Genomic DNA, 144,179 nt, shown 5'->3' with positions numbered 1-144,179 from the left:
CGGGCCCCAGGCACCTGTCGGCCCCTGCCACCTGGCGCACCTGCACTGGCCATCGCCACCCGCGCAGGTACCCCTCAGAACAGTAAGAGAACGCAAAATAAAGGATGAGACAAAACACGGATCATCTTTAAATAATTATTTTATTGCTTTTCACTTAGTCCTAAAAACGCCTTATTATTCACCCTGTCACACACCCACAAAGGCCTGTTTTGCTAATAATAATAAATAGGCTTTAGTTTGAAGACCTTGATTTAACGCTTCGTGACAAAGCAAGGCAAAGGTCTCTCTCCCTTTTTTTTTTTTTAAGATTTATTTATTTAGGGCAGCCCCAGGTCGTGACCCCAGTGTCCTGGGATCAAGTCCCACGTCGGGCTCCCTGCATGGAGCCTGCTTCTCCCTCTGCCTGTGTCTCTGCCTCTCTCTCTCTGGGTCTCATGAAAAAATACATGAAATCTTTAAAAATAAATAAATAAATAAATAATTCTCACTTGGTTTCTTATAATACTTTTATTGTTCTTTTTTTTCCGCATCTTTGTTCCATTTGAAATTTATTTCAGTGAGAGATATGACATAGGAACACAAATTTTTCTTTTTAGATGACACTTACTTGGCCTAACACTCGGTTTTGAATAATCTGTCCTTTCCCCCTTGAACATGAGGTGCCAACTTGATCATTTCCTAAATTCTGTATGTTTTTGGACTTCTTTCTGGATTTTTCTCTGCTGTTCCATTAATCTACCTATTCATGTGCCATTCGTTTTAATAATTATAGTTTATTATTTTAATGTCTGGTAGGATCAGTTCTGCTTTTACTCTCTTTTCCCAAAGTTTTTATGCTTCTTGCTTATTTTTCCACTAGAACTTCAAAGTTGGTTTAAGATCTAAAGCCTAGAACAACAACAGCAAAAATCCTATTAGTGTTTTTATTAAATCCCTGTTCAACGCTGAGGTTAAAGAGAATTGCTGTCTTTATGCTCTGAGGCTTCCTGTTCAAGATCATGACGAGTCTTCCCATTAGCTCCACTGTTCTTTTGGGTCCCTCTGGAGTTTTTAGGGTTTTTGTTTTTTCATGTAGATATTCCTTATTTCCTGGAGAGGTTTATTTTTAATTATTCATCTTTTTTGTTGCCCTTTTATTTATTTTTATTATTTTTGTTGTTGCCCTTTTAAATTTATGTTTTTGGAATTCTTAAGTGTTCTGAGAATGCGTCTCAGGACTCTCCACATTTGGTCAAGGTGGAGGAACTGGACCCAGATACTCTCCAGTCTTAAATAATTAGGAAAGGACTTGCAATCCTAGAAAGAAGGTAAGAGAAATCAGTTCGGGATGGCCATATATGCCCCCAATGAGTCCTAGCGTCCCCTACAGCGTGGTGTGGCCGCATGCCGCAGTTGTGGTCAAAGAGAAGCAGACGCCTGCCCGCCATTCTCAGGCAAGCTTTGCTTTCCCGTAAGGAGGACTCTCCTTTCCTGTTTGCTTCCTTCTTCTTTGTTCCACGTGGCGGGTGAAACGGAGGCTGGAGTTGGTCTAGGGGCCTGGTCACTACAGAGAAAAGCGGTCTGGAGAGGCGCATCCCAAAGCCACCACAGCTCATGACTTCCGGCGAGAAAAATAACCCCTGTTCTGGGGAGGCTTCGGTTACACGTAGCTTAACCCAACCCCAGCTGGAAGGACACTTTATTTTTTTGTTTTTAAAGATTTTATTTATTTATTCATGAGAGACACAGAGAGAGAGAGAGAGGCAGAGGCCCAGGCAGATGGAGAAGCAGGCTCCATGCAGGGAGGCAACGTGGGCCTCAATCCCGGGACCCCGGGGTCACGGCCTGGGCTGAAGGTAGATGCTCAACCGCTGAGCCCCCCCCCCCCCAGGCACCCCTGGAAGGACACTTGAAGCGAAAGGGTGAAGGAGACTTGGGGACACTGGGATTAGGGCTTGTGGAGAAAGCCCGGGAGCCGGGCCTTCGTAGACGGCGAGCCCTCCAGGGGGGCACTTGCTGGGGAAGTCTCGCCATCGCTCTGCTGCCCTCCAAGCCGCGGAAAAATACCCTTTTAGGAACTTCGTGGAAATGTGTGAGGCCCACAGCTGCTCCCCAGCAGCGCCCCGGGAGGAGCCGGGCGGACCGAGGGCCCCGGGCCTGGCAGGCGGCCCAGCGGGCCCAGCAGCGCGTCTGTCTGGTTGGGCCCAGCGCTGTTTGGGGGCAACTGATGCCTCATCGAAGTTATGCCAAGAAAGCATGTCTGGCTTCGGATTGTTCAGCTCTGTCCGTGCACCCGACTACCCTGGGCAGGACGGTCCACCTCGGGCGCAGGGCAGCCGCGTGGAGGCTGGCGGGGATCGCAGCCCGTGGGGACGTGGCTTGTGCACACGCAGGGGCTGGTGGGGGCCTGCGGGGCACTTGCGAGCCCCGGGCTGGCGGGAGGCCCAGGGCTGCCCACAGGCCTCGGCGTCCCCAAGGAGGGCCCCTCTCTGTGGCCCCCCAGCCCGGAGGCTGCCTGCTGTGTAGACGGAGCCCAAGCCACAGGGACATCCCAAAACGATGGACTGGAACATTCTAAGCTCTGCAAGGGGAGAGCGTTAGGGCAGGACGAGGGGCCTAGTCTGGGGCCTAGTCTGGTCCAGCCACAGCATCTCCCGGGCAGGGCAGCAAGGCCGTCTGCGCGTCGTGTGGGGCACCCTGGTGCCCAGGCCCCTCGGAGGCACGACCCACGGTGAGCGCACATCGTCCCCGAGCTGCTCAATGAGTCAGTTCCACGAACTGGTCACGCACACGGGAGATTGCTGAGTGGGCCGGGAGCTGCTTCTGCGCTGCACTCCCGCCTGCCTGCCTGCCGAGCACACACTGATTGGTTGATTGATTGATTTTTATTATTTTTTTAAAGATTTTATTTATTCATGAAAGACACAGAGAGAGAGAGGGGCAGAGACCCAGGTAGAGGGAGAAGCAGGCTCCGTGCAGGGAGCCCGACGCGGGACTCGATCCCGGGACCTGAGCCAAAGGCAGATGCTCAAGGCTGAGCCACCCAGGGGCCCTATTTTTAACTCTTTGAGGCCCCTCCATGCTGTTTTCCAGAGTGGCAGCACCAAGTTTGCACGTGTACCAACCGTGTGGCATACGTTTTTAAGTTTTGAAAATTCTGGGAACTTAATCATATAGGTCATGTGTATCACAGTCCTGACAAGGAGGCACTCCCGGAGCCTCTGTCCTTCCTCTTTTTTTTTTTTTTTTTTTTTTTTTTCTGGCTGAACAGCCTATCCCTTTAGGACCTCATCTTCAGGAAACACCCGACTCCCCAGCCTATTTTCCAGGGCCTCGACTGCCCCTGGATTCCTTGAGGTACCAGTGGCACACCCAATGGACACGGCCAAACCCAAACTCCTAAACCTCCTCCCTAAGCTTGTCCTCCTGTGTTTCCTGCAAACCTCCAAGTTCTGAGGCTCCCCTTTCTCCCCTCTCCCACACCTAGCATCCCACGGGTCTGTTGCTTGGACGGCCTTTGACCCCTTGCATTTGATGGAATCCCGGGTGTCCTAACGGTGAATCCTCTCGGTGCCTCCCTGTCCTCTCGTCTTTATAAGGGGCTGCCAATAACAAACGGTCGTCGTGGGAGTTACGGGAGTCGGTAAGGCGTGATGCCTGTTGCTGCACAGCAATCTCAGGACCTCGAGATGAAAGTGCCCCTGATTATCTCTCACTGTTGCGGTGGTTCTGGAATGGGCCTTGCTCTGCCCAGCGGTTCTGGGGTGGGTCTCCCTAAAGGCTGAGCACCGCTGATGCTCCCCGGGCGTCTGTCTCCCTGGTTTCCCTGCATGGTGGCCTCAAGGCAGCCAGACTTCTTATAGGGTGGCCGAGATGCCCAGAGCCAGCGGCCCAGGACAGGCCCGGGGTGTGTAACTGAGCTCCCAAGTCCTGCTCTACTTGTGCAGAGGAGCAATCACGAAACCCTATGTGGGTTTAAGAGAAGGAGGTATAAACTCTATGCGTGGAGGCCGTGAAAATCTCGCGGGCTTGGGGCACCCGGGTGGCTCAGCGGTTGAGCATCTGCCTTCAGGTCAGGGCATGACCCCGGAGTCCCGGGATCGAGTCCCGCATCAAGATCCCTGCGGGGAGCCTGCTTCTCCCTCTGCCTGGGTCTCTGCCTCTCTCTCTCTCTCTGTCTTTCATGAAGAAATAAATAAAAAAGGAAAAAAAGAAAAGCAAAACCTATGGGCTTTTTTAAAAACATCATAATAAGTGACCATAAAAATGTTTTGTGCCATTTGGATGATCCAGTGTGTCTCCCATGGCCCAGTAATTAAAAGACTTCCTCAGGGAAATCCCTGGCTGAGTCCTGTCTTCAGCCCGGGGCCTGATCCTGGAGACACGGGATTGAGTGTGTCTCTCATGAATAAATAAATCTTTTTTAAAAAGCACACACACACTAGAAAAAAGATTCACAACACCTATCACCAAAGAAGGTGAACTTCTCCAATATATAAAGTATTCCTACAAATCAGTAAAAAGGACAAAGGAAACAGACAATTCAACAGAAAAGAAAATACAAATGATCATTAAAAAGATGCTTAACCCTATTCACAGTTGAGAGAAAGGCAATTTTTCACCCATTGATTTGCAGAGATCAAAAACTTCGGTGACAGCCTGCATCGGGGAGTCTAAGGAAACACTTTCCACTGCCAGGGCGACGTCTGGGGTGGGCAGCTGGAAACCCCACTCGCAAATGCAGACTTTTCATCCAGCAATGTCACTTCCAGGAATTTGCCCTACAGACGTTGATTCACACATTTACAAAATGATTTCTGTAAAAGGTTATTCATCTCAATATTGTGATAGTAGAGGACTGGAAACAACCCAAATGCCCACCAGCAGAGGGAAATCTAAGTTACGATCAACTTAAAGGAATTCCATGAGGCCTAAGAGAGAAATGATGCTTACGTGTCCTAAGATGCCCTCATCCTCAGGTATTTTGTTGCTATTCCCAGAAACCACAAATCTGTGATCATGACTCTGTGGTGGAAGAACCAGAGCTGAGCGGAGTGGGGAGGAGACTTCATCGTTACTCATCTGTACATGGCCCAAACATTGAACCATGTGAATATACTTCCTATACAAAAGTCTAATTTCTAAAAAGCCCTATTGTCATATTTTACAGATAAACAGAGCTCTCAAAGGATTGAGGAGCCAAGAGAAGAAATGAAATGAAATGCCTTTGTATACTCTGTAATTTCTAAGGAATGAAGAACAATATGAAAATCCACCTTTTGTTTTAGTACTAAAAGAACGCTCCAAGACTTCAAGAAAAATATACAAAATCTTCCGTAACTATTTAAAAGTATAAATATCTAATAGCATTAGAGCACAAAACTCAATTTTAAGTGAGAAATTTCACAGGACTCAAATGTCTGAAAAATACGGAAATGACAGATTACGGGAATCAAACTGTTGGTACATGCAAATTAAAGGAATCCAATAATCCAAAAAATAAGACTTGAAAACATTCATTTTAAAAACATCTAGTTACGTACGTGAGTGCAGTGCGCAGCCGTAGGGGAGAACCATCCTAACTGCTTCAGGAAATTAGATTTCTGAGCTTGACCTAATCAACTTGTAATTAGTCTCTGTCTCCTCGGGATTTTCACCCTGGCAGGTCTCCAATCCATGTTCTCCCGCCAGCGTCCCAGCGAAGACGTTCTCTAGGCTCGGACGCTGCCGTGTGGCCACCAGGCCTCCATTCCCCGCGCCCTTCGTAGCGCCACTGGAATTTCTAGCATAAACCCGATGGTCCCAGTCACCTCCTTGCTTCAACACTCTCATTAGTTACCCAAAGCTCAAAGGCTTTCACGTGGCTACTCTTTTCTCCCTTCTCTTCAAAATTCCTTTTCCCCCAAATGTGGAAATTGCCTATTTGATCTTTTTTATTCTTATTTTTTAAGCCATTGACTGGTCTTGGGCTGGGCATCTGACTTTAGCCAGGCCAAAAATAGGCCACCCCAGATATTTTAACTTGGGATTGACAATCAGTTCACCTCTCTGAACGTCGGCAGCATACAGAAGTTCAGACGCAGGCAGTGGCCACATTTTCTGCCATCTGAACCAGAAAAGGGGAGAGAAATCCAGTTGTAAGAGAGAAAGAATGAGGATGTGCAGAGAAGCTTAAGCCCAGAGTTAGGAAACTGGGTACCCAGGTCCAGCTGCATCCTTGTCCCGGAGTCCAATAGGATGAGTCAGACTCCTCCCGATAAATCCTCCCCAAATGGGAGCCACACCACACCCTAGGTTGACAGCCTCATTTCCTGTTGTTCTGACCAGCTCTTCATTGCCCTGCACTCGCTACCCTGCATCAAAGTCAAAACATGGCTCCATGCTGTGTGCTCGCTGTCCTAAGCATGATTACATTTACCATACTATATTGTAGAGTTCCCAGGTGTTTACACAGTATTTTGCAAGTTCTTCAAGGACATCGTCTCAATCATTTATGTCGCTCACTGCCCAACACAACTGGAAAACACATAGCAGATACTTGACAACCGTTGGACAAATCAGGTTATTCCGATCAATTAACCCTTGCCACAAAGGCTCCAGCAAATTTGCCCTCAGAAGACCTGACCAACTTATTATCTTAATAGCTGATACGAAAGCAGTCTTTCATGAATAATATGATCTTGTGTTTGAGCAGGAGAGTAACTGACATGTGAAATAAATGCACTGGGTAAAGCAGTATCGACTTCAGAGGCCCAAGCGCCAACCCACACTTTCCTAAAGGGCCTGAATCAGTAAAGCTGAATGTAGAAATTACAATCTTACACCTACAACAGAATTCCTTCTTTTTTGTCATACAATTTATAATTATTCATTTAGTTTTGCCTTTTCTACGTCTGGAGATGTCAACAACTCTTAGAGTATTCGTTGGCCCTGAAGTACTCTTCAACAAGCGGATTACTTAGCCATACAAATGAAAAAAAATCTACCCTTATCAGCTAATTTTAGTATTTAGGGCTTTTTTTCTGAAAAATTCTTTAACCCTAAATGTGTTTCCAAATAGATTTGTTTGTTTCTAATGTATTATATATACTTTACCTGGAAGCCAGAGGGGAAAAGAGATTTTTTTGTTTTGCTCTGTAATCATCCTAATAATCAAACAAAGGGAATGAAATACAATTTCTTTATGGCAAAGCTGGTTTATTGAACTTCGTAAGGGAAATGTTACAGTGACACTATTCCACAACGAAATTATTTAACTTCAGATTTCATGAAGAAATATATTAGCAATATACTGTCAATAAAGCATCATCATTAATAGCTAACTACATATAGATTCTGGATTAACTTCCTTCAGTTGTTCTCAAATTAAGACTTTTCCAAAACATATCTGATGTTTTCAATTAAATGTCACAGCTAAAATAAATTCACACAGGAGTTACAAAACGTGTGACTTGTGCTTTAAAAATTTACAATTATTTGTTTGAAAGCCACCATTCTGTTAAGTGATTTCTCAACAATGAAGTGTTTTATAAATATTTTGGAAAATATCTAAAACCTCTATCCCCATTCAACTGATAAGTATGCTCTTTTAAAAAATAAAAACATATGTAGAAAAAATTAAGAGAGTAAATCATTACAAATGAGATACAAATATTTTAAAATTAATAAATATTAAAGTGAAAAAATAAGTTCTTTTACAGAACTGTAAAGGATACCTGTATTAAGTTCTTACAAAAAGAAATAAAGTTAAATTATTTTTTTAGTCATTATTAACAGCACTTAAAAACATAAATGCACTGGGAAAGTTTGTAAACTTTCTTCCCACACTTTAGAAAATGTTTTAAAAGCAATAAACAGATTCCTTTCTTTAAAAAACTGTTACACTCACCACAGTTAGCACAGTTGTCATTGTTTTTTACTATAAAAATAGTTACAAATCAAAAATTTAAATTAAAACCATTTTAGCATAAGAAAAATGGATTTATCTTCCTAAACACAGATAAAGCCAACTTGTTTTTCCTTAAGCTCTAATATTTAAAACTGAATAATTATTTCTCTGTTAGTTCATTTAATAGCATTATCTTGTTTTTATAATTATTCAGTTAGAATCACCATAATGATTAAATAAAAATCTTAAACTAGATTACATATTTGATTTCCCACATTCTGAAAATATTGTAAGTATAATCATCTTTTGGCTTAATTACCTCTAAAATTATCAAGGACAGCAATCTATCAGAATTAGTCAATGTGTGCACTTCAGTTAAGGTTCATGGCTTACATTCCATTCGTGTAATAGCTTTGTATGCAAGCTTACTATTTTCTATGTGCAAAGTCTTAAAATCAAAATAAACGTTTTTTGGGGTAGGAAACTTCTTGTACTATTCTTTACATCACTAAGAGAGACAACGTATTTCTCAATATCTTATTTATTTTTCATACCAAGGAGGAATAGCTTGTTGGGACCACAAAATTTAAAGATCTTAAAAACTGGTATGCTGCAACACGATACTATTACAGAAATATATGTAGACTCCTAGCAATCAGAGGTGTGCCTTCAGAGCTACAATCCAAATGGAAGTTGATTTGTTAACTCAACCTTCAGTCATTGAGTTGACTGACCGTGGCGGGGAGAGCAAGAGATACTACGCCAGACACACAGCTTGAGATTACAGAAGCTATTGAAAAGGTCTCCTTTTGTAGCCAGGAATCACATTTATCTATTTTCCCCCCAAATTACAACTCCTCCAATGCTTTCAATTTGTTTTTTACTAAAGATACCAAAATAAAATATAAAGCACCTTATTATGTCACTTCATTTAAAGTCAGACTTATTTTGGCATATTTTAATAGAATTTAGTAAGAAAACAATTTTTTTCTAAAAATAACAATGACTTCTGTAGATATGATTGATAAATCAATTAGAAATATCAAGCATGTGGAATCACTGGAAGTCATTCTTTATACACTGAGAACCAGAAAACATTCTATGCCTTCTCCTCCCACTGGACTAAAATCGTCTTGGCTCTAACATGTACCCATAATAATGCAATTAAATACATCAATAATACAAAGAACTTTAGGGAGAGGCAAATACCAGTTTTGTCCTATTGAGAATGCTTCCCATTCAAAGGACATACCTAGTAGGTATGTCCTATACCCTTTTATTTTTTTCTATCCCTGGAACACAGGAATGAACAGTGATTTACTCCTAAAATACCATCATGCTCTGATTTGAAGCCTCCTTCACTGGGCTCTCAACGGGAAGATGTTCTGATTCATCCTACCTTTGCTTCATTTTCAACCTCACGTGAAAACCAACTTTTGCCCTGTGTTGTCATGATGACAAACTTAATTAAGTAGATACAAAATACAAAAATTAGCATGACAATGATAAACAGTATAATGTCAGGATGATCCATTATATTTGAGATTAAATCTTATGACTTATCACTGTCATACTTCAAAAGTATTTCTCTAGTCAAAATTAGATAGTATAATAAAGACTGTTACTTAGCACCAGCATGTCATTGCAGGCTTTGGTTCAGGCTTCAGAATAATTCCATTATCAGGGGGTTGACTAAGCATTAATGGTTTGTGGCTCTTAAGTTTATGAGCCAAGGTCATAAATATAGCTTCCACATGGTCATTATCATTGGGGTTTTTCGCAGAGGTTTCAAACAAAGGCATACTGTGTGTGTCAGCAAATTTTTGTGCCAAGTCTGTAGGTACTTGAATGGCACTTCTCAAGTCACATTTATTTCCAACGAGAATCCGTGGTATGTCACTGGCTAGCAAATGCTGTTTGCATTCTTCTATCCAAGATGGCAGGCTATGAAAACTAGCCATGTTGGTCATATCGTACACGAAGACAACAGCATGTACATTTCTGTAATAGTGCTGTACCATGCTCTTTCTAAATCGTTCTTGTCCTGCTGTGTCCCACAACTGGATCTGAAAATGGAAAAAAAAAAAAAGAGAAAACTGAAAATTTCATTCCAATTATACTTATGAAATTTTTTATCAACTCTGCATGGTATTTAGTAATTCTTAAATTACACTTTGATCCTTCTATAGTGCCTTTTCCATGTAATTTGTGGGACCCAAACTTCATGATACTAGTTACTTCATAATTAATGCAAGTGTCAGAACAAATATTTCAATTCAGCACTTAAATTTTAGTAAGTCAAATTTGTTTGGGTGAAATTATACCTCAAAAACAGATTTTAGGGCAGCCCAGGTGGCTCAGCAGTTTAGCACCTCCAGGGATGGAGTCCCATGTCATCAGGCTCCCTGCACGGAGCCTGCTTCTCCCTCTGCCTATGTCTCTGCCTCTCTCTCTGTCTCTCATGAATAAATAAATAAAATCTTTAAAATCTAAACAAAACAAAAGAAAAAAACACCTGACCTTTTTTTTAATATTTTAAAATCAGTGTTTTTTTTTTAAGATTTTACTTATTTATTTATTAATGAGAGACAGGGAGAGGCAAAGACACAGGCAGAGTGAGAGCCCAATGTGGGACCCGATCCCGGGACTCTGGGATCACCCCTGAGCAGAAGGCAGACAGACACTCAACTGCTGAGCCACCCAGGCGTTCCTGAATGTCAGGTTTTAACAAACATATTAAGCATATAATTCCTGTAAATCTGGTTACTATATGCCCTTCTCCACCTTCCAATAGACTAACTTAAAATAGTAGACTTAGGACAGATGCTATGAGTCATTAGGTTTATTAGTCCTCAAACCAATATATATAGACCTTCTATGAAATCCCCCTTGAAAATCTTAAAAGGCTAGAGAATCATTTATTTAACCTAAACATGTCTACCAACAAGACTAGTTCAGTATCTCCTAGTTGAAATACAGGGGGCGGGGTGGGGAGGATTGAGGAAAATAATATCTAAAGCTAAATGTAAGTTATGTGTCATGATTCTCTGAATTACCCTTTTGTTTACTTCCTAAAAAAGTTAACTGATGGGGGTGGAAAAGACTAGAGGTAGATCTGATTAGATACCTTTTGATAAAAGACTTGTACTATTTACAAGGAAGCCTCAACTGGTAATTTTTCAGAGTGACACAGAGTAGAAAGAAATGTAGCTGGCCCACAAAGTAGGATATAAGATACAGAGTGCTCAGAATATGGCAGCACATGGTTAAGTCCTCAATGAAGATGTAATAAATGAATAAATACATTTTTAAAAATGTGATTAGAGATGAAAATATTGATCACAAATCTCTTCCATGGTACCTTAATTAAAAAAAAAAATGTTTTAAAGTAATCTCTACACCCAGTGTGGGGATTGCACTCACAACCCCAAGATCAAGAGTTGCGTGCTCTTCTACCTTGGATTTTATCAGCTCTGAGCGGTTTTTTTGGTAGTTCCTTTTAAGACCAAGTTTCTCCATTTTCTTAACATTCTCCCTTTCTTTCTAATTAACATAAACCAAATTTTGCTCCAGGTGGAAATATAAAATACTATACAAACCTGATCTTTCAGGCTCCCCTGGAACTAAGGGAGGCCAAATGACATGGTTCTAGCCAATAATTTGCAGACAGTCTTCAGGGGGTTTTCCAGGAAAACTATGGATATGTGATTTTTAAAAGAGAGAATATTTGGCACGCGCCTTTTGCACCTCTCTCACTGCACCCTTTCTGCCTGGAATGGGATATAATGACTGGGAGTTCAGCAACTATCTGCAGAGCATGAAGAAGAAAGCGACACAGAATAGCAGAAGTCTACATAAACCTTGAATCTTGCTGCCTCGGGTCTCCTTAGAACATGAGAAAAATAACAGCTTACCCTGGTTAAAATCATTATAGTTGAATTTTTCTTAGATGCGCTGAATGGCATCCTAAAATTACTTACCGTGCATACTGTTTAAACCTTTACCCCTTACACTCATATGTACTCACTAAATCACAAGGTTTTGCCTCAATGCCTTCCTAGAAACCATGTCACAAAATAAATTATCATAAAATGCCCACCATGTGATGTAGGCAACATAAATGGCAGACAGGCTGTAAAGACTCCGTATCAAATAAATCAGAGGTAGAAGCAAACAGTTGTCAGCAAAGCAAACTAAGTACTAACATCTAAGACTATCTAAATCAACAAGTATTTACTCAATGCCTACTACGTGCCAGAGATGACCGTTACACCTCTAGGCCTTAGCTTCTTCCACAGTGAAAGTAAAATTTAGTTTCAGACCCTCTAAAATAAGCACTCATAGACTAGCTGCAATGAGTGTGCAAAGAGCTACTGAAGTGCTTAAAATACTTAAAAAATACAACTTTCCTTTAAAAACATAAAACTTTCCTACCCCAACTAACAGATTAAGAATACTCAACATACAATTAAAAATGCTTCTGTAGATATCAAAGCATACTACATAAAGCTACAATAATCACACCGTGTGCTACTGGAATAAGATCAGATGTATAGATCAACAGAACAAAACTCACAGTCCAGAAATAACCCCATATATCTATGGCAAATTGATTTTCAACAAGAGTACTAACACAATTCAGTAAGGGAAAGAATAGTTCTTTTAACAAATGGTTCTGGGACAACATACAAAAAATAAGGTTGGACCTCCTACCTCACACCATATATAGAAACTTATTCAAAATGGACAACAAATCTAAACTTAAGAGCTAAAACTATAAAATTCTTAGAAGAAAACATAGGGATAAGTATTTGTGACCACACTGGGTTAGACAATGGTTTCTAAGATATGATATTTAAAACACAAGTAATCGGGGGATCCCTGGGTGGCTGAGCAGTTTAGTGCCTGCCTTTGGCTCAGGGCGTGATCCTGGAGTCCCGGGATCGAGTCCCGTGTCGGGCTCCCTGCATGGAGCCTGCTTCTCCTCTGTCTGTGTCTCTGCTTCTCTCTGTGTCTCTCATGAATAAATAAATCTTAAAAAAAAAAAATACACGGGGATCCCTGGGTGGCTCAGTGGTTTGGTGCCTGCCTTTGGTCCAGGGTGTGATCCTAGAGTCCCAGGATCGAGTCCCACATCGGGCTCCTTGCATGGAGCCTGCTTCTCCCTCTGCCTGTGTCTCTGCCTCTCTCTCTGTGTCTCTCTCATGAATAAATAAATAAAATCTTAAAAAAATAAAACACAAGCAATCAAAGAAAAAATAGACAAATTGGACTTCATCAAAATTAAAAATGTGTGTTTCAAAGAATATTATCAAGAAAGTGAAAAGACGACTCACAGAATAGGAGAAAATACCTGCAAATAATATCTGGTAGGGGTATACCATCCAGAATATTTAAGACCTCTTACAACTCAATAATAAAAGGACATATGAACCAATTAAAAAATTGGCAAAGAATCTGAATAGACATTTCTCCACAGAAAATATACAAATAGTCAATAAGCACGTGGAAAGAGGCTCAACATCATTAGCCATCAAGGAAATGCAAATCAAAAACAAACCAAATACCACTTTATACTCACACTAGCAAGGCCTAAATTTAAAAAAAAAATGGATGGACGATAAGAAGGGTTGGTGGAGAAAATCTGGAACCCTCATACATTGCTGGTGGGGATGCAAGATAGTACAGCCACTTCAGAAAACAAGTTTGGCAGTTCCTCAAAAAGTTAATCAGACTATGACTTCCCACAAAAAGGAATAAAGTACAGATACGTGCTACCACAAAGATGAACCTCCAAAATGCACGGCATGAAAGAGGCCAGACACACATTCTATGGTTCCATTTACATAAAGTATCCAAAACAGAGAAATCTATAGAGATGGAACACGGATCTGCTGGTTGCCAGGGCTGGGGAATGGGGAGAAACTGTTTCACGGGTGAGAGGTTTCACTTTGGAGTGATGGAAGTATTTTGAAACTAGATAAAGGCGCGGTTATACAACATTATGAATACTAAATGGAATTGTTTACTTCAAAATAATTTTATGGGATCCCTGGGTGGCTCAGTGGTTAAGCGTTTCCTTTCGGCCCAGGTCATGATCCTGCAGTCCTGGGATCGAGTCCCCCATTGGGCTCCGTGCATGGAGCCTGCTTCTCCCTCTGCCTGTGTCTCTGCCTCTCTCCGTCTCTCATGAATAAATAAATCTTTAAAAAAAAAATAAAACAAAATAATTTTGTGTTAATTGAATTTCACTTCATAAATTATTTTTAAAAACATAAAATGGATTTGCTGTATGACCCAGTAATTCCACTCCCAGGTATGTACCTGAGAGAACTGAAAAGACATATTCACACAAAAACTGGTACACAAATGTTCCTAGCAGGAGTATTCGTAATAGCTAAAAGGTAGAAACGACCCAACTATCCATCAACTGATGAAGGAATAAGCAAAATGTATGTCCATATAATGGAGTAAGATTCAGCCATAAAAAGGAATGAAGTACTGATACATGCTACAACATGGATGAATCTAGAAAATATTATCTTTTTTTTTTAATTTTTTTTATTTATTTTATGATAGTCACACACACACACAGAGAGAGAGAGAGAGGCAGAGACATAGGCAAAGGGAGAAGCAGGGTTCCTTGGAAAATATTATCTTAAGTGACAGAAGCCAGACACCATAGGCCACATATTGTTAAGATTCCATGTGTTAAAAAAAAAAAAAAGAAAGATTCCATGTGTGTATGAAATACCCAGTATAGGCAAATCCAAAGACTGAAAGTAGACTGGTGAGTGCCAGGGTTGAGGGAAGGGGAGTAATGGGGAGTGACTGTTAAAGTGGGTATGGGGTTTCTTACTGGAGTTCTGGAATCAGATAATGATGACAGTGAATATACTAAACCTTGCAAATATACTAAAAACCAATAAATTGTATATTTTAAAAGAGTATATCTGATGGCCTGTGAATTATATCTCAGTTGTTTAGAGTGACAAAACAAAACAAAACAAAATAAAAAAAAAACCACTCCAAACTGTATCTTTAACATTTAGAAAGATATTTGGGAAATATTTTAGATGACCTATATAAAAGCTAGCCAAAGAAACTGGAGCTGATCTCTTCTCTTTTCTCTTTTAATAACATTCCTCTATAGCTCAGGTATTCATTCAAAAACCATTTCATCAATGAAAAATGATTTATGATGTTTTAAGCAAATAATATTTATAAGTTAAAAATAGATAAATGAGGATCCCTGGGTGGCGCAGCGGTTTGGTGCCTGCCTTTGGCCCAGGGCGCGATCCTGGAGACCCGGGATCGAATCCCACGTCGGGCTCCTGGTGCATGGAGCCTGCTTCTCCCTCTGCCTGTGCCTCTGCCTCTCTCTCTCTCTGTGTGACTATCATGAATAAATAAAAATTTAAAAAAAAATAGATAAATGAAAAGTACCCAAGGAAATAATACGAAAACATTAATCACGGTTGTCTTTAAGGTAATTTCTCTGCTTATTTTTACTTTTCTGTTTTCTGTAACAAGTAACCACTTCTTCTATAAAAACAAACTAAACTTAAAAAAATAATAATTACACAGAATTTAGACCGGCCTCAAAGAGCTGCAAAAGTCCTCCATAAAAGTGGTGATGATGAGACTGCTTATCCCTAAGAAAACTGTTGGTTTGTTTTAGGATGAGACGGACTCAACAATACTTGGCTTTCCATCAGTCCTGTTCAGAACTATGCATTCTACTATATCAAGACTTCCCGGAAACAAGAGGTATGAAATAGTAACTCTTCACAGTTTACCAAAAACCTAGACAAGTAAATACTAAGTTAATGAGGCATTCACAAAGGATTATTTAAGAAGCTTCAGGTGCCTGAGTGGCTCAGTCGGTTAGTGTTTGCCTTCAGCTCAGGTTCTGGGATCAAGTCCTGCACGGGGCTCCCCATTCAGGGGCGAGTGTGTTTCTCCCTCTCCCTCTGCCCCTGCTCTGTTGCTCGCTCACTCACTCTCTCAAATAAATAAAATCATTAAAAAGTAAAGAAAAAGAAACTTCAAAAATTCACTCAGAGAATTGCTGAAAGAACGATCAGCAAGGGCACACCTACGTGCCATCTGCAGCCTTCAGGCCTGCATGGGACACCGATGAGAAGGCAAGGGGGTTAGGGAAGGAGCAGAGAGACTCAGCAAAGAAAGGACAAGACAAGTGATAAAAACAGCACCAGTCTTAAAAGACAAGAGAAAATTCTGACCAAAAGAGAGACAGATAGGGAGATACTAAGGGGACAACGGTACCCCGTGATAGCATAGAAAAGTCCTGAAGTTAGCTTTAAGTAGAATGATACATAGTGTTTAAAAAAGGGGAATAACACTTTGGAACCTAAGGAAGTGACATGCCTTTGTTTGGTTAAATGAGGAAGTATTTGCAGAGCAATTTTTCCCAATTTAATAATGTTTAGTGGAAAATGGTTAATGCATGCTCCCATAGATATTACCCCCATTTTAAACATTATAAGGACAACATAAAATATACCTCAATATTATCTCACAAATCTCTACTTTAAATTCCAATATGAAGTCCCAACAAAAACAGCAACCTAGTTATTTGCTAAATCCCAACAGTAGATTCTTATTGTTGGTATAATAAGCTCTTTTAGTAGATTTATTAAAAAAAATATTTTATTTATTTATTCATGAGAGACACAGAGAGAGAGGCAGAGACATAGGCAGAGGGAGAAGCAGGCCCCATGCAGGGAGCCCGATGTGGGACTCGATCCCGGGACTCCAGGATCACACCCTGGGCCAAAGGCAAAGGCTAAACCACTGAGCCACCCAGGGATCCCTTTTCTCTTCTTTTTAAAACATTTTATTTATTCATGAGACACAGAGAGAGAGAGAGAGAGAGAGAGAGGCAGAGACACGGGCAGAGGGAGAAGCAGGCTCCCTGCAGAGAGCCCGACGGGGGACTTGATCCCAGGTCTCCAGGATCAGGCCCTGGGCTGAAGATGGCGCGCAACTGCGGACCTACCTGGGCTGCCCTTTTAGTAGTTTTATTACCAAAATGAGGAAGTGATCTGGCCAAACTAAATACTATTTTTGCTTGACTCAAAATGATAAATGTATTAACCCAAATGATCTTCCTTCTTTGACCACCTATCAAATTTCCATTAGTTTCTCTTATCACCTCAATTCTGGATGTCCAGAGGAGCCTACCAGTGGATCTCTGTTTCCATACATTCCATATGGATCCCCCGAGTACTACATAGTTTAGAAACTGAGCTAGATACTCAAAGAAGTCTATGGCATTACTAGACATGGATCCTGCTCTGACTAAGGCTGAATAGGATGATAAAAGAGATAGAGACACCTACATAATACAGTGAGGAAAGAGATCATGTAAAAGCTCAGGTAAGGTGCTAAAGGGAGTCCACAGAAGGAAGAAACAGGATGGAGAAGGAGGGATGGGGCAGCCCGGGTGGCTCAGCAGGTGAGTGTCACCTTCAGCCCAGGGTGTGATCCGGGAGACCGGGATCGGGATCGGAGTCCCACCTCAGGCCCCCTACATGGAGCCTGCTTCTCCCTCTGCCTGTGTCTCTGCCTCTCTCTCTCTCTGTGTCTCTCATGAATAAATAAATAAATAAAATCTTTAAAAAAAAAAGAGAGAGAGAGAGAGAAGGAGGGATTAAATATTTTTGATAGATGCACTGAGTTTAATAAGGAAGAATGACATGTGGTGAAATATGAGCAGAGGGGATATTCCAGGCCCAGTGGGGCATGCAAGGGAAACCACAGGGATCAGCAAATAAGCAGCTGGACTATAGGTACTTGAAGGAAATTAATGGGAAAAAAAAAGTTTGAAAAGTGGTCTGGAGCAAGATGAAGGAAGTCCTACATTCATTTTAAAAGTTGGAATTTTGGGAATCCCTGGGTGGCTCAGTGGTTTAGCACCTGCCTTGGGCCCAGGGCGTGATGCTGGAGTCCCGGGATCGAGTCCCACATCGGGTTCCCTTCATGGAGCTTGCTTCTCCCTCTGCCTGTGTCTCTGCCTCTCTCTCTGTCTCTCATGAATAAGTAAATAAAATCATAAATAAATAAATAAATAAATGTATGTATGTATGTATGTATGTATGTTGGAATTTTACAATAGAACGGAGAACTACCCAGGGCATCTGAGGCAGGGCACAGAGATCTCCCTAAAGCACAACACTAATCTGGCATTTGGGCAACAATGTATCAAAAAAGGTCACTGCCAACTGGGGATGAGAGAGGAGTTGGGTTGCTGTAACAGTTCATAGGGAGGTAAAAAAGACCTGAAGATTCTGAAGAAAGGATGGATGAGAGAATCATGCACGTAGGGAACCAACTGGATGTAGGGATAAAAGAGAGGGATGAGGCCTTGAGGATAAAGAGGACACCACCATGCCAACCTAGGTGACGGTGAAGTGGGGAGAAACAGGAGAAGCAGATGTGCCAGGGAAGATGAACTCACTTTAGACATTCAAGGCAAAGGAGGGATTATCCAAATAGCCATGTCTAGAAGACAGTGGGAAATGCAGAGTGACTTGAGGAGGGGGGTGGGCTAAACAAAGATTTGGAAGTTACCTTCATGGATTGACAACTGTCATCAAGAGACTACCAAAGGAGAGATTGTAGACAGAAAACCAGGTCAAGGGGCAGTCTGAATCTCACTCTAGATTCATTCTCAATCGCTACCATATTTATCTTCCTAAAACACTTGGGCTTTTTACCATGCATACAAAATGAAACCTAGACTCTCTAGCTTTGTTTTTCAAACTCTTCACAAATGTTGCTACCAACACCTTCACTTTCTTCCCGCTTGCTACCTTTCCACAGGAACCTCTGATCCTGCTGGAGCATCCTGCTGATGGTCCTCTTCAGAAAAGCCCTCCGTCTATGAAACCTCGCCTAGCACTCCAAACACATGATTCCTCCACCCACATCCAAACAGTAACCTGGCACTCATTCAGTGCCTGGTTTTGCTGGTCATCTTTTTTAGGTATATAAACCTTACCCCAATCCAGGACAGCAATTCATCTATGTACTCTATCAGGTCAGCAAACTTTTTCTGTAAAGTGTAAGAATAGTGAATATCTTAAGACTTTGTGGGCCTACCAGTCTTGGTCACAACTACTCAACTCCCATTGCAGAACAAACAAGCACAGAATGTAAAGTCACGGGGCATGACTGTGTTTCAAAACTTCATTTATAAACGCTAAAATCTGAATTTCACATAACTTTCACCTGTCATGAAATCATATTCTTATGATTTTCCCAAACCATTTAAAAAAGTGAAAGTCATTTTTAGCTTGCAGGCCATTAAAAAAAAAAAAAAACTGGCAGCAGGCCATGATTGGCCCTCAAGCATAGTTTGCCACCCCCTATGATGTTATCAAAATTCTTTGTGACTGACAAAAAATGTCATCTTTCCTGCAACTACTCCTTAAATATTTGTTTTACCAATGTGGGGACAGGTCCTGATTACGTTCCTTTAGTTAATATTAACATCTTGTATTTAACATGGCAAAATACCTCTATGATTGATAAGCAAGCCATCCCAATGTTCAAATAGAAACTGCTGGCCCCTGATGAGAAGACAGATTAAATGCAACATGAGGCTGTCATCATGCTGTTGGTGTCTGCCATTGTCATATGCTTGTATAAAAGGAATACAGCGAGTTATCCTGAGGATACACATACAAAGAAGGAGCATAAGGATTAGGGTTGAGAGTCTTAATTTAAAAATCAAATGTGTTTTTATTTAAAGAATCCAGTCTATAATTTTATTCAACTTCCAAAACTCTGCAAATAAGATTTTCCTTTTTCATCCATATATATATGGTACTTAGAACAGACGAACAAATCTAGACTTCATTACATTTTGTAAAACGTTTTCACTGATTCTGAAAGGGCAGTGCCCTAAGACATGCTCTCTGAAAAACTTCCAGCCCACAATTAAAAGCATTTAACATATGGCTCCTGGGTGGCTCGGTCCGTTGTGTCCAACTCTTGATTTTGTCTCAGGTCGTGATCTTGGGGTACTGGGATCGAGCCCCAAGTTGCACTCCCTGCTCAGCAGGGAGTCTACTTGAGATTCTCTCCCTCTGCCCAACCCCCACCACGTGTGCACATGTGCGTGCATTCTCTCTAAAATAAATAAATAAATCTTAAAAAAAAAAAATTGGAAAGCCCAGGTGGCTCAGTCAGTTAAGCCACTGTCTTTGGCTCAGGTCATGATCCCAGGGCCCTGGCATTGGTCATACTGGGCTCCCTCTGCCCCCTACTCATGCTCTCTCTCACTCTCTCTCTCAAATAAATAAATGTAATCTTAAAAAAAAACTTAACACATTATCTCAGCTTTACCAAACAAATAATATTTTTTTTTGGTCTAGAATGTCATTTTATTCATAAAGTAACATAAAACTTTCCAGTCTTCACTTTAAGATTAAAAATGAAGACATGTCATTTCAGATAAGGCTAAAAATTTTCCAGAAAGAAAATATGTATGAATGTTGCAGCAGCACTTAAGATGTATCACAGGTTAACAAAGAAAAAGCAGAAGTAGCACATGAAATAAACTTCTATATTCACTTCAGTTTTTTAAAGACACTAGAAAATAGTTTGCTTTTTAAAAAAGATTTTATTTATTTGAGAGAGAGAGAGAAAGAGCATGAGTGGGGGAGGGGGCCGAGGGAGAAGCAGATTCCCCACTGAGCAGGGAGCCTGCCTGGAGATGGGGGCGGGGGGAGCAATCCCAGGACCTGGAGATCATGACCTGAACCAAAGGCAGCCCCTTAACTGAGCCACCCAGCACCCCTAAAAATAGTTTGTTTTTTTTTTAAGATGTTATTTATTTATTCATGAGAGACACAGAGAGAGAGACAGAGACAGGCAGAGGGAGAAGTAGGCTCCATGCAGGGAGCCTGACGTGGGCCTTGATCCCAGAATCCCGGAATCACGACCTGAGCCAAAGGCCAACACTCAACCACTGAGCCACCCACATGCCCCAGTTTTTTTTTTTTTTTAATCTCAAAAATATTTCTGTAAGAGTCTTTTCAACCACAATAAAATCTTTCAAGTCTTAAAAGCTGGAGGTACAAGTCAATGGCTAAGCCTTAAGAAGAAAAAAAACTCAGCATCCAGGTCTCCATCAACCAAACAGGTTAAGCTAAAGCTCAAGAGGAATAATCCCAGAAAAAAATATTTTCTCCTTACTCCTCTCAACCAGAATAAACTCTATGCTTCCAGATTGATCATATTTATGGTTCTGGTTTACTTATCACTGCCAACACTTACCCCAGTAGTTAAGTATTCAACTTAGATACTGGACATGTTTTATATTTTTTCAATGAAAATATCTCATTGGGGATCCCTGGATGGCTCAGCGGTTCAGCGCCTGCTTCGGCCCAGGGCATGGTCCTGGAGTCCCGGGATCGAGTCCCACGTCAGGGCTCCCTGCATGGAGCCTGCTTCTCCCTCCGCCTGTGTCTCTGCCCCTCGCTCTCTCTCTCTCTGTTTCTCATGAATAAATAAAATATTTTTTAAAAATCTCATAAATTTGCAACTCCTCCCGTTTCATTTCCCCCTACTTACATCTTTAAAATCATGCTTTTAGGGGAGTTTCTCTCATCCTCAGTTGTCTAAACCCTACTGTGCCTCTACTTCACACTCTGGGTGCACAGGCACAGAAATGATGGTGCCAAAGACAAAAAAGGATGTTAATCCACCAAGGAAGAAGAATCTTCTTAAGATCACCAATTATGAACCAGGTGTTTCATGTATGTTGGTGTGTAATCCTCTCATCTAATCTCATCTCATCCTATATGGTGTTATCCCAATTTTTCAGGAAAGAAAGTAGCCTCTGAAAGATTAAAGAGCCTGCCTAAGGACCAGAGTAACCAAACACCCCAGTTCACCTACGACTGAGGGGTTCCTGGGACGTGGGACTTCCGGGTTTAAAACTGAGACAGTCTTGGGCAAAACTGGTCACCCACCTAGGGACACATTGCCCATATCCTCACCCTTCCATCGGTTCAGATTCAAGCTAAATCTGCTGGACTCCGGAGCTCACGCCCTTCCTCCTGGGTCTCCTGCCTTCCCCACACTCATTTCCTTCTCAAACCCCAGAAGCCTCATTATGTGCTTCACACCCTCAGGATTCTGGGCCTCCCCTAATTCTAATGAAAAAGATTCCGGAAAAAAAAAAAAAAAAGATTCCGTTCTCTTCTTATTCTGTCTTTTCTGTTGTAATATACACAGATGTTTCTTAACTCCCTGATACAGTGTTCCCAAAGCACCACCACACTGGCAGCCTGGATGGAATAATAAAAAATTAAAACCTAAAAGGCACAAGGGCCTGTAGAACTAGATGAACATCCTAATATAAAGCAAAAAAGTAGGGGCGCCTGAAGGGCTCAGTGGTTGAGCACCTGCCTTTGGCTCAGGTCGATCCCGGGATCGAGTCCCACGTCGGGCTCCCTGCATGGAGCTTGCTTCTCCCTCTGCCTCTCTGTCTCTCTCTCTCTCTGAGTCTCTCATGAATAAATAAATAAAATCTTAAAAACAAACAAAAAAAAAAACAAAACAAAACATGGAGGACGCCCGGGTGGCTCAGCGGCTGAGCACCTGCCTTCAGCCCGGGGCCTGGTCCTGGAGACCCGGGATCGAGTCCCACGTCGGGCTCCCGGTGCATGGAGCCTGCTTCTCCGTCCGCCTGTGTCTCTCAAGAATAAATACATAAAATCTCTAAAACCCACAAAGCAGACAGTAAACGGTAAAGGAGGCGTTTCCTGGGGCCTGTGTGTCCCGGGGACGTGGAGTCAGCCGGGGCCGCGGGCCAGCGGGGTCCGGAGTGAAGGGGCGCGTCTGAGGTTCACACGGGCGGAGCTGCCGGCCCGTCACCCTCCTCGCTCCCGCCCTCGGAGCTCTGGCCTGGCCTGGGGCCTGGGGCCTCCTGCCTCCTCCTCCAGGACGCGAGCCCCCAGGGAAGAATCAGGGACCGGGAGGCGGTGGCTAAGAAGACGCTTTCTGGAGAAGCGAGCGGGAACCACGACGGATACAGCGGTTCCGCCCGAAGACAGATTTTTCTGGACACCTCCGTGTCCTACAGAAACGTGAACACCTGCGCGCAAGGGCGCACCCAACTGCTTCCTCGAAGGCGCCGGCGTCTCTTACACGTTTCCCGCCTGAGGACCTCCAGGCTCCTCCTCCGGCCTTGGTTCGCGGCCTCCCGACGGCGGAGACGCTGCCAGCGAGCGCGGCCCCGGCCACCGGCCACCGCGCCCGCAGCCGCCGCGCCCTTCGCAAGCCACGAGCGGCATTTAAGAAGTTAACAGGATCAACGTCGCCCGAGTAAACCGCGGGTGCGGAGAGTTTGCAGGGCTCGCCTTGCTCCGCCGCCCCGCGCAGATCCTTCCAATCTGCACCCGCAGCCTCCGCCTGGGCTTCAGGGAAGGGAACCCGGGCGAGGCGCCACCGCGGGCGGCCCCACACCCGCCCACCTTGATGCGCCCCCCGTGCGGCGGGGACCCGGACCCCGGGCGGGCCCCTCCGCCCACCTTGACCCGGACCCCGGGCATCACCCTCCACCCCCCTCACCTTGACCCGGCCCCCCCCGGCAGCCCCCCCGCCCCCCCACCTTGACCCGGCAGCCCCCCCACCCTGACTCGGCCCCCCCGGCAGCCTCCCCGCCCCCCCACCTTGACCCGGCCCCCCGGCAGCCCCCCCGCCCCCCCACCTTGACCCGGCCCCCCGGCAGCCCCCCCGCCCTCCCCACCTTGACCCGGCCGCCCCCCCCACCTTGACCCGGCCGCCCGCCCCACCTTGACCCGGCCGCCCGCCCCACCTTGACCCGGCAGCCCCCCCCCCACCTTGACCCGGCCCCCGGGCATCACCCCCCCCCCCGCCCCCGCTCACCTTGATGCGCTCCCCGTCGATCTCCACGGCTCGTTCTCGGAAATCCACCCCGATAGTAGCCTCCGTGCGGTCGGGGAAACGGCCGGCGCAGAAGCGGTAGGTCAGGCACGTCTTGCCCACGTTGGAGTCGCCGATCACGATGATCTTGAAGATGCGGGAGCGAGCCGGCGGCAGGAACCCCGCGGCCCCCGACACCGCGCCGCTGGACGACAAGCTCGCCTCCAGGGACGACTCCATCTCCGAGGCCGTTCCCCGGACCCGCCCCGACCCGAGGCGGCGGAGGAGCGGACACGCGCACACGCCCCGATGACGCCACCGCCAGGCGCGCGCCCTGCCCGCCCGCCCCGCTGCGCCACGGCGCCCGGGCCCCGCCCCCTCAGCGGCAGCGCGCCTGCGCACCGCACCACCCCGCCCCCTCAGCGGCAGCGCGCCTGCGCACCGCCCGGTCCCGCACCCCTCAGCGGCAGCGCGCCTGCGCACCGCACCACCCCGCCCCGCCCCGCGGGGGTGTGGCGCCCACTGGCCTCGCCGTGCTGCTCCTCGCGCCCGCACCCGGCCCCGCCGCCCGCCGTCCGCCGCCCGGGGCTGCCTGGAAGGGCACGGGCGCTGCTGGGGGCTGGACGGCGGGTGCACAGGGCCGACCCGGCCCCCAGGCTGGCCCGGCCTCGCCACGTCCACGGGTCCCGCCCCCGCCGGAGGAGGCCGCGCAGTCGCTCTGGGGGCGCGGAGGGGAGGAGGGACCGCCCGCAGTCTCTCGCGAGAGGGCCGAAGAGCGGGCGGGGGCGGGGCCGCTAGAGGCTCGGGGGCGGGGCTTAGGGCGGGGGCGGGGCCGCAGGAGGCTCGGGGGCGAGGCCTCAAGAGGCGGGGCGGGCTGCGGGGTTGCGCTCGGCCTCCGGGCCCCTGAACGGCGTCGGGACGCCGCAGGAGGCGAGCGTCGGGCCTGGCGGACCCGGGCAGTCCCCGGGCTCGGGCTCGGCCGGCGCTTGCTTGTCGGGGAGCAGGTGGGGGCTGGAGGCCGCCTCCCGCCTCGGCCACGGGAGGGACCCAGGTGCCCGGGGTCCGTCCGGCCACAGCCGCACGTGACACCTGGGCCACTTGGGGCCGTTGAACCAGGTGGTTACCGGGCGGCCTCCCTGCAGAAAATAAAACCCATCGTGCCCTGGTTACGCCTTGGCCGGGCGATGGGGTGGATATGACTGCGTCTCTTCTGTCTGAGCCCGTGTTGATGCTGCTGGTGAAGTCAAGGGCTAGGAAAGGAGAACGTGGCCGGCGTTTAAGTGAGGGGACCAGTGGGGCACTAACCGTTCAGGAAAGGAGATGAGCTGCGGAGAGAAAGTGCATTAGGTAAAATGCTTATTCCATTAGGTAAAATGCAGATGGAGTCGGGGGCACGTGCCCGACTGAGTCGTGGCTCAGTTGGTTAAGTGTCTGCCTTTGGCCCAGGTCATGGACTCAGGGCCCTGGGATCCAGCCCCATGCTTCTCCCTCTCCCTCTGCCGCCCCCCTTGCTTGTCTGCTCGCTGTCAAATAAATAAAACCCTTTAGGGCCCCTGGGGGGCTCAGCGGTTGAGCATCTGCCTTCGGCCCAGGCCGTAACCCGGGGGTGACTGGATCAAGTCCCGCATCGGGCTCCCTGCATGGAGCCTGCGTCTGCCTCTGTCTGGGTCTTTGCCTCTCTGTGTGTGTGTCTCATGAATAAAATCCTTGAAAAATGTGTAAATGAAATCTTTTTTTTAAAAATGAAAACGTTAAAGAAAAAAAATGTAGTCAGAGGAAATTAGCTGTAGAACCCGAGGGTGCCCAGAATTAACAGGAATTTGTGATAGCCTTAATATACAGCCTCTGTTGTGGTACAGAAACTATACAGTCATTAATATACCAAGTGATGTTAATCAGGAAAAAAGTTTACTCACCTGGTTGAATGTGTGTGACAATTCCATTGATTGGGTATCCTGTTAGAGAAACTAGAACACTGTGTGTCTGTGAGGTCGTTTCTATGAAGACTGACCGTCCCAGGTACTATTAGAGGGCCTTGGAGTGTGTTCCTCTAGTTTACTCTGCCTATCCCATTCAAAGGACGGAAGTTGAAGACTTAGAACAAAAACCAGTTGAAGAATTCAAAGCTCTGCATAATCAAGTAATTGGAAAGGATGAGTAGGGGAAAAAAAAAAAAAAAGATTCGGCATCTTTCTATCCTAAGAGCCTTGCTCTTTTGTATTCTAGCTTTTTCAGTTTTGCTCTTACTAAACTACCAGAAATTAGTTTTCTTGTGTTTATCCGAATCCTGTTCATGAAACTTTTCTTGATTACTTCAGAATGCTCTTTGCTTTATCCTAAAACTAATAACACTTTTTGGGGTATTGCTTATTTGGCCTTTGGATACTATTACCTTCACTGTTTAAGTTTCATAATGATGTGTTGTCTCCTACTAGCCAGATTGTCAGCTCTTGACTACTGATGGAAAGCTCATTGTTTTTCAGCAAACTAATAAATTAATGAAATGAGAAATTTCTCTCACTGAAGTTTGTCAGTTTGAACCCTTTACTAATTATACACACTTCAGCACAATTTAAATAGAAGAAATACTTCACAGACACTTGACACTGTTATGCAGAGTTTTGTATTTTCAGCTTGCAGTTTGAGAAACTGTGTGTGACCAACGTATATGCCACTCTTCTTAACTGAATAATCCCAGAACCTCCGGGTTGGATATTTGGAGATTCTACTGTTGTGAAGAATGGATGGATCACGCAACCCTATTTTCTGAGAATTCATTTTGTCCTTGGAATTCTTCACTACTTGCTGTCACTACCACTTGACCTCAAAGTATAAGCATGTAACTTTTTTTTTTTGTAACTTTTTCTTAATACTTTGCAACATAGCTGAGAAGAGACTAAATTTGAATTTTTAGCAACACAACTTAAACTGGAACATAAGAAATGGTTTAGGGTACGTATTTAGATTTATAGATTTATAATTTAGAGTATTTGGATATATATTTTAAAATACTTTAAGATTTTATTTGTTTATTCATGAGAGAGAGAGAGAGAGAGGCAGAGCCACAGACACAGGCAGAGGGAGAAGCAGGCTCCACGCAGGGAGCCCAATGTGGGATTCAATCCTGGGTCCCCAGGATTAGGCCCTGGGCCAAAAGCAGTGCTAAACTGCTGAGCCACCTGGGCTGCCCTAAAATACTTTTCTAATAGGAAAAAAAAGAATATTAGAAATATGAGTAATTTTATGTACAAAATATAATTACTTATTTTCAGCTTTTGTTTGCTGCAGAGATGCCACCTCCCTGTGGCAGAGGTCATTTTTTAAATGATCTTACCAAAGAACAGCTCCCAGGCAATTTCACACATAAATTCAGGACTGAGGACAAGAGGACAAAGGAAGAGTTCTCTTGCTTGCCTAGATAAAGGTTTCTCAATCTTGGCCCTGATGACATCTTGAGCCAGATAATTCTTTGTTGTGGGAAGCCGACCTGTGCACTGTAGGATGTTTAGCAGCATCCCTGGCTACCACCAAATATATGCCAGTAGTATTCCACTCCTGGTTGTAACAACCTAAACCCTCTCTAGACATTACCAAATGCCCCTGAGAGGCAAATGTATGCTCCCTCCCTGTTCTCATTGAAAGCCACTGGCCTCTATCAGGACGCTTCTCACAGTTCTGGTTACCTGTCCATCCCAGGTGATAGTAAGAGTCCCCTCTCCCTTAAAGCAGAACTCTTCATTCCCCCAGAGAAGTACAGCATTGGTCTTACTGGCCTCCACCAGATTACCATATCACTGTGTTTAATAGTAACCCCAAATATTATAAAAGAGATAAAGAGTAGAGTTTTACTTTAGTACCTAAACAGTAAATTACCATTATCATTTTATAGGTTAGCTTACTGAGTTTGAGAATTAAATCCAGAAATACAAAACAGATCAAAAAAGGAAACAGCTGGTTATTTGAAATGATCAATGAAATAAATATGGCAAAATAAAAATAGCAAAGATTTTTACATCAGAGAGAAGATGTTAAGAATGAAAAAGGAGGATTATCTGGGTGGCTCAGTCGTTGAGCGTCTGCCTTTGGCTCAGGTTGTGGTCCCAGGATCCTGGGATCAAGTCCCACATCCGGCTCCCTACAGGGAGCCTGCTTCTCGCTCTGCCTACATTTCTGCCTCTTTCTCTCTATCTCTCATGAATAAATAAATAAAATCTTAAAAAAAAGAATGAGAAAATATGGGGCACCTGGGTGGCTCATTCAGTTGGGTGTCGCCTTCAACTCAGGTCATGATCCTGGGACCCTGGGATTGAGTCCTGCATGGGGCTCCTTGCTCTGTGGGGAGCCTGCTTCTCCCTCTCCCTCTTCCTGCCATTCCCCCTGCTTGTGTGCGTGCTCTGTCTCTCTCTCAAATAAATAAATAAAACCTTTAAAAAAAAATGAAAAGGGAGTTAACTCAGAGTCAAAGGGATTTTTTTTAAACTAAGCTCTAGGGGATCCCTGGGTGGCTCAGCGGTTTGGTGCCTGCCTTTGGCCCAGGGCGCAATCCTGGAGTCCTGGGATCGAGTCCCACATCAGGCTCCTGGCATGGAGCCTGCTTCTCCTTCCTCCTCTCTCTCTCTCTCCCATAAATAAATAAATAAATAAATAAATAAATAAATAAATAAACAAACAAACAAACAAACTAAGCTCTACATCCACTGTGAGGCTTGAACTCATGACCCAGAGATCAAGAGTCACATGCTCTACTGACTGAGCCAGCCAGGCGCCCTCAAAGAGATATTTTTTTAAGATTTTATCTTTTTATTTGAGAGAGCAGAGAAAGGAGGAGGGACAGAGGGAGAGGAAGAAGCCGACTCCCAAATGAGCAGGGAGCCCAACACCAGGCTCGATCCCAGGACCCTAGGATCATGAGCTGAAGGCAAAGTTTAACCAAACGTTTATCCAGGCACCCTGGGGAATTTCAAATATAAGAGAATATTATGTATAATTCCATGTGTTCATAAAAATATTTTATTGAGCACCTACCACATGAAAAACAGGCACTATATGAGTTGCTAAAGATAATGTGGTTAACAAAAAGACCCAGTTTATGGAATTTGTTTAACAGAATACTAGAGATAAAGGGGGTTGGTTACCTCTAACCCCTACATTGTTCAAGCTTCCACTATATATCTTATATGTGTTGTAGTATGATATTACTTGAAGGTAAACTGTAAGTTAAAGATTCATATGGTAAAACTTAGAACAGGTACAATAATAAAACACAGAAGTATAGCTAAGCAGCCAACAGAGAAACTAAAATGGAATACTACAAACTAGTTCAAAAGAAGACAATGAAAAATAAACAAAATGTAGACAACCAATAGAAAACAATTTATCAAAAATTAAATTAATTGTAAATGGTCTAAACATGCAATTAAAAGGAAGACATACCTCTCTAAATATAAAAGCAAGGCCTAATTATGTACTACTGCTTACAAAAAAAAAAAAGGCATCAACAACATAAAGCCACAGGTAAGTTCTAAGTAAAATGATGGAAAAATATAAGTAAATAGAATAAAGCTGGAATATCTACTAATGTCAAAGTAGACTTTAGGGAAAGGAATTTGGCCTAATTCAGGACAAGAGATAAAAGGGGACATTTCATAATATAAAAAGGTCAATTCATCAAGAAGATGTAGCAACAAAACTTAAAATTACATGAAGTAAAAACTGACAGAAGAGAAATAGACAAACCCAAAATTAGAGCAGGGATTTCAATATTTCCTTCTTGGTATTTGATAAATACGTAGATTTTTAAAATCTGTAATGATAAAGAAGACTTTAACAATATTATCAACCAATCTGACCTAATTAATAGAGAAAATTACATGAAACAGTAGGAGAATACACATTTATTTCAGAATGCACATGGAACATTCACCAAGATAGACCACAAACTAGAAGATTTAATTCTCAATAAATTTAAAAATAACTGACAATTATATCAGTCAAGGTCCGGTAAGGAAATAGAAACCACATAGTAGTTTAGCCATGTAATTTTTTAAAATATTTTATTTATTCATGAGAGACAGAGAGAGGCAGGGGCACAGGCAGAGGGAGAAACGTGGGACTCGATCCCAGGACCCCGGGGTCATGCCCTGGGCTGAAGGTGGCACCAAACCGCTGAGCCACCCGGGCTGCCCACCATGTAATGTTTAATATAAACAGGTATTAGTGATGGGCTCGAGGTAACAAGGGATTAACTAGTAGAAAGTAAAGAGAACTTTAAATATTATAGGGACATGAGAAGTAGTTCTAGAGATAGACTCCCCAAAGCACATCCCCCACACATCCTCCCCCAGCTCCAGGCTGAGATCTAGACCTTGTTACAGAGGGCAAGGCCCTGGCTTAATGACTGGTAAAGATTTTGCTGTGACACTGTGCCAGTGAAACATGATGGTAATCCACCCTTTGGAACTTGCTGAAAGTCCACCCTCTAGGGTACCACGGAAAGCTGTTCATCAGGTGGTGAACATACCTAATGAATGGTATCTCACAGAAGCCATTCTCAAGCAAGAACTGGAAAGTTCTTTCCAGCATCTTCTATTGATACAGCTTAGCACTGTGCCAGTTGGCAAAGGAAATATATATATATATATATATATATATATATATATATATATATATATATATAGATAGATAGATAGATTTTATTTATTTATTCATGAGAGACACACACAGAGAGAGGCAGAGGCACAGGGAGAGGGAGAAGCAGGCTCCATGCAGGGAGCCTGACATGGGACTCGATCCTGGGTCTCCAGGATCAGGCCCTGGGCTGAAGGCGGTGCTAAACCGCTGAGCCACCTGGGCTGCCCAGGAAAAATATTTAAAGAGCTTAGTTTCGGGGCACCTGGGTGGCTCAGTGGTTGAGTGTCTGCCTTCGGCTCAGGTCATGACCCCAGGGTCCTGGGATCGAGTCACGCATCAGGCTCCCTGTAGGGAGCCTGCTTCTCCCTCTGCCTGTGTCTCTGCCTCTCTCTGTGTCTCTCATGAATAAATAAATAAAATCTTAAAAAAAAAAAAAAGCTTAGTTCCAGTTTGGGGGCAAGCAGTGAATCTAGGAGATAGAACAATTCTTAATAAAAGCTTAGAGGAGAAAAATGTGTTATTATCTCTACAGATGCTAAAAAGATGATATAAAATTTAACATCCATGTCTAATTTAAAAATCCTTGGTAAATTAGAAATAGAAGGATACTAATAAAGAATATCAAACATTTTCTTCCAAAAGCATGGCTGGTAAGTTTCTTTGAGGAATCCTGCTGCCAAAGAGCTATAATCTACACGAGACATGCTCTATGTGGCATCCTTGGTCCCCAAGAGACTGAGGAAGTCCTAAGGAAGCCCCACTACCATCAGATACACACAAACCCCTGGCCCAGGCTGATCAGCAAGCAGATAGGAGGACACGTGTCTACAGCAGCTGCAATCCAGACACAGAGCCCTGGACTAGCTGCCAGGTGGAAAAGCCATACATAGGATTTCCTCACCCTCCCATAAAGACCTGAATCAATCTGAAGTCTGTATTGCTCCCTGGCTATAAGCAAAAACAGAAGCAAAACCTCTCTGGAGGAAAACATCCCCAATGTAGGTCAAGAAGTCTTTCAAAATTAAGGTCAAGCAAGGAGCTCACAAGGAATTACAAGCACCAAGAAGCCAAACTATTATGAGTATCTGTAGGAATAACATTCAGTGGATATATAACTCCAAGGGCCATAGATAGTGGAATTGACAGATATAGAATATGTTCCAAATGTTTCAAAAAGTACAAGATATAACCACAAAGATGAGCAAGAGACTACCAAGAATGAACAGGTAGATTGGGAGGCAGGTAGGAGTGGAGAGACTTTCTACATGTGAAAAATACAATTATTGGAATGAAAAAATTCAGTGGAAACATGAAAGAATAAATTAGATACAGATGAAGAGAGAATTAATAAATGGAGAAGATATACCTGAAGAAATTATCTAGAATATACTATAGAGAGACAAGGAACTAAAAATATGGAAGAGCTATTAAAAGATGGAGGCTGGGGGTGCCTGGGGGACACAGTCGGTTGAGTCCCATTTGGTTTTGGCTCAGATCATGATCTCGGTCTCAAGATGGACCCCCACATCGGGCTCCATACTCAGTGCAGAGTCTATTTAGGACTCTCTCTCCCTCTGCCCCTACCTCCCAATCTCACTTGCTCACTCTCTTAAACAAATAATCTCAAAAAAAAAAAAAAAAGATGGAGGTTGGGATAAGAGAGTCTATCACATAACTAACTGGAATCAAAAGAGGACAAAAAAAAAGAGAAGCAGTATTTTTCTTCAATATTTTGTAAAACTTCAAACATACAGAAAAGTGGAAAAAATTTTACAGCAAACATTCATACCCACCACCAAGATCCTAGATTTAACATTTTATTTCATATGCTATATCATTTATGCATTCTCCTACCCATCCATCAATGCATTATGTTTTTTGATGCATTTCAGAGTAAGTTGCAGGCATCACCCTAAAAATGTTTACCATTAACTAGTGTCCAATATTGTTTTATAGGATTTTTACCCCCAGGTAAAATTTATGTACAATAAAATGCACAAACTTAAATGCACCATTCACTGAGCTTTTACAAATGCATATACTAATGTAACACAAACTCCTATAAAAAAAAATACAGCATATGGGGCACCTGGGTGTGTCTCAGTCAGTTAAGCATTCGACTCTTGATCTCAGCTCAGGTCTTGATCTCATGGTCATTGGTCATTGGGCTCCATGTTGGGAATGGAGCCTACTTAGGAATAATATATATATTTATATCCAACACCCTAGAAAGTTCCCTCGTGTCCTTGTCAGTCAAATCCTGTCCCCTACCTCCCACTGGTAACCACTGCTAAAATAAGAGGCAATATTTAAAGAAATAGTACCATGACTATTGCAATAATGATGAAAAACATGTACCTGGAGGCTGGAGAATCACAACATAACCAAAACAGGATAAATAAAAAGAACTGCATAATAGCACACTGTAAAGAAATTGAAGCACTCACAAGAAAAGATCTTAAAAGTAGCCAGAGAGAAAGGACCGATCACTTGCAAAAAACAGCAATTAAAACCACAATGGATTTCTCATCAGCATCAATGGAAATCAGAAGTTAATGGAATAATATATTTCAAGTGCTGAAGGAAAATAATGATCAACTAAATTCTGTACCTACCCAAACTATCTTTCAAGAACAAAATCAGAATGGAAATATTTAAAGGTAAGTGAGAACTGAGTTTACCCCAGAGGCCTGCATTAAAGGAATTCTCTGTCTTTTTTTAAAGATTTTGTTTATTTGAGAAATCAGTACACTGGCCCAGGCACTGAGGTAAAACATCACCTTCAGAAAAGCCTGAATGCTACAGGAGGAAACAGACATTTTAACAAAAATATAAGGGGCACGTGGATGGCACAGTGGTTGGGGGTCTGGTTGTGATCTTAGGGTCCTGAGATTAAGCCCTGCGTTGGGCTCTGCATTCAGTGGGGACTCTGCTTAAGACTCTCTCACCCTCTCTCTCTGTCCCTCCCCATTGCACTCTCTCTGTAAAATAAATAAATGAATCTTTATATAATAATATAATAATTTATATATATAATAATTTTATGTTTATATATAATATAATTATATATATAGATTATATATAATTTAATATATAATAATTTTATTATTTATATATAATATAATAATTGAAAGAAGAAAAATAAAGCAAGAAGTGAGAGCATGACTGGAAGAGGTGGCTGTTTTATGTGGGTGGTAAGGGAAGACTTCTTTGAGGAACTGCTACTTACGCAGAGGCGCAAAGAAATAGGTGAGATAGCAAGTGATGCATATACATGGATGGGGTAATGGTTTTTCAGGCAAAGGGAGAAGCAACTGCAAAGACCCTAACACAAAAACAAGGTTCAAGGAATGCAAATATATGTATCTAAAATTTTGAAACCTACTTAGGGTCAATATATTTTTTTCCATTTCAAGTGAAATGTAGAAACCTTACCATCATAATAGTTGTTGCATGTTATGTAATTGTTATAGTTTCATCAGTTACATCTACATGAGTTGAAAACTCCATGAGACAGTGTTGTGATTTTTGCTTTCAACGTCAAACATACTTTTAAGAACTTAAGAGAATGGGCTACTATATTTATGCCGACATTTATCACTTCTGGTGCTCTTCCTCGCATTCCTGATGTTTCAAGTTTCTTTCCGGTGTACTTCTCGTCTGTCTGAAGAATTTCCTATAGTAATTTTTTTTAGGACAGGTCTGCTGGGAATGAATTCTTTCAGTTTTCTTCATCTGAGAATGCCATTATTTCACTGGATATACTATTTCCGGAAGATATTTTCACTGGATATACTATTATATGTCAACCATTCTTTTTTTTTTTTTTTTAAGATTTTATTTATTTATTCGTGAGAGACTTGGAGAGGCAGAGACATAGGCAGGGAACCTGATGCAGCACTTGATCCCAGGATCCCAGGATCACAACCTGAGCCAAAGGCAGACGCTCAGCTACTGAACCACCCACGTGCCCCTCAACCATTATTTTCTTTCAGCACTTTAAAAATGTTGTGCCACTTTCTGCTGGACTACATAATTCCTGATAAGAAATCTGCAATCAAACTATTACCCTGCTGATAATACATTGTACTTCTCTGGCTGCTTTCAAGACTGTCTTTATTTTTCAGCATTTCAATTATGATGTGTTTGGACAGAGAATTTCTTCATGTTCATCTTGTTTGGGCCTTGTTGAACTTCTTGAATCTATATTTATGTCTTTGGCCAAATCCAAGATTTTTCATCAATTATGTATTCAGATTTATTTTCAGCACTTTTTGTTATTGTACCACAGGTCCCTCAGATTCTATTCACTGTTAAGCCAGTATTTTTTTCTGTTGTTCAGATTGGATAATGTCTATTGATTTGCAAGTTCACTGACTCTTGTTTCTGTCCTCTCCACAATGCTCCTGAGATTATCTTATTAAGTTTGTAAAATTTGTCTGCTATAGTTTTGTTTTTTGGGTTGTTGTTTTTTTTTGTTTTGTTTTTTGTTTTTTGACTACTATAGTTTTCAATGCTAAAATAACCATTTGGTTTTCATTCTATTTTTCATTTCTTTGCTGATTCTTTACTCCTCGGTTTCAAAATTGCTTTTGATTGCTTGTAAGATAATTTTTTAAAGATTTTATTAATTTGAGAGAGGGAGGGAGGGCAGAGGGACAAGCCAACTCCCCATTCAATGCAGAGCCCAATGTAGGCCTTCATGCAGGGCTCCATCCCAGGACTCTGAGATCATGACCTGAGCTGAAGTCAGACACTTAACCGACTGAGCCATCCAGGCTTCCTGCTCATAAGAGAATTTTTGTAATTGTCAAGAACTTTGAAGGGACTAAGATCTTACCTTACTTGCAAATTAATAAGTTAGGCCACTATAGCTTCAAGGACAGTGGCAGAAGACATGAGTCTCCTGGGTCAGAAACAAAGAACCATCTATTACCTACTCTAGTAGCAGGAAGCAAAGTATCAGCATTTATGCCAGTTTCCTAAAGAGTCCCAGTTTTCACAGAGTCTTGCCACGAGGACAAGGTGACACCTGTACATGAAGTGAGTTGTACTATAAAAGAGGAACTCTTTGGGAAACCCCAACCTGTGATAAGGGGCTAGCAAGCACATCCAACTGTGCCCTGGAGAGAGACATAATCTCTCTTTATCCTGGACAGCAAACAAATCTACTCTTATCCTCAGAGGAAGCTGTCATTTCTATTTTCCAAGGATGTTGGCTCTACAAGAATCCCTGAAAAGACAGTCCACAAAAAAGCTGTTAATGCCTTTGCCCAAAAGACATGTGGAAATGCAAGAGATCAATGGAGAAATATCTCCCAACAAATAACTGCTTTAAGGCCTTTCTCAGATAATTCCATCATCTCTGTTCTCTGGATGTTGGCATCTTTTTTTTCCCATGTAAATTGAATTTTTTCTGGTTCTTAGTGTGCTTAATAATTGTGGATCGTATTCTTGACATTTCGAATATTGTTTTGAGACTCAAGGTCTTGTTTAAATTCTAGTGAGAGTGCTGATGTTTTTGTTCCAGCAGGCAATCAACCTGGGTAGGTTTAGAGTAGCCTCCTGTGGGTGGGAAAGGGCATAGTAATATAAATATCTACCAAAAAAAAACCCCAATGTTTATTACATTCCAGGATAATAAACCTACAGATGCCTTTCTCCTCTCCTCTAGAGGAAACTTACCTGCATTTCAAGATAATGAGTAATCTCTCCTGAGGGGTGAGGAATGATCCAGTAACCAGCAGCCTTGATAAAAGCTTAGAGACTCCTAGATTCAGACTATTCTCCTATGATGCAACCCACTGCACATAAATCCCACCCTCATCCTGTCACATGTGGGAATTGGGGCATGAGGAACTGACACACGATATTGCTGTAAATGTTATTCGCTATGAATAACCAATCTCCTAAGGCCCTGGCCCAGGAGTTTGATGTCCTCTGTCAGTATATGTGTATAAAACCATGGCAGGTCAACCTGCTAGCTCCCAAGAAGGATCCGCCCTCAGACACTTCCCCTTCTGTCTTAACAGTGGCAGGATGTAGAAGTTGAAGTAGTCAGAGGCCAGCTTGTGTAGTGCCAAAGGTCAGGTACTGGATGGATTGCTGATGTCTAGAATAACAGGAGTAGTAGTGGTGGAAAGAACAGAACATCACATGTGAACTCTTCTGTGATAAGAGCAAAAGAACTGCCAGGACAGTGGATGACTATCACAAGAAGGGAGAATGGATAATGTAGCAGAATGGTATGTACCTAAGGGAACTATGATTTTGGAAGGAAGAGAAAAAAGGTGTGGAATTGGCAGTAGGGAGCAAGCAAGCCACCTACCTCATCTCCAGGCCCTTTGTTTAGTGGAATAAAGGATTAAAAAAACAAAAACGAAAAACCACAACTCAAGAGTAGAGCAGAGGAAGCCATGTTTTCAGGAGATGGCTAGGTTTTTGGTAGAGTACGAAGATAAAGGGAATGTTTAGAAAAATTGTTTAAAAAATAAAATTTTTTAAATTGTTAAAAATATAGGGAATTTGATCTCAGCACAATGGAAGAATCAAGTAGATTAAAAGAAATGGAGATAAAATCAGGAAAAAAAATAAAAGAAATGGGAAATCAAGCTAGATTAGAGCAAGGCATTTTGGGTTAAGAATCTGTATATGGGGGATCCCTGGGTGGCGCAGCGGTTTAGCGCCTGCCTTTGCTCCCCACTGAGCAGAAAGCCCAATGCAGGGCTCCATCCCAGGACCCTGGGATCATGACCTGAGCCAAAGGCAGACACTTAACCGACTGAGTCACCCAGGTACTCCTGATGTGGTTATTTCTAATTCTTTTATTTATTTATTTATTTATTTTTAAAGATTTTATTTATTTATTCATGGGGGGGGGGGCGGCAGAGACACAGGTAGAGGGAGAAGCAGGCTCCATGCAGGGAGCTGACGTGGGACTTGATCCCAGGACCCCAGGATCAGGCCCTGGGCTGAAGGTGGCCTAAACCGCTGAGCCACCCGGGCTTCCCTCTAATTCTTTTTTTTTTAAAGGAAAGTCTGATTATAGCTTGTTGAGATTGTTATTTAAGCAGTTTGTGGCCTGTAATTAGTCTCTTGGGATTGTTCTCTTAGGCAGTTTATATTGGTAGAGTAGGAACATACTGTGATCCGTGGGGGGAGAGGGGAGCAGACCTACCAGGAGCACACTGAACTCTGTGCCTCTAAAATCTGGTTGGGATTTTTGGCTGAAACATTTCTGAAGGCATCATGTAAATCCGGGAACACTGGGAACCCTGGAGCCTCCCTCTATAGACTAAATCTTTGGTGTTGCTGATGGACAATCTTCCAGGGATATGGAAATCCTGCTGTGGGTGAGAAAGGGTGTAATGATATAAATATCTACCTGAAAAACCTAAGGAAAGCAACATCATTTTAAGTCTTTTCTCTGACTTGAACTTCTCAGACAGGGCTTTTTTGAACACATTATCTGAAATAGTATTTTTCATGGTCACTTTCCACCCCTTTCTATGCTTTCCTCAACTTCTTAGCATTTATCACCCTGTCATATATTTATTTGTTTAATATTTCCTCTCAGCAGAGTATAAAGATCTTAAGAATAGATTTTTTTGCTGCTTATTTCTAGGACCCAGAATAGTGGTTGGCACATTGTAAACACTCAATAAACATTTACAGAGGGCAGCCCGGGTGGCTCAGCGGTTCAGTGCCACCTTCGGCCCGGGATGAGATCCTAGAGACCTGGGATCAAGCCCCGCATCGGCCTCCCTGCATGGAGCCTGCCTTTCTCTCTGCCTGTGTCTCTGCCTCTCTCTGTGTATCTCTCATGAAAAAAAAAAAAAATATATATATATATATATATATAGAATGAGGGAATGGATAAATTGAAGAATATTAGAACAATTAAATGAGTTCAGTAATGAGGTCAATTACAAAATCACAAATCCTCAAATAGCATTTCTCTATATAGCAAAAGCCATTTGAAAGAAATACAGAAAAAGATATTTATTAATAACAAAAAATATAAGATATCCAGAAGTAAACTAAATGGAGACTAAGTAACATTCAAATTTTACTGACAGAAGAATTAAATACATAAAGAGTCACACATGTTGCTGAATGGAAAAGCATATTGGTAAGGACTCAAATTTGACCCAAGTTAATCTATAAATTTGACACAGTATCAGTCAAAACCCCAACTAAAGTTTTAGGGGAAATGGAAAGTCAAAACTTGACAAAAAGATTTTAAGTTTCACCAGGAAGAAAAGTGAATCCTGCAGAATTTCTGTAGAATTTTGTAGTTTTTGTAGATTTTAAGTTTCACCAGGAAGAAAAGTGAATCCTGCAGAATTTCTGTAGAATTTTTGTAGTTTTTGTAGATTTTAAGTTTCACCAGGAAGAAAAGTGAATCCTGCAGAATTTCTGTAGAACAGGGAATTAAATTCCACAGAAAGGTACTAATAGGGACCTCGCTCTATCAGACACAAACACATTGAAAATGACAAACTGTATCAAAAGCTTAAAAAAAGTGTAGGGCAGCCCGGGTGGCTTAGCGGTTTAGCACCACCTTCAGTCCAGGATGTGATCCTGGAGACCCGGGATCGAGTCCCGCATCGGGCTCCCTGCATGGTCTCCCTCTGCCTGTGTCTCTGCCTCTCTCTCTCTCTCTCTGTGTCTCTCGTGAATAAATAAATAAAATCTTAAAACACACAAACACAAATACCTGTGGAATACCATGGAGCCTTCATAGTGTAGAACTACATTAATTGGGGATATTCACATATATTTCTATGTTAAAGAAAAAGCTGACTATAAAACACTATATCTAATAGTATCCTCATTTATGTAAAATTTTAGAATAATAAATTTATATATATAGGTGCAGAAATTACCTGGATGGAGGGTTATGCATTAAATGTTAACAGCTTCTTTGAAATAAGAATTAAGGACGATTAAATAGTTGTTTTCTGAATTTGTATATTGAAAAATTAGTGAATTTTCCCCAAAATGGGATGGCAGTTACACTCGTCACTGTTGCCATCTAGTGGCAAACACAGAGATTTCTTTTCTATTTAGAAAAACGGCACACAACATATAAAAGTTATAAAGAAATCTGCAGTATCCCCCAGTTCTATCCATTTTACAGCTTAAAAGGGAGGAAATAAAAGCAAACATTTTAAGCCACTTGTCTGAAGTCACACTGTTGGTGAAACTTATTAACAGTAACAAACATTTGTTGAGAGGCGCCTGGGTGACTCATTTAAGCGTCTGCCTTTGGCTCAGGCCGTGATCCCAAGGTCCTGGGATAGGGTCTTGAGATCGAGTCCCTCCTTCTTCCCCTGCCCCCTGCTCGTGCTCTCTTGCTCTCACACTCTCTCAAATAAAATCTTTTAGGGATCCCTGGGTGGCGCAGCAGTCTGGCGGCTGCCTTTAGCCCAGGGCGTGATCCTGGAGACCCGGGATCGAATCCCACGTCGGGCTCCCGGTGCATGGGGCCTGCTTCTCCCTCTGCCTGTGTCTCTGCCTTTCTCTCTCTGTGTGTGTAACTATCATAAATAAATAAAAATTAAAAAAAAAATAAAATCTTTTAAAAAAATTTTGTTGAGTGATTTTTCTAATGACTTTATATGGATTATCTCATGTTATTCTCATAGGTACTTAGGAAGGAGATCCTATTTTCATTCTCATTTATCCCCACTTAACATATGAGGATCCTGAGGCTCAGAAAGTGAGTTGCACAACCCGGGCAGAGCCAGGCATTCTGAGGCCCACCTCCCTCTCCTCAACCTCCTCTATAGTGCCATCTTACTATACCCCAGTGCCTCTTCCTTCAGTGCTTTGGGTGACAACTCTTTGCATATCCCCAGTGTCCTGTTCCTCATAGTTAAAAAGAAAGTATAAACATTTACTGAGAGGAATATTAGGAAACAAAATAACTTTACCCATAGTACCTTGTAAGAATCTTGTCCAGATAGAAACAGACCCACCTTGAACTTTTCCAGGGTCCAGATAGTAGAGACTCTTCTTTTTTAAAATTTTATCTATTTATTTTATTTAATTTAATATTTATTTATTATTTTTTTAATTTATTTTTATTTTTAGTAGAGACTCTTCTGTCAAGAGATTTGGGACTATGGATAGGCTTACGAGCACTCCCTCGTTCCAGTTTGGTCCATGCTATGCTCCCTGCTTCAGTTTTTGATTACTAGAGCTTAGAGTAACATCACTACTAGGTAAACTTATTCATGAACTTTCCTCCTTTCTCTTTTACCTCTTGCCCAAATTCTCAGGGAAAACAGTCTCCACTCTTCATCTATCTTTGTGCTCATGAACCAAACGGCATAAGTGCTAATAAGTGTAAAAAGTTGTACTAGAGATAAATCTTTTTTTTTTTTTAAGTTTTGATTTATTTGACAGAGAGAGAACACAAGGAGGGGGAGCCTCAGGCAGAGGGAGAGGGAGAAGCAGGCTCCTCGCTGAGCAGGGAGCTCAACACAGGGGCTTGATCCCAGGGTCCCAGGATCGTGACCTGAGCCGAAGGCAGATGCTTAACTGACTGAGCCACCCAGGTGCCCACGGTAAATCTTTTAGAAGTGAAACTGAAAGTATGTAATAACTAGTGCCATTACCCTCTAAAGCCCTGTGAAAACCCAAAAAAATATTTCAGAATTGCTCCCAAAATAAATATATGCCTTTGAATTATCATCTCATTAAAGCTGCTTTTTCTTGCTTGAAAATGAATTAAAATTTAAAATTTGTACAAGAATTGTAAAACTGTTTTATTTTTCTGCTTTATATTTTTAGAGGACAGTGTGTGAAAAGCCCTTAGGTGTCAGACAGTCTTGAGCGAAAATTCACATATCAGCTGTCACACATTAACTATGATTGAAGTTAAAAATTATTTTTTAAAGGATTTTGTTTATTTATTCATGAGAGACAGAGAGAGGCAGAGAACACAGGCAGAGGGAGAAGCAGACTCCTTGCGGGGAGCCCGATGTGGGGTTCGATCTCTGGACCCGGGATCACACCCTGAGCCGAAGGCCGACGCTCAGAAGCTCAGCCGCTGAGCCACCCTGGCGCCCCAATTTGAAAAAATTATTAAACTTTAATTTTAAAATCCTTACCTTTAAAATTAAGGATCATAACGTCACCAAAGGTGATAAAGAGGAATAAAGGAGATGACATAAAGAACTAGGGCATGTGAGCACCTACCGGATACACATTTTCTTCCCCTCTCCCTGCATTATGCACTAATCCACATGTTCTTCGCACATCTGGGCTAGGCTTTACTTGAAGGAATCCTTTATATCCTAGCCAATGCTCTGTTGGAGGGGTTTGTGAATCTTTTTTTTAATTCCTTTTTCAATCTATCAGTGAGTTCTGTGGGCTTCACTTTGAGCATCGATCCCAAATTCATCGATTTCTTATCCCCCCATAACTACCTCCCTGCTCCAAGCCATCTTCATCTCTCACCTGAATGGGGCACCAACTTCCTAACGGGACTACCTGCCGCCATTCTTGTCCCCACCACCTACTTTACACCTGCAGATAAGGTTATTTTTTCAAAAACCCATCATGTCACTCCTCTGCTCAAAGTCTTACAAGAGACCTTCATCACTCTTAGACTAAAAATGTAAAGTCCTTGGCCCGGGCCCCCAGACCTCGGTGATGCGTCCCTGCCTAGCATCCTGGTACCTCTCCGACCTTCCCAGGCTCCAGCTGCACCCTTGCTGGTCTATGCTGGTGCCAAGCACACTCCTCCCTCGGGGCCCTCATATCTGTTGTTCCCTCCGCTTGGAATGCTCCTCCTCGATCTACGGAGCCCCCCTTTCTCATTTCTCACCTCAGAGGCTGGACCTAGGCACCCTACTAGTAAACAGCCCTCCCAAGCTCGCGCTCCTCATCCCTTTTTCTTCACCGCATTTCCCATACCTTGGCACCGTGAGACACACGCACATATAAATGTTCACTGTCTTCCCACCTGAAACGTAAGTTCTAAGAAGGTGAAGATTTAAATTTTGTTCTTTGTATCGCTAGCATCTAGAACGATTGGCACGTGTCAGGCATTAAAAAATATTTGTTGAATGAATGTCTGAAAAAAACTTTTAACGTCCTGCCATCAAATGAGGGCTCCTAGAGCTTTTCTTTCCCCTCTTCCTCCCTTTAAGTAGAATATATATATATATATATATATATATATATATATATATATATAATTTTTTTTTTTTTTTTCCCCCTGTCTGAAGGCAGACACTCAACCACTGAGCCACCCAGATGCCCCTTTCAGGCTTTTCAAAGCCAAACTTTTTGGAATATTCTTTACCGACTTTGCACTGCCTCACCTCTCATTCTAGTCCTCCCAAGGTCCTTATAAGCAGCTTACTCCTGCTTTGGTAGTTTTCTTCCCGGAGCTTTTCGGAGACCTGCTCCTCTTACTGTTTTTCTCCTACTTCCCTGACTGCTACTCTTCTTATCCTTCCCTCAAATTCTGTGTATTTCAGGTTCTGATCTGGGTTTTTCTCATTCTACACATTCTCCCTTTGGCAATCTTTCCCATGTCCACAGCTTCAATTACCGCCCAAATCTGCATGCCCAGCCCACACCTCTCCCTGCTGGGCTCACAATTTACATGACCTAGGGTTTCCTTGATCCCCACTTGGATTTCCACAAGTGCCTCAAAATAAAGATGCCATCTTGCTTCTGCAAACTTATTTCCCCTCCATTGTTATTTCAGTGAAGGGACGATCACCCTCAACCAGGTGTTCGTGGATTTTATTCTTGGCTTCTCCTTCTCCTTTAATTTCCCGTTTCCCATCATCACATTCCATTAATTCTACTATATTGGATCAAATTGTGCCCCCTTCCCCCAACAAAGATGTCCAAGTTCTAACCCCCTGCTACCTGCGAATGTGACCTTATTTGCAAATAGAATCTTTGCAGATGTGATTAAGTTAAGGATGTGGTTAAGGATCTCAAGATGAGATCATATGACTGGTATCCTTATATGAGAAAGAGGAGAAAGGAGAGGCAGAAATGAGACCCCAAAACAGGGGGAAGGCCCGGTGCAGGCCCCTGGGAAGATGCAAGGAGCTACTGGAGTCATGTTAATACAAGCCAAAGACCACCAAGGACTGCCAGCCCTACCAACACCTTGATTTCAACTTCTGGCCTCCAAAATTGTAAAAGAACAAACTTCTGTTTTTACCACCAAGTTTGTTATGTAATATATTTACATTTGAATATCTCTTGAAATCCATCCATGTTTCTCCATCTTCACTGCCCCTAATTCAAGCCACAATTACAATCTTCTCCTAGTCTCAGCCCATCATTCTCAAATGCAGGACATTTACCCCAGTATTTACCCTCTGGGAGTGGTTTGCCCATGACTCCTGCATGAAGTCTAAATGCCTGGGGTCATGGTTTATAGGACTTACATTCTGGCATCTGCTTATTTGCGTGTCCTTATTTCTCATCTTTTTATGCTCATCCTTGGTTTTATGCACAGTCAAAATTTCTGATATTTATGGGACCATTACTCTGTTCCCACACAGCTAAATCTCACGACAACACTATAAGAACAAGCTTCTTTCAATGTCTCAGTCTTTTTTCTCTTGTTCTGAGACTGCATATACTGTCCTCCACCTAAAATAATCTTACTTCTTCTCTCCTTGCTCTTTGCCCCCTCTGCTCACCTGGCTACCTCACACTTAAAATTTAGGTCTCAGCTTATTCAGCATTCCATGAAGCATTCCTAGATCTTCTTAAATCTGGGTTATGTGTCACACCCCAATTACCCAAATTGCCATTACACCCTGCATTTCCCCTATCATAAAAACATAATTGTCTTGGGGATCCACGGGTGGCTCAGCGGTTTGGTGCCTGCCTTTGGCTCAGGGCATGATCCTGGAGTCCCAGGATCGAGTCCCGCCTTGGGCTTCCTGCATGGAGCCTGCTTCTCCCTCTGCCTGTGTCTCTGTCTCTTGTGAATGAATAAATAATCTTAAAATATATATATAATTGTCTTATATTTTTTCTTAGTTCACTTGGGCTACTTTACCAAAGCATCACAGACTGGGTGGGTTTATACACAACATTTCTAACAGTTCTGGAGGCTGGAAGTCCGATACCAGGATGCCAGGGGTGGGTGAGGACCCTCCTGTGTGTTGCAGACTTCTCAGTGTAACCTCCCATGGTGGAAAGAGTAAGCAAACTCTCTGAGGCTTGTTTTGTAAGAGCACTAATCCCATTCAGACTCTCCTGAGTCTTAACCTCCCAAAGGCCTCCTTTCCAAATTCCATCACCTTGGGGATTAGGATTTCAACACCCACTTTCGTGGTACTTTCAGACCATTGCAACTGGCCTGTATCTCACACTATTTTATGCTTCCTGTGAATTGAGGCTGTACCTATCACTTACCATGTAACCCCATCCCTAGAATCAAGTACTGTGCCTGGAACACGAGATGCTCAATCAATATATGTTAAGTAAATGAAAGAAACTTGAAAAGGTTGTGAGGAGCATTATGTCTCTAACATCAACTAGGGTAGAAACACATGTATCCTCCACTGATCCCTTCCTCAGAATTAATGCTTCCTAGGCCTTTGCTTGGCCAGTTCTCAAAGATCATTTCATAGGCATTCCCTGAGACCTACAAGGCCAGTTAGTCCTCACTTCCCTATTATATTCAGTACTTCCCCAATACAAGGCTCTCCAGGTGGCCACCCTCTCCCATTCTGCTTTGCAATCCTCCCAACCCCTTCCTCTTTTTGCTTTTTCCTGTGTCCTCTGGAAATCCTGCCTATTCAGAACAAACTCAACTGTATTCTCAACCTTGTAATGAAATACCTTACCTCCTGGCTTTAAACAGAAAACTGTGGGATGCCTGGGTGGCTCAGTAGTTAAGCGTCTGCTTTCGGCTCAGGGCGTGATTCTGGATCCCATAATTGAGTCCCGCATCAGGTTCCCCGCAGGGAGCCTGCTTCTCCCTCTGCTTGTGTCTCTGCCTCTTTGTGTGTATATCATGAATAAACAAAATCTTAAAAAAAAAAAAACAGAAAACTGCTCTCCCTTGAGAAGACTACACCTCTTCTACTGCCACCTTGGTGGTCCTACTGGATTGATTATTCTTTCAGAACCCCAATATGTAACTCATCTGGTCCATGAGGTTGGAATTCAGTTTTGACCATTTCCAAGTATTGGCTATTACATAATAGAAGAATGAAGAGCTGTCTATAAGGATTTGAAAACAGCAGTAAAGATGTTTATTTTGGAAAGATCCTATAACCATGAACTGTTTTAAAAATTTCACTGAACCTAAACAATAACCTCTGAGTTTCTCTCACAACTACCAAATTAAAATGAAAAATAAAACAAGTGGTGCCTATAGCTTGGAGACTACAGAAACGCCATATAAGCTGCTGATACTGCTCCTCAGCAAACCTGTTTCCTCTAGGCTGCAGGATCCATGGCCCATGATGTAGTTACTACAAGCAAGCATGGAGGCTTCATCAATTATGTGTCTGGCCTAGAGATGTACTTACATATTGATTTAATTTTTTTTTAAGATTTTAAAAAAATTTTTATTTATTCATGATAGATAGATAGATAGATAGATAGATAGATAGAGAGGCAGAGACACAGAGAGAGGGAGAAGCAGGCTCCATGCCGGGAGCCCAATGCAGGACTCGATCCCAGGACTCCAGGATTGCGCCCTGGGCCAAAGGCAGGTGCTAAACCATGGAGCCACCCAGGGATCCCCTTGATTTAATTTCTAATGGTCCATGATATGCTTGACCCTTGTAGCAAATTCTAAAAAGCACTAGATTTTTCTTTTATAATAAATTTATCTAAATTCTAACCTGTTACATGAAGACTTTACGCCTGTTAGGTTCCAGCAAGAAGCTCCTATAGTCCAAAATGCAAATTGTAATGACTGGCGATCTTTTTCGAGCACTTTCTGATCTCTCATTCTGGCTCACTGAGCCATCTTCTGACCTATGACTTGTTTAAACTGGATTAGTCATCCTGTATGATGACCTTTCCATGTGGTAAGTTAATACATTTAAGCTGGCAGTCTAATTTATTCAGATGTTTGTGTGAGCTAGTTTCCCCAAGCTTTAGTACCCATAGATAAACTTTTAAATGGCAGGTTCCTTGTTTTCTTAGCCGTCTTCTGGTGTCACCCCATTGTCCTCCATCCTTCTGGATTCAGGACTAGGTTTGGGAACTGGACTGGGCAAGAACCAAACCTATGGTTAGGGTTAGGTTTAGAAAGGTCACGGAGCTTGGAAGGTCCTATCTGCCGGCAGTTAAGAGGCCTGCTTGGAGCCCTGAGTTGAGGACTAGAGTTTAGGGTGAGGCTCAACCTTAGGGTTGGTGTTCAGAGGGGGTCTGAACCGTGGGCTTGTGTCAGGATATCTTTTGGGTATCTCCTGTTCTAGCTCTTTTCAGGTACTCCAAAAGGCACCATTTCTGCCTCTTTTGCCTGCTGAGTCTTCAGGTGTCGCTCAGCTGTGCCGTATCTTTTGGGATTCTGAGTTAGGATCTGTGGCTGGGTGGGTTCAGAACCCAACCTAAGGTTAGGGTGAGAGCCCAGGAGCTTGGAGGGTCCTAGCTGCCAGTAGTGCATTGGCCTGCCCAGAGGGCGGAGTTGAGAGCACACATTGAGATGAGGCTTAGGATTGGTGTTCAGGAGGGGGATGAATTTTGCTTGGCTCAGGGGGTTGTTTGGATTTCTCCTGCTCCTGCTATCTGTGAGGCTTCCAAATAGCATGGGTCCCTCCACTGTCCCACATCCTTTGGGATTCAGAGCCAGGTTTGGGGGCTGGATCAGGTCAGAACCAAACCTAGGGTTAAGTTTAGGGCCCAGAACCCTGAAGGTCCTATCTGCCAGCAGTTAAGAGGCTTGCCTGGAGCCCTGAGTTGAGAGCTAAAGTTAGAGTGAGGCTCAAGCTTAGGGTTGGTGGTTAGTGGGGGCGCTGAACCAGGGCTTGTGTCAGGATTTCTCGTGCTCTAGTTATTTTCTGGTTAGGGTCAGGGCTAGGATAGAGTTAGAATGGAATATCCTATTTAAAAAATCCTAACAGGGGATCCCTGGGTGGCTCAGCGGTTTAGCTCCTGCCTTTGGCCCAGGGCGTGATCCTGGAGTCGGGGGATCGAGTCCCACATCAGGCTCCCTACATGGAGCCTGCTTCTCTCTCTGCCTGTGTCTCTGAGTCTCTCTCTCTCTGTGTCTCTCATGAATAAATAAATAAAATATTTAAAAAATAAAATAAAATAAAAAATCCTAACAATGTCAAGTCATATGGAAACAGTTTCTTGGTAACTCATAGGCTGATTGTGATGATTTTCCACCCTGTGTAATCAAATTAAGGGCATATATGATAATAATACATAATACATTTCCAGGATAGCTAAAACTCATTCATTTAATAAACATTCAGTGAGCATTTCCTTTGAAGGCTTTATGTTCAGGGAAGTAAAGGATATAAGAAGGTAAAATACATGGTGTCAGTTGTCAACCCAGTTAAGTAGCAAAGATCTCTATAAATAAAAATGCCACATAAGTCAAGAAATACAAATTTGAGAGCAGCCCCAGTGGCCCAGCGGTTTGGTGCCGCCTTGGGCCCGGGGCGTGATCCTGGAGATCTGGGATCGAGTCCCACGTCGGGCTCCCTGCATGGAGCCTGCTTCTCCCTCTGTGTCTCTGCCTCTCTCTCTCTGTCATGAATAAATAAATATTAAAAAAAAATACAAATTTGAGCTGTCACAAACATCAGATGTTCTCATGTGAGTTGTAGGACCATAGCTAAATTCCCAGGAAAGGAGCATCACTGTGGCTTAAAATGGCTAGGGATGCTTCACAGCGTGAAAAGTACTTTGGGCTTTGGAAAGGAATGGGAATTGCCAAGCTTTCTTGCTAAAGCATTATAATTAGAAACCAATAAAATAGGGTGTATCTGTACTTATCTTACACCCACACTATAATATTATACTTTAGGTCAAAGAGCGAGTCCTCGAGTAAAATCAGGGAAAACATTACCATCACTGGAAACGATTATAAACACAAATTCTAATGTTAGATTTTGCTATTAGGAAGTCCTTCATCCTTAGTAAAATTAGTTTCCACAGAGTAGTGGAAATTGTATTCAAGGAACAAGCTGAACAAATGGAAGTTGAGGATGTAGAGTTCAAGAGAATGTTACTCTTCCAGAATTCTTTGGAGGTAAGATGGAAAGGAGATGGAGGGCAGAAACCAGATGGAAATAATGGGTAAAAAGAGGGGTCATGATATTTGAGAGATCTGAGCATGATTGTAATTTGAATGAAAAGGAACTTGTAGAAAGAGAGAAAATTTATGAAGCCAGGGCCCAAAGGAGACAGAAAAGGTGGGCCTTGAAAAAAATACCGTTTCTCAGAAACTAAGGGAGTAAGGGAATGGTTATAAATAACTTTATTTAAAAAATAAAAATAAATAAATAACTTAATTGCTCTGAGAGTTGAGGCTTCTTGCTATATGGCCTCAATTATTTTGTGAGGTAGGAGGGAATTAAAAAGGGGGCTTAAAGAGAATGGAGACAGTTTGAAATATACCACTGACTATAGACAAAGCTATCTATCAATGGTGGTGTTAACTACCAAACTGAGTTTGGAAATCATGAAAGTATAGCTTTATGATTGTTCCTAGTATCTTAGCTGAAAGGCTTATAGGGCCAGGCCTATGATGGGACTGATCCAGAATTGTGAGTCGGATGACAGAGAGAGGAGAAAGACAAGGATGCAGGAAATTGATGGCAGGTCACTGATGCCACACAGAATATAGCACTGTTCTAGAAACACCAGAGAGATACCAGGAAAGGAAAATATGGCAGAGTACTGAAAGCACTGGTGAGAGATTGGGTCATGTAACCAATTAAAAGATCAAAGCCAGATATGGAAGGAAGTGGGGCCAAGAATCAACTGGAAGAAAAGGCAGTATTATAGGAATAGAGCTCTGGGGTGAGATTCTGGATCAGGATTATTGGGATAATATGGATGGGAGAGGAAGGGTATTGAAATCACTCCGAACGACTGTATAAGGAAGTAGAGAAGATGGTCAAGGGAATGGGTTGAAATGGCCTTGGAACTGTGATACTTAGGTATTTGACAGAGCATTCACATGAATGTTGAAATCTCCTAGAAAATGATAAAACAGAGACTTGAAGGGTTAACATGATCCAGATACAAAGACAAGAAAGCCTGGCAATCTCTGATAATCAGTCCATCTATACCATACAGCTTTTTGCCACTTTACTAATGGCATCTTATCCACTGGAGTGGTTTCTTTTTCAGGACACTGTATTTCACTTGAGGGATACAGGGATGGTAGTTCTAATTCCTGGAATTGGTAAATGATCTCAAACATGTATCTTCACCATCTTAAAGGTGCACTTCCTCACTGCAAAAGGAAATCCAAAAGCCAGCACAACAAGGGCTTATGAAAAAAAAAAAAAAAAAGAGAAGAAGTTTGAAACATAAAGCACTGTCAGCACGATGTCATATGAATATCAAAAGGAATAAACAAATACTGTATAAAAATGCATAGTTTAGAAATACTCATATTTCATTCCAACAATTCTTTCTTCTAAGGGAGTTCTAAATAGCATAAGGCTTTTAACTTCATTAATAGCTCTCTGGGTAGAACAGTAGGATCCAGGAACACACCATACATAGTCTAGTTTGCCTTGAAACAAAAAACCTGGGTTTAAGTTCCTGCTCTAACATCTACAAGTCTGTAACCTGAACTCCTAAGTCAGCACTTGCACTACTACTAGCTGGGTGCCCTTTAGCATGTCATTTAACATCTCTGAGACATGAATCTTTATCTCTATTTTTTTTTTGAATCTTCATCTCTAAAGAAGGGATAATAGCTACATAGGAGTAATCACAAAGGGTAATTAATATTTTAGATATTATTGGATCCACTTTTCCACCTGAAAAATTATGTCACATATCCTGGTGATCTTCCCTTCATTTTCTCATTCTTGGTAAATCAGAAAAACGCCATTTTTAGATTTTTAAGGAATCCCTACACCCAATGTGAGGCTCGAACTCACAACCCCAAGGATCAAGAGTTGCATGCTCCACTGAATGAGCTGGCCAGGCACCCCTGTAAACCTTTACTTTAAATGAATATATCCATAAACCACACAGGATTTACATTAATACATGAAATACGTCATTTAACTTGCCTTTTTTTTTTAATCACCACAGTTTTGGAAAGTAATTCTTGATCCACTTAATGCTGGCTTATTCATTTTAATTGTACAGCATTCCATTAAATGAATATAGCACACCTTATCCATTCTTATGTCACAGACACTTTATTTCCAAATTTCATTATTATAAACAATGCTGTGACGAACATTCTTGCATGTCCCTATGGCAAATAGGTATCATGTTTACAGGGTATATATATATGAGTGTGTAGGTGTGTGTGTGTGTGTGTGTGTGTGTGTGTATCCTAGTGGAATTGCTGGTTCATAGGGGTATGCACGTTTAATTTTAGTAAATGAATATTGCCAAATTACCCTCATACCAATTAATACTCCCAAAGACGGTACCTGAGAGTTCCTATGTTGTTTTTCAACATCCTTGCCAATATTTGATATTGACTTCTAAAATGTTACCAGCTCGACTGACAAGAATTATACTTTGATTTTGACCCTGTTGTTCCTAATCATTGAAAAACTTAAAAAAAAAAAAAACAAAACTTTTTGACTCCCCAACATTTTAATTGTCTAACTTTTTAACTATTATTTCTTGGTCTCTTTTGCTAGCTTGTCTTCCCCCTAGCCACTTCCCTTGGCAAGTGCAAGTCATTTTTGTTTATTCACTTTTGAGCAGTCTTATCCAGGCTACACTACTCACAACTAATTCTTCAAAATCTACAAGTCACCTCTCTCCTAAATTTCAGACCCATATGCCCAGTGGCCTAATCTTATGGGATTTACATGTCCTATAAACATCTAAAATTCATTCTGAAAAGACTCTGCTTTTCCCAATTTCTTCTTCCCAACTCTGTTTAACGATACTGTCAAAGACAAAGTGTTTCACGCCCAAACCCTAGATGTCATTAACTTTTACTTCTCCATGCACTATCCTCTCCCCTCCAACAAGTCAGCTAATCTAGGTCCTACCTTCTTAACATCTCTAGTATCTTGCTCTCCTCCCTATACTTACTGTGTTTGCCCTCACCACTTTTTCCCAGAGGTTATATTGATCAGAAGCAAGCACTTTGGAGACAAACCCACCTGGGGTTAAATGCAGATTTTTATCACTTATAAACTGTGCGACCGTGAGCAAATTATGATCCTCAAGTTTTCTGTTAAATGGAAACGATATCTACGTCGTATGGACTCTTCAAGGATTAAATAAACTATCAAATGGAAAGTGCTCACTACATTGCCTGGCACACAGAAGAGCTCAGTGGTAGCTCTTCATTAGCTCAACTTGAGTCTTGTGATTAGTTTCAGTGCCTCCAATCTTGCTCCCCACCCTCACGATCACATTGCTAGCAAAATTCTCTCACCTTTCTCTACTTCTTCATAGCTATCCTCTGTCTACACAAAACCAAACCCAGTCTTAGTAAGTCACCTAACAACTTTAATCTGAGCCCCAGCCTCATTTCCTAGATCCTCTTCTCAGTTCTTTACATAGTCCCTGAATACATATTTCATGTATCTGTGCCTTTACGTGCATACTACCTGTCTAGGACACTGGTCTCTTATCTCTCCAAGCTCTAGTGAACATTCTGTTTAGCATTTCCTAGTTTATCCAAAAATAAATGAATACCATCTCTAGGCACTTATAAATTACGGCTGCACTCATTTCTTAATTTGTCTGTCTCGTTTACTAGCCTGTAAAAAATGTGGAAGCAAGGACTAGGTCATCTATTCCTAATATGAAACACAGTCCCTGGGGCACAGTAGGTACTCATTAATTACTGGATGGGTAAAAGGGAGGGTATTAGAACTGGCCTAATTCCACATCTTCTAAGTAACTTTAAACTAGCATCAAGCAATCTGTCGTTTGCTAACATGAGTAAAGTTTCCATGAATGTCAAAATGATCATGGAGGATGGAGGTATTACAGGTTGTTTTCTCTGATGTGAGAAAAAGCAAAACAATGTAAAGTTCTCACAAGTGTAAAGTAAAATACTAGGGAAAAAATTAAAATTTAAGCTATTAATATCTAAAAAATTATAAAACTATTTCCTGAATATGCTGGCCCAATGTACCGCAGTCAACAAATAAGGATAACCAAGTCAAATACTTACAAATAGAAAGAACAGGGGTACCTGGATGGCTCAGTTGGTTCATCTGAATTCAGCTCAAGTCAAGATCCTGGAGTCCTGGGATAGAGTCCCATGGCAGGCTCCCTGCTCGGTGAAGAGTCTGCCTCTCCCTCTGCTCTTCACACCCACCCACCCAGCAACCTCGTCTTCTCTCTCAAATAAAGAAATAAAAATCCTTAAAAACCAAAACAAAAAAGAAAAGAAAATCTTTTTTGCAAATATTTGTATTTATAATGAATGCTTACTATGTGCCAGGCCTTGTGGTAATCACTTTCTATACAGTATATACATTACTTAATCCTTCCAACAACTATGAGTGTTGGAATGGCAAAGAGCAGTATCAAAACCAAACTCATTTATTAAATCCTTCAACCAGCCAAGAACAAGCTAGACAGAATTGAGGATTGTCTATAAAACAATTCCTATTAAAGAAAAACACTAGATTGGATAGATTTGGGATACCAACCCAGAATGTTATTTCAACAGATCTCACAACGCAGGTTTTAGTTTGATATAAGATTGTGTATTATGTAAATCTCCTTTCCAGGTTATACACGAAGAGGCCAACATTTAGCTTTGAATCCTGTCTGTCCAAGAATCATGGTTCCTTTCACATCTGAGATTTGTTAACAATAATCCATTTATGTAAAATGTAGTCCTTTAGGGAGAAAAAAAACATGTATTTGATTGAGGGTTAGGTATGTATGGATTTCCAGCACTCATTCTTTTAAAAGTCGGACTCCATGCTTTGCTTTGGTACCCATCCACTCAAAAACTCAAGAATCTATCTATCCATGGCAATTTTTTAAAGAGATTTTATTTATTCACTTAGTTGTTCAGACACACACACAGAGAGGGGCAGAGACACAGGCAGAGGGAGAAGCAGGCTCCATGCAGGGAGCCCGACATGGCACTCATTCCCAGGACCCAGGATCACACCCCGGGCTGAAGGCAGTGCTAAACCGCTGAGCCACCCGGGCTGCCCATATCCATGGCAATTTTATTTTAAAAGTTGCTTTAATGGAGACAAGTTACCATGACATCCAACAAAACTATGAAGTGATTTTTTTTTTCCCTTTGAATACCAGCATCTCATGTAGTATAGTAGCAGCAGGACTTACGTAGAGAAAGGCATGGACTTTCAAAGTTCAAACATAAGTTCTTCCCCTTAATGTAAGATAGGGGAAAGTTAATCTTTTTGTACTTACAGTTACCTGCTTCTTTTAAACTAAGGAAAAAACTCAATACTATAAAGCATTTTTAAAATTCATCAAGGACAGTAGGCCTCAACTTTGGATGCACCTTAAAACCACTGGGGATTGAGGGGAGGGGAGATAATGACCCATACCCAGGCCTGACTCGAAATCATTCTCTCAGTAGGTAGGCCCAGGCATTGAGGGTTGTTTGTTTCTTAAACAGCTCCCCTGGAATTCTAATAAACAAACAGGGTTAAGTTTATGACTTGAAAGGATTCAGTTGCCTATCCTAAGTAAAGACCAACTGTGGACCACAGCTGCTGGTTGTGATGAACACTAGCTGTAGGTCATGTGTCTAGAAATAACCACCGCAGACTCTACCCCGGTGTCTCCTTACTTGTAATCACTTAAAGTAGAGATAATAGGCTAGAGCAAACAGAGCTTTTTAGGGAGGTGGTTGGTGTGTGTGTTACCCATTCCCTGAAACTGAAAGATGAAAAGCAACTAATGAATGACAGTCAGAGAAAGACAGTCTCTGTAGTATTCCACTAGATGTGATGTTACCTGGGTGGCTGGTTGCTAAAGACATGAAGGATGAGTAGATTCACTGCCAACTTATGCGACAATGAACAGGAAACTGAAAAAGTTAGAGGATGGTCCTCCAGTCATCTGCTTCCTACAACGCCAGTCATAATCATTCCATTGACAAACTATAGGGAAAAAACAAAAATTAGATGTGAGAAATGTATTCAACATAAGTAAAATATAATGGACCTGTGGTACTTTGAGGAAATTCTTCAAGACCAACAAAGAGGCAAAAGATGAATACTCTAAATCAGATCTAAGCAAACTATGCTAATAGTAAACAATGCTGAGTACATGTTCTCAATACTTCTATTACTGTTATTAATGCATAATTTTTTATTAAGTTAATGAAGGGAAGAATTAGTATTTTGTATTCCATAGTTCAAACTTAAGCATTTGGGAGATGTTATTTACTTCTTTAAGTGGTTCCTTTTTCATTTTTAAAGATATCAATCAGCAGTCTTACTTGAAAATAGTTTGAAAGATGAAAAGTGGAGCTAATTTAAGTATTCATAAGTAATGAAGAAACACCAGTGTTTTGGAACAACACTTTAGAAAACCCAGCACCTATCTCAACTGTGATGAAACATCAAGCACTAGGCAATGGACCTGATACACTTGCAGATAAAAGTAAATGAGTGGCAGATTCATAAGGGCTCGTTAGGAAACTACAGTAAAAAAAAAAAAAAAAAAGGAAACTACAGTAGACTAGAAAGATAACAGAAAGGTGTGGATAAAGGCTTCTTGTTAAGACAATGCACAAGTAACTAGATATAGAAGGCAAATGTAATTATCAGCTGAAAGCAAGCCATGGGGCCCAAATCATATTCCCCAAATCTCTTTGCTCTTCTGTTTCTAAATGAGATAGTTTGTACTTATTGAGACTAAGTTGATTTAGCAACACCAGAATCTTTATGTATCACCAGAAAATTTTCATCACATTCATCAAGATCACTTTTTCAATTAAAAATTGTACCACTTGTGTGAAATAATACAGATGTTAAAATAGGCACAAGGCCTAATATAAAAAAATGTTAAGAACTCCATTACAGTCTTCCTTAGATTGCCATGTATCAACTTTACTTTTGCTGCAAGCCACCTTGAAATAAACTCTATATTGTTTTTGGCACCTAGAACTCCATAGAAAGCATTCAACATTAAGATTGCAAGCTTATATACCATTGGCAATTTATAAAAGTTCTAACTTAAACAGTATTATTTTTTTTCTTCTGGTTACAATCAGAAGATGGTGTCATTTCAAAGGCAACTGGATAAACTGAGGCTGGAAACCCTGAAGACCCACTTTCTACCACACACTGCTCCCTATCCTGCCCATCTTTGTATCATAAAAGGAGTAGGTCTTTTTTTTTTTTTTTAAAGAGTAGGTCTTGATGGAGGTAGCAGTGTTAATTCAGCTGTAAAACCTACAGTATGTAACCAATACTCTTTTGCTTCACTGAAATGAGCATTTTCTCCAAAACCTCCTACACGCTATCAAAACTTAATATCCACCCTGTAGATTGCATACTAAAAGGTGAAAGGGCAATTCAATAAAGAACAATAATCTTTTCCAAAAATGTTTTATTGCTACAAGTAGTGATATTTCTAGTCATCAAAATCGGAACACAACTTAAGGTTTCGGCTCCCTATGGGGCAATACAGCCATTTCATGTGACTTTGTTTTTTAATTTAGGTTTGGCAGTGGATTCAACAAAGTTTAGATAATAGCTGAATGGAATCAAGAAACCTTGCCTGTAACTTAAAGTGGAGCAGGAGCTAGAACAGGAGACTGCCTACCATCTGACAGGTCAGTCTTTCTTTGAACTCTCAAGAATTATTTAAAAATTTAAGGCTAGTAATTACTCAGACAAGTATACAGGTATCTTATCAGAAAATTTAACACTTCACTTTTTACCTTTTCCCAAACAGATGCTACACATGGCAACTGGAATATTCCTAAAAAATTGTGCAGGAGAGAGACTTCCCTGAATTTATCACCACCTACCTGAAACTAAACCACACTCTTCTGGCCTCTTCTTACAATCACAGCTTTCATTTCGTAGCTCTAACAGCAACACACCATGGGGTACAAACATCACTGGAAAACAAGGTCCTGATAAAACCCATAGAAAAGCTGTTCACTAATATTGGAACTACTTTTAGCCATGCTATTATAGATCACGCTTTATTTTTGTGCATAATAAATACAGAAAAATGTTGAAAATGCATGACTCAACTATCTAATTAAAGCTGAGTAACTAACCTAGTCAGATTTTAATTTTTAAATGAGAAATGACAAGAGTAGTAAATATAAAGAAAAACAAAAATAACTTTACTTTCCTATGTTAATACAGGTCAAGGGACCCTTTCTTCTGAAAAGGGTTGATAACACCAGTTCTCAGCAATAAACATAAGGCACTTGTTTAGAATACAACATCACTGCATTTTCCCCCCACTTGTTTTTCTAACCCTGTTTTCCCCCACAGTATCATTTGGAATTAATAGAGTGAATGAGGCAAATGTGAGATGATCCAGTTGATACTACTCAGAGCAAGACAGTACAGTACAATGTTTTAGGGGTGCTGTCTGGACATAAAATGAACCCTTTCAAGGTCCTCTGACACCAGACAATGTATCCACTATCAAGTAAACCTGAAAGAAAATAAAATATTTATTCAATAGTTCCAGTAAAATTGGGTCAGAGTACAATATACACGTTAGGAATTTATCTCCTCACGGGTGGCATCCGCATCAAGAGTTCTGAATATTTATGAATTTTCATTCTAAGACAATCTACATCATTTGAACATCATCAAGACAAATATATGAATTTCATTTCAATATACAGTAGAGTTTGAACATAATTCACACACACTCCCCCTATTGTATGGCTGGTGCCTCCTCCCAACACCTCAGCAGTGGCAGAGGTAGCACTAGTGTTCTTTCCCAACAATGAGAACTTCAGTTGCCACTCATAGGAGAAGTTGAAAAAGTTTTTTTTGTTTGTTTGTTTTTTTGCCATCTGTTAAGATGTTCCTGAGACAGGGCCAGTTAAGAAAACATGACAAAGCACTGGAGTTCAGTTTGTACTTCTCTTTACATCACTAAATCGTTAGACTGGGACGCAGAATGCAGGTCACGTACTATGAAAAGTTGAGTTTAGCACAACTGTTCAATCAGTAGAAGGATAAGATCTCCTGAAAATTCCCTTTAGAATGTATTTCCTATAAACTAAAAGTACCACAAAAGGTCAATTATATATACAATTGACTAATTTACTTAATTTACTCAGATCTTGCAAATGCAATGAGAATACTGAGCCTGAGGCCAGTTCTCAGTAGCTAGGTTTAACATTTTAAGGCTCATATTATCTCCATCGAAATTGCAGTTTTCAGTTTTCCTTAAAAATTATGAGTTAGGAACTACATTCATAGTACCTGCCACCATCCTAGCCCTCAATGAAATCTTAATGCAGGAGGAGCAGGACACCTACACCTGCATTATGGAATTCCCCTGACATCGGCACTCAGCCCATTCTCAATGCTCCCATCTGAACTAGTTTATAGCACATTACATTGCCTCTGGCTTGCACCTCTGTTTCCACCTGTGTATTTTCACAGAAGCCCAACACAGATTAGTTGAAATATTCACACAACTGTTTTTCAAAACAATTTATTGCATCATATTTGGTACCTTATGTTTGACAACAAAAAGGAAATTACATCTGTAACTGCAGGAAAAAGAAGCTGGTCTGTTATTGAAAAAAAAATCTTGGGCCCTTTAAAAATTACAAAGTCTTGGGCTTGCCTGAAACAACTGAGCAAGAAATATATTCTTAGAAATGTAGGGCTTCAAGTATTACAAACCTGTGACACTGTGGAAAAATTCCAGAGGTATCTAAACTGCAGCACTTTTTTTTCTGCATAACGTGAACAAGGCCTGCTGAGGTTTTTAACTATTAGTCTCTTGATCAGTCATAGAATGGTAGTCAGGAGTTCTGCTCTTTAACTTCAAGCCATGGTAGATTTTCTTTTTTTCACTCTTGGGTGAAAAAATTCATGCGTGCTAATTAGTTGGTGCCACATCACAGTGCATTTGGTTCTTGCATTACAGTTTTAACAAGTTTGGCCAAAACAATGCTGAAAGGTTTGCATTGCTATTTTAGTTCTTCAAGTTTTAGTTAAAATTGAGATTGTTCCAACTGGTTCCTTCAGTTAAAAACTGTGGTACAAGAACACCAAACTGATCATGTACAGTGAATTTTGGAAACACAACAAGCGTATTGAACACCCTCTAGGTTTCTTATAATTCTGCTTGGTATCTATATGTCCCAGCTCTACAACATCAAGCATCTGTTGTAGGTTTCTCTGTAAATAGTGATTCACATTGCATACTTCCTATGGTCAGAATCAACCCCGTAACAAAATCAGTCAGATGCTAAAGCCCCAACAACTCTTTGTGCTCAGTGAAAGAATCCAGTGCTAAAACAGCGTTTATGCTGTCTGAGATATAGTAAAATCTCACAAGACAAATTTTAAAGTAATATTTCTGCCACACACCTGCTTCGTTAGCTGTAACAGCCTCCAGATTTTATATAAATTAGTTAAAAAACATGGGTGGGTAGGTAGGAATAGAATAAGGTATCTTTTTTTAATCCCTCAATTTTAGCAGCTTTTAATTTTTTAAGAAACTGAACCTATATCCTGTAATATGTTAGATATTTTATATATACTTTTTCAGCAGGATAAAAAACGTAAAACACTATTTGAAGGCAAGAACATTTACTCTTCTCATTCTGTGTAAGTTAGAGCAATGCAGCAGGTGCGTGACAAAAATATTATACACTAGATATGGTCCAAAGTCATTCCATTTGCTTGTTTAATGATGTTCAAATTTCATTGGCCAGTTCTTCAGTTTCTGCAGAACTATCTCCATTAACTGTGATCTTCATATCCTCTTCATATCCAGGAGGCATGAAAGCCAAAGCATAAGGGAAAAGCTTATGACAATTTGCTCTATAAACTTCAGCAGCTTCTTTACAGTCTCCTAGGCTACCATCACACAAGGCTTCTAATACCTCCATACATGTCTAAAGAAAGAGAAAAGGTCATGTTATAACTTGTCCAAAAAGAAGTTTCTACTATGAATTCATTAGACATTTCATTATCCACAGATTTTCTAAACAAAAGGCATAGGTACCTAAGATACACAAAAGCATTTTACTTCCACATATACATTCCACAATAATTACTTTCTTCGGATTTGCAGGGATTATACAAAAGGATGAGTTATATATAAACAGGGCCAGGACAAATGTTGGGCAAACAAGGTGTGTAGGGTGCTACATTTAAAGACACATTCAGGGCAGCCCCGGTGGCGCAGCGGTTTAGTGCCGCTTGCAGCCCAGGGTGTGATCCTGGAGACCCGGGATTGAGTCCCACGTCGGGCTCCCTCCATGGAGCCTGTTTCTCCCTCTGCCTGGGTCTCTGCCTCTCTCTCTGTGTGTCTCTCATGAATAAATAAATAAAATCTTAAAAAAAAATAAAGACACATTCACTCTCAGCAAGTGCTTGACCCCAGGCAGCAACCCTGCCTCAGCCCAGGCTGGCCCTGGGTATAAATGTCAAAATCTCCAAGGTAGTGTCAGTTACTTAACTTAAATCTTTTATAGTTTTCTTTTTTAGAGGCTTAGAGACAGTTGGCAATATCAAACATTGCTTTTCATCCTTGTATTCAAATTGAAGGTTTGTCTACTAAGTGGAAAAGGAGGTCTCCTTATATGCAAGAAAAAAATCTGTTCATGCAAATTGATTAACTGTTTCAACCAAACCCCTTCGTGGATCTTTTTATATTTTACAGTGATTCATTTTGACTTGCATTTCTCACGTTTTCTTTCTTCATCTTCTCACTTGGAAAATATTATACAGTTGCAGTATATATTACTCAACAAATTTTGCCAGTCTAGAAATGTTTTAATCTAAATGATGTATTGACAATCAACAAGTCCAATGTTTCTTGAAGATATTTCCTTCATTTGCTACTAAAGGAATATATCAGATGCTTTTTTTACATGGCCAATTATTACAGGAAATAGCACTATGTCCTTTGTTTTTAGTCTAAACTAGAATACCTATATTGCAACACACCTATTTTTCTTTTACTGTATTTAAAAATCTCATGTTACAAGTTACAAAATGAGTGCTAATTTGATTCCTGGTACATACATGTTCAATATGTCAGAATCTTCAGAGGGGGAACCTGGGTGGTGCATAGTTAAGCAATTAACTCCTGGTTTCAGCCGAGGAAGTGATCTCAGAGTGGTAATAAAATGCTCTATGAGCAACTCAGCACAAGTCTGCTTAAGATTCTCTTCTCCCTCTGCCCCTCTCCACCGATCCTGCATATGCACATGCACACACTCACAGTACATAAATAAATCCTTTAAAAAAAATTTCCTCACTGAAACCACTGCTTGCTCAGAAATGCACTGATATGGGGGCAGCTGGGTGGCTCAGTCCTGATTTCAGCTCTGTTCACGATCTCAGGGTGGTGAGATGGAGCAGCAAGCCGTGAGGAGTCTGCTTGGGACTCTCCCTCTGCCTCTGCCACTTGTGCATGCACGCACACATGCCCTCTCACTCTCGCTAAAATAATTATCTTTTAAAAATGCACAGATGAAGTGAAATCTAAAATTAACTATGGAATATATATATTATTTTACTAAAATATATTTCTAGAAAAAAATATTTTAAGTAACAGATGTGGAACTAGTTCTTGAATGGCAAATAGCCTGCTATGTATGTGTGTGCACACATACAGTCCTAAATAAACTTAAGGTAAGGTTAGGTTCTGATGTGGACTCATAATAGTTTGGAAATAGTATGCATAAATAACAAAAAAACAATTATTTAGTGAAAATTATTCTCTTTGTGAAGAGAAACAAAGTAGTCAGGTACTCTTTAATAGAGATTATGGAAAAAAAAAAGAGGGTGATTATCAAAAACTCTTTACCTGGAGGTTTCTGTTAGTGAGGGATTCATCAAGTGTTGTTGCCAACTCTATAGCTCGCTTCTGACTAGAAGGATCTAAATAATATACCATTTTGGCAGCTAAATGAAAAGAAAAAAGAAAATTTATTTCAAAGTAAAACCAGCATCTGTTCTTCTATCCATTCAAACATAAGATGGAACATACATGTGCACATAAGAGTGTAGTACTTAATTAGAAAAATGGGAATAGCCATTTGAAGCATTGTTTAAAAAAAAAAAAAATCCTTGGCGTGTCTGGGTGGCTCAGTTGGTTAAGTGTCTGTCTTCAGCCCAGGTCATGATCCTGGGGTCCTGGATTGAGCCCTCCATGTCGGGCTTCTTGCTCAGTAGGGAGCCTGCTTCTTCCTCTTCTTCTGTTGTTCCCCCTGCTTGTGCCCTCTCTCTCTCTCAAATAAATAAAATCTTAAAAAAAAGAAAATCCTGAGATGACAGACCAAAAATAGCCTAACTAGAATTATGGTAAAAAAAAAAACAATGAAGAAATACAAATATTCTAGTAACAGTTGTCTTTGTGTTCTGGGACCTTGGATAGTTGTCTTCTTTCTAAAGTTAACCATAGCGGTACACCTGGGTGGCTCAGTGGTTGAGCAACTGTCTGTGTTTAGCTCAGGGTATGATCAAGTCCCACGTGCTTCTCCCTCTGCCTATGTCTCTGCCTCTCTCTCTGTGTCTCTCATGAATAAATAAATAAAATCTCTGAAATAAAATGAACATAATTTGGGGCTATGTGTAGGGATGGTATGGTTGTAGATACCGAACCCTGGTGGTATGACCAAAAAGCTGAAATCAGAATTCTACAAGCTGCTGGGCTTCTTAGCCAGGTATTCTAAAAGCATCCTACTAAAAAAAACACTACCCAAATGGTCCCATCAAGTTGACATTGGACTGCTACCACAGATGCCTGCCTATGAACCAGTTTCAGGTGTTTTGCATTATCTAGTCCAAAGCATGAGAAATCTTACATAAGTATGAGAAATAGAAGATGATGGTCATATCTAAGTGAATTTTAAGAGCATGTTGAAGGGATAAAGAAAAAAAAAATAGAAACTTCCTCCCTCCTTCATTATATAGCTAAATGCAGTATACCTGCTTTGTTGTAAAGCCTGTACTGAACCCGGAGAAACTACTGACCTTAATTTTGAGTAATAATTTTGTCTAAAAAATTGAAACATTTATAGGAAGTATATTTAAGCTGCCTGTTTTCCTAAGACTAAAATGTGAGATAATCACAATGCTTCTTCCATGTGAAAAATGTGCAATCTCTCACTGATCCATTAAGGTAAAAACTGAAATTGTTTTAGAAGGCTAAGACAAAAAGAAAAAGTGATTACCTGATAATCTGTGTGGCAATGAATCAGAATTCCTTTTCAGAAAAGTTTCATTAAAATTCTTTGGATTCGTTGCTCCAAAAAGACGATTCATTTCTTGTTTTAATACTGTTCTAACTGTATCAGGTAAATCTTTACTTTCACACACTGCTGAACAAATTAAAAAGAAACTTAATTAGCAGTTAGATACTCTGATATTGTTTGCAGAAGTTAAAAAATAATCTACTTAAGGAGTCCAACAAAGCAATTATATGTAAATACTAGATGAACCTACTTATAATTCAACAGTTAAAGAGCTTAGTATATAAATGTAAAGAATGTGTCAGAATAATCATTTTCTAACGGCATTCAAAGGCATTTCACTGATAAATGATTCATTTCCAGAAAAAAAAAAAAAAACAGAAACCAAGATATATAATGAAACATATAGTTCTGTAGCCTTCTAAGGTCCTAGGAACTGCCCCCTTCAACTTTAAATCAAGTCTGTAAAACAGGGGCTTTGATGACACCTACCTGATAAAAAATGTCACAGCAATATGCAGTGCTGAAGACAAAAGAATTTTCCTTACCTTCTCCAGCTTCTGTACCCAAGTAAGGCATTACAAAATTTATCAATTTTAAAAGAAAACAATATTGACTTCATTGACCTATATTCACAGGGGCTATGCAAACTGAGTTATCACTATATAATAAACTCCAAAGGACCACTGTAGTATTTTCCTTTAATGAATACACACTAGTAATCACATTCCCAGGAAATGGGATTTTGAGACGGAAAGGCTGACCCCCGCAACCTCACTGACTGAATATTAGTATGCTTCTTTTCATTATTACTTTGGTATAGAGACACAGTCTGAAGCTTTGAGCCAGACAGACCTGGGTATGGATCTAGGCTTGGACAAGTCAGAACCTCTCTGAACTTATTTCCTCATCTGTAAAATTGAGAAGATACCCAACCTAAAAAGATCACAGTAAGGAAGTTATATATGAAAGAGCTAATTATATAATAGCTAAATATATAATTCAATAAATTGTAGTTCTTATTTTTGTCACAGCTTGAAAACATATTTTCCTTATGGTTAGCAACTACGGTGGTCGCTTTCAAACATACTGATGAATATGTATCCTATATACAAAATTTATTATGTGAAGCAAAACTTGCAAAGAACACTAACCCTAACTTTGTGCTACACATCCAAATATTTTCTACTCTATTCTATTTTTGCTTTAGATTTTCAAATGCTAGTGATGACTCAATAAACTGCCTTCATTATCTCACTAATGGATCACTACCTTAAGTTTAAAAAACACTGAACTCTTGAGTAGTAAACATCTGTATGAAACATTCTATACATAATTAATACCTGAATAATTGATTGATACGCCCTTTGTTGGTTAAATAACATTTCTTCTATCAGTCTATAGAATTGGGTGGTTCAATTAAATGAGGTTTTTTTTTTTTTTTCAATTCAATGAGTAATTAAAGAATTTAGCTTAACCTCCATTATGGCTGTACTTTCAACTTGGTTTTGGCAATTTATCAGTATTTGTTTTTCAGGGGAAGCAGGAGCACAGAGAGAACTTACAGAAAAGTTGGTAAAATAGATTATAGCCAATTACAATGAATATTATGTCAAAAAATCACAGGTTTTCCATAAAATGTTATTTCCATGGGCCTTTTTGGTTTGTATGAAGTGCTTTTTAGACACTATATGCAGGTGGGAAAATAACTGCATAGTCACATTATAGTTGCTTATAGGTGGAAGCTAAGCTTTTCATGTTTTCTATTACCCTCCTTAGATTAAAACAATCTTCCCAGAAAAATCAAAACTGCTTTTAAAAAAAAAAGCCCACAGAATTAAAAACATACATATATAACACAGACACACACATACTCGGGATGTATAAAGAGAAAATATAAAAATCCCAACTTCCATTAATAGCTATTTCCAAAAACATCTCCTCACTAAGTCACAAAATGTTTGAGGCTGACTCTATTTCCCTACATTATGTAGATTGGACCTGGAATTTCCAGGAAGACACTAACCTAAAAAAAAAAAAAAAAAATCTATGGCAATAAACTTAGAATGCTGTATGGAATTCTATATAATGCAATTTTACCTATATCTTTAAGGAAAGAAGCAACCTCAAATGTCACAGATTTGTTAGATAGGCTTTTATTGCTGAAGACTAGTGGGCAGGGGGTAGGGGGAGGAATCAATCTAAAAATCCTTTGAAAAAAATAAAAATAAAAAAAATAAAAATCCTTTGAAAGTGATTAAAACTAGCAAAAAACTATTGAGGTCTCAGAAAATAAAATATCCCAGACTACTTATCTTCTTTGATCTTCTGATACAATAATTAAGTCTTGCGAATCAAGGAAAAGTAATACTTGATTGAGGGAAGGGAAAAAAAATCTTTTCTATGAGGTTTTTGGATTTGAGTCTTTTGATATCTTAAAATTAAAAATAATGTTTGGGGGATGCCTGGGTGGCTCAGCAGTTAGCTGAGCATCTGCCTTCAGCTCAGGGCATGATCCTGGGTCCAGAATCAAGTCCCACATTGGGCTCCCCATCAAGAAGCCTGCTTCTCCCTCTGCCTATGTCTCTGCCTCTCTCTGTGTTTCATTAAAAAAAAAAAAAAAAAAAAAAAACAAAAAAAATAAATAAAAATAATGTTTGGTTAATGCTATTAGCTTTTTAGGAGATTGAATTAATTTGGTAATCATCAACGGTCAAAAGCCACATTGAAAAGGGGGCTGATTTTTAACCAAAAGAGTTACCCTGAGTTCCTAGAGTAGCTGGCATTTTTAAAATAATTTGGGTAGAGGGACGCCTGGGCGGCTCAGCGGTTAAGCATCTGTCTTCAGCCCAGGGCATGATCCTAGAGTCCTGGGATCGAGTCCCGTGTTGGGCTCTGCATGAAGCCTGCTTCTCCCTCTGCCTGTGTCTCTGCCTGTGTGTGTGTGTGTTTGTGTGTGTGTGCGTGCGCGCGCGCCTCATAATGAATGAATGAATGAATGAATGAATGAATGAATAAAATAAAAATATTTTTTAAGAAAAATTTAAAAGTAATAATTTGGGTAGAAAATGCTCATATTTTGTGTGAGATAAAGACTACTCACTACTGGGTTACAGCACAACCTATTAAGTGATTACCACTCAAAATGGCAAAATAGGTAGATGAGAGTATTAATGCAGTTTTTAGTAGGGAAATGCATAAATACAAAAGAAAAAGAACCTGCAGATAAAGGAGTTTGTACAAATGAGAGAGGAAAAGACATAAAAATTATTGTAGAACAACGTGACCAAACAGTAATTTTTAAAAGCATGTAAGGAGGGATCCCTGGGTAGCGCAGCGGTTTAGCGCCTGCCTTTGGCCCGGGGCGTGATCCTGGAGGCCCGGGATCAAATCCCACATCGGGCTCCCGGTGCATGGAGCCTGCTTCTCCATCTGCCTATGTCTCTGCCTTTCTCTCTCTCTGTGTGTGTGACTATCATAAATAAAAAAATAAAAAATAAAAAAAAAGCATGTAAGGGAATAATAAAACAACTGAATACCTAAGCTCCTACCCTTTACTTAGCACTGAGGAGAAATGTAGTTTAAATTGCTCTAAGTCCTACAACTTAAAAAAAAAAAAAGTGAAAAACTTGAAAAGGGTACATACCAAATCATCCTCATAATTAAAAAGAGGAGGAGAAGCTGACCTATATAGTAATACTAATTACACTGGTAGTATAACAACATTCTCATTTGGAGGTTACTTGTAACCAGCTAAAATGAGTATTTACTTAGAGAAGTTTCTACAATAAAATAGGCACTGAAACATCATTTTCCCCCATACTTAACCAATATGTTAAAGGAGTCTTGGGACACCTGGGTGGCTCAGCGGTTGGGCACCTGCCTTCAGCTCAGGGTATGATTCTGGAGTCCTGGGATTGAGTCCCACACTGGGCTCCCTGCATGGAGCCTGCTTCTCTCTCTGCCTATGTCTCTGCTTCTCTCTGTGTCTCTCATGAATAAATAAATAAAATTTTAAAATAAAGTAAAATAAAAAATAAAATAAAATTAATCCTGTGGGGTATAATCAAAGATGCTCCTAGTCTATGTCTCTATAGTTTCACGAATATTTTTTTAAATTTTTATTTATTTATGATAGTCACACACAGAGAGAAAGAGAGAGGCAGAGGGAGAAGCAGGCTCCATGCACCGGGAGCCCGACGTGGGATTCGATCCCGGGTCTCCAAGATCGCGCCCTGGGCCAAAGGCAGGCGCCAAACCGCTGCGCCACCCAGGGATCCCTCACGAATATTTTTATACAGTACACACCTGTTCTTAACAAAGGTAATAAGCTGTCTACTCAAATTCTTGAAGGCTTTTTAAAAAGAGTGCATCTTTATCACTCCAAATTATCATTGCTTTCACTGCCTAAATTTAGTCAAAATAAGAATTACTTTGTAACTCTCTTCCTGACAATGCTGTCAGTTAAACACGTGGAACAATGGCATAGCTTACAGGGACACTAAATAATTCTACTTTTACATCAGGATCATCCTGCCTTTGTTCTTCTGAAGTCCATTTTTAATTCCTGAAACAACTGTTCCAAGAAAACAGTCCTATGTTCATTAATCCACAATTACTGTAAGCAAATATATTTAGATAAGCCACTTTTAATTTCTATTTCAAAGTGAAATCTCTAAATCCATAATTATATTTATTATTTTACTGCCTTTTAGGAAAGAGTTGATTATACAAAATAAAGTGTGTGTTAATTTTAAAAATAGGTTAAATGCACTCCATCCTAACCAAGAATGGATTTTTTTAAAGATTTTATTTATTTATTCATGATACACACACACACACACACACACACACACACACACACACACACACACACAGGCAGGGACACAGGCAGAGACACAGGCAGAGGGAGAAGCAGGCTCCATGCAGGGAGCCCGACGTGGGACTAGATCCCAGGACTACAGGATGACGCCCCGGGCCAAAGGTAGGCGCTAAACCGCTGAGCCACCCAGGGATCCCCCCAAGAATGGATTTAAAATCATTACCTCTGGCCTTCATTTTCTGACTCGTGTGTTTTTGTTATTTTTTTTAAGATTTATTTATTTATTTATTTATTTATTTATTTATTTATTTATTTATTTATTTATGATAGCGAGGGGGGGGGAGAGAGAGAGAGAGAGAGAGAGAGAGAGAGAGAGAGAGACAGGCAGAGACACAGGAGGAGGGAGAAGCAGGCTCCATGCCAGGAGCCTGATGTGGGACTTGATCCCGGGACTCCAGGATCGCACCCTGGGCCAAAGGAAGGCGCTAAACCGCTGAGCCACCCAGGGATGCCGTGACTCATGATTTAAAAAAAAAAAAATTTAATACAGTAAGAGAGACTGAAAGAAAATTTTTTAAATTTTCTCTACATAAAGCAATTCTATTTTCTATAAGGTGGTTATGCTATTTATTACTTCCAGAATTTAAGAAACTGAAAAACATCTCTATGATTCAGTGTCTATAACAAGAATCATTTTTTTTGACCAAGCATAAATATACATAAGATTTTACTTTTTCTTAGAAGTCAAAACAATGTTCTTAATCAGAATAATTTAGCATTTTTCAAAAGACTGATTGGGATGCCTGTTTTAATCTCATTATTTAGATATGTATGGATTCATATGTGGATGGGTATTTAGCAATACAATAGGTAATTTAACAGTATTTGCAGATTGTTCTATTAAGGATTCAATTTTCCCTCTCCAATCAACTTAAAAATCAAAACACTACTACCACTTCACTACAGGAGTACTTTACTCTAAATTTAAAGTTCTTGTAGTAGAAATAAAGAACAATATTCAGACCTGAGCTCTCATTCCTAATTATCTGTGTTACCTTGAATAAGTCATTTAATCTTTTAAGGTCCCAGATTTCTCAACTATAAAATGAAAAATAATTAGCATGAAATTCCACCTTTTAGACTCTTAAAATTCTGTAGTTCTACTTCACATTAAAAGTAATGATAATGGATCTTACTATGAAAATATTTGAAAAGTACAGTAATTGCCTTAAAGGAACAATGGCATAGCTTTTATATCTTTAAACATATATTTAGTAACAAGAATTTTAGCTAGTCAATTTCAAAGATTTTTCCATTTTGGAACAATTTACTAAAAAGCTTTACATAATAAGTATGATTTGAAATTTCAACTTACATGTAACTTTTTAGGAACAGAAAGAAAGGTGATTCTCAAGTATTTGAACTAAACAATTCTATATCAAAATGAAGTAACATTTCTAGCCTTAAAATAAAGAACTTCATCACAAAGAAACGAACCTTGCTTTTCCCCTTAGCTAACTTAATACAAAACAGCTTTAAAATGATTGAGTTTATGACAAACTTATATAGATCACTTATACAGTCACTATCAACTACTGTAATCAAATACTTAAGTAATGTAAAACAAAACATACCAGTACTAAAGAGTCGAATCATACACTCATGAAGCCAGGGATGACTAGAATCAATAGCAAATGCCCTCTTTACTGATTGTAGCATCAAAAGAAACTTTTCTATAAAAAGAAAAAGTAAGATATATTTTGATCATTTGATAAAATAAGCTGCCTCCTTTGGAGAACTAAGACCTTACAAATAGAGAAACTAATTTAGAGTCAATCACATCTGAACTGCAACATGAGTGAAGCAATTATGAAGTACAAAAAATTTAGATAGCATTCAACAGTATTTGAACTAATGCCATATAAACAAAATTTGAAGTCATTTTATTTCTTAACCTCCTTTAACCAAAATAAAGGGATTTCCCACACGACTTATAAAACTTCCTTGTTTATACTTGAAACTAGCTTCTTTCTTGGGTTTTGTGACATGTGAAATAGCTTCCCTCCTACTTGACCGTCTTCTCCTAATCAATTCCTGGATCCTCTTCCTCCTTGAAAGGTCAGTGTTCACCAAGATTGTTTTCAGTGATTTCTAATATCTTTCTATACCATCCCCACAACTGTACCCCCATGTTTCCCAAGCCTCAGTAATATTTCCACCCACTGAATGGAAATTTCACCTGAGTACTCACTATACTTTCAAGTCCCATCTATAAACACCTCTTTGTTAAGACTTCCCTAATTTGGTAGCATTCTCCAAATAACAAAATTCAAAACTCCAGACTCTCTGATATTTCTTTTTCCTTTAATCTTTTTCCAAAACTCAGAAAGCTGAAAATACTGCCGTACTTTGTTACTACCCACTTCACACTACTACAGTGAATTCCAAATAGAACACAATCAAGAAGCCAATTAAAAGCAATTTAGATTGCCCTTCTCTACTTTAACAGAACAGCTTTTTTATATATCAGGATTGCATTTTAAGAATATCTACTGTATGGGGATGCCTGGGTGGCTCAGTCGGTTAAGTGTCTGACTCTTGATTTCAGCTTAGATCATCATCTCAGGGTTGTGAGATCAAGCCCTGCATTGTGCTCTGTGCTGGGCATGGAACCTGCTTGAGATTCTCTCTTTCCCACTGTCCCCTTACTCCCACATTGCTTGCATATGAAAGAAAGAAAAGAAAAGAAAAGAAAAGGAAAAGAAAAGAAAAGAAAAGAAAAGAAAAGAAAAGAAAAGAAAAGAAAGAAAAGAAAAGAAAAGAAAAGAAAAGAAAAGAAAAGAAAAGAAAAGAAAAGAAAAGAAAAGAAGAGAAAGAGAAAGAAAAAGAAAAAAAAAGAAAAAAGAAAAGAAAAAAAGGAAAGAAAGAAAGAAAGAGAAAGGAAAGGGGAGCGGTATTAACTGTTGTTCTTTTTTCTTTTATTAAAAAGATTTTATTTATTCATGAGAGACACACAGACAGAGAGGCAGAGACATACGCAGAAGGAGAAGCAGGCTCCTCACAGGGAGCCCAATGAGGGATTCAATCCCAGGACCCTGGAATCACGGCCTGAGCCAAAAACAGCAGCTCAACCACTGAGCCACCCAGGTATCCCTTACCTGTTCTTTAAAAGAAAAGTTTCAAAAAAATAAAAAAATAAAAGTTTCTGGAACACCTGGCTGACTCAGCAGTTGAGTGTTTGCCTTGGGCTCAGAAGGTGATCCCAGAGTTCCCAGATCGAGGCCCACATAGGGCTCCCTGCGAGGAGTGTGTTTCTCCCTCTGCCTGTTGTCTCTGCCTCTCTCTGTCTCTCATGAATAAATAAATAAAATCTTTAATAAAAATTAAAAAAAAAATAAAGTGGAACCTCAACCATGAAAGAAAGAAAAGAAAAGAAAAGAAAAGAAAAGAAAAGAAAAGAAAAGAAAAGAAAAGAAAAGAAAAGAAAAGAAAAAAAGAAAAGGAAAGTAGGTAGGTTTCTAAATTACTGGGTTATTATTAAACTTATTTTCCAAATCATAACACAATCATTTCTGGAAAACAGAAATGTCATAGAAAACACTGTAATCACTCAAATCCATCAAGAGCCCATCTGTTATTTTTTTATCTATTTCCCCTTGGACCTTTTCCTATCTTATATACCCATGTAAATATCTTAATAAGAATTAAAATCAAACTATAGTTTCGTGTCCTTTTTTCAAGCAATGCTATATACCAACTTTCCCCCAACGTTATTATTAATTACTCTGGATAAACATGATTCTTTAAAGTTTTATTTATTTATTTATTCCTAAGCAACACAGAAAGAGAGGCAGAGACACAGGCAGAGAGAGAAGCAGGTTCCATGCAGGGAGCCTGATGTGGGACTCGACCCCAGGACCCCAGGATCATGACCTGAGCCTGCAGGTAGACCCTCAACCACTGAGCCACCCTGGTGTCCCTGGATAAACATGATTTTTTAATGGATATTCTATAGAGGTACCATTTCATTCAATCGCCTTCAGAACAGTTACTCTGCTTGGAGCAACACCCTTCTATCAGATCTTACTAACCAATTTCTCTTCCCTTAGGCATGCATCATCTTAATGATACACTGTTTTTTTTTTTCAATGAACCACTTAGATTACAGCAATTTAATACCACAAAGGCTCAGTATCTATATGTAGTCTAGGCATTCTAAGTAAGACAACCAAGACCCTCCATTTATCTTTGATATGACTGAGGCAATATAGACAACCTCTACGTTATTTATGCACACTTTAGTTTTCTTAATGAATCCTCTTCCTTTCTATGTATCTTTTCTTTTAGAAGTGTGATCCATCTTTCAAGATACACCTCAAGCACCACACTTTCTAACAACAGTTAATAATAACCAACATTTATTCAATGCTCATTTTGTATCAGGCACTAATCTAAGCTCTATGTCACTAACTAATTTCATTCACACAGGCACGTGGTAACTACTATATTTGATCTTCATCCAAGTTATGTGTGTATATCTATATTGATTTTAACAGTCCTAGAAGAGAAAATAGTATCATTTTACCTCCCCACAACATCTTGAACATATAGCACACATTTCTGTGAGAAGCTGCATTGGGGGAAAAAATCCTAGTGGTGAGACTACTGGATTAGGGTGTCTCTATCTAAGAAATACAGTGATCAATTTTATCAGGGCCACTATACCCTAATTGCCTACCTTTCCTAAAGTAAATCTCAAAGGCAAAAAGATGCGTTTCTATCTTGTTCTTCACCAAGTTCTTCAACGGTGTTAAAAATTTAATAGCTTCTTCCAATGGAGTTTCAACCTAACAAAAATAAAAGACATTATACAAATGGAAGCAAGAGGAGGGGAGGGAGTAGGGGGTGAAGGATGTGATCTTATTCTGTTATAAACAATTCACTTTCTGGGTTGGTTGCTGTTGTTGTTGGTTTGGATTTTTTTTTATTTTTGGTGAAAAACACTTACCCATTACCCAGAAATACGTCATATTTTAACCTCCCATAATCTAAAGGAAAAGAATTTTGAACTCTAGAACTCTTCACTGGTCTTTACCCAAAGAGACTACATGATCTCTGGATAGAAACTATCCAACAAGTAAAGACAAAGATAAAACAGAACCAGGGAAACAAAGACAGTGAGATGAACAGGTAAGAGAGCCAAGGGGTGGGGTGGGGGTGATGGGGAGAGGACAGAGGAAAGATGTTAAATACGATGAAGATGGGTTAAGAAGGAGAAGTAGGGAATATTGCAGAATCAGTTAACATTCTTTTTAAATTCAAAGTGAAGCACAATCAAGCTATTAAGGAAAAAAGCAGTACAATATTCACTATCTTGCTTTGTTCAAAATTATATTCTATAGAATCTATTATTTATTCCAATGCCATACTAATGGGGAGGTGGCGTTTGATAAGATTTATGTTTATCGAACTCTGTTTCTACCACCCTTTATTAATGACATAAGATGTCATATTAATTACATACTTGTAATATATCCCGAGCAGGTATAGGTTTAGTACATAATTATGCTACCGTTACACTCCTAGACTGAGTATTTAGACAAAATTCTTCTCTGTAGACAGAGATGGGGACCACCACCACATTTATCAGAAACGCATTGAACATCTGTGCCTGTATTGGCCTTGTCTCATCACAGAAGCAGTAACAATTTATCCTTAATGGAATTTGGATTTGCCATACCTGTCCAACATGCCTCTGCTAATACAATAACTGTGGCTTCACCAACAGATTCTGGCCAAGGAAATTTTTTCACAGCATTAAAAAAAAAAAAAAAAAAAAAAAACTTAAGCAAAAAAGTGATGTCTATGATATTTACCTTACACTAATATGTAAGGCCGCTGGCATTATTCTGAAGGACACAGGCTCTGAACAAGAAATCAATATATGGCATTGTCATTCTAACAGCTGTAGATACCAAAAGACAGATGGGAGAGGGGCCCTCCTAAGTATGCCTTTCTCAGACATTTATAAATATTTTGTTTCTATGTCCTAAGATTTTGATTCTTTTTTTTTTTTTCCCTAAGATTTTGATTCTATGTCCTACTGAGTTGGAATTTGTAGTGGACAGGAGAGAAATTTCTACCAGGGAAAGGTAAAGAAATGGAAACTAGAAACTGAAATTGCAATGGAGCTGTATCAATCTTGATACATGAACTTCAGAGCATTGACTGAACCGAGGATCATTGTAATGACCAGGGTAAGTTACTACCAGAGAGATATGGCTGCTGTCACAGAATGGAAACAAGAAGTACAGGGAAGCAGAGTCAATACAAACATTATACTTCCTGAAATCAAGTATTTAAACTTGGAAAAAGAAATGAGAAATTCTGCTTTCAATTCTAATAAATGAGAACATATGCCTCCACAAGAAATCTGGATATGCTGTCTCCACATGTTTCTGTGTGCCACTCATAGGTAAGATTTTCGTTAGGTGAAATCTGAGTATTTAAACATATGTATAACCACAAGGAAGCTAAATACGTTCTACATATACACATAATGAAGTTTAGGGTTAAAAGTGTATCAACAGGGATGAGTTCTAAAATCAATGCTTAAGATCAAGAAAAAAAAGAGTATCATAAAAACTACCCTTGAAAAATCCCTAAAGTTGTAAAGACAGATGTATAGAAATGAGTATTTACCAGTATTTGCATGGAAACTATATTAAGTACCAAAATAATAATCATTGTAGCAAAACGTTCCTGCTGGGAGAGGCATACAGGAACTGACATAGTCTAACCAAGTGGGAGTCATACTTCCTCCATCTTATACTCAGTTGGGGTCCTGTGTTCACTGAGTGGAGTACTATATGAAATTGCCAGATTTATGCATACTCATTTCTGTCTCTCAGAACATAATTACAACCAGTAATGAAGATTTGAACTTACTTAAATTTAAAGAGATGTAGAATGGGGCCGTACTGTGTGGATGGGCAATATAAGAGATCTGCAAAGAGCAGTTTTGATCATATGTAACTTTTAAATTTATAAACTAATAATGTGCAGTATAATCTGCATTACAATATGTTGTATAGGAATACATCTCCCTATACTCCCAGCATAGCAACAAAAAGTTTTACAACTATTCAACACTATACAGGCATAATACTAAGGACGCACTGATAAGGAGGAACTATGTGTGCACAGAAGGAAATAATCCAGCTGAGATGAATACTACCTGGAGGCAAGCAGGAGCATAGGATGGATGGTACAAGAGGGAAATCATAGATACCAATTACTGCTTCATGGTAAGTTGGGAGAAATAAAGACTTCAGGTTTATGATCAGTTAACTGAATATTAAACTCGCTAAACTAAACCTCTTCCTATTTTCCTTTTTTCTTTAACTGGAATTACTGCTAACTTAATAGTGCTTTTATATTATATATATAAAATCCTGAACTGGTGACACTAAATATACCACTTATAACATGAAAAATGATAAAATACAGAATCACAAAACATCACAATCTGGAAACTGTAAATCCAGACTTGGCAGGCAGCTCTTAATATACCCTACAATGCCATACCTTATTATGATGGCTTGGTGTAATCAAGCACTGCCACCATACTGGAGATACAAGTGTGGACACTATATTAGAAGTGGGCATGCTGGTGGCAGTTTTCCTAGGAAGAGAAGTGTGCTATGTGCGTAACAGGTAAGAATGGTATATATTTAAGAATAATATATATTTAACAGTAGCCTATGAAAGTCCATCCCTTCCACTGGGCTCTTTCCAAATAAAGAGCATTTCTGTAGGCATTATTTTCTTCTGAGACTCTACAAACCTCTAGCTATAAATATCTAGACTATAACTTGACATCTGGCCCAAAAGCAGCCATGATAAGCAGGACACAAGGAAAATCCAACAGTCTATAAAGAGGCCTGGTATAAGAATTCTGCTCTGTGGGTAAGTACCTCTATTAGAGGGTGACTAAACAATCCAAATAGATCCTCTCTTTAAGAAGTATAATGGAAGATATGTAGGATTACAAAGAAAAAAAGTCATTAAGAAAAGTCATGGGCTATAAAGAAAGCATGCAGACAGAATGATGGTGGCAGTCAGTGACAGTGGTAAAAGTGGTAGTAATAAAATAAGCTGAAACATAAAGATGGAAGGCCCTTAAAGTTTATATTATACCTGAATAACTCTGCAATTCTCCATGAGGTCAATTTTCTGTGCTTCCTTGCTATTTTGTATATTCCTTCATTAAACTCCCAACAATAAAAAGATAGTATCCTTGTTTGTAGAAGTTATACATAGAATTGTTTGTGAAAAGATGTCAATATATCCTTTGAAATCCAAGCTAGATTTCTCTATGGTTCTTTTTTTTTCCCCCTATGGTTCTTAGATAGTAATACTGCTAAGAGATATTACTATCCACCTGCTCTATGTTAAAACTATTTTCCAACTCTACTTATTAGGTATAATTTTTGCTAGTTATAAGGTGGTTGATTTTGATTTTTTAGTTACTAGTCAGGCTAATACTGAACTCTAGGGCAATGTGCTTACTATATTTACTGCTTTAACATGATAAATTATGCAATTATTTTCACACGGAGAAGCTAACACCAAGGGCCAGAAGAAAAGTGCATAAGGGTATGTTACTAATCAAAATATTCATGTGACAATGAATACTTTGGTTTCAGCTTAATGGTTAAAAATGGCAGATATGATTTTGATTTAGGGGAAAATATATAGAGACTTTAAGGAAATTAGGTTCAAATGGCAAAGTCCAATAAATAAACTGACAAATGAGTGAGAGATATACATATACACTCACTTTTTAATAAGCTCTATTTGGCCTAGATATAAAAAGCTACATGTTGCCACTTATAACAGATGCTACATTCTTTGCACATATAGTTAGTTCCTTTAATCCTAACACCCCTGACTAGTGGAGATTTTTTTCCTAGTCCCATTTTATACATGAGACAACCATCAGAGAGGTTAGACAAAGTGTCCAAGACACAAAGTAAAGTGTAAGTGCCAATATGCGGACCCAGATCAGAATGACTCAAAAGCCTAAACTTTCCACTATACCATATTACACTACTTTGGATCCGGAGCAACATTCCAAGGTTTTGTTTTTGTTTTTTAATATTCCAAGTTTTAAATGTGAAATATGATACGGGAAAAAAGAAAGAAAATAGACAAAAAATTAAAATGATTCTTCACTCTAAAATCTATGATCAAATTGAATAAGACAGCATAAAATGACAACAGCTGGTCATGAAATTTCACTCAATTGTGCTAAACACTATTATTAAGTACCTTGGCCAGTTTCTCAGGGATAAGTTCTTCTTTTGGACCTCCGATTTCTTCATCATCATCATCCTTTTTCTTTTTCTGATTTCTCTGCTGCTTTTCTTTTTCTGCATTTTTTTTCTCTTCTTCTATCTGGGCCTTCTTTTGAGCTCTTCTTTGTTTATTTCGTAGCTTCTTTAGCTCTTTGTCAGACATGTTTGCTGTAGGCAACATGTGTTAATTAATTAAAAGCATATTAATCAGGTTAATAATGATAAATCACTAACTTAATATTTCCATTAAAACTCTCATAAAAAATATTACATGTTACACATGTTCATGTGCCTATGTGTACCTAGACATTTAATGGTTCCACATATGATAGAGAACACTCTGATCTCTTCAAAAAAATTTTTTGAAAACAGATGGAGACCTAGTGCCGCAACCATAGCAAAGCATAAAAGTATACAAGTTTCTCCAGCAATATTATACTTGAAATTCTAGAAATATAACACGCTGTTTCATATTTCTATGGCTGTAGACTCTGCTCTTTCTTAGTTATGCCTCTTTAAACTCATCAATTATTCATTCTCTACTTGGTGCTGCCACTACAACATATATTTTGCTTGTCACAATACTTTTTGTTTATACATGTGGTTCTCCTTTCAGACAGTGAATTCCTTGGTGGAAGAGACTCAGTTTTACTCCTAAATCTTTTGTATTCTCAGGGCCTACTGGTATACGGAAAATATTCAAATATTTGTTATAGAATAATAAATAACTATATGGTAAATTAAAGGTCTGACATTGAAAATTAACAACGCTCTTGTGGTATAAATCATGGAATGTCTCAAAACAAAGACTGAAAATCACTAGTACGCAATAATAAAGTGAAAAACCTATATTGTTTAGTTTTCAAGCAATAAATCTGAAAGTTACATGTGCAACTGGTATTTATTTAGATAATACTTATTGATACTAAGAAATGAAAAAGGTCATTCTAAAATATACCACGGTGTTAACTTTCAAATATGCCCATAAACTCTTTCCTTCAAAAGGTAGAGCCTATTTCCCCTTCCCTTAATTGTGGGCTATATTTAACCCACTTCCAACGAATGGAATATACTAGAAATCAAAGCATATGACATCCAAGATCAGAACATAAAAGTATGGTAGATTCCTCCTTGCTTTCTCCTGGACCACCACTTAGAAGAAACCAGCCTCATGCTGTGAAGATACACAAATAACCTTATGGTAAGACCCATGTGGCCAAAAAAAGGCCCCCGGCCATAAGAGTAAGCCATCTTGGAAGCAGATTCTCCAACTCCAACCATTCAGACGCTCTGGCTGCCGTCTTGACTTCAATCTCCTGAGAAACTCTACATCTTTCAAAATCATATAGCAAAGTTAAGTGGCTTCTGAGTTCTTGGCCCATAGTAACTCTGAGGTAATACATTTTTTTAAATAATTTTTGTTATTTAAAGCTATGTGTAAGCACTGTTATACAGCAATAGACAACCAAGGCAGATTTTGGTACCTGAAAGTGGAGTGCTGCTGCAATAAAAATATAAAATGTAGGACTGACTTTGGTTCTAGAGCATGGCAAATGGTAGAAAGACTTGGAAAAAAGGGTTAATGAGGGATCCCTGGGTGGCGCAGCGGTTTGGCGCCTGCCTTTGGCCCAGGGCACGATCCTGGAGACCCGGGATCGAATCCCACGTCGGGCTTCCGGTGCATGGAGCCTGCTTCTCCCTCTGCCTGTGTTTCTGCCTCTCTCTCTCTCTGTGACTATCATAACTAAATAAAAAATTTTTTAAAAATTTATAAAAAAGAAAAAAGGGTTAATGAAAGCTCAAAGGATCTCAGACTATTTAATAGAATCTAGATTTTGAAGAGGCTGCAAATGAGAACTGACATGAATCCTGTGTACCTCTGATTTCCCCCTCACCACTCCCCTTTTGAACAAGAATATTGACAATGGTACTCTATTCCTCTGCAATCAATTTATATTGGACATGTACTTAGGCACAGAACTATACTTGAAGAGCTATACTAGCTATACTAAAGAACCATACTCAAGACCTCATCAGCACTAGAATCTCATTTAAATATAACATTCTAGACTCTGAGCTAATGCTGTAATGGAATGAGACTTTTGAAGGCCTTGGAGGGGAAAGTGTATTTTGCATGTAAGAATAATGTAAATAATTTGTGTCCAGAATACAGAACTTGGCAGTTAAAAATATGTCTACAAATTGTTTGATTCTTCTCTCAAATATAGGTTATACTTGGTAACTCACTTCTACAAAGACAGAACATGAAGGTAGTGATGGAGTGTTATGTCAAGAGAACAGAACTTTGGAAGTGTGTGGCTTCTTCCTTGCTTTCATGGCTAGCTACTACAGTCTTGAGGAACTGAAGACACACTATAGAGAGACTAATGAATTAAAGCCACCTTTACAAAAGCCATGTGAGTGAGCCATATGGGAAATGGATCTTCTAGCCCTAGTTAAGCTTTCAGGTGATTACAGCCTCAGCCAACATCTTTTTTTCTTTTTTTGAGAGTCTGAAAGTGAGAGAATGAGCCGTGCATATGCGCGCGCGCGCGCGCACACACACACACACACACACACACACACACACACAAAGGGGAGAGAGAGAAGTAGGCTCTCCGCTGAGCAGGGAGCCCAATGTGGGACTCCATCCCAGGAGCCTGGTATCATGACCTGAGCCAAAGGCAGAAGCTTAACCAACTGAGCTACCCAGGCACGCCAGCCCCCCAGCCAACACCTTTACAACTTTATTAAAGACCCTGAGCTGGAACAACTTACATGCTTCTAAATTCCTAAACTATAGAAATAAACTGCTAAATTTAGGGAAATTTATTATGTGTCTATTGACAAAAAATAACAACCATCAAAAACAAATACACACCTGCTTCTCTCTCTTCCTAGTAAAGAAGCCCTTGCTACTAAAAAAGAAAATTAAAAAAAAAAAAAAAAAAAAGAAAAGAAAAAGAAAATTTCAAACAAGGACCAAAAATTACATTCTGGAAATACAAGACATTTATAAATGAATAACCACAAAAATTACGGCCTTTTAAGGACTTGTAAAATAACTGTTACCACTTATATCCTTACTACACACTAGATACCATGCACACATTTTATTTAATATCTTCAATAATCTCATGGGTTACAGTATAGTATTATTTAACATATGAGAAAACTGAGGTTTTCAGAGGAAAAATATTAACTCAAGAGTAATAATAAAAGGCAGGACAAGGATTTAAATCCACCTAACTCTGATTCCATAGTCTAGGCTCTTTCTTTCCACTATGTTACACCATGAGTCAACAATCTTTTTCTATAATGGGCCAAATACTAAATATTTTCAGTTTTATAAGCCATGGGTCTCTGGTGCTAACTAAACTCAGCTACTACAGCATAAAATTAGCCATAACAATACATAAACAAATGGGCTCAGTTATGTCCCAGTAAAACTTTATTCATCAAATCAAACTGCAGTACAGATCTGATCCACTTGCTATTTTGTAACCCTATTCTATATTATCTGCCACTGCCTTGAAAGGACTCACCTAGTTCACAACAGAGTTGCCATACAAAAATAGAGAAAAGAATAACCACATTAGATATTAACACAGAAATTAAGAGTTTGAATTCTGTTTCACTTAATGTAACACTAGTTACACCTGGATAAGCACTGTCTCAACTTTACCAGAATTACCTATTATCTGTGTGAATATAACAGAGACTCCGAATTTTTGCTTCAGAGAATTCTACTATGCTAGAATGTTGCACTATTTAAAAAAAAAAAAAAAAAAAAAAAAAAAAACTGGGCAGCCCCGGTGGCACAGCGGTTTAGCGCCACCTGCAGCCCAGAGCGTGATCCTGGAGACCCTGGATTGAGTCCCATGTCAGGCTCTCTGCATGGTGCCTGCTTCTCCCTCTGCCTCTGTCTCTGCCCCACCCCCCCACCCCCACGTGTCTCTATGAATAAATAGTCTTTAAAAAAAAAAAACTGTATGTGTATGTATGTGTGTGCATTCATATATGTGTATACATAGCCAGTAACATCTAAACCTAGACTATACAGCGAAATCAACATTCACATAAGAAGGCAAAATTTTAAAAATCTGGCCACATAAAGACTTTAAGTTTACTGAAAAGATAAAAACAGGAGCAAAAAATAACTTCTCAACCAAAGGGTAACTACCAGATATTTACTACAAATAGTAAGCTTTATGGTGGACCATTAGAAACATTATGTTTAAAGATAAAAAAGGGGGATCCCTGGGTGGCGCAGCGGTTTGGCGCCTGCCTTTGGCCCAGGGCGCGATCCTGGAGACCCGGGATCGAATCCCACATCGGGCTCCCGGTGCATGGAGCCTGCTTCTCCCTCTGCCTGTGTCTCTGCCTCTCTCTCTCTCTCTCTGTGACTATCATAAATAAATAAAAAATTAAAAAAAATAAAATAAAAAAATAAAGATAAAAAAGGCAGCAATCATGCTACTGTTCCCATTAATTAGCAGTTTTAGCAACCCGTATCAATGCAGTAAGGTATGGAAAAGAGAGGTAAACAAAAACTACTAATGTTTACAGATTAATGTTAACAGCTTACATAGAAACATTTTTTAAAATCAACTGAAAAAACTACTAAACCTAGTATCAGAGTTCAACAGATACCAACTTGACAAAAACTATTAATATACATTTAGAATCCCGAAATGGAAAAAAAAAAGACATGTAGAGTTTTGGTAGTAAACTCACCAAAGTTATATGACAATTACACTAAAACATAAATAGAGGATACAGTGCATTCTAGCATGCAAAGATTCAAGATTATTTAAGATATCCCCACCCCAAATGGTAATCTGGATCTTAAATCATTTCAAATTAAAAATTCCAAAAGAGTGTTTCTGACAGACAAGCTAATTCTATAGTTCAAATATAAAAGCAAGTTCATACAGAAGAAAATTCTTTTTTTTTTTAAGATTTTATTTATTTATTCATGAGAGACACGGGGGGGGGGGGGGAGAGACAGAGAGTGGGTCAGAGACACAGGCAGAGGGAGAAGCAGGCTCCATGCAGGGAGCCTGACGTGGGACTCGATCCTGGGTCTCCAGGATCAGACCCTGGGCTGAAAGCGGCGCTAAACCGCTGGGCCACCCGGGCTGCCTCAGAAGAAAATTCTAAAGACAGTTATAAAGAGAGACAAAGAGATCATAAGAACATAAACCTGTATACTGATGTCAATAACCACAGTATTAATGTCTTTTTTTTTTTTTTTTTTTTAAAGATTTTACTTGGGATCCCTGGGTGGCGCAGCGGTTTGGCGCTTGCCTTTGGCCCAGGGCGCGATCCTGGAGACCCGGGATCTAATCCCACATCGGGCTCCCGGTGCATGGAGCCTGCTTCTCCCTCTGCCTATGTCTCTGCCTCTCTCTCTCTATCTCTCTGTGACTATCATAAATAAATAAAAATTTAAAAAAAAAGATTTTATTTATTTATTCATAGAGATGCAAAGAGAGAGGCAGAGACACAGGCAGAGGGAGAAGCAGGCTCCATGCGGAGAGCCTGACATGGAACTCGATCCAGGGTCTCCAGGATCACGCCCTGGGTTGCAGGTGGCGCTAAACCGCTGCGCCACAGGGGCTGCCCAGTATTAATAATGTCTTTACAGTAAGTTATGATGTTAGAACCAGATACCATACCCACAACCCACTACATTGTATTTCACAGTTTAGTTCATGATAAAGGTGGCATGTTTTTTTTTTTTAAAGATTTTATTTTTAAGTAATCTCTACACCCAATATGGGGCTCAAACTCACAATCCCAAGATCAAGAGTCACATCTTCCACAGACTGAGCCAACCAGTCACCCCTAAAGGTGGTATTTTAAATTAGTGGGGAATATGACAACCTATCAACAAATACCGCTGAGGAATCAGCAGCCTATTTAGGGGTAATAAGCTGCCTTCTACTTCACATCTTTATATAAACAATTAACTCCAGATGAAGAGTGCCTGCGGGGTCGTAGGGTGAGTGTCTGATTCTTGGTTTCGGCTGGGGTCATGATCTTAGAGTTGTGAGATTGAGCCCTAAATCAAGCTCCATACTCAGACCAGAGCCCGCCTGGGACTTTCTCTCCCTCTGCCCCACCTCCAAGATGGGCGTGTTCTCTCTCTCCTTTATAAATAAAGACATACATACATACATTCTTTAAAAAGTCTAGGAATTATAAATCAGTTATTTTCCTCAAAATAACAAAAACATAAAGGATGGATAATTTTCTACATTAGCAATAAAGTAAAAGATAAGCTCAATATAGTGTGTGTGTGGCAATAAAAACTGACAAACATTTTAAGGAAGACAATTTTGACACTATTTCAAATTCTCATACTCTTTAACCCAGTAATTTCCACTTCTTACGATCCATGGCAAATAAACAAGTGCAAAATGTTATACAAGGACATTTACTATAGTATTGCAATGGGGGGGGGGACCCACATAGGTTCCTACAGAGCTTTTAAAACAACTGATGAGGGCAGCCCAGGTGGCTCAGCGGTTGAGCATCTGCCTTCAGCCCAGGGCCTGATCCTGGAGACCCAGGATCGAGTCGCACATCAGGCTCCCTGCATGGAGCCTGCTTCTCCCTCTGCCTGTGTCTCTGCCTGTGTGTGTGTGTGTTTGTGTGTGTCTCGTGAATAAATAAAATCTTAAAAAATATATATATATTTTTTAAAAAAATATATTAAAAAATAATAAAATAAAAAAACTAATGATTGTAAGAAGTTATGTCCAGACGTGGAGCAAAACTATGAAAAAACAAGTCTAAGTTGCAGAATACTGGAGATAATATCACTAATTTATAGGGCTAAAAAAATAAAAAATATCACTAATTTATAGGGCTAAAAAAATAAAACAAATGAAAACCAAACAACTTCAAAGAACTTCCCTAAAATGTGTGTGTAGAGTTTACGTACACATAAAACTGGAATATGTAATTGTGTACAAAGGACACTGAACCTTTTATAGGGATAACCCTTGAAAGAAGATTATCTATGGGTGGGAGAATAGTGAAAGGGGATTTTTACAATTGCTAGTGTACTTCTGAATTAATTTTGTACAATTAGAGTTCAAATATACACATGTACATAATTTGTATACAAATGTACATAAATTGTACATTATTTGTATAATTTGAAGAGGTGAAAGGCAGGAGGAATAGAGTGAACAAAAAGATAAAAGAAGCCAGAGGATCACAGCTCTCAGCTTTAAATTGTTTTGTAGATTCTTACTGGCATTTTCTTTCTAGTTGAAGAGGCAACCACAGGTAGAGGATCAAGTAAAATCTATACAGGGGTTTCAATGTGTGATTTTAAATTTTAATAAAAATTAACAAAAGAATCCAAAGGTCTTTATCAGGAAGGATACAGAAAACAACCAACCATAACTTCAGAAGAGGAATAAGCTCAGGACTGAGTATGTTACTGATACACTTTTTTCTGCCCCACCTCATGTTACATTTTTGCCATGAATAACTCACAAAATATTTAGGAGTATAATTAATTTATATCCTTCTACATGCCTGATCATTTTTATTCTGAGATCCTTTTCCAAATAATTATCTAAGGATGTCTATCTGGCATCATGGTATAAAAACAGCACTTTAAAAACTGGCCAAATGATAAATCACTTAGCAATTTTACTAGTTTAATTCCAAGCTGGCTTTTAATGTTCAAGCAACATTGACCTTTCACTAAGTTAATTATAAATATTACAAAGAAGAATAACTAGATACACTGACAACCAATAATAAAGTAGAGTGCCGACACTAATGATACAGTTAGCAATTTATAGTACTGTGTAAACCAGATATTAAATGTTAAACTCATGGAATTCAACTTCCTAAAAAGCTAACAATCAGTTACAAGTTAAATTCTTACTTAACTTTTGAAAGCATAAACAGTATTTTTCTTTTATTGCTTAGAGAAATCCACAAAATGTCCATCACCATTTTCTAAGCATGTATTAAACATCTTCCCACAAGGTGCTTACTAAAAAGCTCAAGAAAAATCTATGTTACCCAAAAATACAAATACACATATATACACCATAGCAAACAAAAAGAAATCTTTGGATATTATACCTGTATCAGCTTCATGTTCTTTATTCTCATCTGTAAGCGGGTTGTCATGAAGCTTCAAATAGATCTCTATAGCAATTCGTGCTGCTTTGAAGTAAAATGGATGCTGTCGAAGTACATCTTCTAGTTTTAATAAGTCCACATATGATCTAAGGGTAATCTTCCTCATACAGTAAGTATGAAAGTCAAACTGGTCATCAGTGATTTCTATAAAATGCTAACAAAATTATCTTTTTTATTATACTGAAGTATAACAATGTCAAAGAAAACTACAGAAATCAAAGTCTTGGAATTACTTGTTTCCTACACATTAAAAATTAGTAAAGTAAAAAAACATTAAAAATTACAATCACCCAGCATCAATATTTTGCATATCAAATAAGCAAATACAATTGGCTATTCCTTAGCACAGTATATGGTATTCACCGAGGACTGAATTATTTGGTGAATGAAAAAGAAACACATGATTTTAAACATATATATTTATTCCTTCCTTAATCATACTTAAATAAAGCTAGCATAACAAATCAAAACATAATTTATTAGTATACATGACACAGTACATTTACACATTAAACATTCAGTTTTTATATTCAGAATGACATGCAAAGACTGTATGTAGTATTTGGTAATTTTTCTGAAAATATAAATCTTAGTCCTACACAATGTTATGTGGGAGAGAAATAATTAGCATGTAAGTCAAGCAACCAGAACCTAACACACTTTTTAACTAAGCTCTGGGGTTCTCGACTTGATAAGAGAACAGCATGAATATATAAATTATCTTTATCTGTGAAAAACACAGAAAAGGAAAGCCAACCACTAGTGACAGAAATGAATCAGAAGAGGACTTAAGATGAATGTATCAGAAAATGAGGAATTACATAGGCTACAGAAATACTGTAATAAAGGATTCAAACCTTGTACTTTATGATTATCAAGGGTATATTGCATCACCAATCAACCCCATACCACATAGCTTTCTAGGGTAACTTAATGAGCTTTTTTGTATTACTGAAGATGCAACAACAATTTGAAAGAAACATTCAAAAGTCAATAAAAACACAGCCAAGATACAAACTTTCCATCAAGTTTTTTACATGAATTCTTGCTGAAAAGCAGACAATGGGCAAGTCTGCTGAAAATGTAGTCTATAACATTTCTATCAAAAAACTGAAAAAAATGTGAGCACTAATATTTAGAAGTCACTTACTGTGAATTATAAAGAAAGGAAAAAAAACAGTAATAGTCCAAAACCTTCAACATATAACAATAAAATGAGAAACTCATACATATATGGTACTTACTCTCTCAATCTCATGACATTTCTTAAGTGCTTCACCAAATTTATTCATTGCCTTATAAGCCTGGGCACATTCTGTCTGGAACCACATGCATTGCATTTCATTCAAATTCTCTACCGCTGATGTTCCTTCCTATATGAAAATTACATACATTCAAGACCATTTCTTATCAAATAAAGCATTTTACCATAGAATTTAAGAAGGAAAATATAGTCAATCGATTTGAATTCTTTCAAAATCAATTTCTATCTCTTTAACCATTTTTAGAGTAAGAGAGAACTGCTATTATGTGTAAGAAATTAGAATTCTATTTCTAATCACTAAAAAAAGTTCCTTTGTAAATAATCAAAAGATCTATATAACTGGGGTTGGAGAGTAACGTAAGAAATAGAACTAGTACACAGCATGTAGTCAATTAACATTAGTTCCTGACCCCTTAAAAAAATTCATATAAACATACATTGATATAAATCAGTTTAAAAACCCATCATACAAACTACTAAAAATAAAATTATGTTTTATACTGATACTGATTTCAGTTTCTTCCTGATAAGGCAATTTAATTAAAATCCCATTTTGATACTAAAAATGCTAGAAACAAATTCTGAAAAAAACAAGCAATGTATACAAGTATAAACTGTTTATTTGTAAGATTATGAGCTGTACAAACCCTTGTAAATTTCGAGCACATTTCTTCAGCCTCTTTTATCAGATTGGCTTTTAGCATGTACTTTGCACACTTGGAATTGATAAATCTGTCTGCTGTGTCCAAGGCCTGTGCCTCATCCATCCACCTTGCAGCTTCTCTAATATTTCCAGCATGCTTATAGAAAAGCAAAATAAACCAGTCAGTATGCTAATTTTACTATGCAGGTAATTAGTTACCTATTGATAAATACCTAAAACACAAATGGAAAAAAGGTATTCTTCTGACTGATCTTAAGACCCTAATCAATGTAGATGCATATATTTTAATACTTTTCTGGGCATGTAGAACATAGGCTGACAGTAAAGAAGTGTTTTAATAATACTGTTTACTGTTAGACTTTACTGCTTGTATCAGTGTCTGGCACATAATCAATACTCAAAAACAATGGCTGAATTCAAGAATAAATGATAAGCAAAATCTTTAAGTCAGAATAACAAAGTTCATAGAATGCATCATGTCTGAGCATAAGAGAAATTCTGTCAACATAAAAGAACACTCATTTAAAAAAATTATTCATCAACATTTTTTTTTAATAGGGCAAAAGTATGGCCAAATTTCTACCCTAAAGGAACCATGGAAACATTACTCCTTATTACTGGACATTCCACAAGGCTCTAATAATGTAAATATTCTAATTTACATCATTGGTCCATTTTGTCAAAGCCACAAAACTATGAGCACAACCTGGCTTTTTAAAGTGCTTTTAAAACAACAATTTCATTATTTTTTGGTAAATAAATTTTTTTTAAAGATCTTATTTATTTATTCATGAGAGACACAGAGACATAGGCAGAGGGAGAAGAAGGCTCCATGCAGGGAGCCCGATGTGGGACTCAATCCTGGGACCGCAGAATCAAGCCCTGAGCTGAAGGCAGATGCTCAACCGCTGAGCCACCCAGGCATCCCTTTTTTGGTAAATAAATTTTAAGTTCACAATCTCTTCCCTAAGAGCTTTTATTACTGGGATCCCTGGGTGGCGCAGCGGTTTAGCCCCTGCCTTTGGCCCAGGGCGTGATCCTGGAGACCCGGGATCAAGTCCCACGTCAGGCTCCCTGCATGGAGCCTGCTTCTCCCTCTGCCCATGTCTCTGCCTCTCTCTCACTCTCTCCCTCTCTCTCATGAATAAATAAAATCTTTTAAAAAGTTAAGAAGACAAGAACAATAGTATAATCTTCAGTTTCATTTCATTAAAATTACCAGATACTGATCATGATCATACTCAAATGCTAAAAGAAACAAACCTGTCACAGTAAATCAACTTCTGAGTATCTATACTCTTACTACTTAAAACCAAGAAAATAACCAGATGTGTGTATGTGTGAATGTATAAGAATAAATAATATGGGGGCGCCTGGGTGGCTCAGTTGGTTAAGTGTCTCCCTTTGAGTCAGGTCACGATCCCAGTGTCCTGGGATTGAGCCCCACATTGGCCTCCCTGCTCAGCAGAGAGCCTGCTTCTCCCTCTCCTGCTCCCCCTGCTTGTGCATGCGTGTTCTCTGTCAAATTAATTAATTAATATATCTTTCTTTAAAAAGAATATATAATATGAACAAAAAATCATATGCATGTATATTTGTATGTGTATGTAGAGATATGAGTAAATTATCATGACCATGACAAATCTAAAAATAAACAGACTGAGAAATGTTCTACACTTATTCCAAGTTTTCCGAGCCATCAAATATATCATTTTTGTTACAAAATTATAGAAAACAGTTTTTAAAAGACTCATTACCTTATTAAAAAGGGGGGGGGGAATATTTTTACCTTATAGATTTTAGCTTTCACAAGAAAGAGTTCTATCAATGTAGGTGTACTTTCAATAGCGGTATTTATGTATTCCAGAGCGATCGATGGCTGACCAATTTTGTCATAATGCTGTGCCAAGTAGTATTGGACCCAAAGTAATGTGGTTGGTGGTTCCTCTTTTCCATCATCTTTAAAAAGTGGGAGAGGTGGGTGGGAGAGGAAATAAGGCAAGATTAGTCATTACATATATGATGAGAGTACCCACCTCCAAATGGCTTTATCTTTATTAATAAGGAAAAGCAGTTTGAACTATTTATTTATGTATCTAGTTATAAAACCATCCTTAAATTTATAAGGTCTTTGGAAGGGATCATGCTGTCTGTTCTGTATCAGCCCCTAACACAATGCCTTGAATTTAGTAAGAACTTTATATATATAATAAATATGGCAGATAAATGAGATCAAAGATATTAAAAATTACCTAAAAAAAGAAACTGAAAGGAGTGGGGGTAGACAAGTTGTGCTTGTACTATGAAAGTGTAATGATCAGGATGTTATTTATGAGGGGCGAAAAAGTTATCAAAAATATTCTGATTTTCCATTAATGTGAAATTAAAAAAAAAAGAATGGCCTGACTGCTTAATTGGGTTTCTAGCTAATTTACTAAACTATACATAAATATACTTGTAATGTGGTTGAGTTTGGGGTGATTATAATATTAATATATTTTAATATTATGCTGATGTGCAATGATGCATAATTTAGATCAAATAAAAACTATACCCCAAAAATGACATAAGTAAAAATGCTTACTCTACATTTTAGTTCATAATTTAATTTTTATACACTCACAAGAAAATGTGTAAGTTAAATATACAACCCACACATTATAAAATAGTTTTTTATTACCAATATCTAAAATCTAAGAACTGTCATTTGCTTTCAAAGAAAGCAATGGATTGCTTATTTTTATCCTAGTAAAAGTAGGATGGCTCAGTGGACAAACAATAGGAGTGGAACTCACCAACTCCCGATCTGATAGATCTGCAACTAAAGTGCTGCATATTCTTGGGCATGTCATTGAACCTCTTCCACATTTGTAAAATATGTAGGAAAATGCTGATAATCAAAGGAACATCATGATGATTAACCAATGAAACCATGGTAACGCCTTCTAAAAAGTATTATTAAAATTAATCTGAGACCTAGAAGCAATGATCAACCCAATAGCAATGAGCATCCCAGGTCCCATACTGGGCTTTCCCACTAAGAACCAGGGCTCCTTTGGAAAAACAAGTGATTCCAGGTCTGCTATGGGCAGTGTACCAGATGAACTGGAATATCTGGTCATACCAAACTGCAAAAAAGCTACATGAAGGCTGGAACCATTTGAAACTGCAATGATTTAAAACATCAAGTATGTTTAAACCCATGAATTTATAATACCTTTAAAATGTGCTCTGGCATCTTTGAAGGATGCTACTAAATGAATTCATTATTTTGAAAACTGATAAAAAACAACAACAAAAAGTATGAGATACAGGGGAAAGCAGCAGCATTTATCTTGCTTTACCTATATAAACCAAAATACTGGATAAACAGGTAACAGATGAAGGGAAATTTCTCAAGATAATAAAAGATGAATGACAGATTATCACTAGCTTGTAATTCCTGACAGTTGCTAACATAGAAACACTAAGTGCCTCCTGGTGTAAGAACATACTACACCACACCCATAAAATAACCTTTTTCACCCCCTGTATTTAAAAAGAAACAAACAAAAAAAAAGTGAATCTCATTAAGCCTCTACCTAGACCCGTCCATTAGAAGCTTCTACAAGGATGGAAACATTCTGTATTTGCCCTGGCCATTATGGTAGTAGGCACTGGCTTTACACAGCTATTGAACAGCACCTGAAATGTGGCTACTGCAACTGAAGAACTGAATTATTAATTTTACTTAAAAAATTTTAATAATCACATTTGGCTAACAGTTATTATACTAGACAGCACAGCTCTACAGCCAACTACCAATTTGTAACAACTCAGAGAATAGAGGAACATGTTAAGCAACACCATGCAAGTCCATTCAGCAAAATCTAGACTGTAGAAAACTTAAGAAAAAAAAATTAAAATTTTTAAGCAAATAAATTGCAGGAAATAGAGCAAATAGAACACCTATGGATTTTTTATAAGAGAGCTGAGATATATCAAACTCAAGAGTATAGATTTCATAAGGGTCCTCACTCAAACAAACTTGAAAACCAAAGAGGGGGAAAAATGACATTTCTAAGATAACTAGAAATGTAAGTAAGCATGGATTTTTTTCTCTGACAATAAGAAAGCATTAATGTTCAAGTGTGATGATGATATTATGGTTATGATCGTTAGAATACTAAAATAGTCATGGATAAAATGATGTGATCTTTGGGACTTGCTTCAGAATAACATGGGAACAGAGGGAAGTAGGTAAGAATATCGATGAAATATGTTTTCCCGGGAGTTAAAAATTATTGAAGTTGGAGGGTACAAAAATGATGGAGGATCACTGTATGATTAGATCTAGTGTTGAAGATGTTTTAAATTCTACACTTTTTGTCAAGAAGACAATATGATTCTCTTCTTGGCCAAATATTCTCACACAATGTGCAAATTAATGCATCTCCATCCTTAAAAAGTTTAAATATACTAGGCTTACTGTCTAAATTATGAACAATAATGACCTTCTGATTAAGAATTCCATAATATATTAAAATTTTCAAGATGTTTTTAAACATAAAACGTGAGCACTTACCATTAGGGTTAAATAACCGGCAGCTTTTTAAAGACGTTTCATAACCTACTACTAATTCTTCTATGATTGCCACCTAGAGTACAAACACACAAGCACATTTTGATAAAAAATATATACATGCAGTTACTACTCTTGTACAAAAACATGTTATTTACTATTAGCTAAATCAACATTCACACACGCACACGCGTGCACACATGCACACACCCTTTTATAAACCTCTTAACCTATGGATAAAAACTTAAAAACAAGTAAACCATACATTTTTGAAGGGGTTATTTTTTTAAGGTATTAAGATAAACTTTTAGGGCGCCTGGATGGCTCAGTTGGTTAAGCATTCGACTTCTAATTTTGGCTCAAGTCATGATATCAGGGTCCTGGGATCAAGCCCCGTATCAGGCTCCATGCTCAGAGGCAAGTCTGCCTGTCCCTCTCCCTTTATCCTCCTCCTGCTCATATCTGCTCGCTCTCTCTAAATAAATAAATATATATAAATATTTATTTAAAATATATATATATATATATAAACTAAAAACTTAGTGGCAACTCCTTCTCTGCTAGAAAATAGTGCATCAAGCTGAGCTAGAAATCAGGAAAAGGTTGGATTAAAAGAGGTAATATTGTGGATGACATTTATCTTGGTTCATTTTTATCTCAATTCACATAAATAACACCCACAATTAACATCTGTCCTTCAGGAATCAAATTCAAAACTATGTGAAAAGAGAAATTCCAAGTATACAAAAGCATCAACTCTCAATTTTAGAGTCCAAGGGAATGCATTAGTGAACTAGAACATAGAAGAGTGGGTGGATTTCTGAAATCCAGGATAACGAGTGGATGTCCAGGTTCTGGTTTCTCCTGAGTCATGGCTATACCACTTGCTCCTGGCTTTGTAAGAGATCTGTGAATACTTTTAATTTATTAATTCCCTTCTTCACTTAATCCATCTATAATGGATTTCTGTTACTACAGAAGCTCTCCTAAATGACCTCAATTTAACCGACAACAGATTAACACCAGCTCTCTCCATTACCTCAGAAAATTGTGAGGACTGAATGGTCACAGCTAGGTTATTCTGGTGCGCCCATGTTCTTCTGCTCCCACAAGTTGAGCTACATGTTTACTAAGAGTTTTGTTTTCCCAAACCTGTTTGAATCAGTTGCATTTATTATCATCATTACAGAATTTCATTATGCAAACTTATGAAATAAGAACAAAAGAAAAAACTGAAGTTGAATACTATGGAAAGACTCAAGGCTAAATTAGATACTTCTAATCAATTTAGGTTTCAATGATATGGAAAGACTCAATGATATGGAAAGACTCAAGGCTAAATTAGATACTTCAAATCAATTTTGGTTTCAATGATACAACCATAAAGGGGAAAATCGTAATATATATTGCTTCTACAATCAAGACTGTTTCATAGCATGAAGTTCCCATGCTACTGAAACTGAAAACAGAATACATTTTATGAATGTGATTTATGTAATTTAAAAAAGCGAAGTCATCAATGAAGCCCATATTTCGGGCCTCTCAACCAAAGACTGGAAAATAAGCACACCTTCTGTGCTTCAGTGTTTAATTACATTAAAGTGTTTACCATGCTTAATTTGTCCCATCTTTCTGATCCTTCACTATAACTGTTTTCTTTTTATCCAACCAACATGTCTTGTTGTCACTGTACTTACAAGCAAAATAATCTGAATTAAGATTAAAACACCGTCTTAATAAGCAATTTGAGTATCATTAACAGCTAAAGAGTCAAGTTAACTAGCTTACTGGGACACCAAACAAATTCTGCTGGCAGAATTTTTTTCTACCAAATAAAAAAGGAGAACGATTACTGAGCTAAACCTTAGTTTAAAAATCACTTCTGGGATGTCTGGTGGCTCAGCAGTTGAGTGCCTGCCTTTGGCCCAGGGTGTGGTCCCGGAGTCCTGGGATCGAGTCCCACATCAGGCTCCCTGCATGGAGCCTGCTTCTCCCTCTGCCTGTGTCTCTCCCTCTCTCTCTCTCATGAAAAAATAAAAAATCTTAAAAAAAAAAAAAATCACTTCTGACTTTTACCACGGACAAGGATTAGAAAAAATTTTGAAGAAATAACTACCTCACCAACTTTTTATACCAAACTGACTCAAAGTAAATAACAGAAATAGAAGAGAAAGTAAGCAAATAAGTTACTTGACTAAAAACAGAAAAGGATGAAAAAAGTAAAAGGCACAGAACCTAAAATTTAGACTGCAAACAAGGAAAACATACCAGATTCACAAAATGTGTACTATGTGCACAGATAATCAAGAATCAACTATTCCAAATGCAGAGCAAAGAAAACATAGAGGAAAACAAATGGTATTTTGCTTTACCTTTTCTTTATCTTTGTATAATGACCGCAAAGTATTGAAGACTGGTGGACAACCTTTGCTGAAATTCATCCTTAGAAACTTATCCAAACATTCTTTAAACTTCTCACCTTGGAAGAAAAAAATTCTGTTGATTTGCATGTACCTAGACAACTCTAAAATGTATACTTTAATATTAATATGCACACTCATATATCTAAGACCAAGGAAACAAACTGTAAATCCTAACATCATTTTCATTTCTTTGCAATTACTCTCACCAGATAAAAAGTTTAATGGCAATCTTCTTGGCACCAGTCCCCTGGGATATTTAGTCCAGGCCTCCTCATAAATTTTTAGTCGTTCTAACATATTAGCTGCAAACAAACAAAAATTTTATATATATAACCTGATGTGTCTTCTAGCAAATTACAAATTTCTCAAAGTATATATAAATTCTTATTAAGCAGAAAAATTGAAGGTGAAAAGAAAATTTATAATCTAACCACCTAAATATACCAAATATCATTTTAGAATATTTCCTAATATTTTCATATTTTAAATGCCTATAGCCATCTAAAAGACATAATTTTCTTTATACTTTCTGCTTTACGTATCTTTCAGAATCTGAGGACTCCACGTTAGTTCTGAGAAAGGCTTGGTTATTATCTTTCCATAGATTCTACTATTCTCTTCAGCCTATCCTTTATTTTGGAGCTTTTGGATCTATCCCCCAATCTTCCATTTCTCCGTATTTCTTTTTTTTTTTCTCCGTATTTCTTTTATATTTTCTTTTACTTTCAGTTGAGAGCTCTCCTCTGTTCAATCTTCCAGTTCACTAATTTCTCCTCAGCTGTGGCCTCTCTTCCAATCAATCTATTAAAATTTTTATGTCAAGAGGTAGGCTTTTCATTTCCTAGATTCCTAATTGGTATTTTCTCATAATCTTTCATATTTTATGGCTGCAATTCCATTTTTTCATCCTAGATTACTCCATTTATTCCCTTTTGCTGGCGTAATAATTACCATTCCTGTGTTGGTGTTCCAGAGTAATACAATATTCTTTATTACAAGGTTTCTCTTGCATATATCAATGTATCAGTAATGGTTCACTATCAGTCGAGAGAAAGGGAGAGAGCCTCAAATCAGATCATCTTGGCTAAAGACTCTCTCTGTAGGCGACATGTTTCTGGGTCTCTACTCACAAGTGGGTCCCATTCATTGGGGGGGGGGGGAGTGTTGTGAGGAGAGACCCAAGTTCATTTGATGAAAACTTAGTTCCTCTTCCCACATAGAAAACAGTGGTGCTCTTTCAGCTTGGCTACATTCACATGCCATTGGCAGACCATGCTGCTGAGACCACAGAAGTTAAACTTGCTTCTTTCCTTTAGGGAGATGTCTCAGTAAGGAGACAATTCTGTCAGTAGGAATTTCCCTTTTAATTTTTTGATGCTGCCATGACATTTGTGAATTTTTCAAAGTTGTTTCTGAAATTCTTTTTTTCAACTATTCCTATAATGTGTAGAAGAGATATTTCAGAAAAGAGCAACCTGCCATATTAAACGGAAGTTCTGCAACTGTACTTTTGTATTCAGATTTTGCACCAATTCTTAACCACTTTTTTCTAGTTATGTTTTTCAATGAGTTAACAAATACTTATCAACAAAAGGAGCAATTAAAACTTAAAAAGTTTTAAACAATACTACCTGGTTTGAGTGCCTTTTCCAGGCCCTTATAATAGGCCCAGTTTTCAGGATTTCTCTCTTGTAATCCTCTATAGACATCAGCTGCATCTTCCAAACGACCTAACTGCAACAGAAGTTCCCCTAATGAAAAAAAAATTAAATTAACTAAATATATTTTGATTATAACTTTAATTTCCTTAAACTTTCTCTTAAAACCTCCTCAATGTTGGGAAATGGATTTGGTATCCTCCTAAGTTCCCAATACCCTTCAACAAGACTACCATGTTATTTTATTGTTTCTTTTTTAGAAGTTCATATGTAGAAATGCTGTCCTCTGCACATCCTCAATTTATTCAAATATTTGTCTAATTCCAGATTACTTCCCCAAATTCACCACAGTCACCAAGCCATTTACTACTTAATTATTCCTGACATAAGACAATTTCACATTGACCCAATCCAACACTCTAACCTTATGATCCCCAAATCACTTACATATCAGGATTCTTCTACAGCAGCCCACCATCATGGCCACATTCAAAACCTACTTTCTCGCTCTTCCAACTACCAAATAGGGCACCTACCTTATTTTAAGCTTAACTGTCTTGTCTAGCTTGTTCTTATCTCACTAATCCTAGTCTTTAATCTTCAAGAAAAACCATTCCCTTTTCTTCAGGCCCTGACATAACTCATACACACATTTAATGGTTTTCCCTGGGTTGCAGAGCCAATTTCAACCCTAAATGACATTAGCAGCCCCAAATATCAAAATCAGTCTCAAAACCTAAAGCTCTCTTATTTACCAATTTTAGGACCTGGATCATCCCAAATGTTTGCTTGCTGCATACCTTCTCACAAAAGGAAGCAGCAAATCAACAAATGAACAGACAGACGCATCAGTTTCACTAGAAATCTATGAGCTCCAAAATCAAAAAAGCGTCAAACACTGCTTAGGTACACTTTGGGTTTCCATCCACCAAAGGTATTATTTTCAAACCATGACTTCGCCCTTGCACCCTCTGCTCTCATCAGACAATAAAAATGAACACTGGGTGTTCACTGTGTGCCAGTCACTTTTAAACGTTTCACATGCATTAAATAATTCAATTCTCAAAACTCTTTGATAGGTTACTAGCATTCTCATCATTTTAAAGCAGAGAGAACTTAAATAAACTTGCTGAGGGTCTTTCAGATAATTGTTGGAATCAGGATTTGAGTCCAAGTAATTTTTTGCCTAAAAAAAGCATAGTCTTAACGTCTGTATCACTGGTTCTCAGCCGAGGGCACTTTTGCCACCCAGGGAACATTTGGCAGCATCAGGAGATGTTTTTTGGTTATCACAGTAAGGGATAGGGTGATGCTACTGGTATTTTGATAGGTAGAAGCTAGGGATCTAGCTTAGAATGTTCTTAGAATGTATCTTAACATTCTGCAAGATACAAGAGACTTCTATCCCCAATGTCTCGGTCCCAAAACAATACCAATGTTGACAAACCTGGTCTATACCAACCAAAAGCTTACTTCAGTAAGAACAAAAAAAAACAACTTTTCTCCCCTACACTACACCCATCCGACATTTCTTTTCTTTGTAGAAAGAACTGGTGCTTTAAGAATTAACAGTGAAACTTTCTGCTTAACTCTGCCTACTCACCCACTCCAGAAGTTCCCAAATTATTCAGACCATGAACAATGCCTTTATTGCTGAAATTCCAAAGATGAATGTACTACTCTCTGTTCCTTTCTATTCTCTTTATAGACCCTGTCCCCATCACCTGACTCACTGCAAGTATTCAATACCTACTTTTTGGAAGCTGCTTCCTACTTCACTGAGAAACTGGAGCAATGAGAAGAGAGCTCCCACGTATCTACTATGTCTATATACCTACTTGTCTATATATCCTACCCTCTCTTATTCCTGTGAACTACTCATGTTGTTATCTAAAGCTAATCTTTCAACTTATCCCCTAGATCATACCCTTTCTGCTGTATCAAATATTCTCTCTCTGCTGGATCATTCTCCAGTGAGCATAAGCACAAACTGTAAAAAACCTTTTTTTTAAGATTAATTTATTTATTCATGAGAGACTCAGAGAGAGAGGCAGAGACACAGGCAGAGGGAGAAGCAGGCTCCCTGTGGGGAGCCCGATGTGGGACTCGATTCCAAGACTCCGGGGATCACGCCCTGAGCCGATGGCAGACGCCCAACCGCTGAACCACCCAAGCATCCCAAACCTTTTATTCCATTCCATCTAGCAACACCCCACTTATGTTTCCCTGTTTCCCATAAAAAGGACAATACAACTCCTTTTTATGAGTCATCTATGCATGCTATCTTTAATTCTTTGACTTCCAAAATCATTTAATCCTACTTGATTTGTTTGAGTTTTTGCCACCCTCCTTCCAAATGTTCAGAAAATGCTTTTTATTAAGGTCACCAATGACTTCCAAATATCCACTGATCAATTCTGAGTCCTCATCTAATTTGATCTATCATTTTCGCTAATAGTTAACAAAAGGATCAAATGAGATAATGTACGTAAGGGTATTTTGAAAACTATCATGTATTTTGATAAAGAAACAACGGTCCAAGTCTTATGCCTAGTCATATAGCCAATTATAGTAGCCAATGAAGGAATCCAAACTCGTTTTTTTCAATCCTGTGATCTTTCCATAAAGTCAGAAATCCATTTCCTTTATAACTAATAGACGGCTAGGGATGATCAACTCAAATGAAAGTTGGCTTCTCTGGATCTATAGTTTACAAATGAGCTCCAGCAGCGGTAGAGACATCCTTTTTTATTTTTATTTTTTGCCAGTACCATTATCCTCTGCTGATAGCTCATGTGGCAAATAATGGTTATATCTACTATGCACCCAAGTATCACACTTTTTTAGTGTTCAATTTCAACAGGAGCCAAAGGAATTTGAAACCAGCAAACATCAGTTCCCTGGACCACCCGGGGCAGAGTGACATTTCAGATAGTAATCCTTAGAAAAGTACGTCTATTTTCCATTACTTCTTTCATTTTCCATAATCATTCACTCAACTTTTAAAACTCTAAAGCTCCTGGGCAGTCCCAGTGACTCAGCGGTTTAGCGCCACCTTTGGCCCAGAGTGTGATCCTGGAGACCCGGGATCAGGTCCCACGTCGGGCTCCCTGCGTGGAGCCTGCTTCTCCCTCTGCCTGTGTCTCTGCCTCTCTCTCTCTCTAATAAATAAATAAAATCTTTAAAAAATAAAACTCTTAAGACTCCTTTTTCTTAGCCCTCTAATAAATGGTAGCACTGAAGATCTTTTTTTTTTTTTTTTACTGAAGATCTTTATTTAGGAATTTACCTCTCATCATAATCCACACACATAAAGCCATATCTCTGGTTTCAATTCATATTCTTTTTATGTCCAGAAAGACATTCAGATGAAATAGAAAGACCTCATGATTGCCCCCTATATCCCTTAGAAAAGAATGAATTTATGAATAAATATTACTGTTAATAACATACTGTTTTGCTAATAAACTGTTCCTAAGAAATTTATTCCTGTCATATAACAATTACCTCATGTGCTTTGAACACTAATATTTTCAAGCCAAAACATTTTATTTAAAAAATTTTATTGAATCCCTTCACTTAATGGTTTTGTTTGCAATTATTCTTTCCTATATTAATATCCTGTTTAAATGTGTATTTTCCAACATTAGAAACTATTCCAAGTGTACGTGAGCAAGAAAAAGATTTTTACATCACCAAGAAGCTGAATTATATGCAATTATCAGCAGCAACTAGATTTTTTAGCCTTGCTCTTTGTCATAATTAAATACTAGAATAAATGGTATCCCTTTAAAAAAAACACCCTTCGTGGTGCCTGCGTGGCTCAGTAAGTTAAGCTTCTGCCTTCCGCTCAGGTCAGGATCTCAGGGTCCTGGGATCAGCCCCTTGTTGGGCTCCCTGCTCAGCAGGGAGTGTTTATCCCACTGCCCCTTCCTTCACTTGTGCACACCCCCTCCCTCCCTCTCAAATAAATAAATAAAATCTTTAAAATAAATAAATAAAAATCTAAAAATACCTTTGGTTTCTTCTACAGCAAGTTTATCACAAATTTGCTTTTCATAGGTACAAAGATGTTCCAGGGCTTCTCTATAGAGACCTGCTTCCCGAAGAACTTGGTTCTGATATAAAAGGAGTTCGCTATATTCATAATCCACTTTATCAGGGGATGTCTATATATGGATATAAGGAATACAAACAGTAAGTTCGTTTTATATTAGAAAACTATACACTAAAAATACATACAAGAAGTCAAAGGATAATGACTGATAAAATTCATTTTCTAAAAATTCTTAAGTGTCTAAAAAACAACTAAGTAAATGACGATATTAACTTATAACCCATTGAATAAAGAATAAAGAATCCCTAGCTCCTTACATATAATAAGAGATGAGAAAGGAAAGCCCTTAACAGTAAAATGTCAAATAATAAATCTAGAAAAAATAAGAGTTACAGAATCACCACTTTGCAACTATCATAAAACAGTTGATTCAGCAAGAATCACTATCAGTGAATGTTAAAACCAGTGGAAAGTTTTATGAAGAACGGGCTATTCATAAGATCTCAAACTGTTTACTAATTATAAACAAGAAAAAAATAGTAATTTTTTTAGTCAAGAAACCTAGCAGACACCACCTTAACAACGTAATTAAATGGAACAAACAGATCTTATGAGTTTCTCAATGTCATGAACTGAGAGGGGCTAAACATAACTCTGTAGTTTCCTGCCAAAAATACGTTAACTATATATCTAATAATGAGGAAACATCAAACAAATCCAAATTGATGAACATTCTACAAAAGTACTTGCTGTACTTTTCAAAAATTTCAATGTCATGAAATACAAAGAAAGCCTTCAGGGATCCCTGGGTGGCGCAGCAGTTTAGCACCTGCCTTTGGCCCAGGGCGCGATCCTGGAGACCCTGGATCGAATCCCACGTCAGGCTCCCGGTGCATGGAGCCTGCTTCTCCCTCTGCCTGTGTCTCTGCCTCTCTCTCTCTCTCTGTGACTATCATAAATAAATAAAAATTAAAAAAAAAAAAAAAAAAAGAAAGCCTTCAAAATTTCCAGGTTAAATTCGACTAGAGAAATGATAACCAAGTGCAAGGTATGATTCTAGTAACAGGGGGAAAAAAACTCTTAGGACTAATACATTTTGAATATGGGCTGTAGATTAAATAATAAACAGTCTATCAATGTTAAATTTCCTAATTCTTGATAAGCCTATGTTGTATTGTATATAGTTATTCCTAGGAAATATCCCACTGACAGATTTGGGAGTAAAAGATCATGGTGTCTGCATTACATTCAAATGTTTCAGGAAAAAAATTTAAAGAGATAAGTAGATAAAAGAGACTGTAAACTAAATGTGTCATATATTAACAATCAGTTAACGTGACTCAAGTCCTATAGAGTTCTTTGTATTATTCTTTTCTCGAAGTTTGAAATTATTTCAAAATAAAAAGTTAGCAAATCTACATATACTTCTTTTGTACCATTATACTTAGAATTAGACCCAGTTTACGAGGTCTGACTTCTGGCTATTACCTGTTGTGTTTTCCTAAATTCTTCTAAAATCTTTGCTGCCATTTCATAATCTTCTAATAAGTGGTAAGCAATAGCATAACCAATCCATGACGCTCTCTGTGCAGGGCGAAGCTGAAGTAATTGATATCTCGTTTCCTTTAAGGGGGGAAAAACCACTTTTTCTTAGGTTTACAGTGAATGAAAGCAAATGCTCCTAAAAAAAGAGCATTTATTAATTTACTCAACAATGCTGAGCAATCTGCAACACAATACTGGGAATAATTAATAGAAAATAGCTTCAGGCATTCATATTGTGTAACTTTATAGGAACAAAACAGTATTTGTTAAGAAGTACATCGAAGACTCCAAGATAATCTTATAACTCTTTTAAAAGTTAAGACCAGATACGCTTTATTACTTCTGAACTATTTTTTTTTAAAGGAGACAGGATAGAAAAGATAGTACAGAAGAAAAACTTTTTTAAAAATATAGGGCCCAGCTACAAGTTAAGATCTATAGAAAACAACTGAGCAGGTACTACACGTACTATATAGACCCAATTTAAGGGTTAAAATATAGGCACAAAGACAGAATGGTCTCAATGGAGGTAAAAAGAAGAAACAAATCTGCTTTCCAGGAAAATGTGAAAACTAAGAGTTGTATTTACTTGTTAAATGCATACAAAGTCACTACTTGAGGAACATCAATGTTAATTTTGACTGAATTAACTCCATTCTACACAGTAATCCAATTCAGCTTCAGAGTAAGATAATTTATTTTAAAAATCTGATTAGTCCAGTAATAACATATACACAAACACTATTGGGGGGATAAGAGTAAGATTCATTAAATTTTAAGAACAGAAAATTTTGTTTTCAGTAAGTACTCAAAAGTTTTAAATATTTTAACACGACTTTCCCCTTAGAATAAAAAAATTCACTATTTTACTTACCCTGTAACCCTCAAGATCTCTCATTTGAATCTGTAGTAAAGAAAGGTCCCTTAAGATTTGAAGATTGTCTTTATCCCATTTTAACGCATTCCTATAACACTTTATGGCTTCATCATATTTCTTGTCTGACCTCTGGAGAAGGCCATAAACATGCCAACCTAAAGGATTTAGTTAAGGACACAACCTACAAGTCAAGAAATAATATTCCAAAAGTATTCCTCAAGAAACTCAGAAAACTACAGCTAATTATAAAATTATAAGCTTAATTTTAAAAGAGAGAATACAAAGATAGTTTAACAGTAGATGGAAAATAGCACAGCTTTTTGAGCCAGAGAAAATAAGGTCTCACCTGTCTTATTAGCTGTGACCTTGAGTAAGTTAGTCTTGTGGTTTCCTTAATTAAAAAATGTAAATATTAAGTCTATACAGCACAGTTTCACAACTAAATGGAAAAAGATCAACACAAAATGAATGCTCACTAAATGCTAGGAATTATCTATTTATTTATTGAGAGAGAGCACCCATGCATCCACACATGAGTATAAGGGGGGTGGGGAGAGAATCCCAAGTAGGCTCCATACCACAGGTCTCCATCTCAGGACTCTGAGATCATGACCTTGAGCTGAAATCAAGAGTCGGATGCTTGGGGATCCCTGGGTGGCTCAGCGGTTTGGCGCCTGCCTTTGGCCCAGTGCGCAATCCTGGAGTCCCGGGATCGAGTCCCACATCGGGTTCCCAGCATGGAGCCTGCTTCTCCCTCCTCCTGTGTCTCTGCCTCTCTATGTCTATCATAAATAAATAAATCTTTAAAAAAAAAAAAAGAGTCAGATGTTTAACCGACTGAGCCACCCAGTTGCACCTGGAATTAAACTTTATTTCTAAAAGAAAAAAGAGGGAATGAGTAGATTCATGACATATAGTTATTTTACATCATGTATATTTTCTTTAGCTAACAAGATCCTTAGTGTCGAATACATAGCACAGAACAAAGCTTCTAAAAGTCAACACATGGAAGACAGAAATTACATATAAAAATTCACTTAGCAAATGATTATTAAAATATTTTGATAGCCAGAAAAAAGGTGACCAAAATGGACTGTTTTCTGCATTCAAAAAAATTTGAGTCTAGTAAGGGCACAGATAACTAAACTATAGTAGGTTGTAAAAAATGCTATAAAGGGGGGAAAATATGTAAATAGCCCCACTCCCCTAATACAAGTCCTTTACACTTTCGATCTTGATTACTGCAGTCACCCATCTTCCACCTTCAGTGTCTCTGCTTTTATTCTTTCCAGAATAACTTAAAAAAAAAAAAAAAAACACTAAAATCAGAAGCAAAGAATTCACTTCCCTTTCCAGAAACTTGTGTGTTTCTCAGTTCAGATCAAAACTTTTCAATCTGTCAAATTTTATGCCAGGGATCCTCAAAAGAGTCAGTTAAATACAAAATGTCCAGAATGGCACATATAACCAAAAATACATATTTAATATCATAAATTTCATTTGCAAAATCCTTGCTTTCATATCATAAGTGACAAAGTAAAGCGTAACATGTTTTCAAAAGCCTAAGACACTCTACCCTTCGTAATCTGGCCCCCATTACTTATTTCAGGACTTGATCACCGCTCTTGAGTGCTGCAACAATCTTTTAACTAAACATCTCCTAAAAATCTATACCTATGGAGTTTAACATTGCTGAAATTTAAAAGAAACATATGTCCATCAAGAGGAACATAAATAAATCATAAGTAAGTGCATATAGAACTTTACACAATCATTTAAAATGATGAAAAGATATCTACAATAATCTTAATAATTAGTCCTTTGATTACCCTATGGTTTCTGCTTATTCCCAGTTCACTTCTGCTTTACTGGATTAATGATAATATCTGAACAAGCTGTAAAGCTTTATGTAATACTCAAACATGGTTCTGTATATACTGCTAGTAAGTACACCTTCCTTTCACCAGACTGCAAATTCTTTGATAGCAAAATCCCTAACTTTTCTTCATCTGTAGTATGCCAGAGGCCTGGTAAATGCTTGAAATTTTGCTAGGTGTCTCAGCACTTAAAATTTTTTCAGTTCACAAAATAGGTAAGAAATATTTATCTAAAAATTGTTTAGAGACACCTGGGTGGCTCAGAGGTTGATCCCAGAATCAAGTCCCACACTGGGCTCCCTGCATGGAGCCTGCTTCTCCCTCTGCCTGTGTCTCTGCCTCTCTCTCTCTCTCTGTGTGCGTGTCTCTCATGAATAAATAAATAAAATCTTAAAAAAAAATTTTTTTTGAAAAAAAATTGTTTAAAAAAGAGCAACCCACAATTTTTTCTCTATCTTCCTCAGACATTTGTACTTGCTCCTAACTTCACACTTCTCTTAAAATTTATCTAGTATAGTACTCTTAGCATTATCAGAGACTCTGTTAAGCATTTAATATACCTCATCATTAAATCCTCACACCACCACAATGAGGTGGGTATGGTTCTCTTCATCTTATACATGAGGAAACTAAGTCTTAAGATCAAACAAAGAAGCAGAGACGAAATTCAAGCCTAAAGAAACATACTCCAAAGCCCATGCTCTTCATCAATATACTATTTGCCTATTATTCTTTACAGTGTATTTTTTCTGAATTTTTAACGATGATAAAATCTGCAGGGTACTTCTTTATTTGAAAAAGTGGGAAGAACTTTCATAAATATAGTACACCCCTGCCATGGGGGATAGGTTTCAAGAATCTCAATAACTGGGACACCTGAGTGGTTCAGTGGTTGAGCATCTGACTTCGGTTCAGGGCATGATCCCAGGATTGAGTCCCACATAGGAATTCTTGCAGGGAGCCTACTTCTCCCTCTGCCTATGTCTCTGCCTCTCTCTGTGTGTCTCTCACGAATAAATAAAATCTTAAAAAAAAAAAAAAAAAAGACTCAATAACTGCCTGAAACAGTGGACAGTACTGAAGCCTATATATAACTGTTTTTTCCTATTCACACATACCTACAATAAAGTTTAGTACTTTAATTTACAAATCAGGCATAAAAGAGGGATCCCTGGGTGGCGCAGCGGTTTAGCGCCTGCCTTTGGCCCAGGGTGCAATCCTGGAGACCCCGGATCGAGTCCCACATCGGGCTCCCGGTACATGGAGCCTGCTTCTCCCTCTGCCTGTGTCTCTGCCTCTCTCTCTCTCTCTGTATGTGACTATCATAAATAAATAAATAAAAAATTTAAAAAAAATCAGGCATAAAAGAGACTAAAAACAATAACTAATAACAAAATAGAACTATAATAAACACTATAATAAAAGTTATGTGAACACGGTGTCTTTCTCTTAAATATTTTATTATGCCATACTCACCCCTTTTCTTGTAATGAGAGATGATAAATGCCTACGTGATGAGATGAAGTGAGAAATGACACAGGCATTGTGATATAGTGAAATACCACTACTGATCTGACAATGCATCAGAAGGATCATATGCTTCCAGACCACAGTTGACCTTGGGTAACTGAAAGTGCAGAAAGCAAACTGCAGAGAAGGTAGGACTATGGTGTTTTAAAAGGCAAGTCCAATTTATCTGAATAGAAGTAATGTTAAACAGGGTAGGTACATAAAAAATGTTCCATGAAGAGAGCTGTTAATTAATTTAAAAAAGAAATCATCTCCCGTAGAGTTACACAGTAAGAAGAATCTAACACTTCCAACTCCCAAACTGTTGTCTTAGCTTAAGACATTCCAATCCAATCAAAAAGGATACACACATGACTCTTCAAGTCATTTCTCAAACCTCTACGAACCAATTCATAAGCTTCTTCCTTTTTCCCCAAACAGTTCAATGTTAATCCTTTCATAGCCAGGGTTTCTATTTAGTGACAGACAGAGAGAGAGAGAGAGAGAGAGAGAGAGAGAGAGAGAGAGAGAGAAAGGAAGAAAAAAGAAAGTAATTAAACATTATAAATAATTTAAGTAATCATAATCTCAGAAACAAATGTTGCATTATCCTAAGAATTTAAACCTTCGAGAAGATTATTTGGAAAACTTCCAAATTTCTACAGAATTAGAATATTTTAAAATTTGACAAACCAAGCAAACACACACTTCTATAGTCTAGGCATCCTCAGATTTTTCTTTCTAAATAAAAAGATACAAATGTGCATGAATATCTGGTAATTCATGTGCTAGCAAGATACAATGACTATTACTATTCTTCAAGAGGATTCCATGGGGTCACCTCATATAATCAATCCCTGTTTTAAAGTATAGAAAACTTGACCTTAAAACAGACTTTTTTTTTTTCTGTGAACCCAAGTTACATTAAGATTAAAATCACTGTTCAATGATCGAACCATACACATATAAATTGTCTAACATTTCTGACTTTCATATATGTTTAAATGATTCCTTGGGATTACTACCAAATACACAAGAAAGAAAATGTCAGGTACCTGTTATTCATAATCAAAAGATTAACAGAGTTCAGGAAAATACTAAGTTCTCAGAAAAGGAAAAGAAAAAAATATTTCTAATTTTTATAATCTGTATGTTATAAAGCATATAGCAATAAAAAATATTCATTATAATTCCTTAATTTTAGGACTAAAATTTAAGCTTATAGAAAAATTAATTAGGAATAAAAGGTAAAGATTAAATAAAAGTATTACTCTGAGGAGGAGTCATCATTTGTAAATAAAACAAACAAACAAAAAAAAAAAAACAGGGCAGCCCGGGTGGCTCAGCGGTTTGGCACCGCCTTCGGCCCAAGGATTGAGTCTCTGCATGGGGCCTGCTTCTCCCTCTGCCTGTGTCTCTGCCTCTCTCTCTTTCTCATGAATAAATAAACAAAATCTAAAAAAAAAAAAAAGATTTAAAAAAATAAAAAGAAATAGGAAAGAGAGGGAAAAAAATCATATATAAATCATTATAAATCACATATAACTTTAAAGGAAAAGGAAGCAAACAAAATATATTTGGCAAATAGCCAAATTAGAACGGTACCATATAAAATAGTTCTTTGTTGTTAAATAGGTAAAATCTATTCGTAGAAGTTTTACCAAACATCTTAAAGTGCCTTAATTAATGAAACTCTGGATTGCCAGTGAGTCTAAGACAAACCATCACTTTATCTACTGTTAAAATACTTTCAATTAAATTATGGCTCTTTATACAACATACCATCCACCTAACAAAAAAAATACTTAACAAGAAAAAAAAATAAATTTAGGTAGTTTTATTTCTACTTTCCACCTCCAAATAATTTTATTATAGTGAAAAGTACACAGGAGTAGAGGGCGCCGAAAGAGAACTATTGCTCTCTCCCTCTTCTTCAATACTTAAGAAATTATCAAATTACTGAAGAGCCCTGTTTCCTAATTGTACAAGTCAGACTTGTGAAAGCTTAGTTTTCCTTTGTGTCTTCACAAGTTTAGCTACTCTCCTCTTTTACTACAAATATCTCACTGTCCAATACTCTATCCTCACACAGGCAAAAGCGATGTAAATTTTCAGAATTTTACAATATACGAATAATATCTTAAACATGACCGTCTTGAAAAACTAAGATATATGGGGATCCCTGGGTGGCGCAGCGGTTTAGCGCCTGCGTTTGGCCCAGGGCGCGATCCTGAAGACCCGGGATCGAATCCCACGTCGGGCTCTCGGTGCATGGAGCCTGCTTCTCCCTCTGCCTGTGTCTCTGCCTCTCTCTCTCTCTCACTTTGTGCCTATCATAAATAAATAAAATTTAAAAAAAAAGAAAAGAAAAGAAAAACTAAGATATAATGTTGAATAAAAAGATGCTGGCTCGGGATCCCTGGGTGGTACAGCGGTTTGGCGCCTGCCTCTGGCCCAGGGCGCGATCCTGGGGACCCGGGATCGAGTCCCACGTCGGACTCCCGGTGCATGGAGCCTGCTTCTCCCTCTGCCTATATCTCTGCCTCTCTCTCTCTGTGTGACTATCATAAATAAATAAAAATTAAAAAAAAAAAAAGATGCTGGCTCAAAAACTAAGGACCAAACAGGCACTTTCTGAATAAGCTTACTCTAAGAAATCAAAATTTTTCCAGCTCAACAAACGTTCTAAAACAAATTTTTCTAAATCTTAAATGACTTTACTTATTAAACTTAAGCGTATCTGTCCCTACTAATTTCCTCTGCCTTTCTAATAGCACTAATCTTCAAAACAGGAATAACCCAGAAATCAAGTAAAATATATTGGTTTTCTTGACATTGAATTCAAACTGCACCTTACATATTAAACACCTTCACACAATAGTCAAAGGTCAGTCCATTCTCTCTGAAAAATAGTTAAGGCAGCTGAGAGTTATAGAACTCAAATATGTGAAGCCAGACAAGTTAGCAGAGCCTTATTTACTAACACTACCAAGTATACCTACCTCCATGCTCTGCAAACTTGGGATTGGAGAGGATTTGTTTACAGAATTTCAACCCATTTCGATACTGTTTATGTTCATAACATCTCTGTCAAAACAAAAATGAAAAATCTGTGTTCAGCAAGAAATGCAAAACCATTTTCAATTTAACCCTAAAATTCTGATTGCTAAATACAACAGAATCATCAAATGTTATTTCCATATTCTCCTAAATCCCACTAAAATTCCAGTTAAAAAAAAATAGAGAAGATTCAAATACAAAAAGTAAACACAAGACAAAGAGAATATAAATTAGGAAAAATAAATCATCAGCTCACTCCAAAAATGCCCAACAAGTATTACAGAATATGAAAGCTGAAAGAAAATAAAGGTATGAAAACTGTATTTTAAAATAGTATTTCCTTCTTACTGAAGAAAGGAGGAGAGATGAACCAGTGCATGCAAAACAATGAAGGAAAAAAAGACCTATATCATGGTACATCATAATGAAATTTCAAAACCTTGAAAATAAAGGAAAGGTCCTTAACTTCCAGAGGGGGGAAAAAAAAGTCACATAAAAAGGATCTGTAATTAGAATGGCACTGAACTTTTATTTCAAAGTAATAATAGAATACTGCTGAAAACCAGAAAACATCTATAAAACAGCTTTCAAAATTCAAAGTAAAATCAAGTTTTGACCTAGAATTCTACACCCAGCCAAATTATCAATCAACTGTATGAAAATGACACTTAAAGGCTCCTCAGAAAGCTAAAATTTTATCTCTATACACTCTTCCTTAAGAAGCCATTAAAAAGGAATCAAAATAAACAAAAAAGGACAACATGGCAGTTGGTAAATAAATCTAATGCAGAAAAAAGAACTACAGAACAAACACTCCAAAGTAAAAAAAAGAAGCCAAAGGCCACCATGGAATAGGTTCCCAATAAGGCCAAAAATGGAACCAAAATACTTCATAATACGGAAATTATTATTTGTAAGCACATGACAATTAATTCAGACACATTTGGGGAAAATGAGCAACAGGTCTACAGAAAACCAGGCAACTGAATAAATGAGACAAATTATTATCTCTACGAGAAATAAAGGCTTGTATGAGAGAAAGTATGGTCTTTGCGTAATATTTAGCTTAACAGTGAACAATACATATATAATTATAAAAACATAAATATCCAGTGCTGGTTTATCAAAATATTGTGATACAATATGACAAAATAATAAGGAAAAGGAAAGTGGACAAATCTGTGAATGATGAAGTTCTAAGTCCTTTTATATAACGTCAATACTCAGTGCTGGTTTATCAAAATACTGCGATACAATATGACAAGGAAAAGCAAAGTGGACATATCTGTGAATGATGAAGTTCTAAGTCCTTCTTTTCTAACTCAACGAATTGTCTAAAAGTCACGTACCAAGAAATAGTGGTATATTATTAAGCAACAAGATAAATACCAAAGAAAATGGCTAAGAGGGTGCTTGATTTTGAAGAGGGAAGGTGAGGGGTAAAGGGGTAGGAAAGAGACCTATTTTTCCTTTATAAATATTTCAGTGCTATTTGACTTTCAGGTATCAATATGTGGTTTCACCAATAATAGTAATTAAAAAAAATTTTTTTTAAAGTAGGCTCCTGCCAATGCAGGGCTTGAACTCACCACACTGTGATCAAGAACTGAGCTGAAATCGAATCAGATGCTTACCCCACTGAACCACCCAGGGGCCTCAATAAAAATGATCTTTTAAACCATTCTATTTGTTATAGAAAAAAGCCTATATCTAAGAGATATGATAGTCTATGCCAGCAGATTAATCTATTCACTGTCATAAATTTAAGTAAATTTTATTCACAACTTTTCAAACAGTATCTTCAAAATTTGAGAGACTTAATGCAAATAATGACCAAAAAAATTGTGTAGAAACAATGAAAAAATTGTGTAGAAACAATGTGTAGAAAAAAATTGTGTAGAAAAAATTGTGTAGAAACAATGAAAATGTAAAATTTTACATTTGGCATCAAAGAAATCAACTGCTTAAAAAAAAAAAAAAAAAAAAAGAAATCAACTGCTTAAACTCAATGCTAGAGCCAACTATAGAACTGTTCTATAACAAACTATGTACTCACCATCTCTACTTTACTGTTTCTCATCTCTAACTTAATATATCCAAAACACAACTGAATTTTTCCCGCAGAATCTATTCCACCAATTCATCATCTCAGTAGATGCTTTCCCCTCAACTCACCCAACTAGATGTGAAGCAAACAAACAAAAACCCACCCCCACATACACATACACATAAAACCCTATTTATCATTGGTGCTTTCTTTCACTCATACTTCTATCCTCTAGTATGTACCATTAGTCCCAATTTCTCTGAAATAGCTTCCTAATTCCTTGCTTTCCCCTTCCCCAACACATATAGTCAACTATACACTTAACAGGCAGAGTGATCTGGGGAATAAGGAAGGGAAAACACAAGCAACAACTTAGGGCTATCACTAACCATATGCAGTCAAAGAAACATAACTAAGTAATTAAACTTAGTGTTCCTATTTACTCAGCAAAAATCATTTTTTTCTTATAATAATAATTATGTACAGTTATGATGTAAACACTAGTTAAAAGGGACACTCTTGATGTGTCAATTTTTCCAGGAACTATATACGTACAAAGAATAGTTTAAGGGTGTTGTTCTTAAAATCCTCAATTAGCTTTCTGAAAATTTATTTTTTTAATTTAAAAAAAAAACTTATCTAAGTATGCTTCATGCCCAGAGTGGAACCCAACATGGGGCTTGCGATCAAGACCTGATCAAGAGTCAAATGCTTAACTGACTGAGTCACCCAGGTGCCCCTCTGAAAATTTATTTCTGTAAAAATACAGTAAAGGAAAGTGAGGCTAAACTTGCCCTTCCACTTACTGTAAGCAAAATGACAAAATATATGAAATAACCATTATCAGACATTGGACAATTGGCAGCACCGGATTGTGAACCATGGGAGAGGTAATGACAGGCTTATAGATAAATGCCCCTGCTTATAGATCACAGCACAGGGAGAAGAATCCCAAGCAGAGCATAACAGTCCACAAAGAGTTGAAAAGACAAAAGACTGAACAAAGTTCAATAACGCCAACCAGATGGTAAAGCAAATGCTGATGGAATTATTCAGAGAAATTTAAAAATCTGCAGGGGATGCTGAAAACTGTTGAGTGCTAAGTCTTAAATATGCAGAGGGAAAATTCATAAGGCCAAAGAATGACTAGGGAGCAGTAAGTTCAAGAATTTTCAGGGCTCACATGGTACTGAGAATTCCAAGTAGCCAGAATGGAGTCTTCAATCAACACCTGCAGAATTCAGTAAATACTATAAAAAGATCTACCCAGCAGAAGACAAAAACTAGCCCTAGAGTAAGTATACTCTAGACCCTCCCTAAACAAAGGCCTAGACATGTATACAAGTCACTTCCTATTTCACTCCTATTAATAAAGTCCAACACTTTTTGAAGACAGTTAAGTTCAATACAAAAATGTAAAATTCATAATACCCAATATCTAATAAAATATTTTCAGATAAGCTAAGAAGCAAGAAAACAAGAGCCATAACCAGAAGAATTAAGAGAAATGATGAAACTATGTGGTCAAGATAACAAGACAACTACATGCTCAAGAGTTCAAAGAAAATATAAACATGTGAGAAGAGAACAGAATATACAAAAAAGAACCTGCATTCTTTTTTTTTTGAACAGTGCTTCTGGAGATGAAAAATATAATATATATAATGAAAATATCAGATTAAAACTATTATGACACTGCAGAAGAAAAAAAAAATCAGTGAGATGGAAGACACAGCAATAGAAACTACCCAAGCTGAAATATAGAGAAAAAAGATAGAAAAAATAAATTAGTAGAGTCCCCATGCATCTGTTGCTAAAAATTAAGTACTAAGGTTTAAATATGTAGGGTGTAACTTCATGAGGTCAAACAATGACCCTTCTTTACAAAAGAAAAATAAATTCTAAGAGCATCACAAATCTAAATGAAAAAAGTAAAACCATAAAGATATCCCCCCCCAAAAAAACCATTTTAAAATATCTTCATTATGTGTTGGGTCGACAAGCGCCTTAATCCCTTAAACAGGAAAGTTTAAATCTTTAAGATAGTGTTTAAAAAAGGCAAGCCAGAGAAGACATATATGATACTCAACAAAGATCTTTTATCTAGAATATATAAAGAACTCTTTTGAGTCAGTATCAAAAAGATAGATAGCTCATTAAAAAACTCAGCAAGGGTGGGCAGCCCTGGGGTGTGATCCTGGATACTCGGGATCGAGTCCCATGTCGGGCTCCCTGCATGGAGTCTGCTTCTCCCTCTGCCTGTGTCTCTGCCTCTCTCTATGAATAAATAAATTTTTAAAAATAATAATAAAATTCTTCTTTAAAAAAAAAAAACTCAGCAAGGGTCTTGAAGAAATGCACCCAAAAGAGGTTATCCTAACAGCTAATAAATACATTAAAGGCACTTAATTACATCAAAATAAACAGAAATAAAAACATTTCCCAAAAGACAGGAAAAATATGAACATTTATTAATAGCTGAGATTACAAAAACATACATGAAAGCAACAAAAAAGAATACCTAAATTAATAACCTACCTGACCTAATAGTAGTAAGTCAGCAAAAGCATAATAGTCTCTTTTAATTTACTTCGGATTAAAAAACTGCTTTTATACCTAAGGCTCAAATTTATCAAAGCCAATACAACAAATATGGTACAAGAGGAGTCTACGTCTTCTCTGCTAAAATAAACAAATATATAAAGTGTGACCACGGTGTCATAATCTTAGATATTTGTAGGTAATTTTTATATACTAGTAACATTATGAATGGAAAAAATTACTTCAAGGAATTAGTCAAACAGTGAAGAGCAATGGAACCAAATAGCTGATTTTAAACAATAACTTCAGATAACAAAACTAGTGATGGGGTGCATGGGGGTTCAGTCAGCAGAGCGTCTGCCTTCGGCTCAGGTCATGATCCCTGTGTCCTGGGATCAAGACCCACATCAAGGCTGAGCAGGGAGCCTTCTCCCTTTCCCACTGCCTGCCGATCCTCCTCCTTATGTTCTGTGTCAAATAAATAATAAAATATTAAAAACAAACAGAAACAACCTAGTTATGTAGTCTTAAGTACTTTTTGAGTATCAGAGAGTCTTTAAATCTTAGACATAACTTGTCAGGAAAAGACATGTAAAACAGTACTAACAGCTAATGCTTACTGAGCATTTACTGTATGCCAGGTACAGTGCTAAATGCTCTACAGAGAAAACTCATTTAATCTCACAATGATATGAAGTATGTACTCCTTTTATACTCATTTTATTTATTCATTTATTTATTTATTTATTTATTTTTATTAATCAGCCAAGAAGAATGAAATTTTATACTCATTTTATTTATTTTTTTTTATTTCCCAACTAATTTTTTTTAATATTTTAGTTATTTATTCATGAGAGACACACAGAGGGGCAGAGACACAGGCAGAGGGAGAAGAAGCAGGCTCCATGCAGGGAGCCCGATGTGGGACCTGATCCCTGGACCCCAGGATCACGCCCTGGGCCAGAGGCAGGCTCCAAACCGCTGAGCCACTCAGGGATCCCCTTTATACTCATTTTAGATGAGATATCTGAGGTCCAGGGACATTATATTATTTGGCTAAAGTCACACAGCTAAGTGATGGGAAAAAAAGATTTAAGCCCAGACTATCCGGATTCAGAGCCATTACACCTAGTCATTTTAACTATCTTTCTACTACAGTTCAGTAGTGTACAATAGAAAAAAAAAATTACGATAAAAGAGAAAAGGATTTTTTAAAAAGAAAACTTCTTAAAAAAGACAAAGAAAGAAAACTTCTAACACAAGTAATATAAAGCCACTGTAGAAAGCAGACAGGCAGCAGAGAGAAAGAGAAAAAATTAAGCTAGATCTCATTACAGAGGCAATTGTTATTAACATTCTGATTTTTTTTTAACATTCTGATTTTTAAACAAGGTTTTAATCCAAAAACTACAGAATAGTCTATTGTCTTATAGTATAAATGTGAACCTGTATAAATAATTCATAACAAGCATATAAAAATAATATTTATATTCTTACTTGACATGCACAATGTGACTTTATTTTGTACAGTTGAACTTAATATACTCAGGATTCCAGTTGTTTTTTCTCTTGGTCTTATTGGAAATACCTTACATTGTTTACAGCACCACATTTTTCAAAGGGATTTCACACTAACATCTCATTTAATCTTCATGATACTCCTGTAAACAGCATAAAAGGTTCAATCCTTATTGTACAAGATTAAGAAAACAAGCAATTTACCTAGTTAGTAGCAAAATTGAGACTACATTCGCAGCCCTCCAAGGCCCAGATGAGAGCTCCTTCCATCATATACAGAAATTTTATTAACAGAAATGTTATTAGAGGGTTTAGTTTGTGGGAGGGCGCCTAGGTAGTTCAGTCAATTAAGTGTTTGACTCTTGATTTCAGCTCAGGTCATGATTTTAGGGTCCTGAGATGGAGACCCACATCTGTGCTAGGTGTGGAGTCTACTTAAGATTCCCTCTCTTTCTCCATCCCCACACACCAGTGTCATGCTCTCTTTAAGAAGAAAAAAAAGGCCTACAGTTTTGGGGTGCCTGGCTGGCTCCATTAATAGAGCATGCAACTCTCTCAATCTCAGGTTTTTGAGTTTAAGTGCCATATGTTGGGCATGGAGCCTACAGAAAAATTAATAAAAACGTAAAAGCCTATAGTATTTTAACAGATCTTCTAATCAAATTTAAACATTTATCTTGTTTCTACTTTATTTTTTTAAAGATTTATTTAGACAGAGAGAGTTGTATGATGGGAAGCAGAGGCAGACAAAGAAAGAAACTCAAGCTGACTCCCCTCTGAGTGCAGGACCCAACCTGGGACTTGATCTTAGGACCCTAAAATCATGACATAGCTAAAAGCAACAGACTGTGCTACCCTAAATGGGCAATAAAAATGATAAAAGCAAAGTGAGAAAAATGAATACACACAGAATAATTAACTAACTGGATAATTTCCCCAAATAACAGAGTTTACCAAATAAAAATTAAAAACCAAACTCCACTTTCTTTAAATGTGTAATACTATATACTACCCTAGCTTTTCATTTTATCACATTTCAGACCAGCAACTAATTAAGTTTCAATTCCTAATGATTGTGTTCTCAATTAATGAAATCTGGCAGTCTTCCATATTAAAATGATATTCAATGTTATTAAATTATCTGTTAATGTGACCTGCAGAAATAACTCAGAATGGCATACTCCTCCAAAAAACTGCTAAGAATTCATTTCTTCATACTCAAGAATCAGTGTGTACTTAAGGAAATGATCCCATAAGAGAAGGATCTCTTTTCTCCTAAAAGCACTACTTCTACAACAGGTCACTCATTACAAATGAGTGAGTAGTATTCTAATTTAATAGAAAAAAGTAACAAGAAATATCCAACTTAGTTTGTACCAAAGAATTTCCTTAAAATTTCTGCTCTTGCCCCAAGAGAAACTCTAGTGGCAAACTGTTTTAACAAGAAAAATAGGGGGATGCCTGAGTGGCTCAGCAGTTAAAGCATCTGCCTTTGGCTCAAGGCAGGATCCTAGAGTCCCAGGATCAAGTCCCACATCGGGCTCCCTGCATGGAGACTGCTTCTCTCTTCTCTGCCTCTCTGTGTGTCTCTCATGAATAAATAAATAAAACCTTAAAAAAAAAAAAGAAAAGAAAAGAAAAATAGGAAATAGTAGTATATCATATTTCATTCAACAATTTTCCCCCAAATATAAGACCAGCTCTATGTATAATTCAGCTTGAACACACAATTTTTAAAATGGTATCTTACAAAGCAGCCTTAAAATATAAGTGAATATGAGGTCCTTTCTTGAACCACTCAAAAAAGAATAGATGTGCAAAGTGAAAAAAAAAAAAAGATTTGCTTATTTTTCAAAATCCCACATAACACTATCACTAAAGTTAATTCTTTTTTTTTTATTTTTTTTATTTATTTATGATAGTCACAGAGAGAGAGAGAGAGAGAGAGGCAGAGAGACACAGGCAGAGGGAGAAGCAGGCTCCATGCACCGGGAGCCCGATGTGGGATTCGATCCCGGATCTCCAGGATCGCGCCCTGGGCCAAAGGCAGGCGCCAAACCGCTGCGCCACCCAGGGATCCCTCACTAAAGTTAATTCTATAGAACTATAAAGAAGGAAGGTATCATGATAAGATTTTTATTTTTTTTTATGATAAGATTTTTAATGCCTTAACCAACTCCTGAAAGTAAGTTTTTAGGGAACTGACTTTTACTTAGGAAAAGAAAAATACAAAACACTATATAGTATACTTTGAGGAAAAAGTTTCACATTCAATTCATTTAAAATAGGTTTTATAAAACAACATGGTAGGCAGAGATAGTAAGTTCGGTACAGTGGAACCATCCAACTAAATAAAAATTCAAGTCTACAGGGGCACCTGGGTGGCTCAGTCAGTTGAGTATCCAACTCTTGATCTCAGCTCAGGTCTTGATCTCAGGGTCATGAGTTCAAGCCCAGCATGAGTTCAAGCCCAGCCCAGCATCCTACTTAATTCTACAATCTTATCTCTAAAACTCCTATATTTGGTAGTTCTTGAAATTTCAGAACTAGAGGGGTTTCCGGTTTCCCTTGGTATGGAATGAATGCCACAGTGCTCTATTCTCTTGCCTATAAAATGGATATATGTTAAATCAAAATTAGACATAATATTTCCAAAAATACTAGAACATTGTAGACCATTACCTTCTATTAGGAGTTAAATTTTATAATATTAACACTACGCTCTAGAAAAAGTAAAGCATGGGGTGCCTGGGTGGCACAGTTGATTAATCCTCTGACTCTTGGTTTTGGCTCAGCTGGTGGTCTCAGGGTTGTGGGATAGAGCCCCACATTGGGCTCCATGCTGAGCATGGAGTCAGCTTGAGATTCTCTCTCTTTCTCCCTCTGTCTCTCCCAATTGTGCTTGTTCTCTCTCTAAAAATAAATAAATAAATCTTTAAAAACAAAAAAGGAAATAGTAGAGCAAAATAGGATATAATTAGAATAAATTGTTCTAATAGATAAAAAACCCCATGTGCTAACTGATGGTACCATACACTGATATTCCTGCTTCCAAATGTATAAGAGTAAGTAACATAAATAATACTCCTGGGGAAAAAAAAAGAAAAATATGAAACTTCTGCCAAGCATAAAACTAGTAAGTAAATATGAAATAATTATTTCCAGATGTTGGATGAGAGCCAATACAAGACTGTGATCTCAGAAGGGAATCAAGGTAAATCCCAAGAAAATCCTTTTCTCTGCCTAAGGGCATTTTCCAGACTGTAGAATGGGGGGGGGGGGGCGCAGCGCAAACAGAACATGGCAGTCTCAGCAATCTAAACAAATAATCTGAATTAGAAAGTGCTACAGTAACTAGAATTTATGGGGCAGAGTACCAGAAAGTCTACGCAGGGTATGGGGCAGAGTACCAGAAAGTCTACGCAGGGTCTACACAGGGCTAGATCTCCCAACCCTGAGATCATGACTTGGGCCAAAATTAAGAGCTGGATGCTTAATTGACTGAGCCACTCAGGCACCCCTGAATCTTTTGTCAAATATTAAACTGAGTGGGTTCATTGAAAGATTCTACTAAAGGTAGGCAAAGACAACTACCAACCACATGAGTGGAACAACTATTACTGCTCATACAAAGATGGGAGGAGACATCTTAGTTCCTAATATCCAGCTAGAAACTTCATTAAATACTCCAAGATTTAGTAGAGACTTAAAAAGTCTGCATTTTAGGAATAAGGCTAAGCTAGATCCACTTTTATTAAAGCCTTAAAACAAGCCCCGGAGAGTAGCTGATGCAGAAGCAAATTAATGGTCTATCAAAACAAAACTCTACTAAGAAAGACAATAGGACCCAGACATTCAATATCCTAGTGTCTGCAATATTCAATACTATGAAAAAACAAAAATTATTAGAAAGGTGAAAAAGCAGAAACTGCGACCCATGACCTATAGGGAAAACAAAATCAACAGAAATGCAAAAATAATGATGATGGAAGAGGCAAAGATTTTAAAAGTTAACTAGTAGGTAATATAAAAGGACTGAAAGGAAAACATGGGCCCAATCAGAAAAACAGAAAAATCTCAATAGAAAAATGGAAACTTGTTGGCAAGCGCTAGGGGAGGCACCAAGCTGGCCTCAGTTGTTAGAGCATTAAGACTCAATCTTAGGGGGGGGGGGGGGAAGACTCAATCTTAAGGTTGTGAGTTCAAGCTCCATTCTGGGGAGAGAGTTCACTTAAAAAAAGGAAAAAAAAAATTAAAGAAAAGAGGGGTACCTGGCTGGCTCCGTCTGTGAAACCTGAGACTTTTGATCTTGCAGTTGTGGGTTCAAGCCCACGTTGGGTATAGATATTACTTAAAAATAAAATCTTTATAAAAGCATACATACATACTTAAAAAAAAAAGTAAAAACTTTAAAAAGGGGGGGGGCACTATAGGGCACCTGAGTGGCTCAGTCGGTTCAGCGTCTGCCTTCAGTTCAGGTCACAATCCCAGGGGCCTGGGTCCTGAGTGGGGCTGCCTACTCAGCAGGGAGTCTGCTTCTCTGACTCCCTCTGCCCCTCCCCTTGCTCACACTCTCTTTCTCTCTCAAATAAATAAAACCTTGGGATGTCTGGGTGGCTTAGGGGTTAAGCATCTGCTTTCAGCTCAGGATGTGATCCTGGATTCCCAGAATCAAGTCCCATACCGGGCTCCCGGCATGCAGCCTGCGTCTCCCTCTGCCTGTGTCTCTGCCTCTCTCTCTCTCTGTCTCTCATGAATAAATAAAATCTTTTAAAAATGGACCCTGTAGAATAAAAAAATACCAAAAAATGAAAAGGTAATATAGCCTTAAAATATTAGACACTGCAGTGAATTTGAAGCCAATATAGTGAATGTAAAACCACTGAGAGAACTTAAAGTGACTTCAGTGAAAGTGAAAACATGTAACTAAAATTATCCAAAATGGAAGCTCAAAGGGGAAAACGAAGGGGGAAGGAAGGAGAGAAAAGAGAGAAACTCAATGACCTGTGGGACAATATCAAGTAGTCTAACCGTATAACATATACTGTAACAGGACTATTAAAAGATAAAAAGATTAAAATGGGATAAATATAAAAAACTGCAAAATTGATGAAAACTCTAAATCCACAGATCAAAGAATCTCAACAAACCACAAGCAGGAGAAATTGAAAAAAGATGGGAGGGGAACAGGTACACATCACAATCCAATGCTGAAAAGTAACAAAAGAGAAAATTATAAAACTAGTTAGAAAAAAGCCTATTATTATAAAAGATCTCCAATTATCTCAGCTTCTACCTTAAAAAAATTAGAAAAACAAGAGCAAATTAAACTCCAAGTAAGCAGAAAGGAAACAAAAAAGGTTAAGAGCATAATCAATGAAAGAGAAAAAAGAAAAACTGAGGAAATCACTGAAACTAAAAGCTAGTTCTTGGAGATCAATGAATTTGAAAAGCTCTAGCCAGACAAAGGCATAATCACAAAAGTGCATAGTATAGTGAAGGAAACTAGAACCCCAGCTTTCTAGCCAGAGGATGAAAAAAGACAACTCAGGGAAACAAAGTATCAAGAATATCACAGAGAAAGAGAAACTGGAGAAGGCAACCCCATAAAGTTATTTATGAACTCCATGTTTCACCTCTAAAATGTGCATGCATAGATCTGATCCTATTGATGACACCAAAGACTGAGAACTGAACTAACAGATACACTGTCCAGGACTCAGACTAGGTACTATGTGACACACCAGCACGATTTTAAAACTGACTACAAAGATTTTAAAAACTGTACTGCCATTAGAACCACAGCCCAAAGAGTTGAGATTTGCAGTTTGAATCTAACCAGATTTGCTAAAACAAAACTAACATTCTCCACAGGCTCTCAACAAGACCCAGAGTCTGGTAAGCTGATATTCAAATTGTCCAAGATAAAATCCAAAATTATATGGCATGTGAAGAGACAGGAAAAATCTCAACTTGCAAGAAAAAGACAATTTACAGATACCAATGTGGAGATAAGAGAGATTTATTTAAAAATAACAGAGGAAGCAATTACTGAACACTTTGCAACACTTTTTTTTTTAGGAGGATAAAAAAACTCATCATATGAGCTTAATACCAGAATGAAGACAACAGGAAAGAATCAATGTACTGGTAGATCTATAAATAAAATTTATCCAATATGAAGAACAGAGAGAGAAGAGATTTTTTTAAAAACGAACACAGCCTTGGGCACCTGTGGCAGAGAAATCCCAGAAGGGGATCCTTTTGATGGCCCAGCATAGGTCATCAGCACCATGCTGAGGCACCATGGTACTATGAGATCACAGCAGATTAAACTGATATTAAGAAACAGAACTTTTGTCATAATACTGAAAATTGTTCCACTGTTCTTCCTAGAAAAATGATCTCTAATTTGACTAATAAGATTACGAAGGAGGTTGGGGCGCCTGGGTAACTCAGTTGGTTAAGTGTCTGACTCTATTTCCGCTGGGTTATGATCGCAGGGCCGTGGGATCCGAACCCTCCAGTGGGCTCCGCGCTGGGGTAGAGCCTGCCTGGGACTCTGTCTTTCCCTCTGCATCCTCCCACTTTCATGCTCTCTCTCATGCACACACAGATAAATAAACACATGCACACAAATATATACACAAAATAAAATGAATGCGAAAACAGTTAAGAAATCTCCAAAATAGGTGGCTGTTTGTATAAATAGAATAGCTGGGGGCACCTGGGCAGCCCAGGCAGTTGAGCAACTGACTCTTGGTTTTGGATTGGGTCATGGTCTTACGGAGCATGGTATCGAGCCCCCACATGGGGCTCCGTGCTCAGTGAGGAGCTGGCTTGAAGACTCTCCCTCTGTCCCTCCCTCCATTTGTCCACTCGCATAAGCGCTCTCTGAAATAAATAAATCTTTAAAAGGTAAACAAAAATAAATACACAGAATAGAATAGCTGGACAAGCTGTGAAAAGCCCAGAAAAACTACACAAGTTTATCTACTGCAGAAAGAAACTTCATCATCCTTTTCCAAATCCTTGTTACAGGGAAAAAAGTTCCCCAGAAGTGGGAACTATCACAGGACATATACAGAAACTAGGCAAAAACTGTACATAAAATTTAGATTTGGCATTAAGATTGTTTGATTTTCTGTAGTATTATATCTTTCCATTGCTTTCCTTCAACTAATGCAAAAACATTTCATTCTTTGAAACTGATTAAAAGGAACACAGCTTCAAACCAACCTAAATGATAAAAGCCAAACTAGGCTTTAAAAGTCAATCATGTTGAAATGATGCTTGGGATTTCTTCAAAATAATCCAGGCGGGAGAGGTCACAGATGAAAAAGAATGAACCAGGGACCTCTGAGTGGCTCAGTGGTTGAGCGCCTGCCTTCAGCCCAGGTGGTGATCCTGAAGTCCAGGGATGGAGTCCCACATTGGGCTCCCTGCATGGAGCCTGCTTCTCTCTCTGCCTGTCTCTGCCTCTCCCTCTCCCTCTCTGTGTCTCTCATGAATAAATAAAATCTTTAAAAAAAGAAAAAGAATGAACCAAAAGTTGGTAGCTGTCGAAATTAGGAGGTAGGTTCATTATTTTATTTCCATTTGTTTGAAATTTTTCACAATTAAAAAGTTAAAAAGAAAACGAGTCTTGGGTATGCCAAAAGCAAAACAAGGAGCATTTCATTTCTTCACTCTCCAGGAGCCTGACTAGCACTTAGTGCCAGTGTACTGGAGCTACTTTAGTGGTTCTACTGCTGTAGAGCAGAAAGGTATGGAGAGGGCACAAAAAGCCTTAGGAGTCAGAGGTTAGAGCTGTAGCCATTTAACATTTCAGTTCATCAATATTAAATAAAAGTTAAAACTCTTCAGGAGCACCTGGATGGCTCAGTCAGTTAAGCATCTGACTCTTGATTTCAGCTCAGGTCACGATATCAGGGTTGTAAGATCGAGCCCCAAGTTGGGCTCACGCTGAACGTACAGCCTGCTTAAAATTCCCTCTCTCCTCCTCTCCCTTTGCCTCTCCCCACTCTCTCTTCTAGAAAAAAAAAAAAAATTAAAATTCATAAAAGTTCCTCAGTCACACTACCCATTACCTCAGGTGTTGAACAGCCACATGTGAACAGTGGCTAATGTCCTAGAAACTCAGATATAGAATGCTTCCATCATTACAAAAAATTCTATTGGACAACAATGGTCTGGAGTTCAAATCTTAGCAACCACTTAATAAACAGCTTTGTATCAATGGCCTAACAGCAGCCTCAACTGTGCAGGGTTGTGAGAAGTGAATGCAAACATATATAAAGAACATGAATAAGCACTCAATAAAAATGTTTAAATAGGGGCACCTAGGTGGCTCAATCAGTGGAGCACGTGACTCTTGAGCTGGGGGTTGTGAGTTCAAGCCCCACGACGAGGGTAGAGTTTACTTACAAAAAAAAATTCTTAAGTTTTAATAAAGCACTACGATATCAGTTACAGCTTACAATATTTAGATTTGACCCAGCCTGACCAAATGCAGGAAATATGAAATCAGAAACTAAATCAAACTATACAATTAAGGGGAACAAAGGGTCTGAGATGATGGAAATATTCTACATCTTGAATGGGGTATATGCAATTCTTTATTTTTTTTTAATATTTTATTTATTTATTCATGAGACACCCAGGGAGAGGCAGAGACACAGGCAGAGGGAGAAGCAGGCTACCCCCATGGAGCCCGATGCGGGACTCGATCCCGGATCCTGGTATCACAACAGGGGCCGAAAGCAGACACCCAACCTCTGAGCCAACCAGGCATCCTGGGGTATATGCAATTCTCAAAATGAATAGAACACTACCTTCAAGACAACTAATAAAACAGTCTACTCGACACCTGTGCATTTTACTGTAAGTTATACTTTAATTTTTGAGAATTTTTTTTTTTTTTAAGAAAACACAGAGGGGTGCCTGTGTGGCACAGTTAAGCATCTAACTCTTGGTTTTGGCTCAGGTCATGATCTTAGAGTCAGGAGATCAAGTCCCAAGTTGGGCTCCGTGCTCAGTAGTCTCCTCTCCCTCTGTGCTTTCCTGTTGCACTCTCTCTCTCTAAAATAAATCTCTAGGGCATGGGTGGCTCAGTGGTTGAGCATCTGCCTTTGGCTTAGGTTGTGATTCCAGGGTCCTGGGATCGAGTCCCACATCGGGCTCCTGTGGGGAGCCTGCTTCTCCCTCTGCCTGTGTCTCTGCCTCTCCCTGTGTCTCTCATGAATAAATAAAATCTTTAAAAATAAATAAATATTTAAAAAACAAAAGAACATAGGGTCTATCCTCCCTTTCTTAATATTACTGTAGTTGGAACTCCCACTTGCAGACATTATGTTGTCCTTCTCATATCAGATAATTTCTGACAAACTACAACCGTGAAAACAAATCCTGTGGATGACTTTTCTCCTCCTAGTTTTACGCTATTTTTTACAACGTTTCTCTTCTACAATAAAAAAGCAAAACGAAGATCCACTGAGATAAGACGGAAGACTAACCAAGTCAAGGCTACTTTATAGTTTCCAGTTGGAGGAGACCTTCAATGTCGCAAAAGAGGTCACACAGCTCCTGTCTACTGCCAGCTCACTCTTTATTAAATCATTTTCATATATACTGAGCCAAACTTTATCTCACTCTAACTTCTGCTTACTGATTTTAGCTCTAAGAGTTCAGTTTTCTCTTTCAAGCTTATCATCTTTGTTCTTTAACTGTTCCTCATATGAAAGTTTTAAGTCCTTCAACAATCTGGGCTTCTCTCTGAGGCTGAGACAGTATTGTTTCCATACTTGTACATTTTTTCAAAACTAGTAAAATCTCCACACACACACAAAAAGGATAATTTAAATGAGGTTGCTAAATTTTGTTTTTTCTAAATATTTTTTTAAAAAATCTGTCATTAATATTTGACAAAATCAAAGGCCTGTCAGTCCTTTAAAAGGAACAAACAGGGGCACTTGGGTGGCTCAGCAGTTGAGCCTGCTTCTCCCTCTGCCTCTCTGTCTCATGAATAAATAAAATCTTAAAAAAAATAAAATAAAAACAAACAAAAGGAACAAATACACAATCTCAGAATAAAAGAAAGATCTGTGGGAATTTTACACCAATATTCTTGTAGCCGATCAGCCTGAGGGAGTCATTGGTCTACAACTAAGTTTTGGACCCAAAAGTTAAAATTAGATATGGCCTTACTAGCAGCAGAATTCAATGTGACAATCACCATCTGCTTTCTGGATACTACGCCACTGTTAATGCACTGTAAAATGTGTTTTATCTTACTTTTTTTCAGCATTAAGCTATGTCACCAGAGAAAGAAGTTAAAGATTTCAATAGAATTCTGCTAAAGAAATGCTATAAGCTATGAAATCTAATGCTAGGAAGAGGACACAATTCAGTAAAACTCAAAAGTATCTATAGAAGTTTGATAGTTAAAAAAAAAATAAACTTGTTCAAGTTATATATATAAAATCTGAACAGTAATTTAAAAAACCACCATTACTGTCAAGCATAGCACCTAAAAATAAAAATATATTCTTTATAGGATAATGACTGCCCCCTAACTTCTAAACACTCCACAACTCCTCATCAAAATCATACAGACCAAGAAAGAAAGCAAACAAAATCACACAAAACCAGCATTATTAAGAAGATGAGACAGCTAGGGAAGCCTGGGTGGCTCAGTGGTTGAGAGTCTGTCTTTGGAGCAGGTCAGGTCCCGGGATCGAGTCCCGCGTCGGGCTCCCTGCAGAGAGGCTGCTTCTCGCTCTGCCTTTGTCTCTGCCTCTCTCTCTCTCTCTCTCTCTCTCATGAATAGTCTTAAAAAAAAAAAAAGACAGCTAAAAATTCCAGCTTACATGTATGTGCATAAATACCCAAGATCAGACACCTCAATGGGAACTGTCCAAAAGAGCAATACAACAGGGTTGAAGTGGTGACTGAATACATGTAATATTAATATTAACTAGGATTCACCCTCATCCTGAAAGGCCCCATCCTGAAAGGAAGACCTCCTGAGAGACATGATCGATGAGCAATGGCCACTAGAGTCAAGAGGAGGCGGCTCAAAAAGTCTGTGAAGGGATCCCTGGGTGGCGCAGCGGTTTGGCGCCTGCCTTTGGCCCAGGGCGCGATCCTGGAGACCCGGGATCGAATCCCACGTCGGGCTCCCGGTGCATGGAGCCTGCTTCTCCCTCTGCCTATGTCTTTGCCTCTCTCTCTCTATCTATCATAAATAAATAAAAATACAAAAAAAAAAGTCTGTGAAGACCATCTCTTGAACAAATGGTGTTGGGAAAACTGGACAGTAAAATGCACAGGAATGAATGAACCTGGACCACTTTCTTACATCATACACAAAAATTCAAAAGAGATGAAAGACCTAAATGTGAGACATGAAACCATAAATAAATAAATAAATAAATAAATTAATTAATTAATTAATTAATAAAACGAGAAGAGAACACAGGCAGTAATTTCTCTGACATCAGCAGTAGCAACTTCTAAATATGTCTTCTGAGGCAAGGGAAACCAAAGCAGAAACAAACTATTCGGACTACAATCAAAATAAAAGGCTTCTGCACATTGATAGAATCAATCAACAAAACAGCAAGGCAATCTACTGAATGAGAAGATATTTACAAATGACATACCAATAAAGGGTTAGTATCCAAAAGATATGAAGAACTTACAAAAACCCAACACCCAAAACACAAATAATCCAATTAAAAAATAGGCAGAAGACATGAAAAGACACTTTTCCAAAGAAGACAAACAGATGGCCAACAGACACAAAAGATGCTGGACATCACTTACCATCAGAGAAGTGCAAATCAAAACTACAAGGAGATATTGTCACCTTACACGGGTCCAAATGGCTAAAATCAACAATGTAAGAAACAACAGGTATTGGCGAGGATGTGGACAAAAGGGCAACCCTTTTGTACCTACGGTGGGAACACACAGTGGTACAGCCACTGTAGGAAATAGGAGCGTTCTTGAAAAGTTAAAAAAATAAAGGTGCCTGACTGGCTCAGTTGGTAGAGTGTGCAACTCTTGATCTCAAGGTTGTGGATTCAAGCCCCAAGTTGGGATTGCTTAAAAAAGAGATTACTTAAAACTAAAATCTTTAAAAAACAAACAAAAAAAAGTTAAAAATAGAACTACCCCACAATCCAGCAATTACACTACTAGGCATTTACCCAAAGAATACAAAAACACTATTTCAAAGGGACACATACCCCCCAATGTTTATAGCAGCATTATCAACAATAGCTAAATAATGGAAAGAAGCCAAATGTCCATTGACTGATGAATGGATAGAGATGTGGTATATATATATATACAATAAGATATTACTTAGCCATAAAAAAGAATGAAATCTTGCACGTGCAACATGGATGGAACTAGAATGTATTATGCTAAGTGAAATAAGTCAGAGAAAGACAAATATCACGTGATTTCACTCATGTGGAATTTAAGAAACAAACAAATAAGGGGAAAAGAGACACAAACCAAGAATCAGACTCTTTAACTACAAAAAACAAACTGATGGGGACGCCTGGGTGGCTCAGCAGTTGGGCGGCTGCCTTCAGCCCAGGTCATGATCCCGGATCCAAGATCGAGTCCCACATCGGGCTCCCTGCGAGGAGCCTGCTTCTCCCTCTGCCTGCATCTCAGCCTGCGTTTGCGTCTCTGCCTCTCTCAGTCAGTGTCTCTCATGAATAAATAAATAAGTCTTAACCCCCTCCCCCATGGTCACCACAGGGGAGGTGGACAGGGGGATGGGAGAAATAGGTGATAGAGATTAAGGAGTGTACCTGTGGGCAGCCCGGGTGGCTCAGCGGTTTAGCGCCACCTTTGGCCCAGGGATCCTGGAGACCTGGGATCAAGTCCCACGTCGGGCTCCCTGCGTGGAGCCTGCTTCTCCCTCAGCCTGTGTCTCTGCCTCTCTCTTTCTCTCTCTGTGTCTCTCATGAAAAAGTAAATAAAATCTTTAAAAAAAAAAAAAAAAGGAGTGTACTTGTGATGAGCACCAAGCGATGTATGGAAGTGTGGAATCACTATATTGCACACCTGAAACTAGTATTACACAGTACGTTAACTAACTGGAATTTAAACAAAAACTGGGGGGGGAAAAATCAAAGGTAGTGGTTTTAGCAAAGCATAGCCTTCAAGGAGAAGGAGCACCTTCACACTTGAAGGCCTCACAGAGAAGTCACTGAAGATGAAGACTACTAAAATGATGACAGAACAATTGGAAAGAGGTGGAAGAGACACATTTATTTAAAAAATGATTCGCTGTAGTGAAAGAGGGTGCTCTCTTGAACTAAGAGGTTGAGGAAGCCACACAAACCCCAAGCCAAAGATAAAACGGTCTATACTGTTGATCTAGTAAAATCCATCATAACCTGAACAAAAAAAAAAGAACCTAGCATCTATACCAAGTTACTTATATGGAAAAAGTAAAAAAAAACCTTGTGGCAGATTAAAACACACCCGAAAAAGCCTAGTGATAAAAAAAGGGGAAACATGTAATACAACTCCATCACTAATTAATTAATGCTGTATGAGTTACAGTGAGGTATGTCAGTTACTCCTTAATAACTGGAAAAAAATAATTATATACCAAATAAACACATAAAAGACTTCAAATCAGATGTTCAAAATTTTAAATGGACAAACAATAATAAAATATAAAACAGGTACTGAACTAAAGAAACAAAGGACAACTCCATCTCAGAAATGAAAACAAAACTTCGAGATCTATGATCCTAAGAGATAGAAAATAGGAATGCTTCTCAAATAAATGAAAAAAAGATGAAAATTAAAGGAAAAGGAAACGACAGAGATAGGAAAAGGAGATCCAACGGGCAAAGATCATCAAATAAAATAGAACTGATAAGCGATAATTTTTTTTTAAAGATTTTATTTATTTATGAGAGACAGAGACAGAGAGAGAGAGACAGAGACACAGGCAGAGGGAGAAGCAGGCTCCATGCAGGGAGCCCTCTCTCTCTGGGTCTCTCATGAATAAGTAAAATCTTAAAAAAAAACTTCAGCTAAAGGTCTGCTTGTGAATATAAACTAAATTTAGTCATAGAACTAAATCTAAGACAAAGATATTGATGAGGGTGAAAGAAGAGTATATAAAATGACATACTCTCACCAGCAAAATAACTTAATTTTTTAATTACTTAAAGATTTTTATTTATTCATGAGAGACTTGGGCGGGGGGGGGGGGCAGCAAAGGCAGAGAGAGAGACAGGCAGGCTCCCTGTGGAGCAGGGTGCCCGACGGAGGACTTGATTCCAGAACCCTGGGATCATGACCTGAGCCGAAGGTAGACACTTAACTGAGCCACTCAGGGACCCTAAAAATAACTTTAAAATGTCAAAGAAAAAGAGACATGGAAAAAGAAGTAAAGCAGAAGAAATCCATTGCCTCACACATAAGAAAATGAGACTGAATGCATTTAATTTACAGCTAACAAATCAAATAGCAAAAGCCTAAATAAGAAGAAAAAAAAAAAAGACGACTAAGGGAACTTTTCAAAGGTAAAAATACAAAGATAACTGACTAGAACAAAAATATAAACCTTCCTAAATACGGAAAAATACACAAAACAAAAAAATCAAATGAAATATAAGACACATAATAACATAAAACAAAATGAGATCAATGAAAAAACTGAAGTTCTTAATAGACTACACCTACAACAAAACAAGTACTAATTCACATGCTTTATCATTTGCCAGGCACTTTTATACATAGCTCACTACCTGACCAGTAAAGTGTGTCAGAATAATACTGTTTTATCTCTGTTTTTACTCAGATTTGCAAACTGAGTCTTTTTTTTTTTTAAAGATTTTATTTATTTATTCATGATAGAGAGAGGAAGAGACACAGGCAGAGAGAAGCAGGCTCCATGCCAGGAGCCCGACGCGGGACGCAATCCCAGAACTCCGGGATTGCACCCTGGGCCAAAGGCAGATGCTCAACCACTGAGCCACCCAGGTATCCCCCAAACTGAGTCTTAAAGAGAGTAAGGGATAAAAAACAAAGCAGAGCCAGGATTCAAACCCACCATCCTTCTATTGTTCTTTCCACACCAGGCTCACTCCACTGAACATCAAAATTGTTTCAAAACACCACTTGAAGAAATGTGTAATATTTTGTTTTTAAAATACTGTCTTCCCACAAAAAAAAAAAAATCTTTAAGATGAATTGGCCAGTAACTTTTGATAGCCTGGAACAAAGCTTTTCTTTAAGAAGGAAAACACTAAAATAAATGAATGAATGAATGAATGAATGAATGAATGAATAAATAAATAAGGAAGGAAGGAAGGAAAACACTGAAATAAGTTTAAGTCTTCTTAGTGGCTGTGGCAACTAAGATGGCAAAGAATGTGATACTATCGCGGGTTCTAAACCCAAGAAGTTCAAGCTTAGGAAATAATCACATGCCAGAATGAAGGAAGAGTTACCCAGACCACTCCATCACTAAGTAAGATAAAGTAGAGTCAGTTCTGCTATAATGCTTGATTGGAAAACACATTTGTTCCAACATGACTGACATATTAAGGAATATTCTGAACAGACTAATTTTCAAATTTCATAATTGTGGGATTTTGTCCATGTAAGTACTAGGTTTGAATAAATAAATTGAATAAATAAAGAAAACTGCATTCAGCTGCAACAAGCCACATAGGCATGTAAAGAACAGACATACACCTCAAACGTCTAGCAGCTACATCACATCAGTTCTGTGTTATGAGCCACACCCATCCATATCTGGTGTTACAACTTTCCCTCAGATTTTAGATAAATTTCCATCCATTACTTCAAAATAATTCACAAACTGCAACCCTTCTGACACTCACTTCCACAAACAAACTTCTGGTCTTTTCCAAAGTAAAGTGCAGTATTTATTCTATAGTATTTATGTGTTTGTTAACCATTTAACATATGTAAAAATTGTGCTATCATTTTAATTCGGTTCTTACCTTTGCTTTTTTTTCCACTAGTGAAATTTCTGAGTGTTGTGCCTAACCCCATTTTTTCCATAAGCCCTGTGGTTTTAATTGCATAATTTTGCATAGTATAGTGACTTTTAGGAACTCATTTGTCCCGATACAGCACAAGTGACTGTATATAAAGCAATCAGAAATCTACTCTTAACAATAATGTAAGTACTGGCTATACTTATTACACTTTCCTTAAAGGAAAGATGGAAGATTTACATCAGCTAATGTGTAAGAAGAGCTTAGCATAAAATCTGGGTGAAAATAGATATTCAATAAATGCCAGTTTACTTCATTTTCCTTCTTCTTAAAGATTCTGACTCAATTCCAAAGCAATGATAATCAAAGATGATCCTGTAATCTCCAATGAGATCTCTCTGAAAAATAAAGAGTACCAGACTAAGTAGAAGCCATTATTAAAAGAAGAAAAAAAAAATTTTAACTGGAACAACCATGTGTGGAAGTAAACAACCAACCTTAAGGGGTTTTTCCCCCTAGGTCTATACTTTTAAAAGCAAACTTTCATTTCTCCTTTTATATACAAGATATGTAGACAGAACAACTCTTACAGATAACACACAGGATTATTTAAATAATCTCCTACATAATGAAATGAAATGGAATCTTTAAGATTAAAAATATCACTGGGTAGAGGGGCCTGGCTGACTCAGTGGGTAGAGCATACAACCCTTGATCTTGGGGTCATGGGTTCAAGCCCCATTTTGGGCGAAGGGCTTAGTTAAAAAAGAAAAAGGAAAAAAATCATTGGCTTAGAATAAGATTATAATTTGCCCAGTAGGCTTGGACAGAAATTTCAAATTATCTCAACTGAAAATGTGTTCCTGTTATACTAACCAAAGAAAATTTCAGTGGAATAGAGCATATCAGGCAACAAAAATACTAACCACTCCCTCATTTATTTCTATACTACAATTTTATTTTACTTTTAAATAGCCAAAAAGATTGCATTTATTAAATTAAAATTTTGATGAATTATTTTAATTCCAAATTATGTAGTGAACAACAGAATTCCTATCTTACTTAAGGGGGAAAAGCCATATGCAACAAGTTAAACTAGTTTTTGAAAGTTATAACTTCAACACAAGTTTGTACAGCACACATTATAAAACAGCTTACATGTTAGGTATACAGCTGATATTCCAGGGAAATTCTCAAAAGTCAAGAATACAATCACGGCATAAAATTCCCTCCTTTCCAAACCCTAATACTTCTATTAGGAACCATCACTCTTTTAAACCTCTTCACTTGCTCTTCTTACCATCAACATTGGCAACTGACATGCTCTTCAAAACTACTTTTCAGGGATCCCTGTGTGGCGCGGCGGTTTGGTGCCTGCCTTTGGCCCAGGGCGCGATACTGGAGACCCGGGATCGAATCCCACATCGGGCTCCCGGTGCATGGAGCCTGCTTCTCCCTCTGCCTGTGTCTCTGCCTCTCTCTCTCTCTCTGTGACTATCATAAATAAATAAAAATTTAAAAAAAAAAAACTACTTTTCAATAAGAATCTTAAGTTTTTCTCTCTTCAACAGGACTACAACCTATAAATAGCAAAGTTGTATTTAGATGTGGAAACTGATGGCTGGCCAGGCTCTCTGATTAATTATGTGGCTTGCTCTGTACACCAGCTTCCCAGCATACCTTTCCAATTCCAAAAATTCACGTTGAGCTTTACATTTTCTGTAAAACACTCACAAAGCAACTCTAATCTACAAAATTTTCCCTTCCCCTTTTATAATAGCATATGCACTGGTCCTCACCCCCAAACTTGTGTTAGAATCAGTTGCAGAGCTTTATGAAACTGTAAATGACTGAGCCTTACTATCTGATTCAGCAGGCTCCTAACAACAAACATCCTCATTTAATTCAGATGCCATTTTTTTCCTCCAGTACTAAAACAACCAAAACAGAAACAATAAAATTTCCTCTTATTATGCTTCTGCGACTGGAGAAAGGCCATGTAAACAAGCTAATACTATGATTCATCCGTAAATGAAACTTCTAAGGTCTTACCGGGTAATACAGGTTCTGCCTGCCATCCTACCATTACCTCATGTAACAATGTACTCCATCTACAATGCCAAGGCCCAGTAACTCCCTTTTTCAAAAACCTTTATGTAAGAACATAATCCAAAAGAGCTTTCTCTCTTGTCACTGTTTTAACACTCATTTTATGCAACCAGTACTTATTCAGTGTGTCTGTTACGGTACACAATTTCAACCAATGGGGGTACAGTAACAGAAAGAAGGCCCTGTCATCATAAAACCTACATTTTAGTTATAAAAGACAAGTGATAAGTTACTTGCTCATATAAGTCATATGGCAATACAGTGTTATAGAGGAAAAAAAAAGTAAAGAAAATAAGATTGAGCTGAGGAGGGCTTCTGGTTGAGGCAGGCCTCTATAAAACATTCAGAGAACATCTGAACAGAATTCTAAGAGAAGAAATGTGCCATGCAGGTATGTGGGGGAGAAAATTCTGAACAGTTCTTTGCATATGATCCCTTATATAACCCAGCTTTTTATGTCCAAAAACACTTTTATGAACAAGAAGATATATTTGAATCAATGCTCTGTGTGAACTGCATTGTCAAAAGCACAAATATTAAAGGAAATAATGCATGCTAAACAAAGAGATCCCTTCAGCTAAAGCAGGTTGGCCAGTAGTTCTCCAATCCTCCAGCCATATAGGGCACCATGCCTGCCTCTGTGGAAACTCTTTTAACCAGTGCTTCAAAGTAATAACTTGGGATAGCAATTCTATTATCATCAGAAAACTTAGTTTGTGTAATCCCCAATAATGACCCAAGACTGCAAACCTTTAAAACACCCACAGTACTGAACATTAAATTCATCTCCCTATTAAACTTTTTGCATGCTTTTCTGAACATACAGTGTTGCCTACAACTATTAAAAACTAAACTGTGGTCAATCTTTTTTTTAAAACCAGAGTACTCTATTCTCCAAATAATCTGTACAAAGAAGTACTTTAACCTGCTCTCAACCCAAAAGAATCACTTTTGAAACATTTCAGGTTTCTAACACAATAAACCACTTAAATATATACGCTTTGAAAAAAAAAATATATAAATATATACGCTTTGGGGGTGCCTGGGTGCCACAGTCAGTTAAGCCACTGACTCCTGATTTCAGCTCAGGTCATGATCTCAGAATGAGATTGAGCCCCACGTCTGGCTCTATGAGGGCATGGAGTCTGCTTCTCCCTCTGCCTGTGTCTCTGCCTGTGTGTGTGTGTGTCTCATTAATAAATAAATAAAATCTTTAAAAATAATAATAAATATAAAAATTACACACTTTGCCAATTTAAATAAAAATATATCTTTGTTCAGTCATACTACATCCCATTCCAGAAAGGATTTAGGGCAGAAATAAAAAGGAAAACAAAACCGTGAATTCACCACATTATCAAACAGTTTTTTTCTCCTAAAATTTTTACAGACTTAAAAAAAAAAGTATTTGGTGTATTTTACAATATAGTATATTTACATTAGAGCAAAATTTCTAGGACGCTTTCAGGAAAAAAATGTAGTCTAGCTTAAACATTTGATTGCCTACAGTGTGCAAAAGAAAAAGGACTTCATAGCAGGTAAAACTTTGTTTCCATTTCTTTGTTTTTTTTCTTTGTTACATTCTGAACACATGCAGGGAAGCCAAAAGCATATTAAAACCAGTTTCAAGGTTACTGTCCACATTCAGTTGCAAAACTAGAATTGTCACATAGAAATTTAAGTCAAGGGCACTTCCACATATATACGGAAAATTTACTTGACAATTCCTAATCTTAATTTCACCTGCAACTAAATCCAACCTAAGTATCATCCAACTGTAGAAAGAGCACTTTTTTCCAAACGCAATACACTGCATGAAATAATTTGCCTATGGGATGCCTGGGTGGCTCAGTGGTTGAGCATCTCCCTTTGGCTCAGGGCATGATCCTAGGGTCTGGGATCCAGAACTGCATCGGGGTCCTTGTGGGGGAGTATGCTTCTCCCTCTGCCTGTCTCTGCCTCTCTGTGTCTTTCATGAATAAAATCTTGAAAGAAAGAAAAGAAGAGAAAAAAAAAAGAAAGACACGAAGAATGAATCTGCCTACAATGTGCAGGTACCTACAATACATCTAGCCACCTACAAACCTACAATTATTACAATACTTTTACCTAACTCCCTCTCCATAGGATACCTCCCCACCCCCGCCCCCACGAAATAGACAAACACTAGGCAGATATGATACAAATGCCCTGAGCTAACAAACAAATTGATTCTTGAATCTAAACACTAAGCTTTTAACCTTAATCTCAGTCTGTTTCCTTAATAAAAATGTCCCTACCTTGAGAAGGTTTTTTTTTTTTTGAGAAGTTTTAAGAATAAAGAAGGATCCACAAAGAGCACTGTCCAAAAAGGTAACCATATACCACCACATGTGGCTATTTGAATTTAAACTTAATTTAAAAATTTAATTCCTCAATTGCACTAGCCATATTTCAGGTGTACAACAGCCACATGTGACTAATAGCTATCATATTGGACAGAGCAGATACAGGACATTTCCATCACTACAGAAAGGTCTATCGTGCGTGCAGTACAAATGCTAAGTTTTCAGCAAATCACAAAAATTATCACCTTGCCATACTAACTTCTCTTACCACTTTTCTAGGAAAGATAATTTCTGTCCTCTAGATTTTTAACTAACAACATAAATCATTCAGGCAAAAGTCCAAAAATAGACTAATATTTTAAATACTCCCAACTTAGGACTTTAGCCCTCACATTAATACCTTAGGAAAAGAAGAGCAGTGGCAGCAATAGTCATCAAGCTGGTAACACTGGAGTGTAAAGCATTTGGGTATATCCAACTTGTCCAAGTGGGCTAACATCTAAAAAGGTGTGAATCTCATTCCACCTCAGCAACTCATTCTCCCCACCCTTAACCTAGATCCCAAAAAAGTCGTGTAAAAATCTGTTTATTCCCTCAAACTATTTAAGTAAACAAACCATCAAGAGTAGGCAAAGTCACCATTTTCTAATGAGTTCGTTTTCCAAACTGTTGAAATAGTGTATAATTACAACAAAAAGCCCACAAAAACACCGCTTCTGGTAAACACACATAACTGTTCTTTAAACTAAAACCCATACAGAATAGATATATCATATTAAATTAATCCCCTGCCCTTTCTCTAGACAAATTATAGACAAGACACATTTTGTAGGCATTTTGACCAATTTACAATTCTTTAGTCAGAAAACAGGTAATACATTTAAAAAAGGGCCCAATTTGCAACAAACTGAGTTTTAGATATCACCTCAACTAGAACAAGCCAAGTGAATCCACTACACAAACTTTTTGAGTTTCCTTTGAAAAATTAAGGCTAACACATAAAATTACTTTGTAATTGAGGTTTTAAATATCTAAAATACGGGGATCCCTGGGTGGCGCAGCGGTTTGGCGCCTGTCTTTGGCCCGGGGCGCGATCCTGGAGACCCGGGATCGAATCCCACATCGGGCTCCCGGTGCATGGAGCCTGCTTCTCCCTCTCCCTGTGTCTCTGCCTCTCTCTCTCTCTCTCTCTCTCTGTGACTATCATAAGTAAATAAATAAAAAAAAAATTTAAATATTTAAAATACAAACTACATTTACTAAAGGAACCTACTACAAACAAGTATGGTACAACTAACAAAGTAGTAGCCCAAAAGGTGAATACTAGTGGAATGATTTAACAGTTACCAACCTAACACCTGGTTACAGGCATTAAGATATGCCCAACTTTTCAGAGGTGATGGGGCTTAAATCAAAAGAGCTATAACCTACCATAAAAACTGAGAAAGCAGAAACAACTGTGAAAAAGCAAATACTAAGTATGCTTTTGGTTAGGAATGCTTTCTTCATTCCTAATATAATAAAATAAGAACATTACACCCCCTTTTCTTTAGCAATTTTTGCATTTCTTTTGCATATACCGTATCATTAGTAACTCCTTTAGCACTTTGATTCTAGCAATGAACTTAAAAGTTCTGCCGCACTATCACAACCAGAAAAAAAAAATAATAATACGTGAAATGCTTAATCAAAAAATGCTTTCTATGAAGAGCTGAACTGTGGTACATCCATATCACAGTATTCTACTCAACAATAAAAAGGCACAAACTAGTATTGGTACAGCCAACAACTGAGATAAATCTCAAGGGAATTATATTGCATTAAAACAAGATCAAAAATTAAAAAAAAAAAAGAAACCAAGGCCAATCCTAAAAGTTATATAGTGTATGATTCTTCTCAGTAAACATTCTTGAAATGACCAAGACTATAGAAATACAGAACATGACAGTAGCGGCTGCCAGAGTTTGGGGGTAGAGAGCCTAGAAAGGAGGTGGGAGCCTGTGGTTCTAAAAGGGCAACAGAAAGATCCTTGTGCTGAAGGAACCATTCTGTATACAGACTGTAGTGGTGGTTATGTAATTACACTTGTGATAACACTGCATGGAACTCTATACACACAAATTAGTACAAGTAAACTGGAGAAATTAAATAAGATTGGTAGAGTATATCAAAATGTTACAATAATGAACTACAGTTTAGCAAGACATTATTAGCACTGGGGAAACTGGGGAAAGGGTACAAGGGATCTCTGTATTATTCTTTAAAACTACATGTAAATCTACAGTTATCTCCAAATAAAAAGTTTGGTTTTTCAAAAACTGCTACTCTAACAATTGGGATAATTTTAATATCAACTGTATACTCCATAGGGAGTAACCATTAACAGTCTTATGGCTCTACAGGACAACTTCCTTGTTCTCAGAAAATGCTTGCTGGAGCATTTATGGATGGGATTCTATGTCTGCAAGTTACTCTTATGTGCACGGAAAGGGAGAGAAAGCAAATCTGGCAAAATGTTACATACTAAATTTAGCTGAAGGGTTTGGGAGTGCTCCTTGTACCCTTCTCTCAACTTTTCTGCTTGAATTTTTTTCCACAAAAAAAAAAAAAAAAAAAAAAAGACTGTTAAGGAGTAAGATTCAAGACAAATTTTCATCCTAAAACTACATTACAGTCAAACTTCCACACCAATCAGCCTTTTAAAACACTTAAAATAAACTGTTGTGTTAAAACTATGTCATAGTCCCCCATCTACACTCGTTATTCTTAAACCAAAAAGAGCTATAAGGATTTTGAAGTAAAAGAGCTATGCGATACTGGATGTGACTTTCTGATAAATCTTTCGACATAAATGGACTCCATCCGTAAGGCACGTTGGATATCTTCGTAAAATCAAAGTTAGTTCAAGATGGATCAGTCCTTCCATTTCCAGAAGACGGGATGCCCAAAACTGTTCTACTTTTCAAACAAAGTGAAGCTAATTAACAATCACGACGGAAAAACGGCCAACACGCTCATTCATGCACACACCCTCCAAATTTTAAGAGTCTTTTCTTAAGTCTGGCAAACAGCTCGTTCTCTGCACAAAGAAACGTGTGCACCGACGGGCAACCCACACGCTAAAAATGGCAAAACAAACATGGGCCACAACGTATGAACTTCTAGCGCCAGGGCCGCAAGACACAGTCTGCAACGTAAACAATGCCTCCAAACATCCCTGCAATGGCTAGTATCCGAGGGGGAGAGAGAGAGAGAGAGAGAGAGACAGAGGGGAGGGGGAAAAGAAAGAGAAAAGAAAGAAAAGAAAAGAAAAGAAAAGAAAAGAAAAGAAAAGAAAAGAAAAGAAAAGAAAAGGGCAGCAAACCGCACACAGAGGAAATATGTAGGGAAAACAAGGGAGTGTGAGCTACAGTCCGGAGGATCCGTCTCCCAAGTTCTCAGGCTGCTCGATTTTCTGCATCGGCGTTCATACGCTTTGTGGTCTCTAAGGGAAAATCCGTGTCCGCAACGTCTCCAACCGAAAACTCGGTAAACTTTTTTACGCTTCCACCCGGGCCGCCCCGGGCCGGGCGAGCGGGGGAGCGGGCGAGCGGGGAGCGGGGTGCGGGGAGCGGGGTGCGGGGTGGGGCGGTTTCCCGCTCGGGAGACCGAGGAATCACCGTCCGTGCCCAGCTCCGTGCAGGGACGAGGCAGCGAGCGCGGGGAGGCCGAGGCTCTGCGGCGTCCGGCCGGGGCGGGCGGGGACAGGTGAGCATCCCTCCCGCGCGGAGGACGCACGGGCAATGAATGAGCGGCGCCGCACCCGCACCACCTGTTCCCGCCCGGGGGCCGCGCCCGCCCGCCCTCCGCGGCCCCCGCCCGCCGGGCCTGCCCTCCCTTCCCTCGCGGCGGAGGGACGCCCGCCCGCCCGCCCGCCCGCCGCCGCCGCCGCCGCCGCCGTCCGCGAGCCCGAGCCCGAGCCCGAGCGCCGGGTAGGGGCCTACTCCGGATCCCCGGCCTCCGCGGCGCGCACGCGGACGCGCACCCGGGCGGCGGCGGCGAGGCCGGGGGGGCTTGGGCCGCCGGCCCGGGGCACGGAGGCGCGGTCCCGGCGGCGCCGAGGGGAGGGGTGACAGGCCCGGGCGCCGGCCGAGCCCTCCCGGTGCCGGCCCGCCGTCGCCCGCTCACCAAGATCCGCTTGAAGAGCGCGTTCTCCTTGGGCGGGAGGCTCACGGCCGGCATCGTTCCGGCTCCTCCCGCTGCTCCCGCCGCCGCCCGGCTCGGTCAGTCTGTGTCCGGCCGCCGCCGCCGCCGCCGCCGCCGCCGCCGCCGCCGCCGGCCCCTGGCTGCTTCAGCCTTGACTCGCCCCGACCCACCGCCGCCTCCGGGCCTCGAGTGTCACCGCGCCGCGCAGCCCCGACACCCCCTTCCCCTCCTCGTCTGTTTTTTCCTTTCTCACTCAACGCTGCCGCCGCCTCCCCCCCCCCACGGGTCTCCGTCGGCGGTTCACGTGGTAACTGAACAGACCGACAGAGGCAGCCAAAATGGCGGACGCGGAGGGCTTTCCCACCCGGGTCACGCCTCCCAGCGCGCAGGCGCGATGACCCCCTTTCCCCACCTCCGCTGTCCTAGAGCTTGCTGGGAAGCCCGGAGGCCGGAGGGTGGGCGGAGCCGGCGAGGGCCGCGGCAGGCCCCGCCCACCCCCGCCCCGCCTGCGCTGCGGCGGCTCTGCGCAGGCGCGGCGGGCGCTTTGCGAGCTGCGCTTCCCGCCGCCTTCCCGGGCGGCCTCTGTGCTCGGAGCTGCCGAAGCGGCCTCTCCCGGCTTGGGTGGGCTCCCCGGGTCCGCACGACCGTGCTTGGAGCCTGCAGCGCCGAAGCGAGGGGGTTCCAGAGGCCCTGCGTCTGATCAAGGGCCTGATCAAGCATCAGAGGCGGGGAAGGAAGGGAAGGAAGGAGGATGCGGGCGTCCCTGCAGGGCTGGGCGCAGGGCTGGGCGCAGGGCTGGGCGCAGGGCTGGGGGGCGGGGGGGAGGCTTGTCCTCGGGCTTCAGGGAGTCCGAAAACCGCGCTGACCTCGTTCATTACTTAAGGTGAGCCTGGCAGGAGAGCCAGGTCCTCAGCGGCCGTGTCTGCACTGCCGCGGAAGCATCGGGAATCAAAGTGCATTTTATTCCATCGCTGAGTCCATACCACGGAGAGGCCAGGGCTGATTGGGTCACCTTGGGGTGGGGGGTGGGGCGGGTGGAGACCTCGGGGACGGGGAATCCCCGGGGCTGCCTGAAAGCTAGCGGGTGTGCTGAACTCCCCATCCCCGGGAACCCGCAGATCTTAAAAACCCGAGGATCCGGCAAGGATACTCAGAACTGCTGCAGTAGGCAGGCCAGATAACCGGACAGGGCCTCCCCCACACACACACAGGGGTATGTGTTAGTGATTTCATGAACAGTTGCCACTAAAGGGGCGCCTGGCTGGCTCCATCACTAAAGCAGGGGACTTTTGATACCAGGGTGGGCATGGAGCCTACTTTTTAAAAAATTTTAAGCTGAGAAGTAAAACTATTTTAAAACTGGCATTCCTTTTATCTACAATCTTTCACTCATATGAGGCGGGTTTTTTTATACTTGATTTTATTTTTAAAGATTTTTTTTTATTTATTCATGAGAGACACACAGAGAGGCAGAGACATAGGCAGAGGGAGAAGCAGGCTCCCTGCAGGGAGCCCGCTGTGGGACTTGATCCCGGGACCCCTGGACCAGGACCTGAGCCGAAGGCAGACAGACGCTCAACCACTGAGCCACCCAGGCGTCCCAATATACTTGATTATTTTCGATGATCTCTCTCCATGCTGAATTCCATCCGTCAGTAGCATCCTCTGCATCATGAGTTACACTGTACATGCAGTAGCTTTGCTCTTTTGAATGCATTTACCCAGATAGTTTCCCCTTTCAGCTTGCTCTTCTTTAACCCTCCCCGGAAGGTGTCAGAGATGTTTCCCAGTGTGAAAATCTGGGACTAATGCTTGGGTTTTCTAGCTATCTCAAATGCCCTCTTCTTTTGCCTGGATCATAAATGAGTTTTTAGGTTTTATCAATCAAATCCTGCAGTGCGAGTAGCCCCGGGTGGCTCAGGGGTTTAGCGCCTGCCTTCGGCTCAGGTCATGACCCCGGGGTCCCGGGGATCGAGTCCCACATCAGGTTCCCTGCATGGAGCCTGCTTCTCCCTCTGCTTGTGTCTCTGCCTCTCTATCTGTGTCTCTTGTGAATAAAAATCTTAAAAAAAAAAAAATCCTGCAGTTCTCCAAATTCTGTTATCTTCTTTCAAAAGTTTCAATGAAAAAAAGTATCTACAGGAAATCATGTTTGGGTTTTGGAATGTGGCCATTTTTTTAACCTTAACTTTTTTTTAATTTTTTTTTTTAATTCATTCATGAAAGACACAGATGGAGAGGCAGAGACACAGGCAGAGGGTCGAAGCAGACTCCATGCAGGAAGCTCGATGCAGGACTTGATCCTGGGACTCCCGGATCACACCCTGAGCCAAAGGCAGATGCTCAACCGCTGAGCCACGTAGGCGTCCCAAGATTTTCACTTATTCATGAGAGACACAGAGAGAGAGATGCAGACACATAGGCAGAGGGAGAAGCAGGCTCAATGCAGGGAACCCGATGTGGGACTCCATCCTGGGACTGGATCCCGGACTCTAGGATCACACCCTGGGCCAAAGGCAGGTGCTAAATGCTGAGCCACCTAGGTGTCCTAAGCTTAACCTTGACTTTTTTTAAATATAACCAAGAACAGGGATGCCTGGGTGGCTCAGCGGTTGAGCATCTGCTTTCATCTTTGGGTGTGATCCCGGGGTTATGGGATCGAGTCCTACATCAGGCTCCCTACGTGGAGCCTGCTTCTCCCTCTGCCTATGTCTCTGCCTCTGTCTCTGTCTCTCATAAGCAAATGAAAAAAAATCATATATATATATATATATATATAACTAAGAACAAACAATTCACAAAAACAGTTGTCAGTCAGTGATAACCTTTGAACTTCACTGCCCCCAAGAGGTCTTTCTTTCAACCATCTAAACTATTAAGAAGTAAGAATTTATCTACCTTGTGATAATTTTAGTTTCGCTACTAACTTTGGTTTTCAAATCTCTGGTTTCATATCCACTATTCACCCCTTTTGGGGAAGAAAATTTCTTTTTTCTTTTTTTTTTTTAATTTTTATTTATTTATGATAGTCACACAGTGAGAGAGAGAGAGGCAGAGACACAGGCAGAGGGAGAAGCAGGCTCCACGCACCGGGAGCCCGACATGGGATTCGATCCCGGGTCTCCAGGATCGCGCCCTGGGCCAAAGGCAAGCGCCAAACCGCTGCGCCACCCAGGGATTCCCGGGAAGAAAATTTCTGATCTTTGAAACAAATAGTATTCCCCACAAAAGGCTGAGCACCTAATAGTCAAGCCAACAATATAGTTTGGTAAATGTTACCCTTTTTATGGTTGATAACAAATTTTTAAGACTCAAAATTTGGGATCCCTGGGTGGCACAGCGGTTTGGCGCCTGCCTTTGGCCCAGGGCGCGATCCTGGAGACCAGGGATCGAATCCCACGTCGGGCTCCCGGTGCATGGAGCCTGCTTCTCCCTCTGCCTGTGTCTCTCCCTCTCTCTCTCTCTCTCTGTGTGTGACTATCATAAATAAATAAAGAAAAAAAATATTTAAAAAAAATAAGACTCAAAATTTCACAAAGTTTGCATCAATATATATGGTCATTTCCTAGTTAAAATGCACCCCTAGGGGCAGCCAAGGTGAGCGGCTTAGCGCTGCCTTCAGTCCAGGGCGTCATCCTGGAGACCTGGGATCAAGTCCCATGTCAGGCTTCCTGCATGGAGCCTGTTTCTCCTTCTGCCTGTGTCCCTGCCTCTCTCTTTCTCTGTCTTTCATGAATAAATAAAATCTAAAAAAAAAAAATGCACCCATAGAAAACAGTTGGACCATACAATCAGTGACTTGCTAGCCTGAACACAATAATAAAATATGTTCTCATAGATCCCAGTGTTTGACAGAGATTCCATTTAACACATATGCTGTGAATGACAGCTATGCAGGAAGTTAATATGTCCAAGGCTGGATGATGACAATGAGGATGATGATGGTTAGTACATTCATCTTACCCTAAGTATTTGCATATCACTATTGTCAAAATGCCTCTTCACCAAAAAACAAAACAAAAAAAAACTAACCATTAATAAATAATTTACCTTCAAACTTTAGTTCTCCGAAAAGGATATGTGGAGTGAAAATTCTCCCTCTCCATATATGTAAGATGTTCTCTATTGACGTTTTTATGCCCTAATTATTAAGTATTTAAATTTTATAGAAATACAACATAAGTCAATATATTTGTCACTCAGATTTAACAAATGTTCAACATTTTGTGATTGCTTCTGATTTTTTTTTTTTAAGATTTTGTTTATCTGAGAGAGAGTGAGAACACAAGTGGGGAAGTGCAGAAGGAGAGGGAGAAGCAGACTCCCTCCCCACTGAGCAGAGAGCCTGATGTGGGGCTCCATCCCTGTGACTCCAGGATCATGACCTGAGCTGAAGGCAGATGCTTAACAGACTGAACCACTCAGGCGCCCCTGCTTCTAACTGATTTTTTTTTTTTTAAGATTTTATTTGTCCATGAGACACACAGAGAGGGAGAGGCAGAGACACAGGCAGAGGAAGAAGCAGGCTCCATGCAGGGAGCCCGACGTGGGACTCCATCCTGGGTCTCCAGGATCATGCCTGGGCTGAAGGCAGCACTTAACCGCTGAGCCACCCAGGGTGCCCCCTTCTGACTTTTAAATAAAAATTTGCAGAT

At 39.0% G+C, this 144,179-nt stretch overlaps 2 protein-coding genes across 3 annotated transcripts; both read right to left on the bottom strand.

Moving 5' to 3' along the window:
* Window positions 1-8,810: 8,810 nt before the first annotated feature.
* On the bottom strand, window positions 8,811-24,120 carry RAB33B (RAB33B, member RAS oncogene family). Its single transcript, XM_055317035.1, has 2 exons — window positions 23,795-24,120; window positions 8,811-9,933 (listed from the first exon to the last, which is right to left on the bottom strand). The coding sequence occupies exons 1-2, from the start codon at window positions 24,029-24,031 to the stop codon at window positions 9,493-9,495; spliced, it is 678 nt and encodes a 225-aa protein (XP_055173010.1). The 5' UTR covers window positions 24,032-24,120; the 3' UTR covers window positions 8,811-9,492.
* Window positions 24,121-56,843: 32,723 nt separating this feature from the next.
* NAA15 (N-alpha-acetyltransferase 15, NatA auxiliary subunit) lies at window positions 56,844-139,838 on the bottom strand. 2 transcript variants are annotated; one of them, XM_055317025.1, is made up of 20 exons: window positions 139,507-139,838; window positions 108,727-108,811; window positions 106,092-106,196; window positions 102,336-102,493; window positions 101,405-101,539; window positions 99,875-100,028; window positions 95,833-95,952; window positions 94,408-94,503; window positions 94,151-94,257; window positions 91,782-91,854; window positions 89,007-89,176; window positions 87,201-87,353; window positions 86,534-86,662; window positions 85,230-85,443; window positions 77,086-77,279; window positions 72,491-72,599; window positions 69,387-69,485; window positions 62,913-63,059; window positions 61,544-61,641; window positions 56,844-59,621 (listed from the first exon to the last, which is right to left on the bottom strand). In XM_055317025.1, the coding sequence occupies exons 1-20, from the start codon at window positions 139,558-139,560 to the stop codon at window positions 59,421-59,423; spliced, it is 2,601 nt and encodes an 866-aa protein (XP_055173000.1). In that variant the 5' UTR covers window positions 139,561-139,838; the 3' UTR covers window positions 56,844-59,420. The 2 variants fall into 2 exon arrangements, with proteins under 2 accessions (XP_055173000.1, XP_055173001.1); XM_055317026.1 differs by having other exon boundaries at window positions 62,913-63,056.
* Window positions 139,839-144,179: the final 4,341 nt, after the last annotated feature.

The sequence above is a fragment of the Nyctereutes procyonoides genome, unplaced genomic scaffold, assembly GCF_905146905.1.
Source record: "Nyctereutes procyonoides isolate TBG_1078 unplaced genomic scaffold, NYPRO_anot_genome, whole genome shotgun sequence".
Lineage (NCBI taxonomy): Eukaryota > Metazoa > Chordata > Mammalia > Carnivora > Canidae > Nyctereutes > Nyctereutes procyonoides.
Note: the sequence above shows the minus strand (reverse complement) of the source record. Positions and strands in the feature narration are given on the sequence as shown.

What these genes read in the sequence shown, in the direction of transcription:
- NAA15 (XM_055317025.1), bottom strand. Translation starts at nt 139,560, where the DNA reads ATGCCGGCCGTGAGCCTCCCGCCCAAGGAGAACGCGCTCTTCAAGCGG. An exon ending in TGAAAGCTAAAATCTATAAG is followed by an intron (nt 87,354 to 89,006) that starts GTAAAAATATTC and finishes CTTTTCTATAAG; the next exon opens with CATGCTGGAAATATTAGAGA. An exon ending in AGAACATGAAGCTGATACAG is followed by an intron (nt 77,280 to 85,229) that starts GTATAATATCCA and finishes TGTTGCCTACAG; the next exon opens with CAAACATGTCTGACAAAGAG.
- RAB33B (XM_055317035.1), bottom strand. Translation starts at nt 24,031, where the DNA reads ATGGAGTCGTCCCTGGAGGCGAGCTTGTCGTCCAGCGGCGCGGTGTCG. An exon ending in TCGACGGGGAGCGCATCAAG is followed by an intron (nt 9,934 to 23,794) that starts GTGAGCGGGGGC and finishes TTCCATTTTCAG; the next exon opens with ATCCAGTTGTGGGACACAGC.